Source organism: Alnus glutinosa, chromosome 5 (genome assembly GCF_958979055.1).
Source record: "Alnus glutinosa chromosome 5, dhAlnGlut1.1, whole genome shotgun sequence".
Taxonomy (NCBI): domain Eukaryota; kingdom Viridiplantae; phylum Streptophyta; class Magnoliopsida; order Fagales; family Betulaceae; genus Alnus; species Alnus glutinosa.
The window spans coordinates 27020707-27164885 of record NC_084890.1 but is presented as its reverse complement, the minus strand read 5'-3'; the positions used below and the strand labels follow the sequence as shown (position 1 = coordinate 27164885).

At 35.2% G+C, this 144179-nt stretch overlaps 9 protein-coding genes and 1 pseudogene across 9 annotated transcripts; 4 read left to right on the top strand and 6 right to left on the bottom strand.

Moving 5' to 3' along the window:
- Positions 1-649: 649 nt before the first annotated feature.
- LOC133868554 (glucan endo-1,3-beta-glucosidase 11) lies at positions 650-3084 on the bottom strand. Its single transcript, XM_062305478.1, has 3 exons — positions 2761-3084; positions 1574-2625; positions 650-1263 (listed from the first exon to the last, which is right to left on the bottom strand). Exons 1-3 carry the CDS (start codon positions 2825-2827, stop codon positions 1177-1179), a joined length of 1206 nt encoding a protein of 401 aa, XP_062161462.1. The 5' UTR covers positions 2828-3084; the 3' UTR covers positions 650-1176.
- A 7768-nt stretch (positions 3085-10852) lies between these two features.
- Positions 10853-20396, top strand: LOC133869188 (uncharacterized). Its single transcript, XM_062306146.1, has 9 exons — positions 10853-10894; positions 11083-11115; positions 17477-18278; positions 18443-18687; positions 18790-19023; positions 19134-19226; positions 19347-19448; positions 19540-19993; positions 20101-20396. Exons 3-9 carry the CDS (start codon positions 17483-17485, stop codon positions 20271-20273), a joined length of 2097 nt encoding a protein of 698 aa, XP_062162130.1. The 5' UTR covers positions 10853-10894; positions 11083-11115; positions 17477-17482; the 3' UTR covers positions 20274-20396.
- Positions 20397-33378: 12982 nt separating this feature from the next.
- On the bottom strand, positions 33379-34015 carry LOC133869836 (VQ motif-containing protein 10-like; annotated as a pseudogene).
- Positions 33914-36354, top strand: LOC133869187 (cullin-4-like). Its single transcript, XM_062306144.1, has 4 exons — positions 33914-34092; positions 35207-35390; positions 35816-35938; positions 36052-36354. The coding sequence occupies exons 1-4, from the start codon at positions 33914-33916 to the stop codon at positions 36337-36339; spliced, it is 774 nt and encodes a 257-aa protein (XP_062162128.1). The 3' UTR covers positions 36340-36354.
- Positions 36355-36993: 639 nt separating this feature from the next.
- LOC133869866 (VQ motif-containing protein 10-like) lies at positions 36994-37643 on the bottom strand. Its single transcript, XM_062306963.1, has one exon. It carries the CDS (start codon positions 37465-37467, stop codon positions 37144-37146), a length of 324 nt encoding a protein of 107 aa, XP_062162947.1. The 5' UTR covers positions 37468-37643; the 3' UTR covers positions 36994-37143.
- An 11548-nt stretch (positions 37644-49191) lies between these two features.
- LOC133867645 (cullin-4) lies at positions 49192-75550 on the top strand. Its single transcript, XM_062304395.1, has 17 exons — positions 49192-49623; positions 53924-54039; positions 54146-54492; positions 55987-56167; positions 56594-56716; positions 56830-57117; positions 71432-71557; positions 71703-71804; positions 71894-71947; positions 73040-73146; positions 73237-73297; positions 73395-73526; positions 73658-73795; positions 73912-73992; positions 74193-74273; positions 74395-74475; positions 74835-75550. The coding sequence occupies exons 1-17, from the start codon at positions 49293-49295 to the stop codon at positions 74946-74948; spliced, it is 2463 nt and encodes an 820-aa protein (XP_062160379.1). The 5' UTR covers positions 49192-49292; the 3' UTR covers positions 74949-75550.
- Positions 75551-78354: 2804 nt separating this feature from the next.
- Positions 78355-79090, bottom strand: LOC133867761 (uncharacterized). The gene has a single exon (XM_062304524.1). It carries the CDS (start codon positions 78907-78909, stop codon positions 78646-78648), a length of 264 nt encoding a protein of 87 aa, XP_062160508.1. The 5' UTR covers positions 78910-79090; the 3' UTR covers positions 78355-78645.
- A 4758-nt stretch (positions 79091-83848) lies between these two features.
- Positions 83849-86011, bottom strand: LOC133868669 (F-box/kelch-repeat protein At1g30090). The gene has a single exon (XM_062305611.1). The coding sequence runs from the start codon at positions 85230-85232 to the stop codon at positions 84015-84017; it is 1218 nt and encodes a 405-aa protein (XP_062161595.1). The 5' UTR covers positions 85233-86011; the 3' UTR covers positions 83849-84014.
- A 6248-nt stretch (positions 86012-92259) lies between these two features.
- LOC133869558 (uncharacterized) lies at positions 92260-104630 on the bottom strand. Its single transcript, XM_062306588.1, has 5 exons — positions 104534-104630; positions 100317-101353; positions 100088-100224; positions 92776-93931; positions 92260-92657 (listed from the first exon to the last, which is right to left on the bottom strand). The coding sequence occupies exons 4-5, from the start codon at positions 93401-93403 to the stop codon at positions 92365-92367; spliced, it is 921 nt and encodes a 306-aa protein (XP_062162572.1). The 5' UTR covers positions 93404-93931; positions 100088-100224; positions 100317-101353; positions 104534-104630; the 3' UTR covers positions 92260-92364.
- Positions 104631-126233: 21603 nt separating this feature from the next.
- LOC133869375 (9-cis-epoxycarotenoid dioxygenase NCED2, chloroplastic) lies at positions 126234-128703 on the top strand. Its single transcript, XM_062306353.1, has 2 exons — positions 126234-127773; positions 127959-128703. The coding sequence occupies exons 1-2, from the start codon at positions 126358-126360 to the stop codon at positions 128340-128342; spliced, it is 1800 nt and encodes a 599-aa protein (XP_062162337.1). The 5' UTR covers positions 126234-126357; the 3' UTR covers positions 128343-128703.
- Positions 128704-144179: the final 15476 nt, after the last annotated feature.

Here is a 144179-nt window from a genome sequence, read left to right as displayed (position 1 = left end):
AGCACTGGATTACTTGGAGCAGGCAGATTAGCGCAAATTTGGCAAGAAATCGTGATCTAGCCTAATTAGGGGCAATTTTCGAGTGCGCTGCAGTATTTTGGCCATAACTTTGACTACATGTATCCGATTTACGCGTATGACCCCAATTCAGAAAGCTCTATTCGGCACACACATCGTGGCCACCAGCTATGCTTAGTGTGCCTCGTTTTGAGCCCAAAATTCACTGTTTTCCTTTCTAAAACCCTAATTTTAGATTTTTTTTTTCCTTTTATGGTAACTTTTCGTTTATCGTTTAAGAGGTGATTCTGAGTTCGATTTGGGCCAGATTTTTTGCGGCTGACTTATTTTATTCTATATTTCGTTTTGATAAGGTTATTAGGGTTTTACTATTTTTGACAATTTTTAGCTATAATAACCCGGCTTGTGAGTGTTTTTTAACAAACAATTTTGATTATTGATATTTTTCTCAGAGTTTCTCTCTGTGTTTTGGGATCATTATTCTGTTTTTCTTCCTTACAAACTACCTGTTAAATAGCCTACAGAATAATCGTTATTCTATCCGGCATCACTTAACTTCATTACTAATATATTTAGCGGGAAGTTATTAGCTACTGACGACATTTTATCATTCGCTGGACGACAAAAGTAATTAAGAAGCAAACCCAAGAAATCTTCATATATATATATATATGTATTAATTAATGTACATGCATGATAACAGTTACATATGGATTCCACGTCCCAAAGTAGAGAGCTTTCCTTCCAACGAATTATACAGTCGATGAAGTTATTCTCTCTAAACTATTTTCTCTTACATCAAACGGTTCTCTTTTGGATAAACCCAGATACATAAAAAAAGAAAGAAAAGAAAAGAAAAAACAACTACGTACGTTGAACAATAAATCTAGATTAGGCTATACCGCTAACAACAAAGGAATGATTGCTTTACGGTGATCGTGACGGCGTGACGATGCATGCCTTGGCCCCATTGAAGTCCTAATTGTTTGTTTGATGAAAGGCTAGCTTGTTTGAAATACGTACATAACAAGGTTGGGAAGCTTCTTGGCAGTTAATTTGTACAAAACCTTAAAGGAGGGTCTTTAAGGTCGTTTGCTTGAAAGTCTTTAACGTTGTTTTCTTACCAAAAAGAGATATTTAAATGAACTCCCAATTTGCTTAATATGGTTTTCTCATTAAAACTTGGAAGATCAGCAAATACACAAACATCCAGTACACCAAGCTTTGACATTCCATGTTTGCTGCCTGTTTCACAGTAAATTCCATTTAAAGAGGAAAAAGAAAAAAAGGATAAAAAGAAAAGAATTAGATCAGTATTCATCGAAATATATATAGCATTAATAAATAACAAAGCACGCCCATATATATATAGGCTTAAATTTTATTCAATATGTAACGGAAAAACACTTTAACTTAATTATATACAGATGCTCATTGCATTGATATATATACACTTTTTTCCTGTTGTCTCCTATTACAGAATCTTGTTTCTTATATGTTCTTTTTTTACGCCAATGAAATAATGATTAAGAAGAAAATGAACCTATGGCTTTACCTTCATGGCAGAGGAAGTAAGATAAACGGAAGCCGTTGAAGTTGATGAAGTACTTGATCGGGTAGAGAGCCCTACATTGTAAGACATGGTTCCATCAGGATGATAGAGACCATAATTCCTTTCCGAAGTCGGTCCAGGCTTCAAATTCTCATTGAACAAAGCAAATAAATAAACTTCAAGCCTCATCTTAGGCCTCAAAGGTGTCCCTTCATTTTCCAATTGCCTTCTGAACAAATTCCTATTGTAAGCCGCGGCATTCTCTATGGTTGCACCAACTTCACCGGGGTCCCCTTTTGAAGGCCAACCGGTCTCTGAAACCCGAACCTCTATTCCACCATAGCCCATCCTAGCCATAGCAAAAAGAACTGCATCTACTTGAGCATACAGCATATTGTCATAGTGTAGGTTGGTCGTAGGGTCAACCATTCCTGAGTTAGGATTAAAAAGCACATAGTCCAAAGAAATGTTATTCGGATCACCATTATAAGCAAAATATGGATAGCAATTGATCCAAAAGGGTGCTTTGGTGTTTGACAAGAACTGTAATACTTGTGACATGGTACTATAGACCTCGCTTTTGAAACTCCCGGCTGAAGGCGGAAAGGACTGTTCAAGAACCGCTAGAGAATTAGGCGTGGAGACTTGAATGTGCGAGTCTAGGCCTAACTGGACTAGAGCACCATGAATGTTGACCATGGCTGGAACAAGATACGTCATTAGGGTATCATCACCGCCAGTGAAGATCTCATTTCCTACTGCTATCCCAGTGATTCTGGTGGCAGGAAAGTACGGCTTGATACGGGTGGTTACCCATTGAAGGGCTTGTTGTGGATCCATTAGCTGAACTAACATTGCGTTTTCAACCGTGACAACAAGTTCTACGCTGGAGTTGGCGAATGCAGTCAAAATTTGAGGATTAGTGTCGTAAATTCTTGTTTTTGTGAGTTTAAGAGCGCTTAGCAGATCGAGGACCTTGTCGGGTGGTGGCAAATTATTGGCGACTTGACCATAGTTGATCCCAAGTGATGTTACTCCTTCCAAAAACCCAAAGTCTGCAGAAACATGTACAAGTAATGAGAACAACAAAAGTAAAATGAAAACGGATTCATGATCTAGAGCAACTTGGCAACTAATAGTATAAAACGTAAAAGCAAAAACAGAACCAAAAAACAAGAACAAAAGGGTACCTGAAAAGTAGAGAGAAAACATAAGAAACATATGGATCATGGCAATTCTACTATTAAGATTTGCCATTGATGATCACAGAGAGAGAGAGAGAGAGGTCGAAGAATTTTAAGCAGAGCAGGAAAGACGGAAGATAGAGAGTTTTAGGTATATATGCTGCTATGAATTCCTTTCTTTTCTTGTTTGAAGTAGGTTTGGAGGGTTTGTGGGTTTTAGCTTGCCTTGGCAATGTTGGCTTTGGCTCTTACCTCTTAGCAGGTTTTAAATGACTTGGTTTCCCCTCTTCTTCATCTGAAATGGCTTCCTTTTCAACTGGATTAATGTCTCTTTCCAACCCACGCCAACTTCCAAATTTTTATGACCATAATGCCCCGGCCACTTTCTTCCAGCTAAAGCAACCGGGAAATCCCACTAGTTGGTTAAATTAATATTGGAGCCTGAGAAAGCAAGTTGGGGAGGATCCCAAAATTTGAGGTCAGGAAAATTAAACTCAGTTTAGCCTTAATGATAATAAATTTAGCATTAATATAAATAATCATTGTTATTATGTTTTACACGTTGAGATCCCGTGCAATAGGTAAACTTTTCTTTTTCTTTTTTTACTGTTCTTTTAAAATGAATGATACAAATCTTAACAACAAGGCTTAAAAAAAAAAAAAAAAATTGTATATTTGGGTGGTTTTTTGAGTGTGGGTACGTACGTGGTTCACCACTCAAAAATGGTTGAACCACTTCTAAAGACTTAGGGTGATTCTGAGGTCGCTAAACAGCCCAAACACCTGGAGATGGCTCAACCGTCCCCCATTTTCTTTGACCGACGACTTTGAGAATAGTCGAACCACCCCATGCCCTTGGGAGTGGTTTAATTTGGCTACCTCCAAACTAAGTAGAAAACTATGAAAGCGTTCACAAAAGTGATATTATCTTGAGAATAGTCGAACCACCCCATGCCCTTGGGAGTGGTTTAATTTGGCTACCTCCAAACTAAGTAGAAAACTATGAAAGCGTTCACAAAAGTGATATTATCTTGAAAAGGAAATAAAAGACATTAGGTTTGGAATCTTGTTAGTGGGAAAACAATATTGTAGGATATGCTGCGCTTTGTCCTTTCAATTTCAATATTTATTAATTTATTTTAATTCCTTTTAAAGTTAAATTAATGATAAAGCGAGTAAATGACAGAAATAAAAGGCCAAGTTGATGTTCAAACTTTGTGATGTAAGCATGTAATCTCTTATATATCTTTCCTTTTTCCTTTACGTGACATGTACGTATTATATCAGCTAAAAAAAATGTCGTAATTAGTTCTTTATCCCCAGCGTTGATATACTATTTGAAAAAAATATATCTGCAAAACAAAATATTAATAATACCATCCGTTCTAAATTATGTTTAGCGGTTTTCAATTCCTTATTTACGTACTTTCTCTTATAAGTTGTTTCATTTTTGTAGATTTGCATGAGTCAATCCTGTTAAATTATTAATATATTAAAATGATTAAATTAAGTACTAATTAAAATGATTAAATTTACTCATTTTTATCGGTTTGAGCTTTTGGAACAAGTGGTGATTTAACATGATATTAAAGCAGTCATGAGTTGGAACCTTAATTCTCCCATCGATCATTCAATATCCCATTTCTATTAAATATTATTCTAGAGTCGTAGGTAATTAAGATGATCATCTCTTTATGCTAGAAAATTATCAATCACGAACAGAACAATAATAGCAGCCAGCTCCGAATTGCAAGGATGATGCTCGTACTCTTTAGTGGCAACGGTGACTGGTGGCTGCATTTTATAGAAAATTAATTATTAACCCATAAAAAATTAAACAAGGAAATTAAAGCATAATTAAGCGCATATATTTTTTAAATGGTAAAAGAGATGTTCTTTTAGCAAGATGGAGAGCAAGGAAAAAGAAAAGAGAGGAAAAGGAAAGAAAAAAGATGGAGAAAAGAAAAAGGATGATTATTTTCATTAAAAAGTGTAAACTAATTAGCAAAACGTCAAAAAAGGTGAACTAATTAAGTGATAATTGCGCACTAATCATTCAGTTTTTAAAGAATAAAGCAAATGATTACATGCAGGGGCGTAGCAAAGGCTTCGGGGTCCATAGCCCTCAAGTCCCAAGCTTTTCTCCAAAAACATTCTAAAAAAAAAATTAAGTTTTTCACTTAATATTTTTTAATTTATATTTTTAGTTTTAGCCCACTCAATTTTTTTTTTTAATTTAACTTCCCAAAATTTAAAAATTGGCTCCGCCCCATGAGTACAATTTGGGATGGCCTTCGCCGGCAGTTGGCGTGCTTTCAATATATTTTCTATTTGAGCTGATCAACTATCACTTGGGCTAAGTCATCCTCTCGATCTTTAGCCCACAGAGAAGAGAGAAGACTAAACAATTTTAAGCCTCGGGGAAAACTGATGTTGATATTACCACGCACCATCCTCTCTCTCTCTCTTTAATCCTTAGTACTTAATGTTATATGTCTTTTTTGTGTTCTTCTAAAATTAATATGACTTTTAAAATTACCATTAAACTTTAATAAATGATTACTATTAAATTTTGATCTAATGACAATTTTAAAAATTACATTAATTTTGAAAAGACATACATGTGGATAACATTTAGAATATTTACTCTGAATCCTTATCATTGTATTAAGCTCTATTGAAAGACACACTAATGCTTGAGTAGTATTAAGGGAGTATTCACGTTCGGTTTCAGCAAATTTACTCTATATTTTGCTATAAAAAAATAAATAAATAATATTTTCTTATTTTAGCTATCCACTTTCACTATTCTATTTAAATATTAATTTTCAAAGATTTCTTTATTCAAAGAATGCTAGAAATATGTTGTTCATTTTTTTGTCCCATTTTAGCTTCTTAGCAAGCCAAAAAAAACATTTGGGTTATTTGGAGTACTAGACGGATCGGATGAGAATGCCCATCTAATTTCTATAGATCATGATATCTCTAATCTCTTCGGGACAAAGTTAAACTAGATAGATAAATTATATAATTAATAATTAAGACAATAATCAATCATATTAGGAAGAAATTAATAATAATTATTAGTATTGTTGTTATATATACAATTAATTAATGTAGGGGAGAACAACATCATGGTGAAAAAAAAAAAAAAAAAAAAACGTCATATTGGTGGTCGAAGTAGAATAAAGTAGTAAGAATACTTTTGACTTTTGAGAAGGAGACAAACAAGGTGAACTGCATTGGGTATTTCCATGAAAAAGTTAGTGTTTTATTTGCAAGTGGATAATTAGTCATGAGATCGAACTAATTCGTGGGAATGATAAGATGTAAATGTGTTGTTATCTGAATTCTACCAACTTTCTTCTTACAAACTTCCTGTAGGTTCGACACAACAATCTAAGGGACCCGGCCACCTAGCTCATTCATATGATCCATCTGTACAGTCAATGAAGTTCTTTATTATGTCACGTGCATAAATTAAATGGAACCATATATATATATATATGTCGGCCGTCCGTCAAGAAAAGACTGAAAAGAATATTTACGTGCATTAATTGACAATTGGTTTTGCTTAAGACTTAAGATCGTGATGACACGACAACATCGTTACATTGGGAGGTTCTCGATCTTTGGGGATTTTATATATATAACTAGTACGTTTCGTAACCATTATTATTTATGTACGTACGTTGCATGTTCTTTTTTTCGCTGTACGTACGTGGCTTGGTGATTCATCACCTTTCAGACACTACGTACAATCTAACTTTTCATTAGACTAAAATTATAAAAGAAATTAATTTGAGTCTTGGTGCTTGGAATGCAGTACTGTGTTCTAACTCGGAGCAATTCTAGATCGAGTAGTAAATAAAAATCATAAAAATACTAGGGGGCCATGGCTCCCATCCAGCCTAACTCTAGTTCCGTCACCGCCTACATGTTACCTTACTGCATGCGCGCACGCACATATATATGTGTGAAGTTTAATTGATAGATTTACTTTTTTGTGATAAGCATATTGTGTTATATAATATTTCATTTCTATATCAAATTGAGTTTATCATTTTTTTTATATATATAATTAATAGAAACATATATAGTATATTTATATATAAAGAAAAAAAAACAATATATATATATCTTAGTGCACTACAAAAATCGCTGCAGTTTGACACGTGTCTACAGTACCCGTTACTGTAGACACGCGTCAAATTTGACACGTGTCACAAGTGACACGTGTCAAATTGTGCAAGCGTCAAAAATGGACACGCGTATGAAATACACGTGTCCAATTGGACACGTGTATTTTATACGCGTGTGCAAGTGGACACGAGTATAAAATACTCGTGTCCAAATGGACACGTGTATTAAGACACGTGTCCAGTTTGACACGAGTATTTTATACTCGTGTCCACTTGCACACGTGTATTTTTACACGTGGCAAATTGGTATTTTTTGCCAAAATAAACATTAAAAAAAAAAATCAGTGTTGTATTAATTTTTTAAAATTAAAAAAAAAAATTAAACTCATTATCTTATTAATCATACAAATCTTTGAAAATACGGTGTACATAACTTATACACATAAAATTAAGTTTGAAAAGTATATGCTATATGTAAATTTTATATTTGAAATTTATACTTTTTAGGTTCTTTATTTATATGTATATAGTATACTATATTGTACTATATACATAATTAACCAAATTTGGTGCTATATATCTAATTAAACCAAATAGTTCAAATTAGGGTTCAGTTTTGTACACCATCTACGTTTAGAAACAAAAAAAAAAAAAATTTAAACATAACAAAGTTAAAAAAACCTATAATTAATACTATATATATAGATATGCATGCATGTAAACGGTTTAGAAATTATATACAGTAACCTTTTTATTTATGGCTATATATAGTAATTGCAATTATTTTTAGAATTCTGCGCTACATAATGAATTAAATACTTATAGTTTAGTCCCTCATATAGTACATATATACATTTAGGGTTTATGGCTATATATAGTACATACCCTTAGGGTTAGGGTTTATAGCTATATATAGTATATACACTTAGGGCTAGGGTTTATACCTATATATAGTATATATACTTAGGATTATGGTTTATCGATATATATAGTATATACACTTACGGTTTGGGTTTTAGGGTTTATAGGTATATATAATATATACACTTAGGGCTATGAATTATAATTTAATTGATTTTACGTTTAATGAATAATAATGTCAATATATTTTTCACGTTTCATTATTGTACACTTTTAAATATATATATATATTAAATCATGAGCAGTTCAAAATTAAATAAAACCGATATATATAGTATATACACTTAAACTTATGATTTATAGCTATATATAGTATACATACTTAGGGTTAGGGTTTATCGCTATATATAGTATATACACTTAGGGTTAGGGTTTATAGCTATATATAGTATATACTTAGGGTTAAGGTTTATCGCTATATATAGTATATACACTTAGGGTTAGGGTTTTATGTTGTATAGGTATATATAATATATACACTTAAAGCTATGGGTTATGATTTAATTGATTTTACATTTTATGAATAATAATGTCAATATATTTTTCATGTGTTATTATTGTATACTTTTAAATATATATATTAAATCACGAGGATTAGGGTTAGGGTTTATGACTATATACAATACGTACCATTAATTAGGATTGTAGTTTATAGCTATATATAGTCTATGCACTTAGGGTTAGAGTTTAATTTTATGGTTAGGTTTTAGTTTTTATTTTTTATTTAGCTATATGTACGGTATATACATTTCAGGCTGCATGGGTTTATATTTTTTTTTTATGTGGTTAAATTATATATATATATATATATATATATATATATATATTTATTTTTTTTTTTATGCATGCAAATACATTTCGGGACGTGTATTTAAATACACGTCCCGGATTGGACACGTGTACTCAGTACACGTGCCCAAACCCTATAACAAAACAAAAACCCTAACCCTAACCCTAAACCATTTTTTTAAAAAATATCCCCTAACACCCTAACCCTAAACACGGAACAATAAACCCTTTTTATAAAAAGAAGAAATACCCTAAACCCGTATTTGTTTTTGTTTTTTAAATAAAGAACATTCAACTCTTAAAACAAAACAAAAACTGTATCCCAAAACTTTATATCCTAAAATCATAACCATAAAACCAACACAATAATAAACCCTTAAATAAACTCTGAATCGTACACGTTCTTAAAAAAAAACCCTTACCCTAAACCCCAAACCTTAAATCCTAAACCCTAAAAAATAAAAAATTCCTACACTTTCAAACCCTAAAAACCCTAACCCTAAACCCTAAAAACGAAAGTCCTAACCTTAAACCCTAAACCCTAAACCCTAAACCCCAAAAATATCGTACACTTTCTAAAAAAAGAAACCCTAACACTAAAAACAAAATTCCTAACCTTAAACCTTAAACCCTATACCCTAAAAAAACAAAATATCATACACTTTCTAAAAAAAGAAACCCTAACACTAAAACAAAATTCCTAACCTTAAACCCTAAACCCTAAACCCTAAACCCTTAAACAAAAATATCCTACACTTTCTAAAAAAAGAAACTCTAACACTAAAAACAAAATTCCTAACCTTAAACCTTAAACCCTATACCCTAAAAAAATAATTACCCTACACTTTCTAAATTAAGAAACCCTAACACTGAAACAAAATTCCTAACCTTAAACCCTAAACCCTTAAACAAAAATATCCTACACTTTGTTAAATTTTTTTTCCTAACACTAAAAACAAAAATCATAAACTTAAACCCTAAACCCTAAGAAAGTAAAACCCTAAACCCTAAACCCTAATCCTATATCCTTAAAAAAAAATAAAAAAAATAAAAAAAATCCTACAATTTCTAAAACCAAACCCTAACCTTAAACCATAACGAACCCTAAACCCTAAACCCTAAGAAAAAAAAAACCTACACTTTCTAAAAAAAGAAACCCTAACACTAAAAACTAAAATCCTAACCTTAAACCCTAAACCATAAACCCTTAAACAAAAATATCCTAGACTTTCTAAAAAAAAAATTCGTAACACTAAAAACAAAAATCCTAACCTTAAACCCTAAACCCTAAGAAACTAAAACCCTAAACCCTAACAATTTTTTACGTTGTTAAATTATATATATATATATATATATAATTATTTTTTTTTAATTACATACAATTTCTACAATGGGGGACGTGTATTTTACTTACACGTCTCCCGCGCGCCGCCATTTTAAAATTCAAAATAATATATAGTACATATACTTAGGGTTATGGTAGTATAGTATATATACTTATACTTAGTGTCATGATTTAAATTTAGGGTTTATATTTAGTTTTAATTTATAGTTTATGTTTTAGTTTTAGGTCTTAGGGTTTAGCAATGTGTACATGCAGTACATGCAGTGCATACACGTTATGGGTTGCATGGGTTTATATAAAATATATATAATATATTAAAGATATATATATAATATATTAAAAAAAAATAAAAAAAAAATGACATTTGGAGACGTGTATTTACATACACGTCCCCAATTGGGCACGTGTACTACGTACACGTGTCCAATTGATTGGCCAGGTACTGCGCGGGAATTCTCCCGCGCGCCACCTGGCCAATCTTAGGATATAATTTAGCTTTATATATTATATTTAAATTATATATTATTCAAATTATATACTTTTTTAAATATATTTTAAATTTTAAATTTTATATTTAATTTATATAAAAGAAATGGGTAGCTTCCAGAGGAAGCTACCCATTTCTTACGTAAATCTCTCTCTCTCTGACTCTATCTCTCTCTCTCTCTCTCTCTCTCTCTCTCTCTCTCTCTCTCTCTCTCTCTCTCTCTCTCTCTCTCTCTCTCTCTCTCTCTCCGTCGAGCTCTGGCCGGCGACAGCCCATTCCGGTGCTCTCTGCCGGCGACCCTCCCTCTCTCTCGCTCTCCCTAGCTCTCTCACCTCCCGTTCCGGCCAGTACTGTCCGGTACCGGCTCTCTCTCTCTCTCTCTCTCTCTCTAGCTCTCTCTCTCTCTCAGCTCTCGCCACTGTCCCCCGCCCACCACAGCCCTCGCGTCCGTTCAAGGTATTCCCTCCACTTCCTCTCACTCTCACTCACCTTCTCAATCTCTCTCTCTCTCTCTCTCTCTCTCTCTCTCTCTCTCTCTCTCTCTCTCTCTCTCTCTCTCTCTCTCTCTCGGTTTACAGTGCATATCTGTTCTAACATTTTCAGCTTTAATTTTTTTTTTTTTTTTTTTCTGTCAAAAATTCCAGGTACACGTACAAGCTTGCACTACAAAAATCACTGTGAGTTATTTTTATTTTTGTTTTGAATTTTTTGCTATAAGTTTGTATATTTTATTAATTTTTTTGTGATATTTGTCTAATTTTTTTCATTGTCTAGTTTGTGGAAATATGGAATATATACTTGTAGATTTTTTATTACTGATTTTTTATTACTGAATCATTGTCTAGTTGGTGGAAATATGGAAAATATGGAATATGGAAATATGGAATTTATTGGTGATTATATTTAATTTTTTTTTAAAAAAAACTCTTGATGTGAGGATATTTGAGATATATTTTAGTGTGCTACTATGGATTTAATGTGCTATTGTGAATTTTGGTATTTTTATGAAGTGGCAAAAAGAAAAAATATCCGCTATCATCTTAATTTTATAAAAATATGATCGTGAGCAATAATGGCAAAGTAAAATTAAAATACAAAATTATAATCAACATATTGTGCTATGAATATATATAAATTGTGGGGAAAATAAATTGTGCTACTAATATATATAAATTGTGGTATTTTCGGGAAAAAAAAAAAACAAAAAAACAAATATTCCACTGTCCACCATTTACAATCATATTCGTAAAAAAAACCTTAAAACAAACGTCATAAATCATCAATTGCGACGAATTTGTTTTTTATCTTCCATTTTTAACGTTAACTATTCATGTGAAGAGACTACAGATTTATAAGAAGAATTTGGTATCTTCGGATAAAAAAACTCAAAAAAAAAAATACTAAAATTTCTCTCATATGCATATATAAACTTTATATCCTAAAATCATAACCATAAAACCAACACAATAATAAACCCTTAAATAAACTTTGAATCCTATACGTTCTAAAAAAAAACCCTTACCCTAAACCCTAAACCCTAAGCCCTAAAAAAAAATCCTACACTTTCTAAAAAAAACCTAAACTGCTAAACCCTAAACCCTAACAAACCCTAAACTCTTATAAAAAGAATAAAATAAAACCCTAAACCCTTTAAAAAAAATAAAAACTTACTACACTTTCGAAAAAAAAAACGAAAACCCTAAACCCTAATCCTAAATCCTTACAAAAAAAGATTCCTACACTTTCTTAAAAAAAACTCTTAACCCTAAACCCTAAACCGTAACAAACCCTAAACCCTAAAACCCTAAACCCTAAACCCTAATCGCTTTAAACCAAAATAAAACCCTAAATCGTAAACCCTAAACCCTTAAAAAAAAAAAATTTACCTAAAACCCTAAACCCTAAACCCTTAAAAAATAAAAACCTAAAACCCTAAACCCTAACCCTAGACCCTAGACCGTAACAAACCCTAAACCCTAAAACCCTAAACCCTAAACCCTAATCGCTTTAAACCAAAATAAAACCCTAAATCGTAAACCCTAAACCCTTAAAAAAAAAAAAAAATTACCTAAAACCCTAAACCCTAAACCCTTAAAAAATAAAAACCTAAAACCCTAAACCCTAACCCTAGACCCTAGACCCTAACAAACCCTAAAAAAAAAAAAAAAACCTAAAACCCTAAACCCTAGACCCTAACAAACCCTAAACCCTAAACCATAAACCTTAAAACCCTAAACCCTAAACCCTAATCGCTTAAAAAAAAAAACCCTAAATCCTAAACCCTAAACCCTTGAAAAAAAAAATTTTACCTACAACCCTAAACCCTAATCGCTTAAAAAAAAAAAACCTAAAACCCTAAACCCTAACCCTAGACCCTAGACCCTAACAAACCCTAACCGTAAACTCTAAACCCTAAACCCTAAACCCTAAACCCTAAACCCTAACAAACCCTAAATCCTAAACCCTAAACCCTAAAAAAAAAATAACCTACACTTTCTAAAAAAAATACCCTAACCCTAAACCCTAAAAAAAAATCCTACACTTTCTAGGAAAAAAATCCTAACCCTAAACCTTAAACCCTAACTCCTAAACCCTAAACCTTAAAAAAAAAAATAACCTACACTTTCTAAAAAAATACCCTAACCCTAAACCGAAAAAAAAAAAAAAAAATTCCTACACTTTCTAAGAAAAAAACCCTAACCCTAAACCTTAAACCCTAACACTAAACCCTTAAAAATAAAAAAACAAAATCCTACACTTTTAAAGAAACAAATAAAACCTAACCCTAAACCCTAACAAACCCTAACCCTAAACCCTTTAAAAGAATAAAAAAAATAAAAACACTTACACTTTCTAAAAAAAAACTAAAACCCTACATAAAATAATCCTACACTTTCAAAACAAAAAATACCCTAAACCCTAACAAACCATAACCCTAACCCTAAACCCTTAAAAATAAAAAATGAAATAATCCTACACTTTCTAAAAAATAAAACCCTAATTAGGGTTATAACCCTAAACCCTAACCCTAAACCCTTTTAAAAAAAAAATAAAACAATTTCTTACACTTTATAAAAAAAAAAACAAAACTCCTAAACTCTAACCATAAACCCTTTAAAAGGGAAATAAATTCGTACACCCCATGTTGCGTGACATGCACTATATTTGTACACGTTTATACTGTAAGCCGTATGATTTGTCTTGTCCTCTTAACCCTATACAGATAAACATGGACAAGTCTTGGATGTCAACACCTAGGGGTACGACATGGTATAACGATGGGTGTAGGGCGTTTGTGGCATTTGCCGTTAGTAATTGTACGGCCGGCGATGGAAAAATTTACTGCCCATGCAAGTATTGTCGAAATAACCAGCGTCACACTCCTGAGTACGTTCTTGCCCACCTGACTGGAGGTCGGGGGATGAATCCGGGATACAATTTGTGGTATATGCACGGTGAGACTACGACTGGTTCCGCTATTCCTGGTCAGTGTTCGAGTCATCACAGTGGCACAGAGGCCGCTGACCGTAGCACTGAACATGGTGATCATGTCACAGAACAGGAGGGTGTCGCCGTGGAACAGGATGATAACATGCACGCCATGTTGCGTGACGCCTTCGGCGTGCACGATGTTCCTGAAAGGGTCAGTACTCTTCCGCAACAAGTTGATGAAGATACCTCGTGCGGGGACGCATTGAAGTACCAAGAGCTGTTAAAGACTGCCGAGAAGCCCCTTCACCCTGGTACGAAGCACAGTAAATTGAGTGCTACTGTACACATGTACAACTTGAAGTGCGTTGGAGGTATTAGTAACAAGATATTTTCAGACATTCTCGAATTCATCAATCAGTTGTTGCCTCCTTGCGATGAGGCATTGCCAGATAACACGTATGAGGCGAAAAAGTTCCTAAGTGGCATGGGTCTGGGGTATGAGAAGATTCCGGCGTGCCGTAATGACTGTATGTTATTCTGGAAAGACAATAAAGAATTAGATTCATGTACCGTATGTGGAGAGTCTAAGTGGAGGGCTGATACACATGTAGATGATGATGGTGAGATCATATCAGCGAGAAAAAAACGCCCGGTGAAGATCTTGAGGTGGTTTCCACTCATCCCACGGTTGCAGAGGTTATTCATGTCTGAGCATACTGCACCCCATATGAGATGGCATGCAGAAGGCCGCACTAGGGATGGCGTATTGAGGCACCCGGCCGACGGTGAGGCATGGAGATCGTTTGACATTTTACACCCAGATTTTATGGCAGAGAGTAGGAACGTCCGGCTTGGTTTGACAGCAGATGGATTTAATCCATTTGGGAACATGAGCACATCCCACAGCACATGGCCCGTAATGCTTGTGCCGTACAATTTGCCACCTTGGATGTGCATGAAACAGTCGTCCTTCATCCTTTCCATGGTTATCCCTGGACCGAGCTCACCAGGTATGGATATTGATGTTTACCTTCAGCCATTGATTGATGAGTTGCTGGAACTGTGGAATGTAGGGGTACGAACATTCGATGCTTCAAAGAAGGAAAATTTTATTATGCGATCTCAGTTGATGTGGACGATAAACGACTTTCCAGCGTATGCAGATTTATCTGGTTGGCCTAACAGGGGTGCGAAGGCATGTCCTTGCTGTATGCAATCGACGCGTTCTATACGCTTAAAGAACGGATGCAAATTTTGCTATATGGGGCACAGGAGATATCTGCCGCCTGAACATCTGTGGCGGCTTAACAGGAGGACATTTGACGGTACTGAAGAATTTGACAGCGCCCCGATTGTGCCATGCGGATACGAGGTTCTCCAACAGTTGGACGGAGTTGCGTTTGGGGATGAGACCGCGGGTAAGAAGAAGAAACGGAAGAAGCGGAAGAAGGGTGCAGGGAGTTCCGATGTTATATGGAAGAAGAAAAGTATATTTTTCAGATTGCCGTATTGGGAAGACAATTTGCTTCGGCACAATCTTGATGTTATGCACATAGAGAAAAATGTCATGGACAATATACTTGGCACTATTTTGGATATAAAAGGGAAAACGAAGGACAACTTGGCAGCTCGGCTGGACTTGCAGGAAATGGGGTTGAGACCTAAGTTGCATCCGTTCACGGCCGCCAATGGTAAAACGTATATTCCCGCTGCCTGTCACACCATGACTAGAGAGGACAAAGAAAGTTTTCTGAAGGTTCTTCGAAATGTGAGGGTCCCGGACGGATACGCCTCGAACATTTCACGATGTGTTCGGCTGAAGGACCGTACAATTTCCGGGTTGAATAGCCACGATAGCCACATACTGATGCAACAGCTTCTTCCAATTGCACTGCGTAAGTCATTGCCTGATAAAGTTGTTAGACCTCTTGTGGAGATTTCGGCATTTTTTAGAGGCATATGCTCAACAAAGCTATCACAAGAAGATATGGACCGACTGCAGGGTGACGTCTGTATCACTTTGTGCAAACTAGAACAGATATTCCCTCCAGGGTTTTTTACGAGCATGGTCCACTTGGTCGTGCATCTTGTGCGCGAGTGTAGACTCGGCGGACCCGTGCAGTATAGATGGATGTACCCGGCAGAGAGGTAAAATTCAGCGTAATATGTAAATATATAATTTGATTTAAATGTAACCATAATTGACGACAATTAAATTGTCGTGTATGTGTGTACACCAGGAGTCTGGGGCATTTCAAGTCTACTGTGCGCAATAAAGCGGCTCCTGAGGGGTGCATTGCGGAGGGGTACATAGCGACCGAGCTGGTAACGTTCTGTTCAAGGTATTTGAATAACGCACCAACATTCCACAACAGACCTCAGAGGAATCCTGATGGATCCAAGGGGGCGGGCACGCGTGTTACCCTGAACCGGTTGATAATGCACCAGATTCATCGTTATATTGTGTTCAACTCTGAAGAGTTTCACAATTTGCGGACGTAAGTAGTGTTTATATATTTAACAGAATTCGAATAACGCATCTAATTGATTTTACTACATAATTGTATACGCTGAATGTATGATGCACAAAGACGCGCTTAGGCGATCATGCACTAGAGGTCGCATTACGGAGGCTCTTATTGAAGCAGAACATCATGAGCAGTTCTGCGAATGGTACCCTGCATATGTAAGGAAATAGTTGTAATTTTTAAGTTGGATAAAGTTATGCGGGTTCAATATAATTACCCAATACACGTGTTTAATATTTGTAATTATAACATAGGTCGATGGCCTTGACGATCAACGTAGGGAGGAATTGGGCCACAACTTGGTTATGCGTTGTAGAGGGCTGAAGGAGACAGCGGTCAAGTACAACAGGTACGTGGTAAATGGGAAATTGTTTCGCACGCTTGCCCATGATGTGGGAAGGAGGACTCAGAACAGCGGCGTATGTGTTCCTACCGTTGAAGGCGAAACGTACTACGGGCAGTTAACCGATATAGTTGAGGTCGAGTACTATGACAGGACTACGTACGTCCTATTTAAGTGCAATTGGGCAGACCCCACGATGGAAAGAGGATTCACAATAGACGAGTATGGCCTAGTGTTTGTCAACTTCAATCACCTCGTCCACAGGGGAGAACTGATTCAGGACGAGCCGTACGTGCTTACATCTCAGGTGGATCAAGTATTCTACGTCGAAGATGGAAGGAACCCAAATTGGGTTTGTGCGGTTAGGACCAAACCGCGCAACGTGTACGACGTTGGCCAGGGGGATGGGAGTAATGAGGATGGTACAACCTACCATGAGTGCGTACCGCTCGTACTAGCCACTGATGACCTACCTGATACGAATGATGAATTCGAGTACGACAGGCCCGACATTGATCCGATTGAAGCTCCCGTGATACAATGATTGATGTATTTCTTGTGAGTATAATTAGCTTGAACTCAACACACTTGACTGATATATAAATTGTTTGTACAATTCGCTTGAACTGAATAAGGGTTTCTATTATTTGCATAAATTTCGTTGTATAATTTGGATATTCATTAAAAATATATTACAAAAAATATTCTAATTAATTTGTCTACATTTATTCGCAGGTATTGATGGACCAGGGACGCCATCCTTATGCATATCGGGCACCTCGCCCACCCGTGCCCCCCATGACCACGCCCACTGATTCGACGCCAGTATATACTGAGGCGTGGCCACCCCACCCAGACGGGGCTTATAGACCATTGTTGCCGGGTATGGTGGCCGTGCCCACGTCAGATCACGGGCAGACCAGCACAGCTGGAGTTGGCAGCTCTCCATTGTCGGAGCCGCCGACATTATCTCAGTTAGGGTTCACCCAACCGGGTAACGCCTATCGATGGTGGGTGCAAGAGGGGGTGGGGTCACAGGGTTATGCGCCGTACTTTCCGTATACGTATAGTCGACCTATGACGTGTAACCCTGATAGTGAGACGCAGGATTGTAGATTTCCACTGTCACAGACCGGGGAGATGCAGATGCCGGCTGTGGGGTTGGGACAGATACCGGCACAGGCGGCGATGCAGGGCCAGATTTTAGGGCCGAGACAGATGCCAGCATCGGGGGCGAGTCAGGGCCCGGGGCATGTAGAGAGGCAGATGCCGTTACCTGGTGAGAGCCAGATGCCGCTTTCCGGTGAGAGTCAGATGCCGCTTTCCGGTGAGAGTCAGATGCCAGATGTGGGGGGGAGCCAGACTACCCATGAGGAGGACGTTGCGATGTTGGGTACCGATCAGTTGGCCCCCGGTAGCCCCCAGGGTATGGATTCAGATGATGATCAGCATCCTCCACCAGCCGGAGAGGTTGGCGAGGAGGTTGCAGGCGACCCAGCGACGCAGCACATAGGGACTGGGCAGATTCGGTTGATGGGTAAGTACATATGTAGACATCCTTAAAACTCATATTATGTTACCAAAATATTTTTTTTTGGTTTGGAAAAAAATAACTATTTGATTACATTTTGTTTATATATGTGTGTGTGTGTTATTTAGTGTTAACCAATTAAATTAATGTTGAATATATTTTTTCATTAGGGTACAACCCAGACGGGACCATTTATTATGAGGTGATTGACGACCCAGCGAGAAACTGGGTGCTCCCGAGGGGGAAGAAGGTTGTATTGCAGTACAATGCTGCTATACAACCTGTAGGACGAGCCTGCAATCGTTTTCGGCGGGAAGTGGGCAAGATGATCAGGAGTGGGTCCTACATACACATGCGGGACGAATGGGCGAGGGTAAATAGGCAGATTAAGCAGGCAATGTGGAACGCACTGATGGTATGTTTATGAATATAATTTAATTATTTATTTGAATTAAACTTGAGCTTAATGTTTAGGTTGAAGTTTTTAAACCTATAATGCTTTGATTGAAATGTGCAGGAGGAGTTCTATCTACCTGTATCAGTTGACATGCGCAGGGCACAACAGGAGGCGTGGAATGATATTGGACGTAAGCACCGCTCGTGGAAGTCGAGGTTCAAAACCCAACTACGAATTGGAGACGGTGACACGCCCGAGAGTATCCGTGCAAGAATGCCGGAGAAATTTTTTGAGCAGTATGATGCAGAAGATGTAGAATTCCTGCTGAGAGATTGGTGCAGAGAGCATAAAATCGTATGTAGGCCAAAAAATTGTCAACTATTTTTTAATAACAGTTCATTTAATTTTAGTTTTAATTTAAGTGTGTCAATTGTTACATGTTTATTTTCATGTTCAATGCGTAGGCAACCTCTGAACGGATGAAGAGGTTGCGGGAGCGGAATGACCTACCCCATTGTGCGGGATCTAAAAGTTATGCCAGATTTAATCACGAGGAGGTAATTAAATATATATGTTTATGTTTTTAATATTTGTTGGTAATTGTTTTTCTTTTTCTTTTTCTTTAAACTATTTTTATCGCTATCTGTTTGTTATATATGTCAACTGCATGACGACAGGCATGTACATCTGGCACGCCCCCCACTCGCGCCGCGTCGTTCGTGAAGACCCACGCAAAGAAGGACGGCACTTTCCTGAACGACCGTACACGGGTCTTATGCGTATGCTACTGATTTAGTTTACTAATATTTTTAAATTATGTGTGATATGTCATTATTCAATATATGACTTTTTCATGTTGACGACGTACAGGAGAGGATGACGCAGAGTTTAGCCAGTGATCCAGCCGCCACGCAAAGCGTCTCCGCAGACACGGTGCGTTGGGCACCGAACGACGCTTACGAACAGGCGATTGGGAGGCCTGAGTATGCAGGGAGGGTTCGGCAGGTTGGCCCGAACGTCACACCTGTTCGAGGGACATGTTTTTCATATAGGCCTCGGTCACAGGGGGGACCATCTCAGGGGACGTCTCGGGATTGGGCCGAACAGTCTCGGAAGATGGAAGAGATGCAAGCGGAGCTACATGCTGAGCGAGCGAGGAATGACCGTTTGGAGCAGCGCGTGCAACAGTTCGACGGCATAGAGCAGCGCTTGCGAGAGATGGAGGTCTTCATGTCCTCCATGGCAGTACCAGCACCATGTGTTGGTAATCAGTCTTCTCCTGCACACGTAGGTAGTACGTCGTCCGTTGGTAGTGCATCTGCAGGTATGGTTTATATTGTGTATAGGACAAAATTAATTTCAATTTGTTTTCATTACCCCTTTAATTTTGCAAGTAATATTATATACTTTAATTGTCTATATTATTTACAGGTAATTCGACAACGGTTGGTACGTTGTCGCCTGTTGGACGACAGCTGAGCCAGCACTCCACTGTCGCTACACCTTCGCCCGCTACACCATTCATTGCGCAGCAATCGCCGGTGGGCGAGAACACGCCTGGGACGGTACCTCGTGATTCGCAGAGACGCCTTTCAGATTTGTAGATATTTTGTGTAATTATTTTTTGTTCGTAAATATTTGCTTGTTAACGAATATGTTATTAATTATTTGTTTGTGTAGTATGATTTCGTGTTGGTTTTGGGTAAAATAAATGCTGCGTTATTTGTGGTCGAAAATTACAAAATTTGAAAAATTCAAAAAAAAATTTAATTAACCCAAATAAATTTTATAAAACAATAAAAAATTTATTTTTTTTTTAAAAAAAACTAAATTCAGTTTTTTATTTAATTAAAATTTTTATTTAATTATTTAATTGTATTTTTAATTAAATTAAAAATACAATTAAAAAATTAAATAAAAATTTTAATTAAATAAAAAACTGAATTTAGTTTTTTTTTTAATTAAAAACATTTTGACACGTGTATCGGAATACACGTGTCAAATTTGACACGCGTATTCCAATACGCGTGTCAAAATGTTTTGACACGTGTATTCCGATACACGTGTCAAAACAGTTTGACACGCGTATTGGAATACGCGTGTCAAATTTGACACGTGTATTCCGATACACGTGTCAAAAAAAATTTGACACGCGTATTGGAATACACGTGTCAAATTTGACACGTGTATTCCGATACACATGTCAAACTGTGCAGTTTGTAACATGCACATTTGACACGCGTAATACGCGTGTCAAAGTACACGTGTCTAAATGTTTGACACGTGTACGACACTGTACACGTGTCAAACTGCACGTGGCTATTTCATGCGATTTTTGTAGTGGTGCTTTACGTACCCTAGCTTTGGGGTGACAACATATGTGCTTTGATCTTTGCTTCCAATCCCCTTTTGCACAGAAGAACAAAGTTTCAGGTCGATTTTCATTTCATCCGCTAGAAAGTTATTAACAAGGATCGATGTTTGTCTTCGATTTGTTTCAGTTGTAATACAGTTTAAATTATAAACTCTTTTGTATTTTTTTTTTTTTTTTTTTTTAACAGGTAACATGTGCGCTACCATATATTACTAAAAAGTCGGAAGGCAATTACAGAGAATAGAGGTTCAAGACCACCTACACCCTAAGCCAAAAGAATCTGACTTAAAAACAACTACCTAAACAACACACAAACATTACAAAGACATCGTTTGAGCCTAACATTACAAAGACATCGTTTGAGCCTCTCTTTACATTAACGCACACTATAAAAAGAAAATATGGCTAATCTAGCTACAAGCCAACAAATAATCCAGTAAACACTTGAGCATTACAAAGACACATTGTGACCGGAGAAACAACAGGGAATACACAAAACAAAAACCACAAAAGCAATCGGTGTTGAGAAAAGCTGTCACCGGAGCCAACATGTGCAGGACACGGGTCGTCTTCGAGAACCCTCCTGCAGCAAACGACATCCAAAAACACCGATCTCCACCAGCCAACACCGGAAAAGATAGGTCGTGACCCCCACGCGCGGGTCCAGGGAGAGAAACGTCATGCGCGTGCTAGCCACACGCCGAGCAGAAAAGCCCATCACAACCGTGGCTTGATACTGCCGAACTAACGGAAGCTGGCGACCACCACAGAAGGGTGCGTATCGAGAGAAACCCAGCCAAAGAACACAAATCTAGCACCAAAGAAGTCAAACAAAAAAAGCATATTTAGATAAACCTCCGTCAGAGACACTCCAAGAATAGCCGCTCCCCACCAACTGACAACTTATGTAGCTTCTGCCAGAAAAAACCAAAAAAGAAAGCAAAGCAACAGAAAAGGAAATAAAATCAAGCTCCATAGCTCAAAAGGCTAGGAGAACAACAATCACTACCGGATCAAGTCTGAGAGAAAACAAAACTTCGCAGCCCTAGTGGCTGGGAAACGTCTCTATAATGTAGCTCATATGTACATATTTGAATTGTTCTTATTTTAGCTGATAGACTTAGCTTATCATCATCTGTAATTATCTATATTGTACGTTGCTATATGTTGAGATGAATAGAATAACTTTGGTATGCATTGAAACCAAAGTCTTTACAAATTCTTTCTAAGGAGGAGTGATATTAAGAAGAGGAATTAGAGCAATTGAAGTTTTATTATGATGGACAGGAATTGACAATACTGACAAAATAGCTTTATGTGAAGTATCAAGAACATAGTTTGTATTTTGTATTTATGAACAATTACAAAACAAATTTATTACAATTCAAAATTAACAAATGTATTTATAGTTTTGTAGTCTTTCATTTCCAATTAAGCTATGGGATTTCGTTTTGGGTTTAGAAAAAATTTTATATGGAGCCTGTTCACGACCTCGCGAACATAAAAAGGCTAACGTTGATGGACCTCGCAAAGAAAACAAGGCAGTTCAGACACAAGGTCAAGAAGGGTCTGAATTTGAAAGACACATATACCTTAGAATTTGTGGTCAATAGGGCGGAGACAGCGCCAATTTTCGATGCAGATCGAAGACTTCAAAATGCAAGTTGATAAGTGGTTGTCTTCGGCTGATAAGGTATTTTTATTTATTTATTTTGTTAAAGAAATCTCCATATTAACATTACGAAGTTTATAGGAGATAACATTAAAGGTCAAGACAAGCCATGGCTGCAACGCATTTCTTCACACTCGGATCGAAGAGCATTGCACAGGTTACACGAAAAATGGGAAGTATAATAGAAAAACGTTCACGGATCATAAGTACTGTAGTAAGATAGTAAGCTTATAATTCATAATGTTAATGATATTGCAGGAGGAAGACACAGGAGAAACCCCGAACTGAGATGATGTGTTCATTGTCTCGCATACCAAGAAAGATAGGAACCATGTGAATGCAACGGCTAGGGAAGATATGGAAAGTGCTAAATACGTAATATTATTTGTAGATTCAAGTTTTCATTTGTATGTTTTATGCAAGCGAAGATGAGAGAAATTATTGATAATCAGTCGCCTGTAGAATGAGTGTATTCACAGGGGTCGATCTATTAGTCGCATAACGATGCGTGCGCACAAGTTCTAGGGCGGGAACATTCTGGTCGTGTACACGAGGTGGGGCTAGAGCCGACTCCTAGTAAATCCTCCTCTTATTCCTCCGAACAATGATCGATCTCTAGTGCGCCTACTCCCAAGGAACTAGAGATAGCTGCTAAAATGAAACGTTTGAAAACTTTGTACGAAGAGCAAAACATCAAATATGCAGTGCAACAAGAAGAGCAGTCAATTGTCAAACGTATGGTAGCCATGATTATAGCGGGGAAACAACCAAGAAGGTGATGTCTAGCTGTTGTCCTTGCCAGATTATAGGTTTCAAATTTTTTGGGTTTTAATTATGTATTTGGATTTGAATTCTGTAATAGGTATGCATTTGAATTTTGTAATATGTAAGCAAGTAGACTGTTGTTGTGAAGAATTGGAATTTGGATTTGGATTTGAATTTGGATTTGGAAATGGATTTGGATTTGGATGATGTTGTAGGTTAAAATAAATGAATTTTGTATTAATGATTTTTGGATGCCAATGAGGTTAATATATTTTTAAAAAAAAAAAATACATTTTTCTGGACGGTTTGGGCTTAAACCGTCCACAACAAATTCCAGACAGTTTGGTCCAAACCGTCCAAAACCCAGATTAGCGACAAATTTTTCTAGATGGTTTAAAACCGTCTGGACTTTTTTTCATACGGTTTTTTGCAATTTCTGAACGGTTTCAAACCGTCCAAAATTCTAAATTTTTCTGTAGTGAACGCCTAACCTTCGCTGGTTCACACCAGGAAGTGACAAAAAAACCACCCTAACCCTAGAAGGGCTAGAAGGAAACTATCACCGGGAGGAGGGCGGCGTGAAGCCTCCCTCCCCCGGTACAACCACTCTCTCAAGCTCTCTCTCTCTCTGTGCAAATGGTATTTTAATTGTTTTATCGTTTTTATCGTTTTATATATAACTCTTTTGTATTATTAATACAAAATACATAACAGTACATTTGGTCGTACTATAATGTTTTTCTTCAGGAACATTCATTCGAGTTGTGTTTAAGTCCATAAAAGGGAGATATATAGCATATCAACAAAAATAGCACCTAGTCAACCTTTGCATCAAAATCCGTTCTTTAGTCTGCAGGTTAACTAAAGGAAAAGAATCTTCTCTTCTATTCAGTAATTTGATGACAGTTAAAGTTGTCCAAGCAAGCCGATTTTCCCACATGCAGAATGTATCCGGGGGCGACCTGCATAGGGCCAGGGGGGCCCTTGGCCCCCAGGCCCCCAAAATTTTCTCCCAAAAAAAAAAATTAAAATTTTACCTCTTAATATTTTAATTTTTTTAGTTTTGCTCCCTTAAAATTTTTTGTTTTCAATTTGGCCCCTCCATTTTTACAAGCCCGGTCCGCTGCTGAATGTATCAAGTTGGACCAACAATATAAATAATAAATGAGAGAACTAAATCGATTTTATTTGTTATTCCTTATACTTTTTACAAATGCTGACATGTCTGGATAAGAGGAGTAGTTGCAAACTTTGAAGTAGTGGAGAGGGGGGTTTTATTGTGGACCTACCAGCTATCTTTACTTCATGGCCTCTTAATGTATTTCTGATGTGCAAGAGACAAAGGTGCACTGAAAGTCCTCACTGCACCTTTAACTAGCTCTTGTATGGCACCACCCCGGCCATGCATGTGATCTCACTGGTAAAACAGATAAAAAAAAAAAAGTAAGCTAGCCCTACATTACGCACGAAAGTGCCTTTCATTCAATCAACAAAAAAAAAAAAAAAAATCTCGATCTCTTTATGATGTCGGGCAGAATCATTATGGAATTGATGAACAACATTGCCAAGCATATAATAGCAGTAAAGATTAAAAATTGAATTCAAGAATAGATAAAATAATAAATATGGAAAAGATTGAATTGAAAGACCCTAATTACTTCAAATAAGTAAATACTTCAAAACCTAATCCTAATAACACTACAAAAATAATTGCATTTTGCCACATACATTAATTCGCCATGTGTACGGCCACAATACATGTGGCGAACAGTTTGCCACGTGTAAGTGGACACGTGTTAGATCCGATTGTAACTAAATACACATTTTGCAGCGTGTATTCGACACATAAACATAAATAAAAAAAAGAAAACTAAAACACATATACATAAATAAAATAATATTAATTAATGTCGGTGTTCTCCTGTATCACTCACAAACTCACTCTCTTTCTTTCTCTCTCTTTGTGTGTGTCGGATGAAAATGATAGAATAAAGGAGAAGATATCTTCATTCAGGAACTGATGAATCATAAAAGTGAGAGATCAACGTAAGCCTTGTGTTAGCTGGTCAATATATGGGATTCTTTTTCCATCCAATATTAATAAAAGGGTCGACGTATATGTGTATGTCTAAGGATATCCAGAAAGAACGTGCATGCTTTCTTAAAGACATTTTGGTGGAAAAGAAACATTAATGGAGAAAAAAATATAAAAAACTGTGGATCGGAAAGTATATATATATATATGTCTGCGGTACTTTGCATGAAGCCATGAAGGTTAGGCTAGCAAACAGTACTGCACATGTGTGTGTTTGGTCAAAGACAAGCTTCTTTCCATGGATTTCAGGCAGTTGGGTCAGCTTGCGTTAAAGTATATAACAATTACGGTCCATTTTTGAGGGCAAAGCTTTAACGTACGTTGGAAACCATCTGCGTGCATGCGTGTAAAGAAGGCAAAAGAATGCCCATTGTTGATAAGATAAGCCGACTGATCGAGCGAAGTGAAAAGCAAGAATGGTTATTGGTTATATAGAGACGTGAATTTTCCTTTTTCTTTTTTTTGATAGAATAGCTGCCTCAAGCTATAATTTTCTAGGGTGGTACCCCCTCTACTAGATATGGTCGCTTGCATGTTATATAGTCATCTTTCTATTTTTTAATGAATAACAATAAAATATAGCCTAAAATTTAGACCAAATAAGCTAGCTAGGCTTAAAGCTAAAGAAGTCTGAACGTTGAACTAATTAAGTTATATATGTTAATAATGATTAAGTTTTATTTTTAATTGATCTTTTTCGATCATGATCTATAATGTCTTGTGCACAGATAAAACTTGTTTACAAAGTAACAAATATCATCGATTTTGGTGTAAATTTAATTAGACCAAATACGAATGGGATTACGGTTTTTTATTTTTATTTTTTTAAGCCGTATGAGATTATGTTTGTTTGTGTACTTAATCTTTTGGACCGTTTTTCAAGAGATGGGGCGAAACTAAATTTTTTGGCACAAATATTTACGTATATTGTTAAATTACCACTTATTTCAATAGTTTAAACTGATCATAATTACAAGAGATGAATTCAATTATTTAATTTATTCCGTGTTAAATTAAGATTTTGGGATAAATGGTTATTTAACATGATATTATAACAGAGGCCTTGAGCTCGAACCCTGTCTCTATCATTCGCCTCTCATTTTAGTTAAATATTTCACATGTTGAGCCTCGCCTATTAAAAAAGAGTTTAAGCACACTCGTGCAGGGGTGTTAAACTATTGATTAAAGAGATATGATTCACCGCCAACTAAAAATACAAATTTTTACCAACTAGCCTAAGTGGCAGGGAATTATATATGAGTTTCAGCCTTTAGGTTTTTTTTTTTTTTTTTTTTTTCTCAAAGAGATATGATTTCCAGCCACGTATGTTAGTTGGTGAAAAATTGTGTTTTTAGTTGGCAGGGAATCATATCTCATTGATTAAATGATTAAATTTATTATTCCATATAAGCTTAAACTTTTAAGACTAGTGGTTATTTAACTTGATATTAGATTTAGTCTTGAGTTCGATAACTCCGTCGTTTACTTCTCATTTTAATTAAATATTTCACGTGTTGAGTCTTACCTATTAAAATGTAGTTTGAGTCCATACGTGAAGAAAGTGTCAAAGTATTGATTAAATACTTAAATTTACCTATTTTTATCAGTTTAAACTTTTAAAATAAATAGTGATTTAATACTAAAGCATATTTATATATAGAGAGCTTTTAAAAGTCGAGGGAGTTGATTCCCCTCCGTCTGTATCTAGGTAGCCAGACAAGTATACTACTCCTTAGAAGAGGACCACTTGTTCCTTAGAAGAGGACCACACAAGTAGAAAACCATGTCCAAACATAAAAGGCTTAAAGCCAAAGAAGGAATTGACCATAATCTTAAGATGTAACAAGATGCCCAAATAGACATTCGAAACGTACGTTTTTGTTCTTCATAGCGAGCAATCTTGACTTCTTCTCTTTTCAAAGGAAGTATCTCTTTTCAAAGGAAGTAGGTGCCTGCCAACAACGAATATAAGTCTAACAATCAAATATTGTAGGATCGAGATCATGCAAAAACTCATCCTATTAGGAATAAAACCTTGCCAACCAAAGTTCACAAAGTCCTGTTTTTTTTTTTTTAAAAAAAAAAAAAAGAAAAAAAATATCCAAGTACTAAAATTTTCATTGTTGCACAGAGGATCCCAATTACAAAGCCAATCTATCAAGGGTACCGTATTCAATCAATAATGGCTAGGAACATATATATGAGAAATGATATACATATATTTTTTATATATTTTTTTGTACATCTATGTACTATATATACAACCAAATTTCAAATCTATCATTGAATTTTTGCGGCCCAATGTAAGTCCCATAAATCCAAATATATATTTAAAAAAATAAGATGAACAAAAAATGTATAGTAGATTCAAAAATATCATCTCTCAAACATATATAGCATGATATGTAATCTACTCAATTCCGATCCTTAAATCATTTTAATACGAGTAATGTCATATATCACACCGAGAAATGATATTTTTATATCTCATTTATATCTCTTTTACATTTTATTTTTAAATCTACACATTTGGAATTATGGGACCCACATTAATTGGGTCTCACAAATTCAATTGAGGAATATTTGAAACTTGGTTGTATGAAGATGTAAACGTATCACTATTTCTCATATCACAACAATATTCTACCATTATTTTACTGAGATATGTTATTTGTAGATGCATTGTACACACATTCACATTTGGTATGTGAACTATATATGCGTTTAAGATAGGTCCCACATGCATATATGGGCCCCACACCATTGTGAATATGTATATAATGTGTGTACAAATATCATTAGCCTATTTCACTATATTGACGTGACCGTGTCAATCTATCATTAATTTTTTTTTCCTTTTAACAATAGTTGATTAAAACCAACTATTGTGGTGTAATTACTGTAATATATAACATTTACTCTTTTAATATATCCAGAGTAATACTACACTTCACATCCAATTATCACATACATGTCAACCCAGTGAACGAATCGGATTTTTTTAAGAACATATCGAGAGAGAATTGGATCGATTTGGTTAGACAATGTGCGTTTGGTAAACAAGAATCGGTTTTTTAGCAAGGTACGTAATATGTCGTCAAATATTCATTATGATTCAACAAGATCTAGTTTCGTTCAAGTAACAGATTCTAGCAATTGAGAGGATCTTCTGATCAATCCAGAGATCATTTCGATTCCATTAGTATGAGGATTTAAAATATCACACATTGATCAATCAACGAGAGATTCAACAATTAAAAGAAATATCGATTATTTGGGATCCTTCCTTTCTTCAAACGGAACAAACAGAAATAGAATCAGACTGAATGTGAGAAGCAGGTGAACTGGAAAAAATCGAAGAATTTCTTAGGAATCCTATAAGATCCATTCGTTCTTTTTTCTCTGGCAGATGGTCAAAACTTTATCTGGGTTCGAATCCTACGTACTAAGAGGTCCACTAGAGATCAGAATTAAGCAAGTCCCCGAGGGGGCTTAGTTGATACATGATTTCTGTTTCGCTTTTGTTTGTTTCAATAAATATATCAAGGAAAAAATATAAAAAAACTTCATGTACTAACAACTGATTTTAAAATAACCCCCTGAATTTTCAAGTGCATTAATGTGACCCATCAAACTACCAAAGTGTGCCAAAACGGCCACTTTAGTTGAAATATTCCTATAGCTCCTGCCAACCCCCACCTCTAAAAAAATATATATTAAAAAAATTATTTTACATTTAAATTTGTTTTAAAAAATAATAATTTGGGTCTTTTTTTTTTTCTTATTTTGGCCCCTGAACAAAAAAATTTATACCGTCTAACCCTCTTAAAATTGAACTCCTAGTTCCATTCTTGTATTAGCCAATGTTATATAAATATAATAAATAAGTGTGAAGAGTAACATTAATTTATGTCATTACTTATAAATCGACCCATGGTTGGAAAGACTTCTTCTATATATATATATATATATTTCTCAAAGGCTAAGGGTTAAAATTCAAATTCAAAACTCTTTCAAGTGTCACAGTCAATGACATTGATAATTAAGGGATTTTGTCCCAAAAACAACATTACCTATATGGTATTTAGAGGGTAGATTAGGATAAGATTCCTAGCAGGACACCAAAGACTAGGATTAGACAAGCGAATCAACTAGACGAGGCAAACAAATGTTACATGAATAAATTTACAAACATGTAACAGGAGAATTTGATATGTTGTGGGATAATTTGTTAGGTTTTGAAGAAACTTAAAATTTTTAGATTTGTTAAAAAAAAAACATAAATCTTTTCAAACATATGACTTGGGATTAATTTTCTTATGCAATTAATATACCTTTTCATTATTACTTAAATATAAAATATTACAACCGGTGGAAGAGAAAATAAAAATAAATATAATAATCAAATAATTACCATCAATTACAATCAATTCTCTAAAAGATAATTATTCTATAAGGTAAATATCTTACCCTATCATATATAAAAACATTAATATATATATATATATATCCTAACATATTTAATATCTGCTCCTAGAAAAATTAATCTTATTTTCATAACAAAAAAAAAATAAAAAAAAAGACACCGACTGCTAAAAGCCAACACTAAATGATGTCTGCTGTTATATATCTCTAATTGCATGACGGCACGTGATGGCCACGCTCTGAGGTTTCTGGTGGTTTTCGGTGCTTCTCTAATGGAGGAAGTCTTCACGCGCCTTCCAGTGCTGATGCATGATCTTCACGCACTGTCACCGACGACTCTAGCCCTCCTCTACACCAGATCTTTGTTGTCCTGTGCTGTTTTGTTTTGTTGTCTTTTAGTTTTATTTTGTGGTTAATTGGGTTGCTCTCTTCCAGCTCCTTTGTTGACTGCTCTGTTAGAATTTAGATTTGAACTGGACACTTGCTTATTTTTAAGCTCCCTTTTAGATTTAAATCTTTTCATGTAATTCATGTTAGAAAAGAGTCATATTATGCTGTCTATGTTTTAGCAAAGGTAGCTGAGGTTCAAGTCAGGGAGGAAGCTCTGCCTTAGTCTCTAACTTTGTTGTTAATTAGGGTGTCTTCGTATCCTAAATTTACTGTTCTGACCTTTGGGTCTTCTATCTATAAGATGGTTCTTGTTATCTATATATATCTATATATATATATTACCAAAGGAGATCAATCAGTTCGTTCAAAAAAATAAACAGAAAAAAGGAGATCAGTCAGTTATCTTTAGATGCTTTACCATATTTTTCCTATATATATATTATTACGAAAAGGAGATCAATCAGTTCGTTAAAAAAAAAAAACAGAAAAAAGGAGATCAGTCAGTTATCTTTAGATGCTTTACCATATTTTACAACAACGTACGCCTAAGAGCTATGTGGAAATGAAAGAGCCTTAATTCAAAGGGTTTTGTGATTATAAATAATTAATATACGTGTCTTATTGGGCACGTTCTCAATGATGGGATATCTTAAGCTGTAAGCTTTAATGGTTTTGATTGAATTAAGGAACTAAAGTCATTGATGAATACTCATATTATATTGCCGGGTATATTTTGTATTCATATCAACCTTTCTATTCGCCAAATTTGATGTGGCGTGGTCCTCTTATAGTATTTGACGGATGAAAATTGATTTTTTGATAATGGGGAGAACCATGCCACATCAGCTATTAGCTTTTAGTGAATAGTCAGTGATCTTCATTCTTCGAAAAGAAAAAATACTCGGTCGCTTAATTTAGTTTATTTATCATTAATTGTTTAGATGCAGTTACAATAAAATTAGAAGGGTTTAGAGGATGTAAATGGAAGGATTACCTCCAATCTAGTACATAATTCCAATATTAGACCTACAATGAACTTCAAATAATAATATAATGATATATTAAAAAAAGTAAAAAAAAAAATCTTAGTCAACTTAAAACCAGTAATATTTCATCATTGTATAAGAAATCTATAATCAAACCCACCTACGGTCCTACACTAAGAACAAACAAAATGAAGATTTGAAGCAAATAAATATAAAGGACTAAGAATTATGATGTTTATCTAGGGGGATCAAATATAATTTTAATTTATTTATTTATTTTTTTTTGTAGTAGATCCGTCCCTAGAAGTATGTGAGTATTATAATCCATTCAAGATAACTGGCACCTTTCGGTAACCATCTCCCCTTTTCTCCATTTTTTTCACTTCTCCAAAAAAAAAAATTAATTAATTAATTAATTAACTTCAAAACATTTTTAACCCTTTTTTTATTTTTTATATCACGTACATCAATCATTTTTATTACTATTCAATTTTTTTTAACAAAAAAAAAAAACAATACTTTTTCACTTTTTTATAAAAAAATTTAAATTGTTTTCTACTTTATGTCATATCAATCACTTCTTATTACTATTTAAACAAGAATTTTCCTACAAAATCATTTATCCAACGGGCCGACATTTAGGTGTTCAAAGTACGGGAAACGTAAATGGGCCTCACAAGCCTTTTTCAATCTAAAAAAGAGCCTTTTCTATAAATTCCAACCACTGTGGTCCTGTCATTAGAGGAAGAGCCCGGGAAGCACAACTGAAACGAAAACAAACAATAAAGCTGGGCCCCATCTTCTAGTGAGCCTATTGACCAATTTGGGCCTTATTATTTCCAATTTGGGGTTCGAAAGCTGATTGACCCAAGGCTATATTTGTTGGATATTGGCTTTCGAGTCATTCCCGTACGGATTTAGCTTTAACAAAGCTACAGCAGACCGGCCCATCAGAAAATCAATGAAATTTAAGAATATTTACACTAATCAGACACGAGTGAGATGGTTCGGCGGTGGTTCAAAAGGTTGTTTGGGGTGGCTCAGTAGCGGTCTAGCGTTGTTAGAGCATTAGCAGCAGATTCTCAACTATTTTTCCTATATTTTGGGAACAAAATTACTTTTTGCTTCCCTATAAAAAAACACCCCACAATAGATGCTCTTACATTTCTCTATATCAATTAAATATTATTTTTTTACTTTTATTTTATTATTTTTCTATATTTCCTACTTTTTCTCTCTTCCCTATATCAATTAAATATACTTTTTTTACATTAAAATAATACATAGGGAATGAATAGTAGACATGTATATATAGGGAAATACAATTCATTCCCAACCCCCTCATCTAAATATAGGGCATCTGCTGTGAGAGGTTTTTTGATTTTTTTCATGAAATTTTTCCTAAATATAGGGAAGGGAACCAATATAAGGTAACTGTTGCTAGTGCTCTTAGGTGATAGTGCAGCGATAACTTAGTGGTAGTCCGATGATAGAAGGAGAAAAAACTCAAATTCAAAAAATAATTTTCAATTTTAAAAATTGAAAATCATTTTTTGAAACAAAATAAGTTTTTTTTTCTCAAATTGAAAATATTTTCGATCGCACCAAACATCATAAAATACAAAAAATATTTTACGTCGAAACAAACATATCCTTAATTAATTGTAAATACTTCACAAATTAGTACCGAAGGATTTTATTTTTAAAATATATTCGATTCCAAAATAAACATATAGGCTTTATCCCTCAAGTTCTGTGTGTTTTCTTTTCCATATTTCTATATTTTAACGTCCACATCAAACACATGCAAGAGAAAATCCAGGGAAGAATGAGTGGCGTGTGGACAGCCACTCATTCTACCGAGCAAGCAATAATAATAATAACCGGATGAGAGTTCCGTACGTGGAGGCACAAGACTGATCACAGCCGTTATCTTAATTTGTTGGATTTCATCTAATGCATACAAAATATATATTTATTGGCCACTAATTAAATAAACAACTTATTCCACTTTTCCACCAATTAATGATAAATTCAAACAAAATATAAACGCTGTAATTACTTACAAAAAAGAAAAAATCTCTTAATTCTACTCAGCCCAGAGCCAGAGCAATTCCTTATTCCTCCATTGGAGGCGCCTCCAAGATCAACTTATCCAAGTCCTTAAACGACAGGCCCTTCGTTAACATCGAAATATTTTTATTTCCGCCGGCGCCGCCTGACCTCTCAAAGCCGCTGGCGCCGCTTGCAGTCGCAACCGGTTGTCTCTTTCTCTTTCTGCTCTTCTCTATCAATGTAACACACGAGTCCTTGCCGGTAAGGTTCTGAACTACGGATTTGAAGCTCATGGAGTCCGTTTTCACGTACTGCGTTTCAATAAGCACTACTTTCACGGCTTCAGTACCTCGGGCGCACGCCATTGAAAAATATCTTGGAGCTTTTTCTTTCTTTCTTTTGTTTTGCTGATGGGGTTTTTTCCGGCGCACGCGCGTGTTTATGGATTTTTTGCTCAAGGAAAAAACGAAAAACAACTGATCATGGGTTTCTGTGTGCTTCTGGATTCGATTCTTGTTGTTGTGGATTCAGTTCTGAAGCGCCTGTGGTTTTTATACGTAGGAGGTCGAGTGATGAAGATTGACGAATACGGCGCTTTGACAGTTATAAGTGAGAAGACGACCCAATTGACCGCCAAATTGCAGTCTTGGAGGAATAAAAAGTCCGAGTCAAAGAACGCAATTTCGGAATCAGCAAATTGGAAGAGTCAACCCCCCCTTGTCCTTCAGATGCGGGTATCTTGCTACTCACGTGGAATACGACATGTCTAACTTCGAATAGTATCTTGTGGATTTTGACACAATTTGCACATAGGCCTGGAGACCGACTATAGGAAGGATGGTATCGGTGAAATTTTTCTGGACGGTAGGGTATTCTATTTCGCTTCGCATCGAATAAAGTTTTTCATTAGGTTTAAGAGATTTCTGCCCCTATAATATGTTTTTCCTTTTCACTTTTTTTTTTTTTTTTGTTGGTTTTTGGGGGTGGTGGGGTCCAAGAGAACTATTAGGAAAGAAGTACATAGTGCATTACTTATTAAGATCTCTAGCGGAATGGGTCACAAGTATGTTAATTGCAAGGATGTATATATACTCTTTTAATGCCTGTAATTAACTAGAAAACTATTCATGTGTGTGTATTCATGTATCTAATGTTAGCATTCTTTTTGTGTATGTTTGAAGTTTGCTGATGGTGCATTAATCCAAAAATTGCAGAGTTAGTGGAATAAGCTTGATGCTTGTAGGGATGCGTTATCAAGAAATTGTTTAAGCATCTAGTGAAACGAATTAGTTCAGTATGTTTTTTTTATAAGTAAACATGGTAGTTGCATCTGATTTTTATAATTCCCTACTAGGTTAAAATCTTGATTTTGGTACCAAGAGTATGCGTAATATTTGGCTAAGATCAATTAAAACGTGTTCCAGAGTCAGGAACTTACATTTGTATAGAACCATTCCAAACTGTGTTGCCACTCTGCTTGGTGAGGGTCTGGCACTTAATTCTTTTTTCGTTGGCATCATTTGATTTATTTAATCATCATGGGAAGAAGCCAACCCATTAAAAGTCTGATTGATGAATTCATTGTGAAGATTATGCTTTCATGCTAGCAGATTTCTAGCATGTTCTTTTCTGCTCCTGCCTGTAATTATCATCTACATGATCAAAGAATTTTCAGTTTCTTCTTTATATGTGGTTGATGGTTGGATCATCCATTACCATATTAAGAAACTTGGTATTTCGAGTTGTAATTTGCTTTGTTCTGTTTGATGTTTCAGATTAGGTGAAGCAGTGGATAGAACTCTTCTTAACCAATATCTTTTGAAGATGTTTACTGCTCTAGGAATTTACTCAGAAAGCTTTGAGAAGCCATTCCTTGAGTGCACATCTGAGTTTTATGCTGCTGAAGGGATGAAATACATGCAGCAATCAGATGTTACAGATTATCTGAAGCATGTAGAGGTGCATTTTTTTCCTTCCTCTCTTCAAACTATAAGGGATGTTTGGGCGCTTTGTTTTTCAAAAACAAATTCTATTGATATTCGCAATTTTTCAAAAACAAATAAGATTTTATCAAACTTTTTCTAATTTTGTCTTAGGAAGTCGAACTATCCAAACATCCTTTTCAACTTTATTTTGCCTTGGAATTCGTGCAGTAATTATAGTTGAATTTAGATTTCAAAAAATCGAACACCTGAACGTGCCATAAGTTATTATATTCTTCTGTTTTTTCCTTGCTACTGTACTTTACTTTTTAGTCACTTAATTGTATAAATCACTTGAAAATATTTTACTGAGTTTACAATTTTATCTAGCTTATCATCTGATTCTACATAATGTGATTTCTGTTCACCTTTTGGGGATTTGTGGTTAACACATTGTTGCAGACAAGGTTGCACGAAGAGCATGAAAGATGTTTGCTCTACCTTGACGCAAGTACAAGAAAGCCACTAATAGCAACTGCAGAAAAGAAACTCCTTGAACACCATATATATGCCATTCTTGATAAGGTGTGAAAGAGGACACGACTTTCCCATTGTTCTCTGAGTTAATCTTTGCTTTCTCTTTATTTCCTGCCTTCTCTATACAAATGGCAGAGTTTTTCATCATATGATTATTCCAGGGGTTCATGATGCTAATGGATGGGAACCGTATTGAGGACCTTCAGAGGATGCATTCACTGTTTTTGAGGGTGAATGCTCTTGAATCACTAAGGCAAGCTCTTAGCGCATACATTCGCAAAACTGGGCAAGGCATTGTCATGGATGAAGAAAAAGACAAAGATATGGTCTCGTCCCTTTTAGAATTTAAGGCTTCGCTTGACACAATATGGGAAGAAAGCTTTTCAAAGAATGATGCATTTTGCAACACCATTAAGGATGCATTTGAGCATCTCATCAAACACCGATAATATTTTCGAGAAAATCATTTTTTCTGAAAATGATTTCGTCGAAATCATTTTACGACGGAAATCATTTTACGTCGAAACAAACGGAGCATAAGAATATTTACACTAATCAGACAAAAGTGAGATGGTTTGGTGATGGTTCAAAGGTTGTTTAGGGTGGCTTAGTAGCGGTCCAGCGTTGTTTGGTGATGGTGCAGCGATAACTTAGTGGTAGTCCGATGATAGAAAGAGAAAAAACTCAAATTCAAAAAATAATTTTCAATTTTAAAAATTGAAAATCATTTTTTGAAACAAAATAAGGTTTTTTTTTCTCAAATCGAAAATATTTTTGGTCGCACCAAACATCATAAAATACAAAAAATATTTTACGTCGAAACAAACATATCCTTAATTAATTGTAAATACTTCACAAATTAGTACCGAAGGATTTTATTTTTAAAATATATTCGATTCCAAAATAAACATATAGGCTTTATCCCTCAAGTTCTGTGTTTTCTTTTCCATATTTCTATATTTTAACGTCCACATCAAACACGTGCAAGAGAAAATCCGGGGAAGAGCCACTCATTCTACCGAGCAAGCAATAACAATAATAACCGGATGAGAGTTCAATTCCGTACGTGGAGGCACAAGACTGATCACAGCCGTTATCTTAATTTGTTGGATTTCATCTAATGCATACAAAATATATATTTATTGGCCTCTAATTAAATAAACAACTTATTCCACTTTTCCACCAATTAATGATAAATTCAAACAAAATATAAACGCTGTAATTACTTACAAAAAAGAAAAAATCTCTTAATTCTACTCAGCCCAGAGCCAGAGCAATTCCTCCATTGGAGGCGCCTCCAAGATCAACTTATCCAAGTCCTTAAACGACAGGCCCTCCGTTAACATCGAAATATTTTTATTTCCGCCGGCGCCGCCTGACCTCTCAAAGCCGCTGGCGCCGCTTGCAGTCGCAACCGGTTGTCTCTTTCTCTTTCTGCTCTTCTCTATCAATGTAACACACGAGTCCTTGCCGGTAAGGTTCTGAACTACGGATTTGAAGCTCATGGAGTCCGTTTTCACGTACTGCGTTTCAATAAGCACTACTTTCACGGCTTCAGTACCTCGGGCGCACGCCATTGAAAAATATCTTGGAGCTTTTTCTTTCTTTCTTTTGTTTTGCTGATGGGGTTTTTTCCGGCGCACGTGTTTATGGATTTTTTGCTCAAGGAAAAAACGAAAAACAACTGATCATGGGTTTCTGTGTGCTTCTGGATTCGATTCTTGTTGTTGTGGATTCAGTTCTGAAGCGCCTGTGGTTTTTATACGTAGGAGGTCGAGTGATGAAGGTTGACGAATACGGCGCTTTGACAGTTACAAGTGAGAAGACGACCCAATTGACCGCTAAATTGCAGTCTTGGAGGAATAAAAAGTCCGAGTCAAAGAACGCAATTTCGGAATCAGCAAATTGGAAGAGTCAACCCCCCCTTGTCCTTCAGATGCGGGTATCTTGCTACTCACGTGGAATACGACATGTCTAACTTCGAATAGTATTCAAAATAATATTTTACTTTTTTAAAAAAATAAATTATATTTTATTTAACTTTTTTAAATTTTTTTAAATTTTATCTTACAAAATTAAACTTCGTAACTTGTGTAATAAATTTGAATAATATTCAGATTCAACACTCAAACGGACCATTAGCAATTTTAAATTATAGATGTGAACAAATTTATATGGTGTTGAATTGCCCGAACAAATCTCAGTTTGCTTATTTGTTTTGACAGTTAGATTTTATAAAGACTAGAGTTGGGTATTGGTTAAATCAGTGATAATATGAGTAGTTTTGCCCATCAAACCAAAAAGTCGATTAATTAACGGCTTCGTACAGATAAGAATAAATTTTGACTGTTTCGATTAATTCGATTAAGTCGGTTAAATGTTAATCAATTAGTCGTGGGCATTTTTAAAATGGACCAAGTCTATTTTTATAGGCCAAAATGGGGTTTTCTTTTCTTTCTTTTTTGGTTCAAATAATTGTATTTTGGTTTAAACAAGTGTTTATTGGACATGTTTTTGAGCCAAACAATTTATGCAAAAAACCATAAGATTAAGGTCGGTTAAGTCAATTTGCTTATTCGACAAAATAAAATTTTACTACCTACGAAACCGAACCAATGTTGAAACAATTTTTTTTATTCCAACTACCAAATGTTGAAAGTCGGTAGGCGATGATCAAATATTATGTCTACCCTTAAAAAAGACTATTTTCATTTCCTGTTTGAATTCCTATCCATTCAAACACTAGAATTACTTGAGATTTGATTCCATGGCGTCGTAGCATGAGAAACTCGTACCGTTTAGATAAGTTGAATTGCAATTTTTCTTCTTGAAGTATTCAAAAACGGTGAAAAAGTACAAAATGATTATGAAGAAATCAGAGTATGTTTATTGCAAATCTAATTAATTAGGGTCCAAAGTTGAACGAGTAAAGCAGTACATGCCATTTGGTACGTTTACGTTTAATGGATGGTAGATGGTAGATGGTCGATGTGGATGGTAGGAGGGTCCTTTTTTCTTCTTTTTTTCTTTTTTTTTGAAGGAAAGTTTAACTTTCATTAGAATATGAAAAGGGTACATAAATCACCATAAAGGCGAACATAACTACCTTAAGGGTATACAAATTACACCACCACAAAGGTATGTACCCAACCCAAACAGAAATCAGACAAATAATACAGACAGATTGTTAGACATAAAACCTAGACAACCAGAATAATGCCTCTGCGTTAACATATAACTTTGCTTGAATAGGGAGTTGGTCATACAAACTGGGCTAAAAGCACTGTCTAGGTTAATAACCACAAAGCAACCTGTCAACCGAAAGAGAAACAAAAAAACTTCACAGAAACTGCCATCCGGAAAAAACGGCCCACTGTCTGTGACGGCGCGTGTACTCACGCGCCGCCTCAGATGGTAGGAGGGTCCTGCCTCCCCGACTTTGTGAACTGGAAATTAATCTCTCTTTTTTTCTTTTTTTCTTTAAAGTGAACTGGAAATTAGTCATTCATACATTAATGGCTCCATTGATATTTAATTTTATTTTCCTTTCACATTCCTTTATCATTTATTTAAAACAATATTTAATTTTTTTTCTCTCTCTTTTTCCTATAATTTAATTTAAATAATATTTAAATGGTAAAAGAAAAGCTATTATGGAGTGAAGCTTTATAGAGAAGTCCCTAAATTGAGGAAAAACTTAAAAAAATAAAAAAAATAAAAAAATAAAAAAAAATTGTTGCTAGTACTCTTAGATAGTGAAAAGTGAAAACATATTTATTATATTCCAATGTATATATGGCTAAATCTGTGAAATATATTTTTTATTTTTTATTTTTCTAAATTCAGAAACAGCCTATTCAGATTGGGTAATCAAGATTAAGATGCAAAAAATTTAAATCATTTAAGTAAAAATAAGTGAGAAATGATTGTTGTACAACTCTTGGCATAACTTTTGTATAACTTTAATAAAAAAAATTTCAAACTAATCATTGGATCTGTTTTCCTATACGAAGGTCATACATATCTAATAATTGATTTTCAAAAAATTAATAATAATAATAATAATAAAGGAAAATTAAACATACTCACTTTAAATTACCACCCATTATCAATGTCATCTTATCTAAACTATCAATTGTGTTAATGTTTTCCCTAAACTACTAAAAATTATTAATGTTTAACTAAAGTTTAGTAAAAAGATAAAAATATCATAAATTGTTTTCAATAAAAACACAAATACCCTTAAAAAAAAAAAAAATACCAAAAAAGAATTAATTAATTAATTAATTAAAAAAATAGAAAAGAAAATATGCCTCGGGATCCGCATTCACAACCTTTCGTCAACGCTGGAGGGCTACTCACCTGCATAAAGAACTTCCCTCATCAAAGCCGTGGAATCGTATTGGTGGTTTGAAATATACAGGTGAAAGTGGGGCAGTTCTCACGTTTAGTTTTTTTTTTTTTTTTTTTTTTTTTTTTTTTTTTTTTTTTTAATATTTGCCACTACAAATAAAAATAAATAAAATAAAATCATGAAAGTTCGGAAGTTGCCAAACCTCCCTCTTTTTCAATTTTTTTTACAGAAATAAAAAATAAAATTTGAAACTCTTAAATTTATAATATAATAAAAAAAATAATATTTTAAAATAATGTTGCAAAAAGGCTGATGTGGCACTACGGAAGTTGAGAAAATAAACGAAAAAATTACGAAATGATTGATTTCAAATTTGTGACAAACTTAACGTGTAAAAATTGATTTTTAAATAATAAGAAATTAATTTCAAATCGCGCGTTAATTCATGAATTTATTAAAAATTTGCCCTTAAACATAATAATTTTTGGATTTACTTGCACTGTATTAATTATTTTGGGCGCCCCTTCTTCCTCTTCCTTTTTCCTTCGTCTTTCCTTTTATTTTATGTTTTGCCTCCAAAACACAACTTTTCGTGGACAGTGTGTACAAGGAAAACCAACCTCGACACAATCATTGCACACGCCAAAAAAAACAACTCATCCTTGACATTTGAAGGAAGAGGCGTGGGGTGTCGGTCGCCATCTTTTTTAAAGAACAAACACCTGAAATTTCTTCAGGTTTTCGGCTCTTGCCGGTCCACATATTATGCAGCTACACCTTAATTACCTCAGGGCTCGCCCTCGCCGTGCCGGGAAAAAGTTCCCGCATTCCACGTGCAAGGGCTGAACAATCCGATTAGGATTTTTCAAATTTTTTAAACATTTGAGAATCTCAAATTGTTAAATTTTAATCATACCTTACATTTAACGGTTTATAATGCACCAACTGTCCACATGAAATAAATGCTATCAACAAAAAGTGAAATCAATAAAAAAAAAAACTTCTAATTTTTTCTTTTTTTTAAAAAAAAAAAAAACAAAATCTCTTAAATTTATATTTTTTTATGAGTTTGAATTTTTAAAATTAATTTTTTATTTTAAAGATCTTTATTTTTTAATTTCATTCTCTCTCATTTCAAATCCGAACTATTTTGGGGACACAAGTCCTTTGAAATTCAAAATTTTAAAAAACTTCTAATTTTTCTTTTTGAAACAAAATAAAAAAATCTTTTAAATTTTATATTTTTTTTTATGAGTTCAAATTTTTAAAATTAATTTTTTATCTTTAAAGATCTTTATTTTTTAATTTCATTCTCCCTCATTTCAAATCCTCTAATTGTTTAATTTGAACCGGTACTTATTTTATTTTAGAAGAGGCGGTGACGAAACTATATGTTATTGACCATGAAGAGTTACAAATTCATTGGATGAAGGTTGCGTCAAAGAGTAAGATTACAAATTACATTTCCATTGTTATTCTACAAAGTTGATGTTGCTGTTTTAAATAATTTTTTATTTTTTTAATTAAGACAATTTAAGGATTAGTTAGAACTGATTAGGTTAATGTTATGGGATAAAATACCTGAAATTAGGTTGTCGAATTTCGGCTCAAGGGGAGAGAGCTGCGGAGTCTATTTGCCCAACGTATGCAGGTGAACTTTGCAACCTCCCCTTTTAAGCGGTTCGAGTTTTAATAAAATTTTGAACAATTTATTTTCAGTCATAAAACATAGAGTAATGTTATATACTTTATTTTTATCTCACAACTATTATACAATGCTGACGTGACAGTCTTAGCCAACCCTTAAATTAATCATTGTTATAAAAATAATAATAATAATAATAATAAATAGTTGGAATTGTCATGTCAGAATTGTGAAATTTCTTAAAGTAATGTTTACGTGGCAGTCTCAATCAACTATTAGATAGTCTTTGTTAAAAAATTCAAGGATTAATTGATATTGCGACATCAACTTTGTATAATAATTGTGAAAAAATTGTGGTATATGGCATTACTCGTCTCTATAACATGACTCTATTTTATTTTCTTTTTTCTTTTTTTTCTCTAGCTTCGATAGCATCTCCTTCGCCTGTCCTATAGGCAGGTCCCCTCCCACACCCAACTTGCCAATTGCCAAGATTTGAATATGAGACTTATGGGGTAGGCTTAAATTATAAATTATTCTCTATAATACAAAAATTTAATTGAGGATTTTTGTGGTAAGTTATAATTACAAATCAATCCCTGAACACATTTTTCATCTACCAAATTAACAGATTCTGTTAGTTAGCCACATCACATCTAATAAAAAGTCGACACATGTCCATTACAATAAAAAATAGAAAAAAAAAAAAAAAAAAAAAAAACAATAACAACAACAATATTTTCTCTCTTTTTTTTTTTACATTTTTTTAAAAAACAAATATTTTATTTTATTTATTTATAAAAATATTTCTGTACATAAAGGACCGGCTCCCCTCGAGTTGATGATGCCCTGTACTTTGGATCAGTGTGATTTGGTGGCTCCAAATCAGGCCTTTGTTCTTAGTGAGGCCTACAGACTCGAGCGCTTGTTGGGCTAAACAAATTTGGGAAGGTCATTCTAATTGCTCAATACTCGCTCAACTAGCAAAGAGAGCAGTCCATGGGGTCACCATCTTGCTTTGGATGCTGGACTAGAACCATATGGCATATGCTATTCTTCACCCAAATAAACCAAGCAAATTAAATACCTTGCGTATTTGGGAAGGTCAATTAAACCCCCCCCAATCACTACCCTATCTGGGAAGGTCATTCTAATTGCTCAATGCTCGCTCACTAGCAAAGAGAGCAGTCCATGGGGTCACCATCTTGCTTTGGATGCTGGACTAGAACCATATGGCATATGCTATTCTTCACCCAAATAAACCAAGCAAATTAAATACCTTGCGTATTTGGGAAGGTCAATTAAACCCCCCCAATCACTACCCTATTTGGGAAGGTCATTCTAATTGCTCAATGCTCGCTCACTAGCAAAGAGAGCAGTCCATGGGGTCACCATCTTGCTTTGGATGCTGGACTAGAACCATATGGCATATGCTATTCACCTTGCGTGCCACAAGTTCATCTATTCACGTAAAGAGTAGTTGAAAAATGCCTGAGAAACTTGAAGAAAAAAACAAACATATATATACACACACACGCGCGAAAATTTAAAAACAAGTTTATTTTTTCCCTGTGTGAATGAGATTTAAAAACAAGAACCATCATGAACTTGCTGTGAATAAAAAATTTGGAAAAAAAAAATAAAATCTCTCACTACTAAACTCTTGTTCATCACGTGGAAGCCGATTAATTTCTGGAAAGAGAACATGAAAAAAAAAACAAAAAAAAAGAAGAAGAAGAAAAACGAAGAAGAAGGAGATTAGAAGAATTAAATGAGATTTATTTGAGAGAGGTTAGGTAAGAAGAATAAAGGTTTTTATTTAAAAAAGAAAAATGAAAACTAGAAAGTTAACACCGTTAAAGCCTATTAAAACTCACATGTGTATCTCACATGTTTTAAGACACTTGTCAACTTATTAAACCGGTTTATAGCTAAATTTTGGCCTGTTTCAAATGTGGCTTCCACAAAAAAAAAAATAAAAAAATAAAAAAAATAAAAAAAATCAATCTTTACCTTTTCAAAAACTCTTTTCACAACACAAAACATTTTTTTAAATTTTTACTAAACACACCTAAGTTATCCATAATAACAATACAATTAGCCTCAACAAGTAAAAATTCAATCAAAACTATTCAATCTTCCATGATAATAACCATAAACAAAAGAACAAAAATTATATTCATATATTATTTATGAGATGTGATATATATATATATATATATATATATATATATATATATATATATATAGGGGAAGGTGCTTTATAGCATTTCTAGTAGCCTCACTACATTTTACTCACCAACGTAGCTAAAAATCACTTTTTTTCTATTCTAGTAAGCCACTTTTTTAAAATTCTCCCAGTAAACTCACCATTTTAATTATTCACTATTACTATTCCATTTAAATAATATTTTTTCAGATTTCTTTATTATTTCTCTATTTAATCTTTTTATACAACAAGCTACCATATAACTTCATTTTGAGATTAAATCATTGCTAAGAAATTCATAGAAGTTTTTATTTACTTCTCAACCAAATTCAATAAAAAAAGAAAGAAAAGATAAATGAAAAAACCACAAAGTTTATGTCAGGGACAAAGAAACCTTCATGCCCTTGAAATAAAGACATCATCGTGTGAAAAAAGATGGGAGATGGGAGAAGAAAATTGGAGAAAAAAAAGAAAAAAGTGTACTATGATCATGCGAGAGAAAATTAATAAACAAAATTGATGAGAAAGTTGGTGAATTGATATTATTCATCAAAATTGATAAGTGTTTTCACTCATCAAAACTTTTTGGTAAAAGTGGTAAAACTGTTGGGAGTAATTTTTTATTGTTTTCATCAAATTGACTCATAAAAATAGCTTTTACTCTGGAATGCTCTTTTTTAGAGGCTAGTATGTTGTTCACTCCTCTAACTCATTTTTTATACTAAATTTTTATTTTTTATTTTTTTTTTAGCATTTCCGATAAAGCATATCCAATTCAAGGGTGCCGAAAATTAGTTCCCTCTCACATGTGAAAATTAAATAGTGAATTGAGACTTTTCAAAATTAGTTCACTGTCCGTGCAATTATGCAGGGAGACTTTTCAAATTTTTATTTGGGAAGTTAATCATGGTGGTCTAGGGAGGATTTTCCCCTCATAAGTTTTTGGTTGAGCTTTTAAGCAAACGTTTGCAAGATTTTTTGAAAAAATTTAAGAATTCTAAGGTATTTAATTTTTGAATAATCTGTACAATTATGGAGGATTTTCATAGCGTTTTTAGGATCCGTTTGGGTTTATGATTTCAAAAAATGCGATTTAAAATTATGATTTTAAAATGTGCGATTTGAAAAAAACGATTTTTAAAAAAGCAGTTAAGCGTTTGACAAAATCATAGTTTAGCATTTAAAATCGCAAATTAGCCTTTAAAATTTCGCGTTTTCAAAAAAGCATCATCTTAGGATGCGTTTGAGATTGCGATTTCATAGACAATAAGTGTGATTTTAAACCAAATCACATAACATAAATCGTTTGGAAATTGCGTTTTTAAAAATTACGATTTGAAAACGCAGAAATTCTAACCAACACCTAAATCCTAGCAATTTTTTTTTCCCTAAAAAAAAAAAAAGGATAGGTATTTTGAAAATTTTGACAGGATTTAACGGTAAATTCTAACGGATGACATATTATTGAAACGTTTTGAAAAATAGATACCTTAATTTGAGATATTTTGAAGTTCAGATACTTTAAATCAAAAATTGCGATAATTGAGTACCCTTAAGTGAAGTTTTCCCAAATTAAAAGAGTTACAAATTTGTATTTTACGAAAATTTCTTAATTTCAACTTTTTACTATTTCAAAATTGCCCGTCAAAATAAATTTGAAAAATCTATTTTATGAATCTCGTTCAAACGAGCGACAATATTGTTTTGTAATTTGTCTTTTTAGGGTGGTGGCCCTACATCCATTTAAGCCTAAATAAGGACTGTTTGGCCACCAAACTGCAATACTATTCTTAGTTTCTAATAAGAAACACTATACGAGTGATTTTACTTCAATTTCTTGCAATTCCTTGATTTTTCTTGAATTTGTAGAAGAATTGTGTGATTGTGTGCTTGTAGATTTAGCGACCCATTACGCCACACTGCATTCGAAAATATTTATGTGTTTGATGCAATCGAAAATATTTTCGGTTTGACAAAAAAAAGGTTATTTAGTTTCGAAAAATTATTTACATTTTTAAATTCCGTAAATCATTTTCCGAGTTTAAGTTTCTCCTACTTAAACCGGTGAACCATCGGACCACCACCAAGACAGACCCGAGCATCTGCTGGGTCATCACCAAACCACCCCGGACAATCACTGACCTACCCACAGGCTACCGCTGGACCACCGCTAGCCCATCACAGAGCCACTGTCAAACCATCGCTAGACCACCATTGAGACACTTGTGGACCACCTTCAGACCACCACCAAGCATTATTTTATATTAATACTTTTATGTTGTGAATAAAAATTAATTTTTGAAAAAAAGTACACATACCCCACTTAAACTATCACTCCATTGTCAATGTGTCTCAAACTATCAGTTGTGTTAATGTACCATCCTAAACTACTAAAAAATAATGTCCTCCTAAAGCCAACAAAAGGACAAAAATAACCCTAAAAGAATTTCAATAAGACAAATATATCCTTATAAATTCAAAAAAAAAAAAAACTAAAACTTAAATTTTTTATTTAAAAATAATAAAAAAGATTGAAAATTAAAAACATTTTTCAAAGAGAAAAATTAAAATTCAAGGGGTGGCCCAAATTGAAAATTATATAAAACGAAATCTAAAAAAAAGAAGGAAAACTTCATTTATAACCTATAATCTTTCATCACTTTTGAAAAAATGTACTCAAACTTTAAAAAGTGTCAATTTAGGGTATCCATATTTCATTTTTTTTTTTTTATCAGTTTCAACTATCCATTAGAATTTTCCGTTAAATCCGGTTAAGATTTCCAAAATACCCCTGTATTTTTTTTTTTTTTTTAAAAAAAATTGTAAAATTTTTCAAAGATTTAGACAGGGGATATTTTTGCAAATTCCATTAAATTCTGACCAACGCCTAAATCCTATAATTTGTTTTTTTCCCAGAAAAATATGTATTTTGTGAATTTTAACAGGATTTAACGGAAAATTCAAACGAAGGGTTGAAAATTGAAAAAAATTGAAAGATGGATACCTTAAATTGACATTTATTAAAGTTTGGATACATTTTTTCAAAAATGATGAAAGTTCAAGGGTTATAAGTGAAATTCTTAAAAAAAAAAAAAAAAAAAAACCCTTGTTTTTATTATTATTTTTTTATTTTGTTTTTATATAATTTTAAGAATTTTATGAATGATATTTTTGTCATTGCAGGGGCACATTGGCATTGTTTGGTAGTCTAAGGGGGGATGACATTAACACAATTCGTAGTTTGAGGGGCATATTGACAATTGAATGGTAGTTTAAGGGGGGTATGTGTATTTTTTTCTTGATTTTTATAGGTTAATATGATTTTTAATGAGGGATGACATTTACACAATTGGTAGTTTGAGGAACACATTGACAACTGAATGGTAGTTTAAAGGGGGTATGTGTACTTTTTTCTTGATTTTTATAGGTTAATATGATTGAATAAAAATATTAAAAAATATTTATGATTTTTCGTATGCGCCAAACACAAAAAAATGTTTTTTGCAAAAAATATTTTTGAAAATAAATTTAGACTCCTAAGTAACCTCAACTAAACAGTTAACCAAATATGTAAACCAGTAAAAAGAATTAACACAAATATTTGGTTACAAAGTGGAAACTGTATGCACCAAAAAGAAAAACCACTATGGGGCTGCCAAACTCAGAAAATTAATTATCAGGAGAAATAACTAATTATAAGAAGTTCGTACCCACAATCATTTGCAGCAGTCACACTCTTAAATTCTAACAAATGCCTACTTGTTTGCTTCTCTCATAAATCATTCCGGAGAGGTCTATTGATCCCTTAACTGGAGCTCCTCTTTAGTTAGACTTCAACGGTTGAACAGTTACAACAATAACAAACAAAAACTCTTAGAGACATACGTATAAATGTTTATGCCTAATAAACATTTTCTTAACACAATTGAATTCTCTATTGGAATTCTTAAAAAAACTGCCTAGAAGCCCATTTAAATAGGCTCTGAAAATCTTAAAACAAGTCAGGAACAGATTTTTAGGCAGCGGTGTCCGAACATATTCTCCAGAATATTTTGTTGCTGAAAATCCAAAAATTTAAGAACAAATAATTATGTAGAATATTTTTCAAATCACAGCTTTTCCATTTTCTTGATAAATATATTGCAATATCTCCTTATTCAGCTCTTTCCTTTATTGATTAATATTCTGCTATATTCTTCTTATTTGGCTATTTCATTTCTTGATTAATATCCTGCAAGATTCTTTTCATTTGACTCTTTCATTTATTGAATAATGTTCTGCAATATTCTTCTCACTTGACCCTTTCACTTCTTGAATAAAACAAACAAGTTTTGACATTCAATTTGCCAATATTAAAAACCCAACAGTTTTCTTGAAAATGTTTTATGCGAAAAATATTTTGCGACAGAAAACATTTTACGCCGAAATAAACATAGTGTAATATTCTCTAGGACACGAGGTGTTATTGTGTTATAGTAAGCATCACATCACCCCAATTAGGCTCATTTCTGGTGGGCTCTTTTTTATTTATTTATTTATTTTTTTGGGTCTTTAAGCCAAGAATTCTTTAGACGGGGCCAATTTTTTGGTCCATTTCCAATTTATTTTATGGGTTTTTACACTATATTAAGGCATTATTTGGTATGCGGAATGAGTACTCAATTAGGAAAATGAATAATTATTTATTGGGAATGAATAAGGGTGGAATGAAATAGTTTGATGACAGCACATATACCACAATTAGAATTGAGTCAAACTAATTTAAAAAAATCCACATAATTTCTTATTATTCTAAAATTCAAACTTATTAAAAATAAAAATTGCTTTGGGGATGATTGATGTTATCAATTGTTTTGGGGTCTTATTTTTCTTATCAATTGTTTTGAGGCAATTGATGTTAGGGATTCCTCCCCCTCCTCTTTGTATATAGTTTATTTGTATTAATGAAATTTTTATATTAAAAAAAAAATGAAAGAATTGAGGGTTTTTTATTTTTCTTTTTCTTTTAGAGACTTCTTTGGACATTTTAATTTAACACAACAAATGAAAAAAAAAAAAAACATAAAAATAAAGAAAGAAAAGAAGCCTTCTCTTTGTCCCTCCCCCTTTCGGTTCTGCAGGCATATCTATTCCCTTCTCCCAACCTTCACTTCCGCTCCTTCTCTTACAATGCCCTCCTGATCATTTCCATTTCATGTCTCTCCCCACCAAACGCTCAGCCACCAGCGACGCCACCACTACCTCCACCTCTTCTCCTCCTCCCTCCTCTCCTCACTTCCCTGCTATGAAAAAGGCCAAGTCCCAAGCCCTCGCTCTCGACCCCAAAAACGGCCTCCACCACCACCAAGACAACACCGCCCACAGCAACAACGTCGTCGTTTTCGATCCCTCCTCCATGGCCCTGGAAGACGATCTCAAGCCTGATGACTCCTCTCCCCCTGCTCGCTCCGTCGCCGCCAATTTGGCCCGGAAGAAGGCCCAGCCGCCCCAGCCCGCCAAGAAGCTCGTTATCAAGCTCCTTAAAGGTTTTCAATGCTGTTATATATGTGTCTTATGTTTGCAATTGGATAGTTCTGGGGTTCGTGTCTGTAAAGATCCTTTCTTTTTTAGCTGGAATTGTAGGGTTTGGCTTTAGTTTTTATGTGAAATTGAGCTGGGATTCTTGAATTTTATTTCAGGGTTGTGCAAAATTTTAGAGGAGTGGGATTTAAGATTACTTGGGTTTTTGGATCTGGGTACTGATCCCAGAACCTTATTTGAATGGGATTGAGCTGATATTTGGTGCTTGTGAGAAATCCATTCAATGTCAGTTATGCTGCTTATCTGAATAGGGTTTCTATTCTTAGTTATTTGGGTGCATTTTTGCATTTTCATGAGGACTTAAGGGCTTCCGATTCATCTAGGGGTAGTATGCTTGTGTGACTGAATTTGACAGGTACTGCATTTTTGAATGCAATCTGCTGGGTTATTAACCAATTAGAAAAATAAGGTGTTGTTTTACGGTAATTCGAACTGGGTATTGGTTTTATGGACCCAATTTCCTCAATGGTTTGCATGTGAACAAATTTAAGGATTATGTAGATGACTGTAGATTGATCATATTCATTTGCTGTTTATAAGCTTTCCTTAGTTGGATTTACACTATGTTTGGTAGAGGGGAAGGATGGCAGGGATGGAGAGGAGTGCGTTCTTACCTCCTGTTGTGTGTTTGATAGGGGAGTGTGCCACTATAAGGGAAATAATTTAAAATCTTGTTGTGGCATCAACTTCTCCATTCTTACCAAAAAAAAAAAAATAGGCTTCCTATACTCTCCCTCCTCCAATTTTCCCACCTTTAGGTGGATACGAAATGGTGGAGCTGTAGGGATGTCTTTTTCCACACTTCTTCTCACTCCTATTGTACTCCTTACCGAAGAAGCATTTTGGGCTCTCTTTTCTCTTCTCCCTTCCCATCACTCTGCATTCTCGATAAAGTTCCTTGAGGCAAATGGTGTCAATGTTCTTACCTGTGCAGGTACTATATTTTTACACAACCTTTGAACTTTGACTGCTTCTTACTGTCCACGACTTTGTGGGTTGATTCTTGGCTCTTCTTGCTTTAATCCCAGTGAAGCTCCTCCAATTTGATGAGATCTATTGTATATTAATTTGTTGATGTCGGGATACACTGTGGAAACCTTAATAGAGATGCCGTGTTGTAGCTAAATATAATGATAGTAAGTTGAGCTAAGAATTGAGTCTTATAATAGGGAGGTAAAATGTAGGAATTCTTTTAGTGTAATGATTCTCAGAAAGGTAGAAACACGAAGCCGACTTAAGAGGAAGCGTAACATATAGATGCGTGATGTTTTACATGCTCTAAATTAAGCAATAAATCTCTCATGAGAATAAGATCAGGACACTAAATTGTTCAGTAATCCTTATCATTTAATTAGAGTTATTCTTATAAAAATAATCTAATTTTGTATTCTAAAGTGGTGAATTTGGAAAGGCTGGATTTGGCATGTGCCCCCAAATTTAAAGCCATTGCTCGGAAAGACTTCCATATAATGCAGAGTGAATTCTCCTTGCACTTTATAGACAAATTGAGAGAGCTAAACTTGAGGATTTGAAATAACAGCTTGGAGGTGTTATTTAAAAACCTATCTACTCTATAAATCCAGAACTGGTCCCAATTGGCAATTTGAGTAATGCAGAAGGGTTGGCTCGCATTTTGGGTTGCTGGGTTTCATCCTTCCCTATGAAGTATCTAGGTCTTTCATTGGGAGCTCTTTTTAAGGTGAGATCTATTTGGGATGGCATTATTGAGAAGATAGAGCACCATTTGACTAGTTGGAAAATGTTGCATTTGTCAAAGGGTGATAGGGCTACTTTGATTAAGAGCACCTTATCTAATATGGCTACCTAATTCTTGTCTCTGGTGTTGCTTACCGCATCGAGAAGTTGCAATAGGATTTTTTTGTGGGGTGGTATTAGTGGGGAGTTGAAATATCACTTGGTGAATTGGTCTAAGGTTTGTTCTTTGAGGGAGGGTTGGGGGTGAGAAATCTACTTACTTTAAACTGAGCTCTCTTGGGAAAATAGTTATGGTGTTATGCTTTTGAGATAGAGGCTTTGTGGAGACACTTATCAAAAAAAAAAAAAAAAAGAGATAGAGGCTTTGTGGAGACCGGTTGTGGATTGTAAATTCGGTAGCTCGTGGGGTGGATGGTGTTCTGGTGAGGTTAATGAGTTGCATGGGGTTGGTTTATGGAAATTTATCAGAAAAGGTTGGGGGGACTTCTCTAGGTACACTAGACTTGTAGTGAGAGATGACTCAAAGGTTAGATTTTGGCATGATGTGTGGTGTGGAGAGCAATTCCTCAAGGTAGTGCTTTTGGAGATATTTTGTTTAGCTCCTTCCAAAGATTCTACTGCGGCAAAACATTTATAGCTTACTACTGATATTCTTCAATGGAATATTGATTTTATCATAGCGCCGCATGAAGGGGAGGTGGTTTTCTTCGCCACGCTTAGATGGGACGACAAACACAAGTTATGTTGGGCCCCTTTTAAGAGAGGGTTGTTTGATGTCAAATCTTTTTATAATGTCCTTAGTTCACATGATAGTGACTCTTCCACTTGAAAGAATATTTGGCTGAGTAAGGTTCCCTTGAGAGTTGCGTTCATTGCTTGGTTGGCCGCTTTAGGGAGTATCCTCACTATAGATAATTTAAGGAAACAACATCTCAAAGTAGTAGATTGGTGTTGCATGTGCAAGAAGGGTGGAGAATCTGTAGATCACCTTCTTCTCTATTGCAAGACTGCTCATGCCTTATGGAGTTCTATTTTCAACCTTTATGGGTTAAAGTGGATCATGCCTTGGTGGGTAGTGGGTTTCTTCGCTTGTTGGAAAGGGCAGTGTCGTTCTTCTTCTTCTTCTTTTTTTTTTTTTTTTTTTTTTTAATTAATTAATTAATTTTTAATTTATTTATGATGAATAATAATAAGTTAAAAATTGAAGAAAAAAAGAAAAGAAAAAGAAAAGAAATGTAGTGTTGTTCTTCTCAAAGTGCTACAATGTGGAAAATGATCTCGTCTTGCTTAATGTGGTGTTTATGGAGAGAAAGAAACTTTTGGAGTTTTGAGGATTGCATGAGATTGGTGGAGGAGCTCAATGCCTTTTTCTTCAAAACCCTTTATTAGTAGACAACATCTTCGCTGTGCACGCTCCCCTTCGACAGTTTTTCCAGCAAATTCCGCGACGTCCGACAATTTTTCTGGCTGGTTCAGCGCTGCGCCGGCGCGGGTTGCGTCACGCGCCACCGTCTGTAGTTTTTTCTTTGTCTTGGCTGTAGCTGTTGCTTTTCTTTTGTATTTGGGGTTTGATTTGTATTTTAGGTTTATTTTTCAGATGTGATTCGGGCTTTTTTGTTTTTTTGGGTTTGTATTTCTGTTGGGTTTGGGTGCTTTTGGGCAGATTTGGGTGAATGTTGGGGGGCTGTTTTGGTTTTTTGGGCTTCTTGTGGTTCTGGGTGCTGCATGTGGGTTTTAGGGTTGGTTCTTATGGGTTTGTTTGGGTTTTTCTTTTTTATGGGTTAGCTTTGGCTGTTCCTGTGTATACTCCTAGTGTACTTAGGGGCGCCTTGCGCTTTTATATCAAGTTTTCTTACTTATCAAAAAAAAGTAGACAACATCTGTTGTTTGTCTTAATTTTTCTAGCTTTTAGGATTTTCTTCATCCTTTTTCTTTTTATGTCCAGGTGTCTTTCTTGTATGTTTTTTGTGCACTTGGGTTGCCCTCTTTCGCTTTTTATAAAATTTCAATTACTTTATCAAAAAAAATATTCATATTGTAAACCATATCAAGGGTTCCAAAAGTAAATCAATAGAGTGAAATGACTCATAATCATCTGACAATATGCTTTATTTTTCATATTACTTGTGTCAACCAAACTTACATTCCTCCTTTTGATGGCCCTTGAGCATTGTCTTGCCTAGGTTTAATAAATATTTATGCTACTGTTGTTATTTGTCAAATAAGAATTTTTTATCTATTCTTACTGCATGCTTTTTTGGACTTATTCTCTGTTAGATTACTATCATGTAACGGATAGATGGAGATATATTTGATATGCATTGCGCGGCTTCTAGCCAGATTCTCTAGTTCATAAGTTTAGGAATTGTGATAGTGAATTGTGAGAGACCAACAAAAGTTCCGTTGAAGTAAAAAAAAGATAGCAGTGATGAAGCTTGGAATCCAAAAATTTTCATAGCTCCTGCTATTTTTTTGGAGAAAGGGACTAATGTGTTTCATTTTTCCTTTTCCATTTTTGTTTCTCTGTAGCTAAACCAACACTGCCTGCAAATTTTGAAGAGGATACATGGGCAAAGCTGAAGTCAGCTATATCTGCTATATTTTTAAAGCAGCCAGATCCTATTGACTCAGAGATACTTTATCAGGTAGAATACATTTTTCCATCTCTTTGTTTGGAGATCGGTGATCTTTTCCAATGTAAAATTTCTCATCAATAATGATTTCTCAGCCAATGCATAATGTTGTCCTTAGGCTGTTAATGATCTTTGTCTGCACAAATTGGGGGGAAATCTTTATCAACGGATTGAAAAGGAGTGTGAAGCACACATCTCTGCAGCATTGCAATCCTTGGTTGGTCAAAGCCCAGATTTGGTGGTTTTTTTATCACTTGTTGAGAGATGCTGGCAGGATCTTTGTGATCAAATGTTGTTGATTCGTGGTATAGCCTTGTATCTAGATAGAACATATGTGAAGCAAACACCTAGCGTACGATCACTGTGGGACATGGGATTGCAGCTTTTCCGCAAACATCTTTCATTGTCTCCAGAAGTTGAGCACAAAACTGTCACTGGCCTTTTAAGAATGATTGAGAGGGAAAGGTAAATATGTATTCTTATACTTCAAGTTAATCATGGGATTGCAGGGATACTAATTTATGCAGAAATGCAATTCATCAGACATCTCCAAAAGTTTTAAATATTCTCTTTTCCTTGGTTCTTGACGCAGTTTTTAGTTGCATTGATAGCATAGTTCTGTCGTGTCTTTCTGGTGTTCTTTTGTGGAGATTCCAGGGAAGTTTAAATCTTTGGTAATAGGTGCTAGCCTCCTGTTTTCCGCCTTTCTGGCCCTTTAGTTTCCTCTTGTTCTGTTTACTGTGCTCTTTTTTTTTTTTTTTTTTGGTGCATCTCTTGTATATCCTTAATCTTAGTGTGGAGCTTGTGCATCAGAGACCATAATAGGTAATTGTAATTTGAATAAAGAAGGTATCTAGTTCCAAAAGGCTAACTTCTTAAGTACAGTGGGGCAGTGGAATAAGAAGTTTTGATTAAGTGAACTAGCTATGCTCATATTTTTTAAGTGGTGATGATGTTGATGCTGCTGCAATCTTGTGGATTTTGACACAATTTGCACATAGGCCTGGAGACCGACTATAGGAAGGATGGTATCGGTGAAATTTTTCTGGACGGTAGGGTATTCTATTTCGCTTCGCATCGAATAAAGTTTTTCATTAGGTTTAAGGGATTTCTGCCCCTATAATATGTTTTTCCTTTTCACTTTTTTTTTTTTTTTTTGGGTTTTTGGGGGTGGTGGGGGTCCAAGAGAACTATTAGGAAAGAAGTACATAGTGCATTACTTATTAAGATCTCTAGTGGAATGGGTTACAAGTATGTTAGTTGCAAGGATGTATACTCTTTTAATGCCTGTAATTAACTAGAAAACTATTCATGTGTGTGTATTCATGTATCTAATGTTAGCATTCTTTTTGTGTATGTTTGAAGTTTGCTGATGGTGCATTAATCCAAAAATTGCAGAGTTAGTGGAATAAGCTTGATGCTTGTAGGGATGCGTTATCAAGAAATTGTTTAAGCATCTAGTGAAACGAATTAGTTCAGTATGTTTTTTTTATAAGTAAACATGGTAGTTGCATCTGATTTTTATAATTCCCTACTAGGTTAAAATCTTGATTTTGGTACCAAGAGTATGCGTAATATTTGGCTAAGATCAATTAAAACGTGTTCCAGAGTCAGGAACTTACATTTGTATAGAACCATTCCAAACTGTGTTGCCACTCTGCTTGGTGAGGGTCTGGCACTTAATTTTTTTTTCGTTGGCATCATTTGATTTATTTAATCATCATGGGAAGAAGCCAACCCATTAAAAGTCTGATTGATGAATTCATTGTGAAGATTATGCTTTCATGCTAGCAGATTTCTAGCATGTTCTTTTCTGCTCCTGCCTGTAATTATCATCTACATGATCAAAGAATTTTCGGTTTCTTCTTTATATGTGGTTGATGGTTGGATCATCCATTACCATATTAAGAAACTTGGTATTTCGAGTTGTAATTTGCTTTGTTCTGTTTGATGTTTCAGATTAGGTGAAGCAGTGGATAGAACTCTTCTTAACCATCTTTTGAAGATGTTTACTGCTCTAGGAATTTACTCAGAAAGCTTTGAGAAGCCATTCCTTGAGTGCACATCTGAGTTTTATGCTGCTGAAGGGATGAAATACATGCAGCAATCAGATGTTACAGATTATCTGAAGCATGTAGAGGTGCATTTTTTTCCTTCCTCTCTTCAAACTATAAGGGATGTTTGGGCGCTTTGTTTTTCAAAAACAAATTCTATTGATATTCGCAATTTTTCAAAAACAAATAAGATTTTATCAAACTTTTTCTAATTTTGTCTTAGGAAGTCGAACTATCCAAACATCCTTTTCAACTTTATTTTGCCTTGGAATTCGTGCAGTAAATTATAGTTGAATTTAGATTTCAAAAAATCGAACACCTGAACATGCCATAAGTTATTATATTCTTCTGTTTTTTCCTTGCTACTGTACTTTACTTTTTAGTCACTTAATTGTATAAATCACTTGAAAATATTTTACTGAGTTTACAATTTTATCTAGCTTATCATCTGATTCTACATAATGTGATTTCTGTTCACCTTTTGGGGATTTGTGGTTAACACATTGTTGCAGACAAGGTTGCACGAAGAGCATGAAAGATGTTTGCTCTACCTTGACGCAAGTACAAGAAAGCCACTAATAGCAACTGCAGAAAAGAAACTCCTTGAACACCATATATATGCCATTCTTGATAAGGTGTGAAAGAGGACACGACTTTCCCATTGTTCTCTGAGTTAATCTTTGCTTTCTCTTTATTTCCTGCCTTCTCTATACAAATGGCAGAGTTTTTCATCATATGATTTTTCCAGGGGTTCATGATGCTAATGGATGGGAACCGTATTGAGGACCTTCAGAGGATGCATTCACTGTTTTTGAGGGTGAATGCTCTTGAATCACTAAGGCAAGCTCTTAGCGCATACATTCGCAAAACTGGGCAAGGCATTGTCATGGATGAAGAAAAAGACAAAGATATGGTCTCGTCCCTTTTAGAATTTAAGGCTTCGCTTGACACAATATGGGAAGAAAGCTTTTCAAAGAATGATGCATTTTGCAACACCATTAAGGATGCATTTGAGCATCTCATCAATCTCCGTCAGGTAATAATAATATATATTTTTTTATTATTATATCTGTTTTCTTGTTCCCCTTGTTTCCTGTCATTTTTTTTTTATAAGTAATTGAAATATCATTAAAAGCGTAAGGCATCCCTAAGTACAGATGAAGTATACAAGAGAAGCCACCTAACTAGGAGGGGCACTTTAGTTAAGTTTCATGTCATTTATAAATTGAACAAATGGATAATCCATCACGAAGTTTCATGTAAGGAGTTGCAATGAAGAGAACTACAATTATAGGAAGAACAAAATACAAATGTGAAAGTACGAATTTAGTAATTAGTGAGTGTTAACTTCTAGTTACGTTTGAGAGTTAAGAATAGTTTTATTATTGATTTTTTATTGCTCAACTTGTACTAGATTCAAATTAATAAATTTTTTTATATGTTATTCCCCTATCAACTTCACCTGAGAATTAGATTTGTCATATTTTAGAATATGCCTTGTAAGAAGGGGTTAGTTTGGTGCAATGATAGAATTCCTGAGCTGTTAAGTTCTAGTGGCAGCTTTGGTTTTTGAGAGGGTCAACTTCATGTCTCTTTTCCCTCTTCTTGCTGGTGTTGCAAAGCGCATAGAGAATCCTCATTTGAGATTTCTTATGGGGTGAGATAGATGAAGAGTTTAAATTTCACTTGGTTAGTTGGTCCAAAGTTTGCTCTCCAATCTCTAAGGGAGGGTTGGGAGTTCGGAACTTGAGGATTTTCAATCGTGCTTTTCTAGGAAATGGTTGTGGTGTTATGTGCATGAGAGAGAGGCACGGTGGAGAGGAGTTGTGGATTCTAAATTTGGTAGTTCTTGGGGAGGTTGGTATTCGTTTGATCCCCCCTGGGCAGTATGGGGTTGGGCTTTGGAAAAATATTAGGAGGGATTGGAGGATGTTTTAGAGTCATACCAGATTTGAGCTAGGAGATGGCTCTAAAATTAGGTTCTGGCATGATGTGTGGTGTGGGGAAAAGGCCCATAAGGAAGCTTTCTCGGTTTTACATAGTATTGCTTGTGTGAAGGATGCTTCCATTGTAGTTTATTTGGAGCTTTCTAGTGGCTCTCTTAAGTGGAACGTAAGCTTTAGTAGAGCGACTCACAATTGGAAGGTGGATGTCTTGGCTTCGTTCTTCAATTTGTTGTACTCCTTTAGAGGAAGAAGGGAGTGAAGACAAGCTTTGGTAGGTCCCTTCAAACAAAGGGGTGTTTGATGTTAGCTACTTTTTTTTTTTTTGATAAGTAAATGAAATTTTATAAAAGCGTAAGGCGCCCCTCTAAGTACACTGGAAGTATACACAAGGAAACGCCTAAGAAGGCAAAGAAAAACGAACAAGAAAATCAGAAAAGCTAATAGACACGGGAGACAAAAAAGCCTCCGTCCAAAGATACAATGTATGAAAAAACGAAGCAACAAAATTCTCCATGGAATTCTCCAAGTCCTCAAAACACCTAAAATTTCTCTCCTTCCAAACACACCAAAGAATGCAAATAGACACCATCTTCCAAACTGCAGCACTCCTTGACCTACCCGCCTTCCACCAACATGCGAATAAATCGACAACTCTCCTAGGCATAACCCAAGACATACTAAACCTAGAAAAGACATGATTTCACAAAGTAGTAGCCACATCACAATGAACAAAAAGATGGTCTACAGTTTCTCCGTCTCTTTTACACAAGTAGCATCTATCCACAATGATGATCTTTTGCTTCTTGAGATTATCCGCTGTAAGAATCTTTCCAAGGGCTGTCGACCACGAGAAGAACGCTGCCTTCGAAGGAGCCTGAGTCCTCTCCACACACTATTCCAAAGGAAATGACCACCCTCACAGCCGGCTAAGAAGCTGAAATAGGACTTAACCTTGAACACCCCTTTCTTAGAAGGGACCTACCTAAGCCTATCAGCACGATCTCTACTCACCATGGCTAAATGCAACACATGAAAGAAGGATGCAATGACACCCACTTCCAAGTCATGCGCCTCTCTAATAAAGCTCACATTCCACTGGATAGAGCTGCCCAAAACCTCCATATTATCCGCAACGAAAGCATCCTTCATCCGAGCTATACCAAAAAGAATAGGAAAAGCTTCCTTCAACACCCTATTCCCGCACCATAGATCATGCCAAAATTTTGTCCTAGCTCCATCCCCATCCCCCACCTCCAATTTAGAGAGACCAGAGAAAATACCCACCTTTTCCTGATATTCTTCCACAGCCCCACCCCATGAGCACTTACTGGCTCGCGTGAACACCACTTACCTCACAAACTACCAAACTTGGCATCCACCGCAACTCTCCACCAAGCTTCTCTCTCTATCCCATACTGCCACAACCATTTACCTAACAAAGCATGGTTGAACAACAACAAATTCCGAATACCCAACCCTCCATCTGAAATTGGGGAACATACTTTCAACCACCTCACCAAGTGAATTTTAGATTCTTCACCCAATCCACCCCAAAGAAAATCCCGTTGAAGCTTCTCTAAACGAGCAGCAACACTCCTCGTGAGATGGAACAGAGACAAAGTAAGTAGGCACATTGGCAAGGGTACTCTTAATAAGGGTTACTCTACCACCCTTAGAGAGATACATCCTTTTCCAACTAGCCAAACGATGTTCAATCTTCTCAACAACCCCGTCCCAAATATGAGTGGACTTATAGGAAGCCCCCAAAGGAAGACCAAGATACTTAACCGGCAAAGTGGCAAACCCACACCCTAAAATGTCGGCTAGCCTTTCCGCTTGATCAACATGCCCCACTGGAATTAAATTTGACTTTTTCAAATTAACCTTCAGACCCGAAGCTGCTTCAAACAGGAGGAAAAGACTCCGCAGATTACGCAACTGAGAAGAATGAGCACTACAAAAAATCAGAGTATCATCTGCAAACAGAAGATGCGAAAAATCTATGTCACCTATTTTAAATTCATCTAACAAACCCCCCCTAACTGCAGTTGAGATCATACGGCTCAAGGCTTCCATCACAAAAACAAACAAAAGGGGTGACAAAGGATCCCCTTGTCTCAGTCCTCGGGAGCTACTGAAAAAACCAAAAGGGGAGCCATTGATTAACACCGAAAACCGCACAGTTGAGATACAATGAGCTATCCACAAAAAAGAAAATCCCAGTTAACATGATCGTAAGCTTTCTCCAAGTCCATTTTGCAAATGATGCCTGGCACCCCCGATCTAAGCCTACTATCAATGCATTTATTAACAATAAGAATCGGATTAAGAATCTGCCTCCCTTTGATAAAAGCGCTCTGAAATTTGGAGATGACCTCCTCCAAGACTGACTTCAATCTGTTTGCTAGAACTTAGCAATAATCTTGTAGATACCTCCCACCAAACTAATAGGCCGGAAATCTTTGATAGAGTTAGCCCTTCGAACCTTCGGAATAAGAGAAATAAACGAAGCATTCAGGTTCTTCTCAAACAGACCTTTGGCATGAAACTCATCAAAAACCTTCATAATGTCCACTCTCACGACATCCCAGCACGCTTGGAAGAAGGCCAAAGAAAAGACATCGGGACCCGGTGCCTTATCACCATTCATAGTTGACACTACCTTCTTGACCTCCTCCTCTTCGAACGCTCTCTCCAACCAGCTAGCATCAGAATCTGAAATAGAATCAAAGGAAATACCATCTACCCTAGGCCTCCACCTACTCGGCTCATGAAAGAGCTTTTGGTAGAACTCAACCACGTGATCGCCAATATCTGTCTTATTAGAAGTAAGAGTATCTCCAATCAATAAAGAGTCAATAGAGTTGAACCTTCTGTTTGAATTTGCTATGGAGTGGAAGAATTTAGTACACTTGTCCCCTTCTTTAACCACAAGACTCTTGATTTCTGCCGCTAGCTCACCTCCTCCAAAAGAGAACACCTCTCTATCTCTCTGACTATCTCTGTCTTCTTCTGAAGCTCCTCCTCAACTAAAGCCCTACTTCCTTTAATAGCATCAAAAGCCTGAAGTTATTCAAATTACTTCCTCTTGTTCCTTTCTACCTTACCAAAAACCTCTTCATTCTAAATCTTCAAACCCTTCTTCAGAGCCTTTAGCTTACAAGCAAAAGCAAAGCTAGAGGTACCTTGGAACGAGTAAGAATCCCACCATTGTTTCACCTTCCCCACAAAACCTTCTGCTTTAAGCCACATGTTCTCAAATTTGAAGGACCTGTTCCCCTTAGAGAAATCACCACAATCAAGAAGAATCGGAAAGTGGTCTGAATAAAGGCGAGGAAGCCTATTTTGAGACGACACAAAAAACCGAGCTTCCCAATCAGGGGAGACTAAAAAACGATCAATCCTAGACCAAACAGGGGGATCAAAAGTGTGTGACCAAGTAAAAGCACCCCCAGCGAGAGGAAAATCCATGAGACCCAGCTCAAAGATAAAATTAGAGAACTCTCTCATGGCAGGCCTACTACCCTCACCAGACCTTTCACTAGGGAAATGAGCAGCATTGAAATCGCCTCCTATATACCATGGCAAGCTCCACCAACTAAGGATCTTAGCCAACTCATTCCAAAGCAAACTCCTATCCATATCAGAATTCGGACAGTAAACACCTGCAAAAGCCCAGACGAAATGATCCACTACATTCCTAAAGGAAATTGTAAGAGTGAAAACCCCTAAACACACATCAACTTTCTCCACCACCCTATTATCCCACATAATCAAAATGCCCCCTGAGGCCCCACTGGAGTCTAGACAACACCAATCAACATGATTGCAGCCCCAGAGACTACGCACAAAGCTACTCGAAATACCATGAGCCTTAGTTTCTTGGAAGCAAATAATATCTGCCTTCCAATCCCTGAGCAAGTTACTAATCCTCAGGCCTTTTTTTTTCTCTTATTCAGCCCCCTCACATTCCAAGACAGAATTCTTGGCTTCATAACACAACTGGATGCCCTCTCGCCTTCCTTTTCCCGCGGCTTGAGCATGAGCCTCTAGCATCGTAGTTAATGGAACACTCCAAATTCTTAACCTCCCTTTTTCCCTTCTTCCCCCCACAAGACAGAGCTCCCTCCTCACCTAAATGATGGTCCGCTTCAATAGAAGACAAGAAATCCAGCAATTGTAGCTTATGACCCTCAAACGATATCCCTAAAATGGGATAAATCTCATTTGCACGCTGAATGACCCAATCAGAGTAACCTGAGAGATCCCCCTCTGAATTAGTATAGGTATTTAGAGGAGACACCGATCCCACCCTACCTTCTCTTTCCCCCACATCCATGTCCCAGAGAACCTTCCCACTATCTGCCATTGCCTTAGGTTGATCACCTTCTTGAAACACAACCAAATCTGAGCACCCAGTTGGCTGGCTGTTTGAGTTCCCCACACCATCCTTTGCCTGCGTAAAAAGATAGTTTTGAAGGGGCTTCAACGGCAACCCCCACCCGTTCAACCCAAAGACAACCAGCTCCCCTGGAAAATTCCCTTGCCAAGCAAATGAACCTCCCCCGACACTTCCTGAGCATGGGCCAAAAAGCCTTGACATCCTTGTTTGTAATGAGGGCATTTCTTTTTCGTGGAAGAGTATTTGGTGGACCAAGGTTCCTTTGAGAATGGCTTTTTTTGCTTGGTCGGTGGTTGTAGGGAAGATCCTTTCCATGAACAACTTTAGGAAGTGTCACATAATTGTGGTTGATAGGTGCTGTATGTGCAAGAGAGATGAGGAGTCTGTGGACCATTTTCTTCTCTACTATGGGTTGTTGGCGTCTTGCGGAATGATTTTTTTCAGTCGTTTTGTGTTGTCTTGGGTTATGTCTAGCCGAGTGATTGATTTGTTTGCTTGCTGGTGGACTAGGGGGAGCTCCTGGAGTGCTGTTGTGTAGAAGATGGTGCCCTCTTGCATTTTGTGGTGTCTTTAGAGGGAAAGAAATGATCGAAATTTTGAAAATTGCGAGAGGACTTTGGAGGAACCTAAGTCTTTTTTTATTCTCTTTATACTTGGACAGCTGCTTTTGTAGCTCATTTGGTAATTAGTTTTAATGGTTTTTTGGCTCTTTTTTCTCCTCCTAGATAGACATTTCTCTTATATAATTTCTGTGAACCTGGGTTGCTATTTAATGATATTTCGAGTACTTATTAAAAAGAAAAAGAGGGTCCACTCCATGCAAAAATGCTGAAGCGAGGACTGTATCCAGATCTACCTTCCAAAGTCCTGCTTTACTGGGGCCAACACTGACTAATAGCCTTTCTTATCCAAAGTAAAATAAAGCAAGTATTATCTTGCCTTATTTTGTCAAATTACTTCCAACCGGAACAACCTGATTTCAGTGGGTAGGATAGCATGGTTTGACTGTTCTACGTGTGTATCTGTGTTACGTTACCTAATTTTAAAAAAAATAAAAAAGAGAAAAAGAAAAGAAAATACCAATTCTTGTGTGTCGGTAACGCCAGTCGACCATATTTGATGTGATACTATATTAGATGGCCTGACGCTTTTAATGATATTGTCGATTACTTATCAATATAATAATAATAGTCGGACCAAGAAATAATACCAAAATTCTGTACAACAGAATTGCCAATATTGCTGGAAATCTTCCATGTAATTTTAGAGAAGGTTTAGAGAGCGTTAGAACTTTGGTAGATTGGAGTGCCAATCCTTACTGTTTGGTGATATAAAACAAAAAGGATTACTTCAAGTTCATGATGGTGATTTCTTTGTGCTGGTGGTCGGTCGAGTCAAAGGAGTTTGCTTTGTCGGTGGTGGGTGGATGTACAGGTATTAGGATCTTTGAAAAACGCAAAGGAGTGACGAGGTCCATTCTCTTAGACAAAGATGAGGCTGCATGGTTGCTAAAGTTTTTTCATGATCTGGTAACGGTTAAAGACCGTAAAGTGTTCTGGAACCAATCTGTTTTGGGCTTCCCTCGGATTCTTGTGCAGCAATGTTCCAATAGGCATGGCTTCTTTCTGACCATAGAAGAATACGAGGGTAGAAGAAGGAGAGGTTTTGTCTTGGTGCCTAAAGGGATATTTGGCGAAGGGTGGAAGTGTTTCGGGGAGGAGCTTTGTTTAGCTTTCAATAGTCTTCATGCTGGCTGTACAAGCTACTCGAAGCATTTGCATGGTAAAGAAGTTTCACAACTCGAACCTAGTTCCGGGTTGAGGAGGAGTTTTGCTGAAGTTTTGAGATCCTCTCTACCGAAGATTGAAGAGCCATTTGGTCCTTCCAATTCCACTATTGCTAGGGTCCCGAGGTGGCTTGCTGTTTCTGCGCGTGCTGGGGCTATGTCGACATATACTGATAAGGAGATACCCATCCAGGCCTGTGCAAAGTCTTCGGAGAAGGGCGGTCGTGTTCAGGAGATTTTAACGGAAAAGTCGTCTCCGGCGAAGGATAATCCTCTGAAGACAGCTTCGGTATCTCGTTCTGATTTGTTGGGAAAAGAGTCTGCTTCAAGCCTATGGGGTAGGGTGGCTGGCTCAAGCTCCCCTATGTTACCCTCTGCTTCACGCAAGGTATATTTCGGTGATAGCCTCGATCTTTGCAGCATCAGGAAGACGTTGGAGAAGCTACCCGTGGGAATCGGGTATTGTCTGAAAGGTTTGCACCTGCTGGAAGATGATTTGTTGGGTAGTGGACCTAAGCTTCACGGTCCAAGCCCTTTACCCAAGACCCAGCCTAAATCATTGGGCTCAAAACTTCCCCGGCCCAAATCCTCTAAGCCTTCAAGCCCCTTGTCGGCCCGAGGTCCTTCAGAGTCAGTCCATCTCTCAAAAGGTAAAGCCCTTTTGTTTTTTCCCATTAAGAAGCCCAAGCTTTTGGTTAAGGCTAAGGCGGGATCGGTCCTTCGTCCCATTCTAACTCTCCATTTCTCGCTGGACGCCGGTGCTTCTACTTCAGTTGTGCAGTTGGCGCCGATAGGTTCGACGTCCACGTCTAGACTCGGTTTTTCTGGCCGGGTTTATCAGTGTCGGAAAGTTCGAACTGGTTCGACTCTGAGCAGGGAGAAGGCTGGGCCTATTTCGATGGTTGGGAATGAAACCTCTCCGGCTTCTGAGAATGTGTTGTGCGGTGGGGGAGGAGAATCGGAAGCCTTGCAGTTAGCCATAAGACAGCCGGAGGAGTTAGCGGTCGCATCTGTAGGGTCGGAATCAGATTGCTCTCATTAGTTTGGGTTCGGCTCACATGAAGCTAGAAAGTCTATCGAGTTAGAGGAGAAGGGTTCTGTCGTAGAAGAAAGATCTTCACTGGTTTTGTCAGAAGCTGTTGGTGGTTTGTTGATGGCTCCTCAGGTTTCCAGTTCGCAGGTGTATGTTGTTTTGGGGAATTCTGAGTTTGGTACAGAAATAGTGGATCAGAGGCAAGAAGAAGGCAATCTCGAGTTGGTGATTTGTTCCAGAGAAGAGGACAAAGTGGGCTACAAAACCGAAGCATCTTCGGTGGGATCTCTAGTGGGAAACCACCTATGGGAAGGTACAGGGGACAAAATGGAGGTGGGGGGTCTTCTTTAAATAACTTGGTGGCTGAGGAGGGAGCTCATCTTGATTGTTCTTTGAATTTGCAAGACCATTTTTCTGAAGGCCTCTTGCTACAAGATAAAGACAGGGATGGTTAGGGGGAGTTAGAGAGATGTGAGCCGATGGTAATCACACCATTGGCTGTGGAAGATGGAGAGGGGCAGAGGGTGTCACCTAAATGGGTGGTGGAAAGAATCAAGAGATTTTATCCAATTATAGGCCTATCTTGTGGTGGTTTGGAGGACAAATTATTGGCTATGCTTGAAGAGATTGAAGCTGCCAAAGACCGCGCATTGGCAGCACCTAAGACTAATTGTCTCCACAAGGGGCGAAAATGCAGAGGGAATTAAAGAGGCTGGCTTGGTCTATCAACTATGAGAAGAAAGGGGCTCATTCTGATAAAGGCCGACATAAAGGTAGGGTTTCATCTCGTCTCTATGAAGCCTAAAATACTTGCGTGGAATGTTAAGAGGGCTTAATGCGATTGAGAAAAGATTGGAGATTAGAGGGCCTCTAAAAGAGTGGAAGGCGGATATTGTATGCTTGGTGGAGACAAAGATGATAGTTATCTCTAGGGAGGTGGTGCGAAGTTTATGGGGTTGCTATCATGTTGATTGGTGCTATTTGGGGGCCAATGGAGCGTTGGGTGGGATTTTGTTAATGTGGGATAGAAGGGTAGTGGAAAAAGTGGAGGAATGCGTAGGTAGGTACATCGTTGCTTGTTCTTTGTGCTACACCGGAGATAATGTAGTTTGGGCTTTTGGGGGTGTTTATGGCCCGAATGATGATAGGGATAGGAATGATTTGTTGATTGAATTAGCTGGATTAATGAGTTTGTGGGAGTTGCCTTGGTGTATTGGGGGAGATTTTAATGTGGTCCGTTTTCCAAGTGAGAGATCTAGTGGTGCCGGCTATTCCGCAGCTATGGAAGAGTTTTCAGACTTCATTTTCATGCAAAATTTGGTGGATCTTCCTCTTGAAGGTGGCCAGTTCACTTGGTCAAATAATCAGGAAGATCAAATATGGTCTAGAATTGATAGATTCTTAGTTTCTCCGGAGTGGTAAGAAAGATTTCCCGAAGTGATTCCGAAGAGATTGCCAAGACTTCTATCTGACCATTTTCCCTTGTTGGATTGTGGGGCACCAAGAGGAGGTAACAAGTACTTTAAGTTTGAGAACATGTGGCTGAAACATGAGGGTTTTGTTGAGCAGGTTAAGAATTGGTGGTTGTCTTATGAGTTTTCTGGTTTACCTAGTTTTATTTTGGCTAATAAATTGAAGGCATTGAAGAAAGATTTGAAGAAATGGAACATAGAAGTGTTTGGTGATATAGGAAAGAAAAAGAAAGAATTATTGGAGGGTATTCGAGAGCTGGATGCTATTGAAGAATGTCGTGGCTTAGAGGAGGACGAAAGGGTTCGTAAGATTGATATGTCGAGAGAGATAGAGAAAACTCTTCTTTTTGAGGAATTGAACTGGAGACAGAAATTTAGAGCTTTGTGGCTGAAGGAAGGGGACAAGAATACAAATTTTTTTCATAGGGTGGCAAACTCACATCGTAAATTCAATCAAGTGAACTCTTTAAAGATCAATGGTGAAATTTCCAAGAACCCTGCGGAGATTCAGGAGCACATAGTCCAGTTTTACAACAATCTGTACTTTGAGAATTATTCTTGGCCACCAAGGGTGGATGGTCTTTCTTTCCTATTCATTGATGAGGATGAAAGTATTTGGTTAGAAAGAGATTTTGAGGAGGAGGTGTGGGATGTGATCAGGGAGTTGAACGGAGATAAGGCACCGGGTCCAAACGGCTTCACTATGGCATTCTTTTAGAAGTGTTTGGATATTTTAAAATATGATATTATGGCTATTTTTGCATAATTTCATTCTCGAGGTAAGTTCGAAAAGAGCTTTAATGCTACTTTCGTTTCTTTGATTCCAAAGAAGACTGGTGCTATGGAGGTGAAAGATTTTCGCCCTATTAGTTTGATTGGAGGGATTTACAAGATTATATCCAAGGTCATTGCGAACAGATTTAAATCTATTTTGGGCAAGATTATCTCCAACTCACAAAATGCGTTTATTGGCGGTAGACGAATCTTGGATTCTGTGCTTATTGCTAATGAATGTGTGGATAGTAAGATTCGATCGGAGGACCCAGGACTCCTGTGTAAGCTAGATTTGGAGAAGGCATATGATCATGTGAACTGGGACTTCTTGCTTTATTTGTTGCAGAGATGTGGTTTGGGGGAAAAGTGGAGGGATTTGATACGTTTTTGTATTTCTACAGTGAGATTTTCTATTATTGTAAATGGAACCCCGTTGGATTTTTTTAGTAGTTCTCGTGGTTTGTGACAAGGAGATCCTCTTTCTCTTTTGTTGTTTGTGGTGGTTATGGAGGCTTTGAGTCAGATGCTGACTGCCGCATTGGATCAAGGTAATTTGACAAGGTTTTCAGTGGGTTCCAGGGATTCCGAGGCCTTAGTTGTGAATCACCTTCTGTTTGCTGATGACACATTGATATTTTGTGGTGCTCAAGAAGAACAAATTCAACGTCTGAGATGTATCTTCTTATGTTTTGAGGCAGCTTCTGGTTTGAGAATTAACTTAGGAAAATAAAAAATTGTTCCTATTGGTGAAGTAGAGGATGTTGAAGGGTTGGCTAATCTTCTTGGATGTCAGGTTACATCTTTGCCTATGACTTACTTGGGTTTGCCTTTGGGTGCCTCTTACAAGTCCACTTCTATTTGGAATGGTGTTATTGAAAAAATGGAAAGGAGGTTGGCGGGATGGAAGCGAATGTATTTGTTGAAGGGTGCTCGGTTGACTCTTATTAATAGTACGCTCTCCAATATTCCTACGTATTACTTATCATTGTTTCCTATTCCAGTGAAGGTGGCTAATTGTCTTGATAAAATTCAAAAGGATTTTCTTTGGGGTGGCATTGGTGACGAGGCCAAATTGCATCTAGTGAATTGGAACAAGATATGTACTCCTTTGCATGCGGGTGGGTTGGGAGCTCACAATTTCATCCAGTTCAATCGAGCACTCCTGGGTAAGTGGTTGTGGAGATATGGTAGGGAGAGAGAGGTTTTATGGTGATTGGTGATTGATGCCAAATTTGAGAGTCTAAAGGGTGGGTGGTGCTCGAAAGAGGTGTCGGGTTCTTTTGGAGTGGGTGCATGGAAACATATTAGGAGGGGGTGGGAGAAGTTTCGCAATTTTGTTTGTTTTGAAGTGGGGAATGGATCACATATTAGTTTTTGGTATGATTGGTGGTGTGGGGATAGACCCTTGAAGCAATGCTTTTCAGCTCTTTTTAGTATAGTGAGGAACAAAGATGCGTTGGTGGCGGATAATTTGGCTGTTCATAATGGTGTAATTCAGTGGAATGTTCTTTTTACGCGACAATTCCAGGATTGGGAGATGGATATGGTCCTTTCTTTCTTCGATCGACTATACTCCGTTTCAGCTCGACATGGAGAGGGCGACAGGTTAGTGTGGAATCCCTCTAAAAAAGGTTTATTTGAGGTGAGATCCTTCTATGAAGAGCTTATTAGGAAAGATGGCTCATATATTCCCTGGAAGAATATATGGCGTGTTAAGGCTCCAACAATGGTGGCTTTCTTCATTTGGTCAACTACTTTGGGCAAAACATTGACGCATGATAACTTGTGTAAGAGAAATGTTATAGTGATTGAGTGGTGTTGTTTGTGTAAGAAGAGCGGGGAGTCTATTGATCATTTGTTGCTTCACTGCGAAATCGCTCGGGATCTTTGGAGCTACATTCTTATTTTATTTTGGGTAGAGTGGGTTATGCCACGATCGGTGTTGGAGTTGTTGAATAGTTGGGGGCCAGCCATAGGGTGTGGTCGTGCTAAAGAAGCTTGGCGGTTAGCTTCTCTGTGCTTATTGTGGTGTATTTGGAGGGAGCGGAATGCACGGCTTTTTGAAGATGTAGAGAGATCTATGGTGGAGCTACGGAAGCGGTTGCTCAATACGTTATATATTTGGATAGCGTCCCATCATAGTTTGAATGTTTTTACTTATGTAGACTTTTTAAAATTATTCTCTGTTCGTCCCTTTTAGGGGTTTTCTTGTATATTTCCTGTGTATAAGGGTTGCGCCTCTCTGCACTTATTTTTATAAATTGCAATTACTTATAAAAAAAAAATAAATAATAATAATAGTGTTTACTCTGGCCTGATTTTGGCTGATGATGGTGCGCAAATAGTTGTGTTGGCATGCTCCTTTTGAGTTCCAACTTCTTAGTTTACTCTTATAGAACACTTTGATTTGCTCATTGAAGTTCCCTAAAAATCTTCGTCATTATTAATGCTGACAAAGTTTAAGTTCTTCAAGAAGTTATTATACTGCTTGCTACACATGTTCTGGACAGGAGGAGGATGGCAGGAGGCACTCAATTTGATGAATATTTGGAATTTTTTGATAAGTAAATGAATTTGTAAAACAGCGCAGAGTGGCCAAGTATATAGGAAGTATACAAGAGCAAACTCCAACTTGGAAGAGAAGAAGCACAACATAGAAAGTATACAAGAGCAACCCCCAACTTGGAAGGGAAAAAGCACAAATTCAGAAATTCAAAAAAAATTAGAAAAGTGGGAACTATTGAATGCAGCCATCCAAACATAAAGGCTTTTGACTTAGGCACCATCTTCTCAAAGTCTTCAAAGCTTCGAGCATTGCATTCCCTCTAAATACACCAAATTAAACATAGAAGAACCATCCTCCAAACTTCTAAAATGCAGAGATTTGGAATCAAGGACTTAAAGCCCTATAATTTGTGTTTTTTGGTTTTTCATTGATAAGAAAATGGAAAAAAAAACTTACAACTTACAAATGTTTTTTGGCTTTTCAAAAAAATGTTTTTCCATTTCTATGTAACAACTTACAACTTGATTTTATGTGCTTGTAAAGAGGAAAGTGCTTAGATTCAGCCTCTAAAAGTCGCTTTCAATCTTCTCAATTTACCATTTAAAGGTGAGGCCCCCTTTAGTTGTTTGGAATTGCTTCAAGTCTAATATCCAACAAGAAAAAAAGGCATTCAAGTATCAAGCAATGAGCTTTCCCTTGATCTTGGGATGGGGAATAACAAGAGAGAACCATTTAGCTTATATTATGGGGCTGTTACTGCTAGAATTTGCAGTTGAAGCACCGATCCGAAAGAAAAAGAAAGAAAAGGTTTGAGTTGGACATGCATCTATCAGGGAATTTTGAACATAGAAACCAGATTAGCCAAAGTTTGGCAATTACCATTTCCAGACCAGATAACTAACTTTGCTCTGGATCCCGAATGACAGGCATTTGTGACCAGTGTCATGCATACCAATTTTTTTTTTTTTAAAAAAAACAGTTTACCAGTAAGTCGAATTGTATCCTGAAAAATACATAGATTTCGTATCAGAAATTGTTATCAACAACTTTTTGGTGTGTATCCAGTATGCAAACCGTCAGACCTCTAATTTGAATAATCCAATCACTAATTTTCCATTTCAGGAAAGATCACAAGGTTTGAAACACACTACTCCATGTGACTTCAATAATTATACAGCATTCTGCCCAACCAGAATCAATAATACTGCTTCAGTTGTTACATTATTTGGAGTACCCTAGACAAAGCTGATAAGTCTTGAAATCCCTTGGAAGTTTCTTTCTTGGTGGGAGTTGTTCTGGAAAAGAATTTTGATTCAGGAACTTGTTAAAATCTATTTCAATCTTACTAAAGTTTTGTTATCAGTTGGTCATCATTTTTATGTATTTCAATTATTTGACTGACGAGTACAATGTTTGTTCTTCTTTAAATAGAACCGACCTGCTGAGCTGATTGCAAAGTTTCTGGATGAGAAGCTTCGTGCTGGGAATAAGGGTACTTCTGAGGAGGAATTGGAGGGTACACTTGATAAAGTTCTGGTTTTATTCAGATTTATCCAGGTTAGTTCAACTCTTGGATGGATTAACTGAGAGTTCTATTTGCTGTTGGTGGTTCTTTGTTTTTTAGGTGCTATTTACTTCTCGTCATGTTTGTCTTCAAAATAGTACTGAGAAACACGTCTCATATTTTTTCTTATTAACGAAGGGCAAGGATGTGTTTGAAGCATTCTACAAGAAGGATCTTGCGAAAAGGCTGCTTTTGGGAAAGAGTGCTTCTATTGATGCGGAGAAGTCGATGATCTCTAAGGTTAAAGATAGATAATTTAAGACGTAAATGTACTTGCTGAATGTTTTTCCTGAATTCATAAGGTTAACAATTTTTTATTGCTAATGCAGCTGAAGACAGAGTGTGGCAGCCAATTTACAAACAAACTTGAGGGGATGTTCAAAGTATGCGTATTTTTAGATCCTTATAAATTTTTGGTTTGAAAATTTGATTTATCATTAATGCTATAGATTTATCATTTTCGCTTGGAAAGACGATTGTTAGTTTGACCTTTCAGACCATCCATGTGGTTTTGTGTTGAAACCTAGTCCAGCTGCAATTAGCCAATCTCTATAGCATGTAAAGTTATGACAAGGATCTCCAGTAGTTTTCTTTCCCTGGTTTGATGGTTCCAGTTCATTCCAGGTTTAAGCTATGTGGTTTACATATTAGATTAAGTGTTAGCACCTTGGTCTGGGCCTAACTCTTAGGGGCTTTGGAATGGAAGCAGTTGTGTTAGTTTGTAACTCTCTTGAGCTATGTAAGAATCATTTAAATTGCATGTTTCCACCAGAGGCAATGATATAAATAAGCATGGATTCACATTTTCCATTCCCATTTGACGAACCATTCTTTTCTTTTTTTTTTGATTAGTAAAGTATATTTCAAAAAGCGCAGAGGGGCGCAACCCATAGTACACATGATGTATACATGATACCCCTAATTCGAAGAGAAAAGAGAGCACCTATTTAGAAAATTAAAATAAGAACACTCAGACATAGACTGTATTTTTACTCTCCACATAAACAAAGTTCTGACCAACCATTCTTGAGTACTGGATCATCTTATTATGTATTTGAGGAATCAGGACTTACTAACAATTGGATGAAGATCAAATCTAGTTAACATTAAATGCTGTACTGCACTGATAATAATGTCTTTATATATGTCGTGTATACTTGGGCTTTACTTTACGCTCCTCTTCTGATTTTTGTATTAATGAAGTTAGCGAGAGGGAGATGAAGTGTTGGATTGACTTTCTACATTAAAAAGTTTATCATATGAGCTCCTGTAGGAAATTTGACAGCCTCTATATTATCCTTGTCCCTTCATTAATATGGTTTTGCAAGATACCCTATGAGCTTTTATTTCTAAAACTCTTTGTCGGTGACTTTTTTGTTTATCCATTAAGAAAAAGTCTACTTATGAGCTTTTATAATGAGTTTGTAAGGGTCACTTAATGATATATTCTGTGATATTTGGTGAAATGTGTTCAGGACATTGAATTATCAAAAGAGATAAATGAATCCTTCAAACAATCATCCCAGGCCAGGACAAAACTCCCATCAGGGATTGAGTTGAGTGTGCATGTTTTAACAACAGGGTAGGTCTTAGTTTCTTGTCAAACACAATCAGAATATTCATTCGTTGAATGTTTCAAATGAGCATAGTTGTTTTGTGTTGCTAACTGCAGGTACTGGCCAACATATCCACCCATGGATGTCAGACTTCCTCATGAATTGAATGTCTACCAGGTTGGGGAAAACCACCAAATATCTGCATTCAATTGTAGGCAACGTCATTGTACTTCTAGACCGTTGTCTCAGTCTTTTCTTTTGCTTGGTGCAATAGGACATTTTCAAGGAGTTCTACTTGAGCAAGTACAGTGGGAGGCGCTTAATGTGGCAAAATTCATTAGGCCACTGTGTGTTAAAAGCCGAATTTCCTAAAGGTAAAAAGGAGCTGGCCGTTTCACTATTTCAGGTTGGTCTCTTTTAGGCCATTGCACTTTGTTGTTTCAGTATTCTTTATTTTTCTTTTGTTTTGGTTGATTTTGCCTACCCAAGTGGGATAACTTATAGTATTTTGGTCATGTTGTATGTCTTCTGCTCCAGACTGTTGTGTTGATGCTCTTTAATGATGCTGAGAAGCTAAGTTTTCAAGATATTAAGGACTCAACCGGAATTGAGGATAAGGAACTGAGGAGGACTCTGCAGTCTCTTGCATGTGGGAAAGTTCGAGTCCTACAAAAGGTTGGTAGTCAAGTTTTAAATATTATACCTGTACTTGTAAAATAGAAAATTTCTGGATTTTTTTTTTTTTTTTTTTTTTGACTTTTTCTATCTTCCCATTTATATATGTGCCACAGATGCCAAAGGGTAGAGATGTGGAGGATGATGATTCATTTATGTTCAATGACATATTTGCGGCTCCGCTTTACCGTATAAAGGTATATCTATTTGTATGTTAAGTAACAAGAGCGGTGATTATGATCCCAACTTGCATAAGCCTTACAACTGTCAAAAGTGAATTTGTAAACTCAAAGACACTGTTGACTTTGGTTGGAAAAACTGCTGGACTTTCGAATTTTGGTTGCCCCACTTATATTATGATGGAGACTGGAAGCTAACGCTGCATTTATGCAAGCAGGTAAATGCAATCCAAATGAAGGAAACGGTGGAGGAGAATACAAGCACCACCGAAAGAGTATTTCAGGACCGTCAATATCAGGTTAAAACCATGTTACATTCCTATATCAATATGTACACATGCTAATATTATCCCCAAGTCCCGATCGAAACTCCAAACTATCCGAATGTAATTTTTGCATTACTTGTTTGATGCGTTGTAGGTTGATGCTGCTATCGTTCGAATAATGAAGACTAGAAAAGTGCTGAGCCACACGCTTCTGATAACCGAACTCTTCCAACAGGTAAATGTTTTCCCTCTCTCATTAGTAAAGATAATTTTACTAATTAGAGGCAAGTGTTTTTGTGTTTTAATCATCTTTCGCTTAAAATTTTGAGGTCTCCATAATGTAAGGCGAGTTAAATTCGGGTTACAATCACGTTATCAAATACCCAATGACAAGGCGGGTGCCATTGGCTTCTCTTGTAGGAAAATAAAATGGTTGATTTCATTGAAATATGGAAGTGCTCTCTAACTAAGTGATTTGGTGCCCTGAGAGGCATAAACTGGACAGGCTGACTAATTTAAATGTAAGATGAATTAGAATGTATTATTGGTATGGTGCATAAATTTAGTTTTTTTTTTTTTTTCCTCTCTGAGCAGCTAAAGTTTCCAATAAAGCCAGCTGATTTGAAGAAAAGGATTGAAAGCCTCATTGACAGGGAGTATCTGGAGCGTGACAAAAACAACCCACAGATATACAATTACTTGGCGTGATGTAATGGTACCCTTATTGGTACGAGTCGTACGAGGCTTATGGGCCTATGGCCCAGCCGACATGAAAAATTTCTCTTGCCCATTAAGAAATATGAAAGTAAATTCTTAGTAAGCCTTCGCAAGTCCGGCAGCTCCGTTAATTTAGTTTCTCTTTGTAAACGACATGGGAAACTTCTGTCGTGAGCAGAAAGCAGGATGCTAATCCTTTGTCATATTCATGTACAGTAAATCGGTAGTTTTCATTTTTTGTTGCTGTCAATACTGAAATTGTAAAGCATATTTAATCGCTGTTCTGGCGCTTCTCTTTCTTTAGAAGGCTTGGTATGCTTGATAATAATCAACATTTTCTGGCAAAAGGGTCGCTGAAAAAAGAAAAAAGAAAAGAAAAGAGTGTAAAATACCTGCGTGGTCTATTCTGGGGTCGGAGGCAGAGTGGGGAGTGTGTAAGGTGCTCTGTTTATTGCCATGGGAAGTACTCAGAAATATTGATGGTAGAAGAAGCAGTCTTTGTATTATATGCTCGTTGAGATGTATACAACATTTACCCTAAATGCTATCTTCATAAGACAAGTTAATGTTGTGGTGGAATGCCGTTTTGTTTTCCCCTTTGCTTTCATCGTGTGGTTAAATGGCTGCTTCATTAATCATATAATTTTTGAAATCATCCCCAAGGAGGTCAGTATACTTTTTGTTGGATAAATATAAAATTAAATAGAAGTTTCTATAATTCAAAACCATACCATATACTTATTTATAAAAAAGGTCAATTTCTGTTCCTTTTATTCATTTGTCTTATAAACAATCTTTCCCCTTAGCTTTCAATTGCTTGCTTTTGGCATAATCATAATGAGCCTGATTGGATCTGTTCTTGGAGAACAAGTTTCTTGCTTTTGAAAAACAAAACCCTGTAACAACCTTTTGGTCGAGTCATAGTTGTAACACTAGGAATGCAATTGAAAAGAAGTTGAGTGAGAAAAACTAATGAATGTTTGATATCTTGCCTGGAAGTAGACCATTGCTGAAAAAAGTCTTCCCCGAATGTAGAGAAGAAAGATAAGAATTTTTCCTCCTAATTTTCTCTTCAACGTCAGGGAGTTGCACTAATTTTTTTTTTTTTTTTGGAGTGAGGAAGTGTGTGTAGTAGCATTTCTATTGCTGAAATAAGTCTTTCCTAAACGTAGAGATCGAAGAGAAGAAATTTTCCTTGTACTGTGAATGAGGAGAAAGAACGCAATTTTACACAGCCAGTTTCATTGTATTTTTCCAAAGGTCACTTGCAAAAGTTTGAAGTATTGTATATGAAGGTATAGCTGCTGCATTGTTAGAAAATAAAGAATAATTGACAGTAATCTTGGGAAAGAAATTATAAAAGAAGAGAGAGAGAGAGAGAGAAAATACAGAATAATTGACAGTAATCTTGGGAAAGAAATTATAAGAGAGAGAGAGAGAGAGAGTTTATATTTATCTAATTATTTCCGTAAAGGTATAGCTGCTGCATTGTTAGAAAATAAAGAATAATTGACAGTACTCCTGGGAAAGAAATTATAAAAAAGGGCATAGTTAGAAAATAAAGAATAATTGACAGTAATCTTGGGAAAGAAATTATAAAAAAGGAAAGGGAGAGAGAGAGTCTAATGGCACATTTATCCCCATAAATTCAAGGTGATAGGTTAACTCACGAGTTCAAACTTCAAATCTATCCGATGCATTTGTCAATTACCAAGAAAGAAAGGAGAGAAATATAAAGATTAAAAGGTAGATTTGAGGGGAGAGTAAACATTCTAAAATGAAAATCGATCTTTGCATATAGCTTAACTTGATTTCCAATATATTCAGATAGTATCACAATCTTAAGTCATTTCTTTTCCTTCACATAAGGTCCCAGTGGCCACAACACAATCACTTATTTCGATTACAGCTTTCTGAAGCTGCTTCAAGTTAACTACTAATTCTTCCTCAATGCCCTTCCACAAAACCTACATATGGCAAGCGGCTGTGAAGATGATCCTACCCTCCCCAACACCTTCAAGTGGAAGTAAACATTTCAATTTCCCAAGCATGCATTCCAATCATCATCAACAAGGAAAAACTTTGATAGAAATGCATGCAAAATACACATAGCACGACTGTTCCTCATCAGGTGGGGAAATGTTTTTCCGAGGAAAATATGGTATTTAATTTTCCTGAGAACTTGCAACCTGAAGTCAATGCAGGCAGACGGTGTACAGCAATCAGGCTTTGTACTTAAACTTTGTCAAATGTAAATGAAGTGGTTTTAATCAATGACTGGAGCTCTTAAATTCCTGAAAACACCATTAACAGGTGGTCTTAGAACTTACTTTGTCATTTGCTAGAAAAACCTTGATCACTCCACTCAGTGTAACTATAGCTGACATCTTTTCCCATCATGGTGCAATAATGCTAGAAAATAAAGAACTTAATCTAATCCCACGGTAGAATGAGTTAAGCAAACTGCTAGTAGCACACATAAATGATAAAGCCTCTCCCCATTGTCCACCAAATTGGTACATGAACAGGCACATGATGAATTGAAACCTATTATACCACGGACAACAGCAATACATTCAAAAACATGATGATCCATGTGCCACAAATATATCCTGAAAAGTAAATGCCTTCTCAGAACAATAAGATTATGTTTGGTATGCGAAATGACTATTCCATTAGAAAGAATGAATAGATTTTATTAAGAATAGAAGAATGTGAATTGAAATAGCATTGGAACAGCCATTCTCGTTGCCCATGAGAAAATGACTATTCCTTAAATTGAGGAATAGCCAAGTGTTAGATGCTTATCATAAAGTCTAACATCAAGGCTATTACACTACACTTTCTTCCATTCCTAATAAAATCTATTCATTCTTTCTAATGGAATAACCATTCCGCATACCAATCATAACTTAAAAGAGTGTAAGAGAGATTAGTAGTTTCAAAATCAGCTTACCCTTTCCACAAAAATCAATGGAATTTTCAAGATAAAAAAGGAGGACCAAATTGTGTACTAAAGCAATAACCAATATTTCTCTGTGAACACCAAGCTCAAGAATGTTTCCCCAGTACAACCTATCTCAAACTTCAATCTTTCAAGAACACAAAGTCTACTTGTCTCTCCATGTTCAACATCTTGGCCTCACATTTCATTTCTTTCCTTCCAAGTGTTCCTTCAATTCATATTCACAATCAAAACTCCCAGTTTTCTTTCAAGACTTTTCCACTCTATCTCATCTGAAACACACCATTTTTTTTTCTCATAACGTTCATTATGGAGGTGAGGTAATTGCCATTATACCGAGCCTAAAAAACCAAAAAACAAAAAATGAAAAAAATATTGCTGATAAATAACATATAAATTATGTTACATGATGCTAACTTATAACAATCAAAGTCATAAAAGCCTCTCTTAGATTAGAATCAGTCTGACATTTTTCATACAATTGGTAAAACAACGAACATGTAAGCAACAATCTCTGTTCCATTCACAACAACAAAAGTCAAACAATTCATGTCAGTCAACCAACGTCCCAAACTCACAAAAAACATTAGATACACACACGCACACACACACGAATCCAAGAAAACCTTTTCATATCCTTTCCTTTAAACTGTATGATGGCGGTTTGGAAAATACCAGAGAAGAAGAGGGGCGATGAGTTATGTGATGCAATAGTGGTGGCGATCAGACGGCCTTGACGGGAGCGGAGGAAGCTGGAGAAGCAACGGTGGCCGTTGGATCGGCGAGGCTTTCTTGAAAATCGGAGGTGGGGTTGAGAGGGGCGCGAATGTTGGAGGAAATGTCGTCGTCGGGGTCGTAGTCGGGGTTGAGAGAGTGGTCGATGGCGTTGCGGCCCTGCTCGAGGCAGGGCTTGCAGGCGATCTCGATGGCGATCCAGCTCAGCACCACCCCCGCTATTGCAATCACTGCGCTCGTAATCGCCCCCATCGCTCTCTCTTTGGAGCTCTATTTAATGGGTTTTCTTTTCTCCTTGAAGAAGTGATCTCTGGTATGGATGGCGATGGGGATTGTATATTGCTTTTCCCTGCAAATTTGTTCCTTAAGAAATGGCGGGTCTCCGATGAATGGAATGAAGTGATGGGTACTGACCAGACAAAATCTCTATTATCTAATTTCATTTCATAATAACGATTCAGATTTTAGATGACAGAATATTCTAACAAATCTTTGATCAAGAGAATATTAGGAAAATATTCTTTATATATATATATATATATATATATATATATATATATATATATATATATATATTAGGAAAAATAGTTTTTATTTTTTTTAATTTTTTAATTTTTTATTATGTTCATACTGATAAATAAATTGTGCGACTATCGAACACACACGTGGGATTTGATTCTTGTACAACACCAATACAACAACTGTACAACAACCCTTCACATGAGGGTGGGCTCCAGTATGTGAGACCCACCCTCATGTGAGGGATTGTTGTACAGTTGTTGTATTGGTGTTATAAATCTAACATTTTCCATCTCGGAGTAATGTTTAACTTCCATAAAAATAAGATGTACTCACAATTAAGTTGTAACATCTAAGAAGCTACACTACCTGCCGACAGTTAGTACAAACACAATACGGATGTCTTACCAAATAGTATTCCTCTTGCCCTCATATTAGTTAGTTTTGATTTGTTTTTTTTTTCAACATTGTATCTTTAGACCACATCATTCGGATTAGGAGTGGAAAAAATCCTCCCATGTCTTTAGATTTATTATATGATGAAACAATTTCTAGTTTCATGTCTTTAGATTTATTATAGGAACTAATTAATCATAAAAGATTTTCATGCGCCATTCTATCATTAAATTAACTTTGCCAAATAAAGGAGAATGTTCGTGTCACCTTATAACACTCAAAATTAATTTTACTTTTATATCATAAAAGCAATTTTTCAAAATAAAAACAAAAAATACATTCAAAACATGTTACCAAACATATCTAAATACTTTTTAGGACAAAGTTGTTTACTTGTTTTGAAACATCAAAATTCAAAAGTGCATCAAGCCATCTTTTCTTAAAAAGAAAACCTACCTCCCTTTCCAAGGAGTGCTTCAAAAGTGATTCCCAAGAGTTGTGCTTGTACTAAAGTTTATCCAGGCAAAATGGCAAACAAGATTTTGTGTAGAAGGAAAATTATACATTAAGAAGTAGTGCAAATTCCCAAATTTAAAGAAAAAGAATGAAAGTCTAGTATTAATGTTAGTATGTTACCTTCAATGAAGAAGATTCCCCATTCAATAAAATATAATATAGGGCTTGTTTGGTAAGAGCAATAAAATTCTCATTCCCCCTCTTCACTTATCCAAAAAATAATCAGAACATTCTAACTTTATATCACATCAATAATTTTTTATTATTATTTAAATAAATAAAAAATTACTACAATACAAAACTTTTTCACTTTTCTATACAAATTCTTTTTATTTTATATTACATCTATCACTTCCAACTCTCATTCCAAACTCCCCGTCCCTTACCAAACAAGGCCATAATTAACGTAAGAATATAGTAACCTTCATTTTCCAAAGGCTTGTTTTAAGGTAAAGTTAAAGGCTTTAACTCACAAAAGCAAAGCATCTGATGCCATCCAAGTCAGGAGAGAGGAAATCATCACAGGTGAATTATAAGAATGTCAGAACCCATTTTCATCGGCTATTAAAAATATGTTTTAGACCCCAAATTGTAAAACAAAAAATTATTAAACCAATTGTTAAGCCAATTAACACAACTAAAGTAACCACAATCACAATATGTAGAAATAAATGAACACAGAGACTCGGTGATGAAGTAAAAATATTTTGAAGAACTCTTCAAATGTAAAATTACTATGGGAAACAGCTAACCCCAAAGTTAACCACGATAGAAGAATTGTAACGTTGCCGATTGATCTTATTTATAAAATCTTTGTAACTTCCAAGATTTAATTTGTAATCTCGGCAAGCGAACTGTTCACCTTCCATTGCAGTGGCTTTAGAACTTTTGGCCTTCTTGTACACAAATCACCTTCACCAACGAAGCTCGTTCGCTTCACCCTAGAACTCGGGTGGTTGTAGGCTTTTCTATGGTTTGAATGATGAGATTAAACAAACAGAAGATTTTAAATTGTTTAGGCACAAAACGATAGTAAACTTCTCAAGTATCAATAAAAATTGCCTTTCTAGGTCTTTGGAAGTTGGGACTAATAAGGCTTATATAGTTAGGTAGAAAACTTGTCTGCTAAGGTTTAAAACAGTTTGCCGCAATCTCATTTAAATGGTATTAATTCTTGTTTGAATGCGAGCTAAGGTTTCATAGTTTTTTCATAGCAATGTTCAAATGGGGTGCGATTGAGTGTCTCGAATCTGACTTGATGACCATTCTGTGAGTTTTCAAAGTAGATGTTGAGATTGAATTATGGAAAGTAACGAGGTAGTTCTTTTATTTTATTTTTTCATTATTAAAAAAAAATACCATTAAGTATGCTAACGACTGGCGTTGTATTGCGAATTCACCATTAAATATTTTTTTTATTAAAAAAAAAAAATCAATGATATAACATTATTAAAAAAAAGAAGAAGAAGAAGAAGAAAGAAGCAGAAACTATCAATCCAGCATAGAAATCCGATCTGTTGAACATGTGGCATGAATTTTGCTTAGCCACTCTTATTGACCTAGACCTTGTTGGACATGCTAGAAATGTCTTACACATTTCAAGCCGGTTGAAGTGATCCTTGCTCACAATTTTGCTCTCAATAAGTTGCCTTTGCATTACAAGTATAATCCAATGGCCCTTGATTTTATTTGGAGATAATGAAATAAAATATTTAATATAGTACATATATTAATGTAGTGGACAAAGATTTCTTCAAATTGGGTTGGGAAAACTTCCTCCAACTCATTCTATAAAAATACAATTTGTCCATTTTGCATGCGAGAATCACATGCTTTTTAAATAATAAGGGCAGAGATGAAAAATATACGTGCTTTTTTAATAAAATTTCTTCTAACTGTGTGCCGTTGTTATTTCTTCCAACTTTGTCCGTAATGTAGTACAGAATTGAAAATGTTTTGACAACATAAGATTGTAAGTAAAATTTTAAGATTTACAATGAGGAAAGAGTTATGTTATACGTCACCCCATTATTATCCCCCATTCCCAAAGCTTTTGTGATGGGATCCCCTAACCATTTAGTGCATAGAAATTGGTTTTTTGGTTTGAGACCACGCCACATAAGTTTTGGGAGATGGGAGGATAATGGGGTGTTGTATATCAATACTTGAGGAAATTCAGAAGGAAAGGAGAATATCATCGATAGGGAAAAGAGAATCCTTTAGTTACTTCGAAGAAAACAAATATTTCATAAAAATGACATAAAATAGCTTAAATTAGGAATTTAGATGGAAAATAGTGTATTTTGGGCCAAAAAACAATTCTCATCGAGCATAACTCATTAGCCACCACATATGCGCCGAAGAGAGCTTTTCAAATTATGGTCATATGGGCGATTCTAATACTGATAGCAAAACTTAAGGTTGATTTACTGCTACATGCACGAGCTATAGCATTTTGTTCGAACAAAAATAGTTTCGTTAGAGCGTGGCTGGATAGACATGTGTTAGAAGAGATCACGCTCCAAAATTTTCTTTAATGACTTAAGAAAAATTTTGTTCGAACCAGCATGTATATTGCCACTTCAAAAGCCACGTGTCATGCGCCGAAATTTTCTTAGTGACTAAGATTTTCGTTCAAACATGACACATCTCGTTTGAACGAGACATATGTCACACACTCAATTGGCTGACGTGGAACTCATTGCTTGCATGGATGCCACGTCTCGTTCGAACGAGATTAAAAAATATCTATAAATATGGGTTTAGAGAGAGAAATGTAAATTTTCGTTCTTCCTTATCTTCTAGCCCCTAGAGAGGGATTTTAGAAAGTAACTGTAGACAGAGAAATAGGGAGATGTTTAAAGAGAAAATCCGAGAAGGAAAGCTTGGAAAAACTTAGAAAGACAAATATGTGATACGGAGTTGAACGTCTTAGCTAGGATTCAAGCGGAATACGTAAATCCCTTACCTTGTGTAAGCAAATATTCTTCCGTCGGGAACATTTTAATGCAAGCAAGGGCTTCAAGGGTAATTGGATTATAGCTCAAGCTCAGGTTAATGTAGGAGTTAATAGATTATGATGTTGGATTAAGATTATAAGCTAAACAGAAGATGCAAGTATTTAAGTAGAATGTAAAGTTTTAATGGTATGCTAATAAATTTTGTGAATAATGTCTTCAGTTTATAAAAACAGAAAACTTTTATAACATATTTCGCTGCCAGTTTAATGTTAAAGTCATAGTAGTAACGCCTCGTAGTATTCATTGATGCATGAAGAATGTGGGGGCGTTACATACATCCTTTTGGGACTCCCTCACGTTTCTTATCAATCTGAGTTCCCACAATTGAAGTATTGATTCTCAGTCGCTTCATCTGGATGTGTGATGCACATACTAAATATTAAAAACCCGAAATTGTTGACAATTTTTAAGAACTCTCAACAAAATATCACACAAAAAAGCTTAAGAGTACTAACTGAAAGACTTAAGAACTCTGACTGCACTGATCATTGTTCAACTAGTGGAGTGGAACTCGCTAAGAAAAAGTCTAAAATCCTATCTTTTGCATGTTAAAGAAGCAGCAGATTCAGCTATGAGTTCAACTTCAGTTGCATCCATTCACAGATTTGAGTTGACATTGTTAAGCAGACCCGAAACCGGCACACTTCTGCCCTTGGTCATCAAAGTAACAATACCATTCAAATTCAAAAATCATAGTAACAAGAATAAAGACTTCATGGCATTTCAATCACAGTCAAAGATAAAGAAAAGAACACAGATAAAATCATATAGTTGATACATTCATTCTAATATATATTCGAGAGCCTTTTGAGCACAGGCATTTCCACCCTACAGCTTTTATATTTTCATATAAATAACAATTATTGAACATCATACAGAACACAATACAGACAGAGAATTGAAAACCTACGCAAACAGAACCTGAGAGCTTGATGGTGTCAAGTCAGATAAACTTTCTGGTGCGTTCACAATCTGCCATTGAACAAAAAATGTCCACTTTTTATTGCAAGATCCCTTTTGGGGGAGCCTTGAGATATTACCAACAGCAACATGAAGGTTCCGACCCACAACAAAGATTCTGCAATCACAGGAATTCACGGCAAAAGGTTTGCATATTTGTTCTGGTAAAGGAGGGCCTTCTATTGTTTCCCAGGAATCTGTATCTGTGTCATAAACCTTAAGCTTCATTCTTTCAAGCTCTGAAACGACAAACAAGTGCCCATAAACCACCACACTTGAACCCGTCCAACCTTCTCTCAGCCCGGCTGCCATACTCTCCCAATTATTTGTTCTAGGATCATAGACCTGACCCCTGGGAGAGAAATTGAATGGCCATAACCAGCCTTCTGTCACAAGAAGTTTCCCATTCAGCACTGCTGCATCATAAGAGGCCATATTTGTTCCCATGCTCGCAATGGGACACCAATTCCCCTTAACAGGATCCATAGCCTCAGCTGAGTCAAGCTCAAAAAGTTCTGAGCTGTTTCCTCCAGCCGCATAAATCATCCCATCGATGACGCCACTCGCAAAGAATGACCTAGCAGTGATCATTTGATTCATCACAGTCCAACGGTTCTTCTGCATCTCATATTTCAGAACCAAGTCGAGGGGACACTCTACATCAAAAACCATACCCCCACAAACAAACAGGGTTCCCTCGTGGGGGATTGAAACACACCTAAATGCACGGGGACAAACCTTGCAAGGACAAGGCATTGCTGGGATAGTATGCCAAGAGAAGTGAGTAAGGTCAAGAACCTGCCACTGAATCTTTTCAGTGTACTTGTGGAAGGCAAAGACAAAGAGCCAAGGGTCCTTGAAGCCCAATTCCTTTCTTCGGCTGAAAAATCGATCTTTACGACCGAGCAGTAGATGCCACCGCTTGCAGACAGCTTTGCAGGATGCATGGCTCTGGACTGGAAGCCGGAGAAGACAGTTGAGTGCAACATCATCAGGAAGGCCCGGAATGAGGGATTCTCCCCTGAGAGTTAACTCTAAATCTGTTGAAGGATTTAACAAAGAAGATTGCATAACTGCTAACCTAAATTTGGGGGATAATGTTATTTGGGAATCCCCCAGCTTGTGTACAGGCGCCTGTTGGGAAGACAATCGGACCCTTTGCATCTTTCTCTCTTAGACACAATATCTGAACCCTTGACAAACAATGAGGCGGCCCTGGTTCCAATATGCAGTTCCTTGTCTATGCTATGTCACCAGATGACTATTATTTATGAACAACAACAAATGACCCAAATCTCAATCCAGAGTACTTATCCTCTTCCAAAAGCTTCGAATTAAATCAAATCCAGAATTACACCAAAGTGAAGCACCAATGCCTTGTCCATAAAATCCTCATAACATATAATTACAGAACATAAAATTCACACAAAACCCCTTCTAAAAATCCAAATTCAATCCAACATGCACCAAAGAAGATTCCATCCACTGCTTTTAGTACAGTATCGCTTATCAATATACCAACTTGATATTCTATAAGCAGGGAACTACAAAAACACCAAAAACCCACAAAACAGCTCCCCTGAAACAGGCCAAATTCTTGCCTATTTCTTCTTTAGAGAGATAGAAACCAAAGACCCACAAAAACCCAGTTTGTAAATCACACCGAAATGAATACTTTATATGGTCTTTACAGATTGATAATTTAAAAAGACAAACCAAACCGAGAACATATATTTCTATACAACTTAGAAACTGCAAACCCACATAGCAGAAACAACAAAAAAGAGATGAGGAAGCTAGTATAAGAACTTACAAGCAAGAAACAGCTGAAATATTGTTACAAAGATGGCGACTCCGAAGAGATTTTGAGAGCTCTAGTTTTGGCAAACAGAGGTGACCCATGAGCATACGACTATTCTTCATTTCTTCCTCCGAAAGAGAGATTATACAATATATATTATTCTGTGGCAAGCATAGCTTCCTGATTTTAGCTTCGTGCACCACTACGCGCCTACAGAGCGTGCTGACAAGCAGTGAAAGGGAAGCTGAGACGAAGCCCGTTTTTATCTATAATTATAAATTATAATGGAGCTATATATATAAATAAATACAAATAAATTTCTGGGGGTGAGGAACGTGATTTTCACGTGCGAGAAATGGAGGTTGCGGCTACCTGTTTGCTCTTATCTACGTGGAAGATTAGAAAAAGGATCAATTAAACTCAATGCCAAAGTGCCAAACCCGTAATTTAAGCTAAGTATTTTTTTTTTTTTTTTTTTTGAGCAGCTAATAACATTTTTTAAAACTAAATAATATGATATGTGATTAACTAAATATAATTTTTTCTTGGAACAATGAACTTGGAAATCAATAGAATTTTATACTTAATAACATGAAAAAGAATTCGGAAGAAGTGGATGCTGTAATGACAGCAAGTCAGTTGATTCCCTCTTCTTTATATAATGAGATATAATATGTCGCCATTTTATGGACACAATTATTAATTTTTTTTATTAAATAAAAAATTACAAAATCATGTAAATGGATAGGGGTCTTGTTTTGTATTTTTTTTTTTTATATAAAAAAAATTCAAAATAAAAAAAGAAATAAAAAAAGTCGATAGTTGTTGTGTCAATATACAGTTGTATCTTTAGATGACAAAGAGATATGTTACATGCACATCACTTGTACATCTTTTGTACATCACTTTTTTTAAATCAACCATTGGATCTGTAGGACCCACATGTGAATCCTTGTGGGTCCTACAAATCTAATGGTTGATTTAGAAAAGTGATGTACAAAAAATATACAAGTGATGTGCAAGAATCATTTCTCGATGACAAAATATCATTTCTCTTATAAAATTTAGGAAAATGATGAATTTACAACATCATCACAACAATTACACAACAACCCCTCATATTGGGGTGGGGCCTAGGGTGTAGAGCCCGAAAAATGTTAGATTTACAACACCAATACAACAACTGTACAACAAATCAACAATCTCTCACATGAGGGTGGGTCCCATATACTGGGGCCCACCCTCATGTGAGGGGTTGTTGTGCAGTTGTTGTATAAGAATCAAGTCCCGCAGAGCCCACCCCCATGTGAGGGGCTGTTGTACAATTGTTGTACCGGTAAAGTGTAGGAATCAAACCCCTAAAATTTATTGAGAAATAGTAGGTTGTACACCTATGTACTCATGCTCACGTCTAAAAATTTATTTTATTTTTCTTTTTATCCAACAAGATATGTTACATGCACATCACTTATACATCTTTTGTATCTCACTTTTTTAAATCAACTATTAGATCTGTAGGACCCACGTGTGAATCTTTGTGGTCCTACAGATCCAATGATTGATTTAAAAGAGTGATGTACAAAAAGTGTACAAGTGATGTATAAAAATCATTTCTCTTATCCAACGGAGAGGATTTTGTTAGAAAAGTAGGATTCTTTACAAGATTATTGTGGGTCTAAAAATATGCCCATCATTAATGTTGGATCATAAAGATGAACAAAATATATGGCTCTGATAAAAAGGAGAAAAAGTAAGGTTTTCCATCGCATATCTTTTTCAAGTCATTGATTTTCTTTTTTAAATATCTTCCTATGCTATCATATAATAAATTAAGTGGATACTACGTAACTGTCTAATAAATTCCTAAGTAATGAGTCAACGTGCGATTTAAAATCAGTATCTCACTGTTTAAAAATTAATTTTTACACCGTAAATTTTTCACGAATTTCAAATCGCGCGTTGACTCAGAAATTTATTAAACATTTACCAAATAAAATATACAAGAAACTAACCCAGCCTTAGAATATGGGCTTTTAATCAAATTAAACCTTAAGGAGTTTGAGAAATGTTGGCTATTTTTTTTTTTTTTTTTCCTTTGAAGATATATTGGCTCATTTAGGCTAGGTTTATGATGACCAATATTAATACGCCTACTTTAATATGAAGTTTTAATTTCTTAGCCCGCCCCTATGGTGGAGTTAAAGGGTCGGGGATCCATCATGGTGGGCAGCTAAAAACAAAAGAAAATGAAATTTTTTGCCGAATAGAAATTAACTATTTCATGGTTTTAGATTACATTTTACAGATTTAGTGATGTATATGCTGTAACGTTATTTAAATTTTTTAAATAACGTGACATTATATGTACCATTAAATGTATCAAAATAAAATTTAACTTTGGTTTAACTCTGGATTAAAATAGTAATTTGGATTTTTTGTAATTATTTGATTTGGTGGACAAAAGAGTACTAAGTTGCTAAATATAAGCAGATCAGGATAAAATTGAGAAACAGAAAGAGGAAGATTCGATTTTGTTTGTTTATTAAAATAGTCTCGGAAAAGCTTTCTCATTAACCAAACAGAAAGGGGTTTGTCATGGCTTAGGCGCTTCAACGTCTGTTTACGTAATAAAGTTACCGTTGGTCCCATGAAGATGGCAAGCTTTATACGCATCTAGGCGTCGATCCAAATCCACGGAATCTGTGAGTACCTGCCCCCTCCAAACCGTCCTTTTTCGGCCATGTTTTGTCTAAGTATTATATATAACACGTTTTGGTTACTTCCTTAGGCATGGTCACTTGTGTACCAAATCTTGTAAAGTAAATCTTGTATCTGTGTAAGATGCCACCTTCACACGGATCAGGTAATATTTTGACTTCGCCGGTGAACTGGCCCCAATGAATTGTTTGCATTCAAGGGGATTCGAACATTAGATTTCATGGACTACCACAAAGACCAATGCCCTTACCACTTGAGCCGACCTCTTGGGGGTTACTTTTTCAGGATTAAAAAGAAAGTGAAAAAAGAATCAAAGAAAGATAGTTGCATGGTTGAATGTTGTGTTCGGCGGTCATGTCATTTCTCATACGTTATTCACGTGTAATGTTAGGATCATATTTTTATTTTTATTTTTTTACTTTTTATCGTTCCAAAATTAATGTAGCTTTTAAAACCTCAATTAAATCAAAATTCAATAGTAATACATTCCAAAATTAATGGTGATTTTAAAACCAACATCAATTTTTGAAGATACAAAGATGGTCTCCAGCATTACTCTGTTATTCACACAATAAACGCGTTCTTGAGGTATCAATGTTTTGATGTACGTGTAGGTGTGTTTGCATTTATATAACTTCAAAATGACAAAATAAAGGCCAAGAAGATTTGGTAAGAAGCATGGGATTTGTTTATCATGATCCCAATCCGAGTAGGTGGCAAACATATCTTAAAGAGAGGGGATCACCTTTTACTGTCCTTTTAAAAACATATTTGAACTTTGTACAAATAAATTTTACTATTTTAATTTCACTTCATAACTATACTACGTTGTTTTATTATTATTATTATTATTATTATTATTATTATTTTTCTTTTTTGTGGTCTGTAATTGTTCTTATCTGAGGTCAATCAATCCGAATTTAGATCCTCTCCATTTGAAATGGAGAGAATTCTTTCCATTTAGTTATAAAGTATGAGTATAGTTGTCTTTTCGCATTTCATTTAGTTATAAAGTAGGAATATAATTGTCTTTTTACATTTTTATAAAATGTGAAAAGATAATTATATCTCTACTTTATAACTAAAGGAAGAGAATGCTCTCTGCTTCAAATAGAGTGTTCCAATCGATCCAACCGAATTTTTAATGCTCTCATGGTTGGACACTTTAATTTAATCCTATATGAGGACCATCATTAATTTCAAGGTACATCATTTCACATGTCTACATAAAAAGTCTTATTTTGTTACCACTTTATGATCAAATGTGCAAAGGACAGAAAAAGAATGCGTCTAAGTCTTTGGCCCCTAAATTTCCTCTCTCCTATTGAAATTTGATTCCCACATCTCTTGTTCAGCGCCGCAACCAACTACCACGTAAAAGTAGGTCGGACCATCGAATTTGGTGTGACCACTCTCGGAGGTTTGGTCGGAATGGGCACCCATGAAAGAGGTTGAACAATTTTTTTTTCTTGACATGACAGTGTCACGTTGTACTGCCACGTTAATACATTTTTTGGAAGGCTAATGTGGCAGTGTCATGTTAGAAAGTATTGGAGGTGGGAGTTAAATGAGAGTGTTTTTAGCATTTTCCTTGAAATTTTTGACATTAGATGTGGAGATATTAGTTTGTTTTAGTTATTAAATAGTTAGATGTGGTAAGCAGCATATTTAGATTGATTTTTTTTATTTTTATTTTTATTTTATTTTTTAGGCTTGTTTGGGTGTACGATTTTTTAAAAAATTGCAAATACTGAGAGAATTTATTTTTTAAAATTATGTTTGAATGGTTTAGAAAAACTGAGACAAAATTAGAAAAAGTTTGATAAAATCTAAGTAAAATTTGATATTTAAAAAATAGTATTTGAAAAATATTTGAAATTTTTTTCTCAACCAAACATGCCCATAAACATTCAATTTCACTCCATTCCTGATGTTGCACGAGAAGAGCTGATTCTACAACATTTCTCCACTAAGAAGATCGTAGTTGATCCTCTTAACGAGGCTACTGCAAGAGGTGTTTTTCAAACTAAGGTGAAGAGTTTGGGACTTGGGATTTGATTATTTGATATGCGTTGTCTTGGGTATACTTATAAATTTGAAAAAAAAAAAAGAAAAAAAATTGTAAAACTAATTTTTTTTTTTTAGAAAAAAATTTATAGAAAACCAAGGGATTATGGTTCCACCATCCCATTCGGCCATATCTGGGAGTGTCTGAACACCCCCTTCTCCCATGGCTATTGGGAGTGGTTCGGATACCCCCTATATATATAAAAAAAGAAGTGGCCGAACCACCGCCATTTGGCAAAGGGGTTGGCTCGGCCACCCATTGATTTTTATTTTTAGGGAGGACAATGGAGAAATAGTTTGAAGATGGTATATGCCACAAGCTGGTAAAGAGTAATTTGCTAGTAAAATAAAAAATAGTCAAACCATACATGAATGTATAAGCAGCAGAAGCAAGTCCTACTAACACAACAAGCAGAAGCATGATAAAATTCTTGCCATAAATAAGGGTCCAATAATAATCATAGAGGCATCAGTCAATATATAACAAGACTTCCATGATCATGGCTTGTATAAATGCAGTAACAAAGTTCCTACCAAGAGAAAACTAAACTACAATTTGGAACATACAAGGGGTCAGGCTGTTAAATACAGCAGTGTAAAGCTCAGACTAAAACAATGAAGAAGAAAAAGAAAAGGTATGGTGAATATAAAGAAGAGTCATATGATAATTTAGCGCATGTAAAGGAAGTGTTATGTCCAAAAAGATATCTGGTTATCAATGAAACAACCAATCTAATCATGTGCATTATTTTAGGATTTTGGCCCTCTAATAATACAGCCAAAACTATGCCCAAGCGGCAAGCAGTTATATCATATCAAGCACCATAAATGAAAATACAAGAAGAGTATGCCAAAGCTACAACAGTATGGCAGCAAAGGAAACCAAAGGTGTGGGCTAGGGGAGCCCGTAGGGTTTATTCCTTACTTGTGACCAGCTAAGAGCAAATTTAATGAAATAATATCACCAACTACCACCCAATAGTGTGCAACAGCAAAAGGATTAAGGGCCTAGAGAATCATTTAATAGGCATACATTATTTGGAAATTCAAGAACTCCATGCTATAATGGAACTTTCTATTTTTATAAAATCCCCACTAAGGATATAAAAAGAAAAATAAATTGACATGCAATGATAATCTCTGTGCTTGATAGATCAAAGATTGTACAGCTGAAGTTGGAATATAGTACAGCAAGAATGCCCAAAGAGGCATATCTATCTACTTGGCATGTTAGTTGCAGTTCATTCACTTCACTATCACAGAACTACTTTTCTAAGAAAAAACACATTGGAGATTGTTTCCTGCAATATTTTACAACATGCAAATCAATTCTTAAAACGATTTTTAAACTAGTTACACCTTCTAGGAGAAAAAGAATTATCAAAGTAGATTATTGAACATTGTTAAGAACAGAAAGACAACTTAAGAAGTAGATAGAAACACAGAATGTATGTATCAGTACTAAAAATGGGAAAATTAGGATTTTCTTTTGTTACATTTTGGGAATAGGGGGTCGGGAGGAGAGGTTATTTCTTTCCACCACTCGATCCATACAAATCTACTTCACCTTTATGGAATGAATCCCAGCATTATTCAATCAGAAAGGAGCAGAGAGAAAGAGAGAGAGTTCCATACACCAAAACCATAATATATACATAACCAGCAAACCCATCCATACATCTATTTAGTTATAAAGAAAAAGGTACAAAGCTACAGGTGCAGAGATAGATCCAGATCTGCTTCATCTTCCGTTTTGTCATCAAAAGAAATCCCCAACACAGTAAAGGAATCCTCCACATCCTTAAAAAGAAGTAACTCTTTCTTCTGAGGCTTCTCTGTTTCTGCAGGCAGGTTGGAGCTGATCTGAGGCCTTTTTGATGAATTCATCATGTCAGAATTCCCCAGGACTTCATCTAAGCAGCGTTTCTTACCTCCTTCACAAGTTAACATACTACTCTCATTATACTTATCAACTCCATTTTGGCCTGAACACTGACCATCACCTGGAGGCAAAGGTACCAACAATGTTACTATGTTAGAATTCCTTCAAGCCAGGCAATTGATTTGAGCCAAGACTGAAATCAGGATCTCTAATAGAATAGACAGGATATGAAAGCTTACTAAGGTTGTGATGCTGAAAGTTTGGCAAGGCATCTCTAGAGGAGAATGGCGTACCATCCCTAAATGTTCTTAATTCGTCAGTATTAAACTGACAGATTCCATATGGACTGGAGTACAATGAGGAACCCATAGGAAAACCAGTGGTTGCAGTGCTAGCAGATGGAATAAAAAGCGACGAGGTTAAAGGATTTGAGTGATGAACTTCGGCACGGCCACTGCTGGATGAAAGATTTGGAGACATGATATACTTAGATGTGGCATTTCCAACATTGTTCTCTACGTAGTTGCTACCATTGACACAGGCGGATTCATTTGAGCAGAACTTAGAGAAATCCATAGAAGAGGTTGCCCTACTGAAAAGTGAACTTGGATTATTCCCAGCACCTCCAGAGGAATTTTCAGGCTGACCCATCAAGATGGGATTAGGGGCAGTGCTGGAAACGTCAAGGAAATTACTGGAATGAACAGGATAATTCCAGCTCCTCCTCACATTAATTCCCTCCTGATGAGCCCTTAGATGACCCCCAAGAGCCTGGTAATTGTTGAACACCTTTTTGCAATAGAAGCATGAATGGATCTCCACACGCTTCTCAGTATTTTCTTTGTCAGAGGCCAAAAGGAAATTCATTGTTTAACTAGAAAATGAGACCTCAACAAGGCTAGTTTCATGATGAAGAGATGGAAACTAGTGGGTGCAAGAACAAATTACTTTTAAGATGAAGAGATGGAAACTAGCAAGCGCAAGAACAATCTTGCTATGATGAAAATGCCCCATTTCTCACCCCCTTTTATAGCCGTTTCGGGGAAAGACAGGTCATAGCGGTTGAGACAAATTAATGTAAACGACAAGACTAATAAAAATCAATTACGAAGAGAAACACAGAAAGCACAAATGGAAAAAAGTTGGCAGAAGGAACCTTCATGCAGTAACAGCTTTAAAACAACCTTATCTGAAATAATCCACCCTTAACGACAGCCATAAATGCTCAGAAGCACCTTGCAAAACAAATTTCGGACCCGTGTAAATAGTACAAGGTCATGTAACAACCTGTCACTAATTTCTGACATCTGTTACGGGCTAATTAAGGAAGTTGATTTCTTCTTAGTTTGGATCCTCACATCTCCAAGATTTAATTCTCAATGGTCATTGCATTACCTATATCATACAAGCATAGTTAACTGCTTAATATTTCATGAGTTACATTGCTGATTCATTTTGATTTCTAAACAACATCCATGTAGTGGAGAGAATGGCAAGGAATGTTGGTCATTCAATCATTTGACTTAAGGCAAGGTGTAATGATGTGAACCTGACAGACCTACCAAGCTTCAAGTAACTATATGGTAGTAAAGTGTCCAATATGATTGAGATATAATTAAAACATCAAATTGTCCAAATTGCTGTATTTCAACAGCATCTCACAATCATATCACCAATTAACGTTTTTGACATAATAATTGCAACTGAAGAGTTCTCCTCATAAAACAATGACCAGATGTTTGGAATTTTAATCAGTAAACACACTCAGACAAAGAGAAGAATTGCAATGAAAATCAATTCTCAACTGGGTAATAACTTTGCACACTAGATGACTCAAAGCCTTCTGTATACTGAAGATCTCAAGTCCACCCTAAATATAGATCTAAAACATAAATGTTCCACAACTTAAAGACATAAAGAAGCACATTATTTTTACGCACCAGTGGGACATGAACCCATGACCTCACCCTCCACCTTACTACAAAGGGAGGAAGTACCATTTGAGCTAAAGCTCATTGGCTACATAAAGAAGCACAATTATTATTAACTTATCAAATAAATATTTATGCGCTTTGGAGCAAAGCAGAAAATGCATTTTCCTTTCAACTGAAGTTGACAGGAAACCTACTAGTATTCTGAAGTATCAATGCATTTTAGCCTATCTCTATAAATTTCGTTAAGTTTTGATTTGACCATTACTTTTACATATAGAAACTTCTGCTGTACTTGCTTATAAAGAAGCAAAACCAGCACAAAAAGAAACTTCCAAAAATAAAAACCTCTAGTTAAATTAGGAAGTTTCAATGATAAATAAGGCTAAAATTGACAAGAGTCAAATTGATAAAGAGCATAACCAAACAACTACGAACTTGAAACCTAACATCCTATATTGTCTAATTACTAAATACCCTCAGAGTGGTTGATGATTAGCACATAATTGGTCAAAATGAAATATCCTCTCTAGAAGCCTAGGAGCAAAGCTATAAGCTCCATGACAATGATGAAAACTTTTTAATCTACTAGTTTGTTTGTTTAACAATATGTTTTTTTTCTTTTCTATAGGGAGTGAACCAATAACCTCATCCTCCAACCCTTGTTTAAGGGGGTGGACATGCCATTTGATCCACTTCCTCATAAATGGTTATGGAGGTGGGAAGTGGGGAAGACTAATACTAGGAGGAAAGTGATGGAAAGAAGTAATGACAAAAGGTTGGGTCTAGTATTATTCAACTAGCATGGATATTAGGGTGTACCTATTGAAAGGCATTAGAATTGGATAGGAGGATCTTTTTTAAGTTTATTCAATTTCAGATTAGTGATGGCACGTGCATGCACTTTTGGAATGATGTGTGGTGCAAGGAGGTACTTCTGAGATCACTTTCTCAGTCTTGAATAGCTAAGCTGAGGATAAGAGTGCTAGGTTGGCTAATTAGCAAGGTGGATCAGTCAATGATCTTTGGCGAAACTCCAAATTTATCTGGGCCTTTCAGGATTAGAAGCTGACTTGGATAGATGGTTGTTTTCTTTTTCCTTCCATATAGGGTGGGGGTCAAAGAGGAGGGGGAACATAAGGTGTGTTAGAAAATGTTGCATGATAATAAATTTGAGGCTAAACCTTACGATATGGTTTTAAAGGCTCCTGCTTCTATTCCCTTGAATTAAGGTTCCTCAGTTCCTCCTGTTCTGTTCTTTGCTCGAATTGCTGCTTTTATTCTTTTAACATTGGTGCTTGACGCTAGTAAGAGGAAGTGCGTTATTGTTAATCAATGTCATACGTGTAAGAGAGATGGTGCATAAATAAATAATTTTCCTTTACATTGCCAAAGGAGTTCTGGAGGTTGTTTTTCTCTCTATCTGGGGTTTCTTGGGTTTTACCAGATCAATACTTCAGATTTGGCAAGAAAGCAAATATGGAGCTTGGAAGGCAGCTCTTTTGTTTTTGTTCACTGTGTATCTTGCTAGTACACTTACTTTTTTGAGGATGTAAAGGTGTAGCTTTCTGGAGCTCATGGGCACTTTTTACCCTTATACATGTGGATGGTGGCAATTACTACTTGCTCTTTTGCTCATTTTCCCTTTTTTGGATTTTATTAGCTCATTGTTTTAGCTTTCTCATATCTTTATTCTAAGACATTGTTTTAGAATCCCTAATTCATTTCACCATGGAACCAATATTGACAAATTGTTACTAGCACTTTCACCTTCTGTAATGATGTTTGGGCTTTTATGTTTAGCAATATATGCAATCAAAGTACTAGCGTGCTACTCATTGCAAAGAATTTTAAAATAAAACATTACTATTAGTAATTAATCCAAGAAATCAAATTACCCTTCCCACATTTAACAAAAAAAAATGGAAAATAGCTGTCTTGATCATTGTAGTCATTACTAGTTATGTTAGTTTTCAAATAGCCGTGTGTGTGCGCACATACAAACACACATATGAAGTAACCTAAATCATGAAGGTATATCAATCTTCGTAGATATTCAAAGATTGATATACGTTCATGTATTAGGTTGGAAGCAGAAATCTAGGGCCTTGTAGTTAAGAGAGGGTGACAAATGCACAAAGTTTTTCGACCAAATAGCCAACTCAAATAGAAGACATAATTCCATTGATTCTTTAAGAGTTGATGGTACAATTTATACCGATCAATCTGAGATCAGTGAACACATTGTGCAATTTTATAATATACTGTATACCGAGCAATTTAGTTGGCAGCCTAAGCTGAATGGCCTTTCGTTTGACTCCATTGGGGAGGTTGAGGCCAATTGGTTAGAGAGAGTGTTGGAGGAGGGGGAGCTTTTGGAGGGGGAGAAAGCTATGAACAGTGATAAGGCCTCGGGCCTTGATGGTTACTCTATGGCATTCTTCCAAGCTTATTGGGATGCTTTAAAAGAGGGTATTATGAAGCTCTTCCATGACTTCCATGTTAGAGAAAGTTTGAAAGAAGTCTAAATGCTTGGCTCATTGCTCTCATTCCGAAGATTTCATGGGCAGTTGATCTTCAGGATTTTCGCCCAATTAGTCTAGTAAGTGGCATTTACAAAATTATTTCCAAAGTTCTAGTTAACAAGTTGAAAACGATATTGGAGAAGATTATTTCCGAGTCTTAGAATGCATTCATCAAGGGAAGGCAGATTTTAGATCCCCTTCTCATTGCTAACGAATGCCTTGATAGCATAATCAGTTATGGGGAAGCGGGTGTGCTTTGCAAACTAGATTTAGAAAAAGCATATGATCACGTTAATTGAGACTTTTTGTAATACATGCCGAGGAGGTGCTATTTTCGGGAAAAAGGGTATTCCTAGATCGCTCATTGTATATCTTTGGTGCGCTTTTTTTTGTTTTCGTGAACAACACTTCCACCAATTTTTTTAGTAGTTCCCATGGTCTAAGACAGGGGAACCCTTTGTCTCCGTTACTGTTTGTTATTGTTACGGAGGCTTTAAAGAAGACGGTCTCAGCTACAGGGGGGGAGGGTAACTGACTTTTTTGTGGGGCCTAGGAATGCCAGTGGGATTGATATCTTTCATCTTTTATTTGGGAATGACACTTTGATTTTCTACGGGCCTAACCCATATCTCCTCCTTCATTTGCGGTGTTTGTTTTTATGTTTAGCAATCTCGGGTTTGAAGATTAATTTGGATAAGTCAAAATTGGTCCTGGTTGGTAATGTCAATAATGTTGAGGGGTTTGGCTTGTATTTTGGGTTGCAAGGTCTCCTCATTGCCTACGAAGTACCTAGGCCTTCCATTGGGTGCTTCTTTTAAGGCCAAATCTATTTGGGGTATGGCATTATTGAGAAGATTGAGTGTCAATTGGTTGGTTGGAAGTGGTTGTCCCCATCTAAAGGGGGCAAGATAACCTTGGTTAAGAGCACCTTGTCTAATTTGTCTACTTACTTCATGCATCTATTCCCCTTCCGTACTAGAGTTGCCAGGGGCATTTAGAAGTTACAACAAGATTTCTTGTGGGGTGGTATGGGTGAAGATTTCAAATTTCATTTGGTAAATTAGACCAAGGTGTGGTCTCTGATGCTTGAGGGGGTTTTGGGGGTCCAAAATTTTGCATGATGTGTGGTGTGGGGAGCATCACCTGAAGGTAGCATTTTCAGAGTTATTTAGCTTTGCCTGCTTTAAGGATACCTCTGTGTCAGATCATCTCCAGTTATCTAATGACTTCCTTTAGTGAAATGTTAATTTTGTAAGAGCGGCGCATAATTGGGAGATTGATTTATTTCTTTGTTCTTCAATCAATTGTACTCCATCACATTGAGACGGGGCGGTGAGGAAAAGCTTTGTTGGGCCCCTTCCAAGAGAGGGTTGTTTGATATAAGATTGTTTTATAATGTCTTAATCCCCCCATGATACCACTTTGGCGTAGTACGGCCCCCTTGAGAGTGATTTTATTTGCTTGGTTGGCCGTTTTAAGTAAGATCCTCACTTTGGAAAACTTAAGAAAGCGGCAGATCATTGTGGTAGATTGGTGTTGCATGTGCAAGAAGAGTGCCTTATGGAACTTTATCTTCGGTTTAGCATGGGTCATGCCCCGTCGAGTGATAGATCTATTTGCTTGTTGGAGAGGGCAACTTGGTAGCCCTCAAAGTGAAGCTATTTGGAAGATGCTTCTGCCTTGCTTGATGTGGTGTATCTGGAGAGAAAGAAATGATTGAAACTTTGAAGAAAGTGAGAGGACAGTGGTTGAATTAAACACCTTCTTCAATATCCTTTACCAATGGATGGTTGCCTACAATTGTTTTCATATTTCTAGTTTTCATGACTTTTTTTTAAAAAAAGAAAATATTTTTTTTTTCGTTTTCTAGTTAGGTGTTTCTCTTATATACTTTATGTGTACTTGGGTGCGCCTTTTTGCATTTTAATGAAGTTAATTTATTTTATATATTAAAAAAAAAATCAATCTTTGTAGATATTCAATTAGAAGAATAAAAAAATAAAATAAAGAACATTTCAGTAAAATATGCTCATTAAAAATAAATGACTTAAATTTGATTAAACAAATTTTCGAAAACATAACTTTAACCCTACTGGTTTCGATTGGAAGGGGAATTGAATAATGCCACTAGGATTTGAAAGTGAACCAATGAGAACCAAACTACTTAATTTCCATTTTTAGCACCCAATAAATGAAAGAATTGGCATGAAATTAATACAAATACAAATTAATCCACATCTATGGAAAAAATATAGAACCTTCCAATAAGGAGAAGATTATGCTGAACAGCCTGAACTGCACAAATATGAAATGGGAACATGAACACCCCAGGGCCAATGTTACACATTTTCAAAAGACATGATCTACATACTGTGCACACAACATACCTACAGATACATGTAAACATGTATTCAACCATATGTAGAATTATTGTTCCCTGACAAAATTCAATTATAAGATGTTGGAGCTTCCTAATTCATGATATGAACAAACTTTTCCAATTTCATACAACCATTATAATATTTTTTTTCTTTCAATTAGACCTCTGAATCAAGAAAAGCATTTGAAAGTGTTAATTAAGCATCCAACATGTGTCAGGAGAGATTGACAATCCTAAAGATTTTCTTTGTTTTTTCCCTGCTATATGAAAGTTAAGGATACATCTGGATGTGCTGGACATCTGTCGAAGAAGTGAAAGAACTCCACACCTTTAACGTGTGTCTCAGACAAGAAACACTTTCTACATAAAAATGCCCAACCCATACAGAGATTATAAACAATTAAATCATAAATAAACTGTCTTTTTCTCACTCCAAGCATATGCGTAAAAGAAGATACTCTATTGAGTACCTCTAAATATTGTTGAAACTGCATGCTTTTTGGTGATTTCACTACAATCTATGGGGCAGACAGTATGAGATCAATTAATATATTAGAGACAGAAGACCAAGCTACATCCATTATCATTATCACAAATACCAGAAAGTTATAATCTAAGTAAAATATGGACTACCGTAAATAGAAAAACTATACATTAAAACAAAATCAAGTTTGCAGAAACAAAAATTTAGTCTCAGGAAGTTGAAATTCCTAACCTGTTAAGACAAGGGCTTTTTGAATTGGCACAATGTGTGGATGGTGTTGCTTCAGCATGAACCATGTTAGCAAACCCCTAAAATAAAAATTCTTCAGCAAAGACATGGTATTTTAATCAAACCCCCATTTATTACTCCTGAAAGAAAATTAAAAGCATGTAAAAGAAAAATAAATAAATAATAAAGATTCAGCTGGCCTCATTTTTGCAACTCTTTACCTTTTCCTTACCTTGATTGCCATATAGCCCCTCTAGGCCCACTTGAATTGGAGTTTCCAGATGGTACAATCACAAGGCATTGGGCCCCAAATCCCAATTGATACCAAAAAAAAAAAATCATGAATTCAGAATTTTTTGAATTTTTGCAGTTTCCATTTTCATCTGTTTAATCTTCATACCATAGACAGAAGGTGATGCAGGGGAATTTAATGGGATAAGCATATACAGTTTTATGGCATCTTGACTGCATAGAATTTATAGCAATCCAGATGGGGTGGTCATGGTTTACATAGAGGTTTTAAGAGAAAAAAAATAAACATCAGTTGCTAAAGTTTCATTAGTACTGAAGTGATAATTCAAGCGGAAGCACCTCACAGGTAAAAGAAAGTAGCTGCCTCTCTTGGAAGCTAGGATTGCTTCTCTATGCAACAACCTTTTCTTTCAGAGTAAGTAGTATTTTCACTTTTTTGAGCTACTATATAAACAAATCAAAGGTGGCCTTATTAAAGAGTGTAAAACGATATCTATCTATATATATATATTCTTCTCTGACTCTCTTGGTCTTCAAGAACTATTTCTTTCATTCTTTGTTGCCATCAGTTTCATCATCTTATCACTTCTCTCATTGAATTCAACCACTGATTCACTTGAATCTGTCATTTCACTTCTGCAACCCTCTCCTAAGTTTTACATAGGTCGCACCAGATTTCCAAATTTTCCAGCATAATAAAGTGAAATGCCTAAACTTTTTTCCAAGTGGATACATTATCTACTTTTCAAATAAATAGACATGTTTAAGACACCAACCACCATAGATAGTGTACTGAATTAATAACTAGAAGCAAAATTGATTTCATTTCCAGATATAGAGCGCCCTTTCCAAGGAAACACAGAACAGCAAGAACATTTAAAGAAGTTTTTTTCTTTATAAGATTATGAAAACCCACTTTCCGAAGATCTATTCCTTCTCTTCGGGATTGAACATCAATTGCAACGTCTTGATAAGCCACCCATTGGGATAGGTGATTTGTATTTGCATCCTCAGCACCTACAAGAGGCATAAAATGACATAACGCATAAAAGGAAAAAAGAAAAAAGAAAAAAAGAAAAAAATAAGAAAAAGAAAAAGGCCACTACTGTAACTCGTGGAACAATAGAAGTTTTTTTGAGAACCGTGAGAGAACTTTAGAACAGATTCAGTCTTTATTCTTCCATACTTTGTATCTCTGAACAACTGCTTTTGTTACCCTTTGGTGATTAGTTATCATGATTTTATTTATTTTTTTTGCTCATAGCTAGGTGTTTTATCTTGTATACTTCTTGTGTACTTGGGGGAGCATTATGCTTTTAATGATATTTTGATTACTTATAAAAAAAACAACCAAAGCAATGCGCACGGCAAATGTAATGGAAATTTACTAATGAATCTTTGGGTAGATTGTTTAGCATTCAACTAGTTTTACAATCATTAAAATACCAATAATAATCAAAGTGTGAGAAGCAGCAAATATGCCAGTGATTCTATCGATCCCACTAGAAGAAGCCACAATAATCTTGACATAATGTAAGATACTGCCACCATGGGATAACAGAATCAAAATCATATAAATATGACGTCCATTACAGAAATGGGCATTTTCCAAGTTTTAATTTTCAATTTCTTTTGACCAGAAAGAAAAAGACTTTAACTTTAAAATTTCATGTCTTAGATCACAAATTAGACTCTTTTTTTTTGAATAACACAAATTAGACTTATAACTGGAACATGTATGTACTATTTACGGCCTTTTATAATTCTGCTCACTAAAAATAAGTACTTTAACCTTCTAAAAGTAGTTGTCAGCTGAAGCAGTAAAAATTGTTTTCCATGTACATTAAAATATCCAGAAATAGTGGAATCTTTTGAAGAGGCAAAAAAGAGCATTGAAAAAAATTTACTTAATTTTCAATAAAGAAAATGGTTTTAACTTTAAGATTTCGTATGTCTTAAATGACACATTATACTTAAGTATAAAAGAACCACTAATCAGTACTTTCAGCTTCTAGGAGTGGTGCTTGGCTGAAGCAGTTAAAACTGTCTTTTCCATGTACATTGACAAACTGAATCGCTAAAAGCTTTTTAAGTTACTAATTTCAGGAAAGAGAAAATCACATATTTTCGAATAAAGAAATATAATTCTCATGTCAAGAAAACATATACAAACTAAACAACAGGCTGAATTAACAGTGCACTTACTGTTGGATAGTTGGACAAGTGTGTGACTGAGCACAGAAAGAGGTATCATGGCGTCAATTGCCATCTAAATAACAGATCACAATTAGTCTCGAAATTTTATGCAATGATCTGCTATGACAACATTGCAGCTGCTATAACAACATTGCAAAATACTAATAATTCATGTTATTTGCAATGTAACTCTATTCTGCACCCATTTCATGTTCCAAAGCATGCTTCTTTTCTACATTACTTTGCACCCATTATACTCCATTTAGCACATCACAGGATAGAAACTCATACTATGGAGGGGCTACCAGCAGCCTGACCAAGATTGAAAAGTAAGGCATTGGCCTGCAGAAGCCTTATGCTTGTAGATGATGTTAAGCTCTCTTCCTGTTTTGTGATGCTGATATGCAGCGTGGAATCTATATGCCTATTTTGCCCCCTATCTTACTATATCTAGATATTAGTCCTAATCAAATGAAACATTTAATGATCTGCAATTTGCTTCACGCATGTAGTGCAAGATATTAAATATCAATCCTAGAGGGAAATAAACCTATTCATATTATCTTAGGTTGGACCAATGATTTTACAGCTATTTAGGGAAAACAAAAGTGGTTTGACGATGATAAATTAGTCTCCCATAGCCTTCCTTACCTGTATTTTTCTTGTAATAATATATGCTAATTTTTCATCACTAAAGGGGCAAATACTTTTCCAATGGTCTTTGGACCAAAACATTACATCTCGTCATGAACAAACCATATAGGGTCCAACTCACGCCCATGTTCAATCCCATATGGGTGTGTGTAATTGTGTTTATCTACAAAATAAATGCATAAAAAATGGAGAAGCAAATACTACAAAATATCACTGTGTCAAATTATTTTCAATAACAAAGAAGAATATATGATATGGTATGATACAAAAAAGGGCCGTAAGTAAGCACCCATTTGATTGCCAAAGCTCTATACAGTGCATACCTGTACTAGGCAGATCAAACATAATAAATACTTGAAGTAGAATGTCAATTGGATCCTAGCATAGAGCCAAAGGACAACAGGCAAGTGTAGGAGAGTGGTGATATTTGGAGTTAAATTCTTGCTTTCCACTAAGAACAACTCAACAGAGTATAGCAATGGAGTTCAGCATATTAGCCAAACATATATCTTTTTGTCTTCCAAAACTAGTTCGATGCTACAAAGAAATGATAATGAGTTGAGCTAACTTTTTTTCTTTTTCGATCATGAGATGATCTCACTTAAACACACACCTAAAAACATGAAAAAGATGATGGGGTGAGATACTTTCCAGTGATGCAGACTCCTAGAAATCTTTTTTGTTGGACTTATTACGCGAGGTGTTCAAGAGAATATCAAAAATTAAAAACTAAGATATACAATTACAAAGGCCTACAAATTCCAAGAAAGACAAAGAACAAAATTCCCCTATTCACCTCATCCAATCAAACAATAACTCAAAAAAAGAGTCTTGAATCTAAATATTGGTAGTTCCATACAATCAAAGGCCTTAGCATTCCTCTCCCCCCAAATACTTCACATAAGGCATAGAGGCAAAGAATTCTAAATGATGCAGAGAAGTAGAATTCTTAATAGAGAGGATTTCACTATGGCTCCAATTTGCTGTTAAAACAAATCCCAAAATCTCAACCATATCAGCATTAAAAAAAGAAGAAGAAGAAAAAATAAAGGCCTAATAAACTTATCAAAACACATTTGGTCCAACTGGGTCTGAATGGATATTTCAGACATTAACAAACCAACCAAAATAGCATCCTAGAATCCCATTAGAACACATTTGGTCCAGCTAGATTGTGCCAAATAATATTATTTTATCACTGCAAAATACCAAGAGCTCAGTAATCATATGCTAAAAAGCACATATCCCAAGACATAACAGAGAATGTGGAATTAAACTCGGCAAATATATGGCATGGGTCATAGAGATTATGGGCTCTGCGTGTTCCAGAGAGACAGAAAGCATTACCCATTGAAGGACCCAATTCTGCAAGCTATGGGGCGTCTCGGACACTGCCATTTCCCAATTCTGCAAACTTTCTGTTCTACGCTTGCATAACGCCGTGGTTATAACTAAAACATTACGAAAACTATGGAACTATCATATATATATATAAAATCCCCAATATTTTAATTTTTATAATGTCTTCCAATCTATAATTGGGTTTCAATGTCATAAAAAAAAAGAAAAAAAAAGAGTAATTGATCACTTAATTTCTTACAAATTGGTTAATAAATTCTTGCAAATTAACCTCTAAAAATGATATTTTTCTTTTAGCTATTAAAAAAGAGAAGCGCTACACTTACCAAATTTTTTTTTCTTCAAAAGTTCATTCTCAAATAATGTGTCAATCATGAATGACATCTACTATTTTGGAAATGAAAATGTGCCATCATCTCATAGAATGGTGACACATCATTTAGATCGAAACCACTTTTGAGAGAAATTTTTTGGAAAGTATAGCATTTTTCATTCAAAAATGCATATAAAAAGCACATACTATTAAAAAAGAATAATGATTCAATGCCACCTAAATATACAACTTTTCACCACCTTGTCTATGTGGCAAGGTGGTCCCCTACTACTTTTTGAGTTTTTTTATTTTTCTAAAAAAAATTAAAGTGGGGGACCACCTTGCCACATAGACAAGGTGGTGAAAAGTTGTATATTTAGGTGGTAGTGAATCACTACTCATTAAAAAAACATGTGTTTCTCACATGTTAATAATACATATCACTTTTAAATGTTGGTTTAAATCAATAGTAAGATAGTAGTGTAATATATAGCATTACTTTAAAAAAAAAAAAATTAATTTTTTTTTGTTATTTTAGGTTTGAAAAAAATATTGCAACCTAATGATAAATTGAGAGATATTGTAAAACTTAAAACATTGCACATTGACAAGAGAAATGTTATTTAACATTTTTTTTTCAATATTATAAATTCACCTTTGATTTTTTTTTTTCTTTTTTTCTTTTTTTTAATTAAGATTGATCTAAGAGTGAATTGAGCATACAATATCCGCTATAAATGTTACGAGAATGCTAAATAGCATATTTCTATTAAAATAATAATAGTACAAGGAGAGTAAATGTAGTTAACATAAAATTAGAGAATAACTTGAGCCTAAATTAAAAAAAAAAAAAGAAAAAAGAAAAAAGATATTACATCTTGAATGAAACACTGCCACATCAGCTTAGAATGTAGTACCAAAAATGCATGTCCCACTCACTAGATCGACTTTGTCCCCGTTAGAGAAACAGAAACCCCTCTACTACAATTCTTGAGCAATCGACAATACGAGAAGCCCATTCAAGAGAAACGTCATCCGTGTCAACCGCCACCTTCGACCACCACTACAGAAGTAGGCTCTGTGCAGGTTTGATTTGATTTTGATTCTTCTTGAGCAGAACCCCTCTTCTTGTTTTTTTATTTTGATTCCTATGAAAACTTTTTCATGTTAACTATGTTTGTTATGAATGTTACATACAATTTTTATTTTTATTTTTTTACAAAAATAAAATAAAAAAATAAAAAAAATTGAAGCTTAAAAGAATTCTTGTTCAGGAAAAGCAAAACCTAGTGTACGTACTTCTTATGTTAGTCATATATATGCCTCTTTGTAATTTTGTTTCAATTCTTCCAGTTACACTAAACAGAAAAATTGATTCATGGATACCAAGTCATCATTTGAATTTCAAGAACTACGATCAGGTTTTGTTGGTACAGTTTTCGGTATGATGTGAATCTGCACGTTCTTCTGGTGTTCTTCGCGCTTCTCAATAATTCTGCAAAACAACAAAAACTAGGGACCCTTCCGGGGATCCCGCTTCGATGCCTAAGTTAGCTTCTGTGAGAAAATAATGCTCTATGCATAAAATTGAGTCTTCATTTATACCTGGGGTATGAGCCTATTTATAGGCAAAGAGGTGGAGTCAAACCTGGATTAGGACTCCTGCTCCTTGTTGATCTAGAACTACTGTCAGAGTTCTAATTGGACTTTAATCCTTTATTAGACTTCTAATTGGGTATCTTCTTAGACTTCTGATTTGATAATTCTTCTTATTTGATTGGACCATAAGTCTTATCCCAATTCTCTGATTTATCTGAAGTAGTTGTTAAATGTCTATCTCCTCCTTAGATCGGGTTGAGTCGAATTTATCCCCAACAGGTTTATTTCATTTCTTATCATTGTTTTTGCTCATTAACCAACAAATATCATAGTAAATGCCGTAATCATTTCCATTCTCATTTTGGTTGGTTCTCTTGTTTTGGTATATTTGGTGGCTTTTAACTCTGTTGCTTCAGTTGTGATGAATTATCTATACAACCAGTTGATTTCAAATTTTGTAAATGGGAGGAATCAATGTGAAGTCTTGCTGAATTCAGATTTTGTTTAATGTTAAACAAGTTCAAGTGCACTGTTCATTAAAAAAAAAATGCTTGGGTGAAATTTGTTTTTTTTGAGTTTAATGATTTGGCAGGACTCATGAAAAAGAAAATCCCCTTGTAGTATCCCTATGATGAGTAATAATAGTGAAGAATTTGAAACCTATGATGAGTAATAATAGTGAAGAATTTGAAATAATCTCATGTTGTGATGATTCTATTCAAGATTTACATGCTGAGCCTGAAATGTTAGAAGATCAAAATGATATAAAGTTGTCCAAAAATGATTTGAAGCAACCAGATATCTGATTTTATTCATATAATGGTCCTTTGGAACCATGCCTTGGTATGAAATTTGAAGCGTTAGAAGATACCGGTGCATGTTATAATGCTTATGCAAGGCGAATGGGTTTTAGCATTCGAAAAAATCATGATCAACGATAGAAGGAAGATGGGTCATTAGTTCATATAGAATATATTTGTTCAAGGGAAGGATTTCGTCCTAAAATTTATAAGAAGAAAGTATGAACAAATCCGGAGCCTGCAAAAACAAGAATAAGATGCAAAGTAATGATGTGTTTAAAGAAAGCTAGGCAAACTTGGAATGTAAGTAAGTTCGTAATTGACCATAATTATGAGCTTCTTTCTTCTAAAAGTACTAGTTTGCTTCATGGATATAGAGTAGTAACACCTGCCCAAAAAAATCTTATGGATACAATCAATGAGTCTAGTGTACCTCTAAGGAAGATAATGTCAGTGTTAAGTAATGAGTTCGATAGAGATCATATTGTTGGTTGTATTGCTAAAGATATTCCAAATTATTTGGGCAGTAAAAGAAGAAATCTTCTTGGACACGATATGCACAAATAATGTACAATTATTTTCTCAATAGCTAAAGTAAAAATCCAGGTTTTGTTCATGCAATTCAAATTGATGAAAACGGATGCATTAAAAATTGCTTTTGGGCAGATGATAAAACAGCTGAATCTTACGCATGGTTGTTGAAAACAATGCTTGGACGTGCTCTTTCTACAATTATCACAGATGATGACAAGGCTATGGGTAATGCAATTGTAGAGATACTACCAAATACGACTCATAGATTGTGTTTATGACATATTTTACATAATGTTCCAAAACATTTGGCTCATATGTATGATAAATATTCACTTTTTTAAGGATATTTTCACCATTGTATTCATGATACAATCACAATTGAAGAGTTTGAGTTAGAATGGAGTGAACTTGTAGTCAAGTATGAATTGGGGAAGAATGATTTGTTGAAAAATCTTTATATGCGGCGGGAAAAGTGGGTGCCAGCTTACCTGCGAAACGTTATTTTTTTTTTTGCTGACATGTCTACAACTCAATAAAGTGAGAGAATGAATAAATTTTTTAAAGATTATGTTCGAATATAATAGTGTGTGCCTTTGTCCATCAATATGATAAAACCTTGAATGCATGTTATCTTAAGGAGAAAGAAGAAGATGTGAAGACAAAAACTTCTAGACCAATTTTGAAAACATGTTTTTTTTGTTGATAAGTAATAAATTTGTTTTTAAAAAAATGAAGACACGTGTTACAAGATGAAAGAAGAGGCAACAAAGGTTTACACAAAAAAGTCATTTTTTTTTTAATGTTTCAAAAAGAGCTATTTAATAGTAAAAAACACAAGGTGTCTAAAGATCGCAAAGAAGATATATAGAGTGGCACCTTATGGGAGAGAAAGTCCAATTTATGAAGTTACACTTGAAATTCTTGAAAAGAAAGCTACTTGTACATGTCATATGTTTGAATTTGTTGGAATTCCGTGTAGGCATATTCTTCTAGTGTTTATGAATAAATATTTGGTGGGCATTCTTCCCCAACATTATGTTTTAAAGAGATGAACAATCAATGCCAAGAGTCACATTATACATGTCATATCTAGCGATGAAATACAGGTAGAAACAAATTTCTTCCACCTTGATGAGAAATAGCTTAATGATGCAATTTTATGAAGTTGTAGAACTAGGGTTACAATCAATACAAAAATATAAACATCTTTGTCTCGCTTTATAAAGGCTTTATAACGAGCTTCTAGCAATGCATGATGAATGTGAGAAAGATACAAATGATAGTGCCAACGCTAATAGCATCAATGCCTATAGAACTCCCTGAAGTTGCTATGATTTTTGAAGAGCAGTGATTTTTGTGATGCACTAACTTGGCTGTATGTGCCATGTGGCTGTAATGCACTAATCTTATTTTTGTAAATTCACTAGTCTATACCTATGAAACTCCGTGAACTCCCTGAAGCTGCTGTGATTTCTTTTTATTAGCCTTGACAGCAGTGCTTATTGAATTGTGAGAATGCGTATTGAATTATGTCTAGGACAGGTTGTCCTCTCCTAAGTGTAGTCTATTTTCATTAACTTTTCCAATAAATTTCTTAGTTTAACTTATGCAACAGATAAGTTGTCTTTTGCTAACTTTTGTAGGTTTAGGTTTAGGATACATACACTTTATGCTCATATTCACTTAGGTAATAATTGTTTGAATTCAGGTCAATAAATGATCCCCTTTTAGTAAATTCTCTACTAGTTAGTAGTTAGCAATTTTTCTGGGTAGTCACTATTATATTGAATGTAAAAACATGAGAATCCATTGGTCCACCCTTAAGTAGTTAGAAATCATATATATCTGGAGGTCGTCATTGAACATCAGAATAGCTGCTGTATTTCTTATGTCAGGCCAATTTGTTGATTCTCTAATGACTCATATGGGTTCCATTTGTTGCATCAAGGTCAAGGGTAGCATATTGTTTGAACTATTCAAGGAAACATATTTTTGTGGTCATGATTTTCTTTGGAAATATTGTATTAATATGGTTAATTTAAATCATTGAATATGGATTACATACTTATCATTGGATTGGTGAAATTTTCTTCTAACAGTATGAAGTAGGATTCTCTAATCTGGTTCCTTTAAAAGTGGCATGCACATGCCATCAGTTTTACACACCATCTATCGTGTACAGACAACTTTTTAAAATATAGGAAATGGTCAAGAGAGCTGAAGAAATGGTCAAGTCAAGAGAGGGTGGTGTTCCCTCATATAAGGGGGTGGGCATGCTCGTTAAATCCCTAAATTACATGTTATGAACAACTTTCCTAATTGCTTTGCTGACAAGGTAAAGTTTCAATCATAACACATACGTCCATAAAACAACCAAAAGGTATGAGCTACATTGACCTTCAAACCAGCAAAAAGTTCATGACAAACTGAATAAACACAAAGAACGGCTAATATTGATGTTCTCAAATTATAATCCAAGTTTGAATAGTATCCACCTTATTACTAAAAAATTTTGCCCAAAAAGTCAAATTTAGTCTCTTAAGTTTCCATGCTATTTACATTTGATTTATGAGTTCTCAAGTTCAACAATTAAGTCTTTAAGTTTTCTTCTGATTTCAAATATCCCCCCGTGGAATTACCATCCAATTAATTAACAACATGCTTTAATTTGTTAGAACAATCAATTAATACTATGTGATTCTCATTTGAAACGTCATATATCAACTATACATGTCACGTGATATAGTTACTCTAAATTACAAATATAACAATTTAATAAATTTTAAAAGTAAAAAAATACATACATACAGACATATATATATAAAGAGAGACGAAGAGGGCTCGTCTTTGTGAATGGCAATGTTTACTCACAAAAAGGTGGCCACCATTCTTTGTGAGGGGCGACCACCCTTCAAAAAGGGATTTCCAGCCCTCTCAATGAGGGGAAGCCTCCCTTCATCGAAATGTGGTTGTCCCTCTTTGTGAAGGGTGGCCCTCTCCTGTGAGAAGCAATTATGAGAGATTATCCTTCACATATAAGTCATAAGAGTTGTTAGGGGTTTCTGCCCCTTTCAAAGAAGGGCGAACATTTGGCACAAGAGAGGGATCGCCGTCATTGGGAAGATGGGGCTACCCCTTGATGAGGAGAGGCGGCAACCCCTCTTTGAGTGGTGGCTGCTCAAATAGAGGGGCGGCCACCCCCTTTTGTGAGGGAACACCTCTTTATTTTTATTTTTGTAAAGGAAAAAATGTTTTAAATTTTTTATTTAAAGTAATTGTATCACGTGGCATGTACAATTTGTACATGATGTGTCAAACGAGAACTACGTGACATTAATTGATTCATCTAATATAGCATACCGTTAATTAATTGGATGGTAGGTTGATGGATGAACCTATTTAAAATTAGAGGAAAACTCAAGGGCCAATTGTTGAAATTCAAAACTTAGGGATTAAATTGAAATAGCATGAAAACCTATGGATTATTATTATTTTTTTTTTTCAAAATATAATATGCAAATTAGCCTTAAGGTACTAAAACTCAAGATTTTAAACTGAGTAATGTTAGAAACCATACTTTTATCTCATTCTGCTGATGTGGCTGCAGTGCCAATCAGTTTTTATTAAAGAAAATAAATAAATCACAATGGCTTATTGACACGGCTTCGTTAGCAGGAAAATAATATCTTTATTAAGTATACATTATTGCTTTGAGGGTAATGGGTATGTTTCAACTCAAAGGAAATATTTAATTCAAAACAAGGAGGAAATATATGATCTAATTTTGCAAAAATTTAAGAGAGGTCAATATAATTTTATTAAAAAAAAAATATCATAATAACAATAAGAAACTGCAAAAAATAAAATAAAAACTAAACAAAAAAGTTCATATATATATATTTTGCAAGTAATTACACTTTTTGGTAATTTCATATTTCAATTATTAATATTTACTTTATAACCAAGATTAGGATCTTTAAATTTCTTATAGTAACTCATAGTAAAGTTATTAAAATAGTAATTATTACTCTAGAATTAAAGAGTTCGTGTTTTCCTACCTCAGCATACATTTAAATGAGAAAGAATGGATTCAGAAAAAATTCAAAATATTTATACGGATAAATGTTAACATAATAAAATTTGAGCCATTAATTATAAATAATAGTTAGCATTTTTAAGAACTACATCGTAGAGTTATCCTAAAAAAAAAATTAAAAGATAAAAAATCTTTCGAACCAATTCATGAATGAATTCAATTTGAAGTTAATTAATTAATTAAAACTAAATATATTAGAATACAAATTGAATTTAATTAATTAAGATGAAACAACTCAAATAAACATTTTAATTCATATAAGTAATGAATTGAGTTGATTTCACAATCCAATTTATGTACTTGCTTAATACTTGGAACAAAAATCTTCTTTAAGCTCAGGCAACCTTATAGTTCTGGTTCTTCTTAAGGTTCAACCCAAGATGGCCCATTTTAGCTGAGCCCAGGTTTTGCCAGCCCATCCAAGCTTCAACTTTAAAGGTTTTTTTTTTTTTTTTTTTTTTTTTTTAAAAAAAAAAAAATGTTATGACTTGACATAAAGATAAAAATAATTTTGAGGGTTTTATAAATATTTTGTATTTTGGTTTATTTTTTAATATTTTTGTTTTTAAAACAAAAAACAAAATGCATATATAATGAAAAAACATTAAGGGCATGTTTGAGTAACACTTTTTTTTTTCCTCCGTATTCACAATTTTAAATATAATATAAAAAAATCGCACACCCAAACGAGCTCTAATAATTTTGCCCTAATGCTGCCGGTTTGGCAACCATCTCAATCTCCCCCCTTATTTTCATTTCTCAAAAAAAAAAAAGTCTAACATCTTTTCAAAATAATTACCAAACAACTTTCTTCACTTTTATCTTACAAAAAATTCAACCTCATTTTTTCTTTAATTATATCACATCAATTACTTTTTATTAGTTATTGCTATATATTCAAACAAAAAATTCAAAACAAAACTCTTCACCAAAGATCAAGATGCTAACATATTCCTAGCTTTATTGTTTCCGTGAATAGCACGCATATATAATCCAATTTGGTTTGCTGAAGTGATTTGTTACCAGATCTTCCTGATATTCATGTACGTTGCAATCAAATGACTTTAATGAACCATCAGTTTGAGTATATATGACTTAGACGGATGGACTTTGACAACCCTAGCTAGCCTCACCCAATTTTTTTCATTGTCTTTATAATTTACATGCAAACCCTACTCGATGCAATATATGTACCGTTTTTTCGTTTGTGAAATATCAATTTCAATTTATTGGAAAGAATGCAATATCATTTTATGAAAACGATGCTTTAATTTGGCACCTAATTTTACTTGGTTGATTTTTTATATCGTAGGCCACTATTGATGTAACGGAAGCCCGAAGTTAGTAATTAAACTCAATCATAAGCTTCTTCATCTTCTTATCAAAAGATAACACAAATCATAGGCTTGAAAGGAATGATATATATAATTAAACTATGTAGAATATTGTTATAAAATTATCAAAATTCAAAGTTATATATATATATATATATATATATATATATATATATATATATATATATATATATATATATATATATATATATATATATATACATATCCTTACACTTCTTTACCTTCAGTATTAACAATAACATGAAAACTTGCAGCGAAAGGAAAACTAATCCTATTAATTAAGGAAAACTTCTACAATAACAAAAATTGCAATTAAATGAAAGTTCTAATTTAAGAATAGAATAAAATAAAATAAAAATCTTTAGCTTGACGATCGATCTTTAATTTCCTTCTCATTAATGTGCCGGCCAGTTGCCCGCAATCAACTTTTGTGCTTTCCTTCTTGGTCTTAGGTGCTATCGATCGGATGGCATTGTCAAGATGAACTCTCGGGAGGGTCTCTCAGATGTCGTCTCGGGAAAGGTTTTTCCTCTCGGATGACATCTCAAAAAGGTCTTTTGAAACTTAGATGAATCCTTCAGTAGTCCGACCCCCGATGGCATGCATGTGGCATGCATCCTAAATATATCTACCATATTGTGAAATTGTACGGATTAGATTCATTTTATGGTCCAAATTAAATTTCATATATTTAATAGTGTATATATGTATATATTTTGTTATATGGTGAATGTATTGTCACATCATTCAAAATTTAAAATGATATGATATGATATACACTGTTAGATGTAAGAATACGTATGCAATCTTGACCGAGATTAATTTTGAGCGTTCATCGTTGAATGTGGTAAAACCCTAGTGTTTTAGATATTAGGATAAAGGACAAGCAAGTATGGTGCTCCTTTCGGTGATCCACTATATACTTTCGCAAGTTCCAACACGGCATAGCATTTGATGGGTTTTCACCTACATTTATTTGAATTGCTTGCTCTTTAAACGTATTTTTAGACCATCATACGTGAGAAAAGGGTTGCAATTAAGTTGGAAATCTCTACTCTTATTGATATACACTAATTGAAACACTGCAGGAAATCATGAAAGTCATTTGTTTTTGAAATGATTGAAAGCAAAGAAACCAGACAGATTGTTTTGGAGTAGTACGTAGTAGTACTACTTCTGTTTATAAGCTAAGCCGGCCCTTTTGCTCGGAGAGAAAGTGAAAAAAAGAAAAAAGAAAAAAGAAAAAAAGAAAAAAAGTCAGATGTTTAAATAGAAACAGTTTGACATAAGTTGCCCAATTTAAGTAACACACGTAAGAGAGTTGTTTGATCAGTCAAATTTGAATTGTCAATAACTATACTCATGAAATGATAAAAATATGTGATGGTCAAGAAAAAACCAAATGGAAAGATGACATGGAAGTAGAATATATATAAATGAATAAAGAATTCAATGCATATATGCATACCTCGATCATTACCTAGTACTATATATACCTACCATGAGGAAGACGAGAAAAAGAGGAAAGCTTTCGTGTCCCAAAGGAGTTGCTTTCTGTAGGATCATGAGTAGTGTCATATATCGATCTAAATGGTGCGGGTGGGCATCATGATATCATATAATGCAACCATTGTACAGAGAAGCTTAATGCAGACACAAATGGGATCATTCAGGATATACTTTTTCATCTGAATTCAATTCATATTCCTCGCTCTAAAGTTTGTTTCCTAGCTCAGACATGTATGCATAATTTGCACAAATAGTACCCTTTTCAGATGATTGAAGATTGAATAAAAGTGTAGGACCTACTGAACTTACCTTGAATTAGTGGATCACTTTGATAAAGAATTAAGCATATGTATCATTAGTCAAGGAAATGTTTCCCATTCCAAGAAACCACTTCTCTAGCAGGTTCATGCACCAAGGACACTTATAATATTAACTCATTCATATATATATTTTAACCAAGAAAGAAAAAAGAGGAGATGAAGTGGAAGTTCAGCCAAAGAAACAACACTTTTATAGAGAGAGAGAGAGACAGACAGAGAGAGAGAGAGGTCTAAATTAGGTGGAAAGTAGAATGTTAGTTATATATATATATATGAATAACGTGCAAAACCCTTATTAAGAATGCGTGATTCGGTTCAAGACACGCAAACATATATAGAGAACCATCACCACCACCTTAATTATATATATGTGTATGTACGTAGTTGCTGTTTTAGTATTATACTCCAACGGTTAGAAAAAGGAAACACTTGCAAATTAACACGTACATGCACAAGAATTTCTTTGCTAAAAGACGTCTGATAAATTTCCACAAAATCCTACGTGGGAGAGTATATAAGAAAGTCATCAAGGCTATTAGGCTATGGTCCATGAAAATGTAAAGAGAATAGTGGAGCAAGAGAAAACGCGCATAAGTAAAGAATTTTAGGGTTAGTTCGATATTGGACATTTACATCAACCATTAGGAAAAACTTCAAAGGATTAGCTACACCTTGCTCTTATTCCTTGATTATTTACAATATAAATGATTTTATTTATAGGAAAATGATAGGTTGAGATCGATAATATGATCAAATTAGATTTGATATCATCTAAATTCTAAGGTAGGGGATTATAATCAAATCTGATCATATATTATAGTACTTTTTGTGAGCGGAATTGATGCTCTACGAAAGAATAAATTTCCAACCAGCTCGCATATATTGTGCGACCGAACACAATGGCATCACACAAAATCTGTGTCTCTCCCATGGGAGCCTACCCTCGTAAGCCGGCCCCTTTTGTCTCATGCATTCATCTTTTGACTAATTAAAGTCTACCGGCCACTAGTTTCGTATCAATTTCTACCGTTGGAAACAATCCTTTATACCTAATTTTTGAATATTTTCAATTGCTGCTTAATTAATTAATTCATGTTGAATTTCTAGAAGCATATATTTGACCGTCGCTACGTTTGAGAGTGCAGGCGCATAGGAAAGAGTGAGAAAACAGCTAAAAACGGATTAGTATCCTCTGCATATTCTTAAATTACGCAAATTTAAGCAGTTTCTAATTATAAAGTATATTTAAAAACGTTTGAACCTATTAAGAAGGTGTCATATTACGATCGAGAATTAAGTATACTTTTACAAGGCTCTTGTTTTTTAGGTAGTAAAAATGTTTTTTGACCAAAAAAAAAGAAACATACGTATTTGCAAAAGTAAAGATGAAGCCTTTTAAGATGATTGTTTTTTTTGCTGCCTCGATAACATGCCACCTTTTTAGTAGATATCATTTTTCAAGCGTTTTCGATGTTTAGAAACGGCCTAAATTGAGTAATTTTATAATCTACAATTTTTTTTTTTTAAAATTGTGGGGAATTCTAATCTGCTAAGAAAGACCTGATTCGTGAAGAAAAAGAGTGATTGGACACTTTGGTGCATGTTCTGCAGCAAAGACGTATGGGATTGGCACAATTACTTCATTGGGTGCTCTAGGTTTAGGTGGTGTTGGTAGTTGCTACTTTATTATTAATTACTGGTTTATCAGTCAGATTATCAGTTAATTAGGGAATCTCTTCCAATTATTTATCCATCTTCTTTGAAAGCGCCAAGGGATATAGACTATATTGTCGATAGGAGAATGAGAAGATCATGACCGGCCACGTGATTTGCATCCCAATATCCATACACACTGTACTGGACGGTGCCTGCTTTCTCTAATTGTTTTTCAAAAGTAAGACGAAAAAGAGGTCCAAGATCGATCAGGGTCCATTTCCAAATACCTAAACTTGGATTTGCTTAATCTTACCTGCCAAATTAACCATATATAAAAATTTAGAGTTGTTTTGGAGTACTTCCTTTGCTATTCCAAAAGAATATGCCTTGTTTTATACGTATATACCCAAAAGCTTAATATAAGCTTTCTAACAAGTAAGTTCTTCAGCAAGTACAATATTTAACAAAAAATTAATGTGAATTGTAGAGTTAGGGTTTGAACTCATTTAGTTTCTGCTAGCTTTAATATTATGTTAAACCATCACTTATATATTTCAAAAGTTTAAGTTGATAAGAAATTGTGAATTTATTCATTTAATCAATAGGTAGGAGAAACTTCACAAAACCCTCATGAACTTTGACTGGATTTGAACTAACCTCCCGAAGTTAAAAAACACTCAATTTAAACTATCGAACTTCTAATTTTTTGCAATGTCTCCTATTTCGCTAGGATTTTTTGTTAAATCAGACGGCAAAAGGAAAAATGACCTTTATACTCCTGAAACTTTTATAAAATTCTAAATTTATCTTTAATTTCAAATTAAAAATTTTAAACAAAAAAAAGAGGTGACCCAGCCATGACCCATGCTTAGGTCACCACCAGACCCACTGGGCAGATACCCACCATTTTTTTTAATTAAATGAAAAAAAAAAACAAATAATGAGGATATTTTGTTCATTTTTAAGGTTAACGGATTTAACAAAAAAAATTAAAAGTTCGATGGTTTAAATTGAGAGTTTTTAAAAACTTTGGAGAGGTTAATTCAAATCGAGTGGAAGTTCAGGAGGATTTTGTGAAGTTTTCCCTAATTAATATTTTAATTGTAGTTGGAGTAGTTTTTCATTTTTCACTGGTAATATATATATATATATATACAAAATGTAAATTATATGAAGATGCTTAAGAAGATATATATACGTTGGGATCGTCGGTTCATCACATGTTAAGTGTTCACATGTGCACCCATGTGTATATGCGGGAAAACGGGACCCAACAGTTCGCCGGCGGAGCAGTTTTTGGCTGGTGATTCACTTCTATTGATATTTTATTTTTATTATTATTTTTTTTTTCTGAGCAATTATATGTTTATATGTGTTTGCACGTACAGTTTGATTAATTAATTGCCATGATAAAATTTAACAATTCATATATATATATATATGGAGGATCGCATGCAATTATTTGTAGATTACTAAAAGTTATTAAACAAGAAAACTAAAGTAAGTCAAATAATTCAGATGTTAGTGGAAAGTGTTAAAGGCAAACATGTTCTTAATTACACTTATTTATTAAAAATAATAATAATAATAATGAGATCATCGATCTTGTATATGAGCAGATTATTTAATCCAAGATTTTTTTTTTTTTTTTGAGAGATTATTTAATCCAAGTTCATGATATTAATCAATGCCCATTCCATGTGCCGATTGCCTACAGAAACAATAAACATCTTGTTTGATGTATATTTAAATAATTACTCTTATAACTAATTCACAAACTGCTTATTATGAGGGTTCAAACTTTATTAATTACCACTATAATTAAAGTTCTAAACATGTTCCTTTGCTCTCAAGAATGATGAACTTTAATTTAGTTGCCCGAATCTCTATTAATTATGGTCAATGTGGTAGGTTATGTATATGGATTAATTAATTAACATATTATTTGAAAGCTTGTACCAATTATTTTAAAGGCAAAAAAGTTAAACTTGCTGATTATAGTTCAAGCTAGGAATACTAATTTCAAGGGCACAATTAAACATTTGGATCAATGTTCTACCGTTGTTGGGATGCAACGGTGCCGTTTTGCTCACGTGAACGGCTTTTTTAATATGCCTTGTATTGTGCAATTTCGAATGTCATAAAAAGGTTTTGGCTTGCCTTATTGGACACTAAATAATTTTAAAACGAGATGTTCAAAAGCCCAATCTAACACAATTATTTTGTGATCAAATAGTTATGAAGTATTTGTGTTCCATGCATCCATCTCTTCCTCTCTCTCTTTGGGTTTTGTCAGTGTCCTCTTTCTTTCTTTTTTTCTAAAGAACAGAAAAGAAAAGAAGAGAAAAAAGAGAGATGGAGACAAAGAAATTAAAGGGGTTTTAAGATCTCTTTGGGAGGATCTTGGGGCCCATCTACCGACTGTCGTTTGTAATGTTGCCACCCACATAATCAAAAACTTGATATATATATTAACTGACATCAATTTTTTTTTAATGACTGCAATGATTATTCTTAATTAGCATAAATTAATCTTAGTGCTGGATATTTTAGGTCAAACAAATCCCCATAACCCATGTGCCAACTGCTAACAACGGCAATAACCAACTTCAATTCTCAATCTCAAAATAATCAAAAGCTCAGCTTCTCTATTATTTCATTCATTGATCATAATTGGCTTACCTAATAATATTACTTAATTAAGATCATATTAAAGTGCAAACCATGTGACTCGTGGATGACAAACATTATTCACCCTAAAGCTTTCGTTCACCATTGGTAACCATATTAGCTTATACTTAAATATAGATCAAGCCTGTATAATTCAGCTCTCATGCTAATTAAAATCTAGAAATAATAAAAATTGAGTGTTATTATATAGCTTTGTACATATTGGTTAAGTGAGTTGGCGATCATAAGCGGATTCAAATCGCTGACATTTGCTACAGGGTAAACCACCGCCTCTTATGCCCCCGACTAATTCTGCACTATGGTAAATCGCTGCCTCTTCGTTCACCATTGGTAGTCATAGTAACTTATACTTAATTAAACATAGATCAATCCTGTATAATTCAGCTCTCATGCTAAAATATACAAATAACAAAAATTGGGTATTACTGTAAAGCTTTGTACATAGTATCAGTTAAGTGAGTTGGAGATCATAAGCAGACTCAAACCATTAACATCTATCATAGGGTAAACCGTCGCCTCTTAAGCACTATATATAAAGTAAATTGCGGCCTCTTCGTTTACCATTTGTAGCCATAGTAGCTTATACTTAAATGTAGATCAACAAATAACAAAAATTGGGTGATATCGTATAGCTTTGTACGTATAGGTTAAGTTCACGAGTTGGAGATCATAAGCGGACTCAAACCGTAGACATCCACTACAGGGTAATTCGCCACCTCTCAGGCCCCGACTGATTCTACCATAGAGACCAAGGATAGACAAGACTCCCTCTCCCCCAAAAGCCATTATTGGATTTAGAGATGTGACTAGTTAATTTAATTAGTACATTTGTCTCCTTAAGTTGAAGCCACTTAGGTGGTTTGTCATTATCAAGTCTATCAGATAAAGCTGTGAAAATCCCTTCATGGCCAATGGAAGTGTCACTTTGTTTTGCAAGTGGATTGCAGTGGATATGGAGGGTGTCTAGAGCATATCATGTTGCTGTTCAACAAGTCAAGAAACATAGTACAGAATCATATATATAGCAACGCATTAATAGACAAAGCACAAGATCTATTTTAGGGGCAAATTTCACTTTCTTAATTGTAACATATTCGACAAGTTGTTGCTTTGTGCCAAGGATGGTGATCAGGCCGCGGCCCCCATCTGCTAGTACTGAGGAAGTGTTTTTATATAGCTGTTAAATAAAAGTACTTTGTCTAGGCATATATATAAGGACATGATCGATGGCGCGAGGAAGTGTTTTATATGGCTGTTAAATGCACTTTTTCTTGGAAGGATATGCAATGCACAAGCCACAACTTGCAGGAAAGAACATGAAATATATATATATATATATACTTCGTTTAATTAAAGTTAATCAATGAGTGGAAATTGGCTTATTTATGATGCAGATTTTTTATTATCGGACCGAATGATGGGTACTTGCAAAAATGAAAAAACTACTAGAGTGACGATCGATGTTGGCGGCCGGGGAGCATTCGATGAAATAATCTCAATAGAATTTCGGGGGATTTATTTATTTATTTATTTATTTATTTATTTATTTATGCCATATATATATATATATATATACCTTAATTGGAGTTTGTGACCCTTCTTATATAGGATTTTGGGAGCGTACGTGTTCGATCGATCTTGTTTATGAGCAGATTAATATTTAATCTAAGTTCATGAGATTAATCATTACCCTTTCCATGTGCTGATTGCCAACAGAGACAATAAACATCTTGTTTGCTGCATATTTAAATAATTACTCTTATATTTAACTCACAAACTGATTATTAATTAGGGTTCAAACTTAATTAATTACCACTTTAAAGTGCTAAACATGTTCCTCTGCTCTCAAGCATCAGTGGATGGTATTTCTTGATTTTTTGAAATTTTGGAGGTGGATCATTTTTTCTGATCTTTCGCCTCGTAACGACGTAGTGGGCACATAACTGTGTGTCTAAATTAAAAGGCATGAATCTCGAAATTTTATGGCCCTTTAACCGAGTGGACCTTAATCGTTTATTACTTTATTTCCATATCAATAATTAAGAACACAATTTCCTTGGAGAGAGAAGAAAGTGAAACTGCATTTCCATTAATTTTTGCTTATGTTTTCACTAACTTGTAAGGTTAGGCCTTGCATTTTGATAGCCCCAAATTCCAAACCAAAATTTGGGGGGATTCTAACCTCTCTTCTTCCTTGGATCAAGTTGCAGTGAACAGCTGAAGTATATATATTAAAAAAAGATTTTGAAGGCTATTAGGGCATGTTTGGGTCAAAAGTATTTTTGAAATAATGTTTTTTAGAATTCAAATTCTACTAAGATTTTATCTAATTTTTTCTAAAGTCTAAATCATCCAAATATAATTTTGAAAAATTAATTCTCTCAGTATTTGTAATTTTGAATATTTTTCAAAAAAACTCGCACACTCAAACGAGCTATATATAAGCCATTTGGCTATAAATATTAGAGTAATTCTATTACAGGAGCAAGAATATTGCTATGGGGTAAAAACTAAAAAGAAAGAGTAATTAATTACTCTAAACTAGCTAGGATTTCAACTTATATTATATTATTCTTTAAATGAATATGTAATTTTTTTATTTTTTATTTTTAAAAAAAGAACAAGAATGCATAAACGAACACAAATAAATATATATACAAATTAAATAAAAGTAGTCATATAGGCCCCCAAATATAAACTGATCAGTTGTATAAGCAATAAAACTAATAACAAATCCAGAACAACTATGTCATCTACCTTTAACCTCACAAACCTTCTATTACGAAACGAAGACTGAATTGTGAACCTTTCTTTAGAAATGGATATTATCCATGCATTAAGGTAGCTAGGTTGCATATGGTGCAAAGGAGATGGCATATATATACCTTAAAAAGAGAGACATGAGAAGAAAAAGTGATTGTGAATCTTGCACGCCCCGGTTATCACAAAGAACACACCTAGTACCATTAGTGGTGGTAGTTCAGTGACTTAAAAAAAAATTCTCAAAGCGGTTGGAACATTTATTAAGGTAGGAGTTTAACGCTGGAAATGAGAATTTTCAATTTTCTATTATAAGTTTTAGCTGTCTTGAGTTTTACTGATGTCTTGATGGAGGGCTGGATTAGGTTATGACTTAGTCAGGCTTGAAGAAGAGTCTGTAATTCCCACCGTTTAGGTCCTTCTTGTGCAGCTCCCAACGAACATGTGCTATTATGGTTAGGGCCAGATAAAATAGTATGTCCAAATGGAATACCGGAGAACCAATAAACTGAATTAATAGGAGAAAGTAAATACATTGGAATCATATATAGTTTGTCTCGATTAATAATGAAGAAGTTGAGAAACTGAATTAATATTAAAAACAAAAAGTGCACCGAGGAACCAATCATGGATGCATTTAATTAAGAGTGTAAGATTATTTCTAGATGGATCGAATGGCAGGCAAAAAGGACAGCATCTGTCTCCGATCCCCATCTCTTCTTTAATTTGGATATTATTCGCACTCAATGTTGTTTAGAGTCATCCATGACATTAGAGGGGCTAAGGTCCATGCATGTATATTAATAAATTATAAGCATAAAGAATGAAAAAGGGATATATATATATATATATAACATGTCTGTGTTTGATTGGCTTATTAATACGTACAACTCTCTTATCATAATTTATAAACTAACTAAATCTCCACATAAAGATTTGCTAAAGGAACATGACAATGTGAACAGATGTCAAAGCCGTTTATAAGGGCACCTAACTTTCACTTGCACCATCTATATTAAAGAGAAAAAAAGAAAAGATAAAAAAAAAAAAAAAAAAAAAAAAAAAGGCTTTCTCCAGCCCCGTCATACAAGTAATTAAGAATTTTCTTAAAATATCATAAGAAAAACTTCACTAATAAGCTCTGATCTTTCATTACTTTTGAAAAAATGTACCTAAACTTTAACACGTACATGTCAATTCAGGCATCCATCTTCCAATTTTTGTCAATTTTAACCATTCGTTAGAATTTTCCGCTAAATCCTATCAAAATTCTTAAAATAGCCATGTGCTAATTTTTTTTTAAAAAAAAAAAAAATTCGAAGATTCAGGCTTTGATAGTTTTGCAAATTCCGTTAAATTCTGACAAACACCTAAATCTTGACAATTATTTTTTTTCTTTTTTTTTCCCTAAAAAAATAATAGGAGTATTTTGAAAATTTTGACAAAATTTAACGGAAAATTCTAACGAATAGTTGAAATTGAAAAAAATTTAGAGATGGATATCTTATATTGATACTTTTTAAAGTTTGGATACCATTTTCAAAAATAATAAAAGATCAAGGGTTATAAGTGAAGTTCTCTCAATATCATATAAAATAACTTGTTAATAAAAATCAATACCAAATTAAGTTGTCACAAAACTTTTACCCCAAAAATTCTCAAATTAGGACTGCCATCTATCTTGAGGGGCTTTGCATGCCTTAACTAAGGAAAATCACAGATTTTAGCATGCATTTCTTTATAAAAAATACATACTTTTCCAATGTTTCGGCATAAAATGTTTTTAGCTGAAAACGTTTTATAGCGTTTGACTCATATGTAAAATTCAGCAAATACTTCTTACATTTTCATATAATTTGAAGAGATGTGAGGAAGAGAGACAACGGAGATGAGCTACAAAAGAAGAGAGTGTGTGAAAATAATAGAATTCCTTTAAATGTGGGATTGAAATCCAAAGCAATTGTCTACCCATAATACTTGCAATTTGGATAGGCAATTTTGAGAAGGTCTTTATGGAGCTCACCTACCCGGGCAGGTAAGCTCTATAAGGGACCATTTTACAATAGCCCAACCGGAGGTGTGGAAGAGCAGCAAAAAATGATTTATGTAGATAAAAAGCGTTAACCTTAAAAGGTACCCATGACTCAAAAATAGGAAGAAAAAAGAAAAAAGAAAAAAGCGAGCATACGGTACATGTTGATCATATTCTTGACTAATTATATGCATGATTTCCTAGTAATTGTCTTCTTTGTAATGAAGAAGCCAATCGCAGTGTTGTATTTGACATCTCCGACTGTGGCTTACATTCCAGTGAAAAGTTGAAGGAATTCGCGAAACAGAGATAACCCATCACCCATCATTGTCACCCTTCTCTCTCCGGTGGCCCTCGACATTTGCACCGATGGTTTTGGTGTTGGACCGCAGCCAAAAGGCCGAGACAGGATTGCCGCTAAAATCCAAAATCCCACACCCGCGCGTTGGCTGGCCAGCTGAGCCCGACGGCCATTAATGGTGTCATTTCTTCTTCATGAATGCAACAACTGTCGAATTCGATTCGATTTCATTTCTTTTGCATATATAGTCTATATAGATGATCCATTGGGGGACCTTGGAAGAATAAGACGCTGCATGTGGCATTTTAGGATTTTCCATTAAAACTACCATAGGGGTGTCGAAATTTCCACAATACCACTCTATTTTTAAAGGAAAAAAAGAAATTACAAATATTTATGGGTTGGTCAGAATTTAATAGAATTTACAAAAATATACATGCCAGAATCTTTGAATTTTTTTTTATATAAAAAAAAATATGGATATTTTAAAAATTTCGATAGAATTTAAGAGAAAATTCCAACAGGGTGGTGAAACTGAAAAAATTAAAAAGATTGATACATTAAATTCGGAGTTTTTTTATTTTATTTTAAGTTTAGGTGGGTAACCGTAAAAGTAACGAGAATTCAAAGAGGTTAAATATTGAAGTCTTTCATTGTTTTTATAAGCCATTGGTGATACAAAATTAATTTTTATTGCTACATCATACCACTTAAATAACGTTCTATAAAATAGCATTACATAATCTTAATGGAAAGAATTAGTTAAATTATGTTTGGGATATCGGAGAGGGGGGCGACAGTTAATTATTTAATGGGTTATGTTAACCACAAAAATATGTATTAAACTAATGAGGGTTAGGGATGTGGTATTCATGGACAAAGGGGACCATGGATGTTGATAGAGAGAGAGAGAGAGAGAGAGAGAGAGAGAACGTGTGGGGCAAGTGAACATGATGTGACCAAGATTTTGTGGTTGAAAGGGTGTGGAAGACTGCCACGTGGGTAGATGACCCTTCCTTGAAGACCCTAAGAGGGAGGAACGCGGAGATAGATTTTATTTTATTTTATTATTATTTTTTTTTTAAAAAAAGAAAAGCACCACCAAATAGAGTGGTTTGTCACTCATTTTCACCATCCTTTTTGTGTGCATGACTCTCACTATAATTTCAACTCTCATTGGTGCTTAAATTTTAGAATCCCTCCAATTATAGAATCCTAAACTTTTTTTCTCTCTCTCTCTCTCTGACCAAATATATGGTTGTTCCAAGCTCTCCTTCACCTGCCCTACACCCCATGCCCCATTTGTTGCAAAAGAGAAATGTTATTTAAAAGACAGATAGATATGCGTCATCATAATACGACAGTTGTACAGTAGTTTATTAAGGGTAATAATAGACGAAAGATTCATGTCTTTTTTGTGTCATTCAGAAATTGACGTGGCTTTTAAAATCACTATTAAATTTATAATAAACCACTATTAAATTTTGATAAAAAAAAAAATTAAAAATCACATCAATTTTGAAAGGACAAGAAAGAGTCATAGATCTTTATTCTAACGGTACTCATTAACTAAATAACATTACTTAGTGTCAATCCCCAAGTGCCCTTTCCATAAAACCACCACGTGGTCTTCTCTTACATGTCTGAGGTGGACCTTTGCACCAAAACAATCCCCTCTCTTTCCCCATCCCCACTCTATATTTATACCCCATTTTCTCTCCAAAACTCACTCAATCCTCTCTCTCTCTCTCACTCTCTCTCTCTTGCTAAAACAAGACCAATTAAGAAGGAGCTCTCTTGGCTAGTTGGCTTCACTCTTCTGAGAGAGAACAAACACAAAGAAGCCATGGCAGCTACTTCAACAGCACCCAGCTCTAGTGGTTGGGCTAAGGCCCATTTATCATCATCCTCTTCTTCATCGGTAGTGGATGTGGGCTTCATCAACCTGAAGAAGAAGCCCAACAAAAAAAGAGGAAGCTTTAGAATACACTCTGCTTTACACTCTCCTTCAGTGCTTCATTTCCCAAAGCAGCCATACCAACAACCAGTAATTACCAAACCTGACACCGTCGTTAAGCCCAAGACACAACGACCCACACAGTGGAATTTACTACAAAGAGCAGCGGCCATGGCGCTGGACATGGCTGAAGGCGCGTTGGTCTCACTCGAGCGCCGACACCCACTTCCCAAAACCGCCGACCCACGAGTCCAAATCGCAGGAAACTTCGCTCCGGTACCGGAACAACCTGTCCGGCGAGAACTCCCGGTCACCGGCACAATCCCCGAATGCATTAACGGCGTTTACCTCCGCAACGGAGCCAACCCTCTGTTCGAACCCGTCGCTGGGCACCACTTCTTCGACGGCGACGGGATGGTTCACGCCGTCAAGATCAATGGCGGCTCCGCCAGCTACGCTTGCCGGTTCACCGAGACGCAGAGGCTGGTCCAAGAGCGAGAACTCGGCCGCCCGGTGTTTCCCAAGCCCATAGGTGAGCTCCATGGACACTCCGGCGTCGCACGCCTTCTTTTGTTCTACGCTCGAGGGCTTTTCGGGATTGTGGATCACAACAACGGCACCGGAGTCGCCAACGCCGGGTTAGTGTACTTCAACGACCGGGTTCTCGCGATGTCGGAGGAGGACTTGCCTTATCAGGTCCGAATCACTCCCTCCGGAGACCTCGAAACCGTTGGCCGTTACGATTTCTATAGCCAGCTCAATTCCACCATGATTGCTCACCCAAAGGTCGACCCAGTTTCCAAGGAGCTTTTTGCTCTCAGCTACGACGTTATTCAGAAGCCGTACCTCAAGTACTTCAAATTCTCTCCGGACGGGCAGAAATACCCTGACGTTGAGATTCCACTCCCGGTCCCTACCATGACGCATGACTTCGCAATCACGGAGAACTTCGTAGTGATTCCAGACCAGCAAGTAGTTTTCAAGCTCCAGGAAATGATTACAGGTGGCTCTCCGGTGATTTACGACAAGAAGAAGAAGTCTCGGTTCGGGATTCTAGCGAAGAATGCTCGTGATGCCTCAGATATTATCTGGGTTGAGTCGCCGGAGACTTTTTGCTTCCACTTGTGGAATGCTTGGGAGGAACCGGAGTCCGACGAGGTAGTAGTGATTGGGTCATGCATGACACCGCCGGACTCAATTTTCAACGAATGCGACGAAAGCCTGGAGAGTGTGCTCTCTGAAATCAGGCTCAATTTAAAGACCGGCCAGTCTACACGCCGACCAATCGTCTCAGCCTCTGAACAGGTTGTTAAATTATCTCTTATCTTAAAAGTCTTATTTAAATAAATAAATTTAATTATTTAATTTTTTGTAGTTAAATATTTAATTAAAATTAAGTATAAAGTTAAAATTCGAATTGGTGACATTTCGGTCAAATCATTATTTATCTAAATTATTAATTTAATAAATTAATTTACATTCCCACACAGGTAAACTTAGAGGCAGGAATGGTGAACCGAAACAAGCTTGGTAGGAAGACAAGGTACGCTTACCTCGCCATTGCAGAACCGTGGCCAAAGGTGTCCGGATTCGCCAAGGTCGATCTTTCAACTGGGGAACTGAGGAAGTATGTTTACGGCGATCGGAGATATGGCGGAGAGCCATGTTTCTTGCCAAGAGACCCCGCCTCAGAAAATGAAGATGATGGGTATATTCTTACTTTCGTCCACGACGAGAGGACATGGAAATCCGAGCTCCACATCGTGAACGCCATGAATTTACAGCTCGAAGCTTCAGTGAAGCTACCTTCCAGGGTTCCGTACGGTTTTCATGGCACGTTCGTAGACTCAAAGGACTTAGGAAGTCAGGCATAGGTGTAAAAGTTTGAGTACAAAAACTAGTACGGAGAATTTTACCAGAGGGATGCTCGGAGATAGGTCCCCGGATATATTCTCCTGGAACATTTAATTAAAACCCTAGAACTCTGTTTTTTCTTTTGTTTTCTTTTGTTTTTAACTTTTTTCATATATATATATATATATATATATACTAGTTTTTCAGGACCAGCTCGTAGCTTTTGGCCTGTAGGTAGATTTCGAGCTCAGCTGGTTTCTGTTTGCTTTTGGATTCATTTTCTGTACTATGAATGAAGATCTATAGATCTCTAGCTCTTAGATCTTCCTCTGTTTACTTCTGCTTTGAATATATATAATAAATATTTGCATTTTCACACTACATGTTTTGTTTACATTAATTTGTCGATGTTCTGTTATGGAATTTGGAGTTTTGCTTCCTCCCAACACATGGGATTTCTTCTTAAGGCTATAATTTCGATATATGGAAAGAGTTCAAACCGTTTAATTAAATGAATCGAATTAGGTTAAAAGTTTAACCAAATCTTCGGATCGTAGAGTTCAAAATTATATCGCGAGTTCGATATAAATTCAATACAAAATTAACGAGTTAGAATCGAATGATTTGACCCGTTTAATTGAATCATTACAATTAGGGTTTATCGCTTTATCTATATACTCTTATATTTATGTTTCGATACGACTCAAATTTAATATACAAAATTTAAAACAGTTAATTTTAAAAAAAAAATTACACAAACCGAATATAAAATTATGGAGCTAAAAGTAAGATTTTGAAAGTCAAATGAAATCGACTGATTTAAACTCGATCCACGCCGACACGAACGACACGGGAACACGAATCCTAATCCTCTTAAAAAGCCCATTATTGAAGTCCTGGTGTGCGGTTAAATCACTGATGTATGCATATTTCGTAGACAAGAGTGTCATATTCATCACTTTTCGTTTGTCGTTTTAAACTGCCTCGTGTTTCTGACTGAATGCTGTTAGAAAAAGAAGAACACTGTAAAAACATGTAACTGCCGAGCAACATGGTAATTAAATACAACTTGGATAGTATAATTTGAGGCAAGTTAAGTATTAGATGGATAGTAAAAAGCACAAAGTAAAAGGTTTGTGTGCAAAATAAAACCTTATTGTAAAAGTTGGTTGAATATATATACTATATGCTTTAATTAATTATAGAACAGTACGGTCTCATATTGTTGGGGAATCGTCATTCCCCCATAGCAAACAGTTGGTAACCGAGTGCTGGTTGGGACAGATAGCCCACCTTGATGCGATCCGGTCGGAACGTGAAGTCAAGATAAGAATGATGCAAGTCAATGAATGTTCCGACCGCCATAGCGAAAATCATAGGATTGGAGTACACCTACCCTGTCATGGATCCCTGAAAATTCAAATTTCCACTCATTTTCATATTAGAACTGACATGACACCCTAGAAAATTCAGAATGTATTGTTCTTAGTACAATTCCTCCACTAACTTCGAAATGCCTATAAATACATGACTTCTCAGGTATTTGAATATTCTGATTTCTCCACTTTTAGCTCTCACCTACTAGCCTGACTTAAGTATTAGAGGGAGAAACGACGGCCAAAACTCGGCGTACATGTTCTCGTTGTTTTGCAAGTTACACTAAAGTCCTACCCATCGAGAGAGCAAACCAAGCTATCGGAAGATCCAATCAAGAGCTGACACGTCACCATATCGAAAACTGTCTCAACACGTACATAAGAATAAAGAAAATGATATATATAATGTCTTAGATAAATTCTCATCGTTCATTTTCCCTGAGTGAAACTGAAACTTACTCATGGTTAAAAATAAATAAATAAATAAATTGAAATCCAATGTAATTTTTAAGTATAATTGTGCACCTATATATACTTTATAGAAGCAATGGATCCACAGTCTGATTCCTTTTTTATTGTTAAAGAAATTATGCGTTGGGAAAGATGTTGCACTATATATAGAGAACGACCCCGAAAATCTATTAAAGAAAATAACAGTAAGCACAAAAACAATGTAGAAACCTTATGGGTAATAAAATTATATGAAATTGGTCTATATTTCAGTGTATTAAATTGAATATTCTCTAATTCTTTTTTGAATCCATGGTTGATTGAGATAACTAATAATAGGGCTGGCCACATGGGACTTGACTCGTCAATCCATTAAGGGGCAATTTGAACAATATCTATTTAGTTGAAGAGGTCACACCCTTCAACCCAACTTGACTTGTGAGTGACCCGATCCGCTTGATCTCATCAATAAACAGTTAACAAATAGGTCGATCCATTTGGCTTGTTTAGACTCAAAATTGATATGTTTAACTCGTTTGACCTAACCCAACATGAATGATTTGACCCGTTTCGAAATCAAACATAAACCGTTTGACATTTTTCAATTGTTATATAAAAAATTGGACATAAATTTCCTTCAAGTGGGTTTGTAGGTAGTTTACTATAGATAAATTTCTAATAGTGATATGTGTCCTTTATATATGAGAAGTATATATTTTTTTTTATTGCATGCTTTTTTAATAGCTTAAATAACACATGTCGCTTTTAAACGTTGATTTGCTAGTTTGTAAAAAATTTGTGTCCTAAAAAATATGTATAATTTTATAAACTAGTCAAGTGGGTCGACCTATATATATATACATATATAATCCGAACTCGTTTAGGTTATACCAAACCCTAACCCTATAATATCATGTCGGATTCATGTGGAATTTCACGTTTGGTGTAAAAAAATGACAAACCTAGCTAACTAATAAGCCTCCAATCAAATCTTGCTAGTATATGAGTTATATTTAAAGATTAATAATTTTTATAAAAGAGTTATGCACAAAAGATGAGCATAATCCCACCACAAACAATTTTATATTAAAAATATGAGATCAAGAATACCCACATATAGGGATATAAATAAACTAGTCCATTCGATAACTCGCTCGATACCTGCTCGATTTAACCCGATTCGAACTCGAACTCGATACTGTAGAAACTCAATCGTTACTGTAGAAACTCGATTAGTAAGTGATACATACTCGACTCGCTCGACAAAACTCGATAGGGGCTCGCGAGCTTAGCTCGTTTAAAGCTCGACCGGATTGCTTACCCGGCTCGTTAGTCCGACTCGTTAGCTCGTTCATATCTTAAATATATATTAGTAAATATAGTATAATATATATAGTATTACATATTAATTATAATACATTGATAACAATATTTAGTATGTTAAATTAACATTTTAGTTATTAATAGTTAGTATATAACAATATTAAATAGTTAGCATATATACCACATCACACATGGTTAGCAATAGTTATATATTATACTTATGTTATAGTTACTTAGTTTTATAGAATATATTAGACTTACTATTTGTTCACATTATACATATACCATAGTTTATACTCTCTAGTTATATATAATAACATATTGTTAATTTGTTACTTATAAACTATAGTTATGTACTATATTTTATAATATGTCTTATATAGTTACATATTATATATCTATGTTATATATTAATAAATGCATAGAGGTTGTTCATAAACTTGGGCTTGAATTCTGCTTTAATTACTCATTGAAAAATTGAATAGTCTACCTCGAACTTTAGTTGAACCGAGCTTGTCGAGTAACCCAATTCGGCTCGAATGTTATTTTCAACAAACTCGAGCTCACCCAAATTTTAAACGAGCCAAGCTTGAACATGCAATTTATAACTCGGCTCGAATTCGAGCTCGACTATTTAGGCTTGACTCATAAACGAGACAGTCTTAAAATTTTCAAACTCGGCTCGGCTCGACTCGATTATATTCCTACCCACATAAATTTTTAAACACAGCTTTTATGAAATAAAATTATCCATTTTTTTTTAACATCTTACTTAATGACATGGCATGTGCATAATCTCTCCATTATTAGGAAAAAAAAAAAAAAAAGACTAGTAGCGAGGCGCGTGATGGCCTACTCACTCATGGGCACAGAACCCGAAATACCCACCAACGGTCGGTTATGAAAAGAAAAACTTTATTTGAAGCAGAATCCCACCCATTAACGAATAATCAAACCCGATAATAGCGCTGGGTGGGGACATAACAATTTTTATTCTTTTATTTTTGTAAAGGTGAAAGAAATCGGATCCGAAACGAAGAATGATTGAATTTGAATTGCTCATCTGTTGGGGGTTTGACAATTTAACTTTGATTTCAAGTTCTCCATGCAATTTCTTAAAATTGTAGGGGCTTGTCATTTCAATCAATCGAGTCCTAACCGATTATTTTGAATGAACGGTTTGATTGAACTATGTCATCAATAATATAATGAAGAAAAAGAAGAAGTAGAAGAAGGTCGTTCACGATGAGTTGTTGAACCACCTTCTTATCAAATTCAAGAAGGTGATTGACCATCCAAAGATGTGGTTAGGCTGAGCCAACCAACCACTAATCATTTAAGGAATTGTTTGCCCACCTTAATGGTTGTGATTGGAATGTACCCAATAATTCATTTACCCTTTGAGAGGGTGGTGAGGGAATCGGCCATTCTAAAAGTATTTGCAAACTCTCAAGGATGGTAACACCATCTATTGAGGGCTCGAGGCTACCCTTAAGCAATTGGACGATGGTGCAACTACCCTCCAAGCCTCTTGGGTGGTGTGACCACAATATTTAGAATTGTAAGAGACCTCATTCCAAGGTAACCTGGTCAACTAACATATTGATCGGTATTACCACCACATTTAGAATTAATTACATTGAAGGACAATCCTATAATAATTGGTGTCACCGAAATTTTGATATGATGAGAAACATTGTAGGATCGACGTGTTGGACCACTAAAATCATAATTAATTATAATTAATCAAAACTTCGAGAAGGTAATTGACCATCCAAAGATGTGGTTGGGCTGAGCCAACCAACCACTAATCATTTAAGGAATTGGTTGCCCACCTTAAAGGTTGTGATTGGAATGTACCCAATAATTCATTTACCCTTTTAGAGGGTGGTGAGGGAATCGGCAATTCTAAAAGTATTTGCAAACTCTCGGGGATGGTAACACCATCCATTGAGGGCTCGAGGCTACCCTTAAGCAATTGGATAATGGTGCAACTACCCTCCAAGCCTCTTGGGTGGTGTGACCACAATATTTAGAATTGTAAAAGACCTCATTCCAAGGTAACCCGGTCAACTAACATATTGATCGGTTTTACCACCACATTTAGAATTAATTACATTGAAGCACAATCCTATAATAATTGGTGTCACCGAAATTTTGATATGATGAGAAAAATTGTAGGATCGACGTGTTGGACCACTAAAATCATAATTAATTATAATTAATCAAAAAAATTTAAATAAGAAATTTAAGTAGTTTTCGAGTAATAAGAGTAACTTTAAAAGTAAGGAGAATGGACAAATATTTTTTTGGAAAAGTATATATAATCTCTTCAAACTACCACTTCATGTTATTATCTTCCGAATTGCTAACATTGTGTCAAACAAAATAAATTGAAAAAGAAGTAATTTATTACTCGACTCTAGTGAGAGTCATGAAAACGGTGACGGATCATATGATTAGGTGTTTATTAAAAGAATTTTCTATTAAATCAAGAGATAATTATGAAGACATTTATTAATCAAAACATATATTCGCCTTTCTTTAAAAAAAGTCAAGTACAATAGACACAATATCTAAGTTACTGTGTCACACCAATAATAGGATGGTTTAATAGGATAAAGAAGCTAACTATATATACTTTTATTGATGAAAAGAAAATAAACTATATTCAACCCCCAATGGGGTGGGCAATTTATTAAAATAAATCCGTGACTGCCTTTATCTATAAGAAAATTTATCAATACTCGCCACCGGCTACCATCAAATCAAAACTTTATGGGCTTATTAATCCACATCTTAATTAAGTAGAAAGGAATGGGTGGAGATTTGATCTCAACCTAACTCGTAACACTAGATTCCAGGACCCATGCAGGCTAGGTCAAGTGGATTTCTAATTTTTTATATTAAAAAAAAATAAAAAATAAATAAATTAGTCTCCTTTTGTTATTTATTTATTTATTTGGGATAATTACCTTTTTCCTATGAATTATCGGCCATTGTCAACATGTCGTCACGAACTGACACATCGACCAAAAGAGAGCATGTAACTACAATTTTTGTACCTTTACCCATTTTCCGTTAGGGAATCTCGTTAAATTTGACGGAATATTCGATTTTTAAACTTTAAATTTTTGTTTAAAAACATAAATACTCTCGAACAGTAATTTAATATAAAAAAAAATATTCTATTTATTAAAAAAAAAAAGAAAAAAAAAAGGAAAAATAGAGGGGGTGGCTGCTACCCCCTCTCTTTTTCTTTTTCTTTTTTTATTCTTTTAATTTTTTTAATTGTTTAATTTTAAAGTATTATATGTAAATTTGAAACATAAGTTAAGGTATTTGAGTCTTTTCACGAATTTGACTGATAAAGGAGGTAAAGGTACACAAATAATAGTTACGTGCTTTCTTTTGGTTTACGTATTAGTTCGTGGTGACATGTTGACAATGACTAGTAGTTCATAGAGAAAAAGGTAATTACTCCTTTTCATTTTCTCTAAATGAAAACATTAATAAACAACCTAAACACAAACAGTAATGCTACCTATAAATGTAAAATTTGGAATTGGTCCGGAGCGGGCCCACTTACTATCGATCTTAAGTAGACCATCAAATGATTATGTAAATTGAGGCCAATCCTTGTATCGAACGACTAGAGAAAAAAAAAAAAAAAAAAAAAAAAAAAAAAAAAAAAAAAAAAAAGGGTGACATGCTACGTACCAATAAAAGTTAAATATATTTTTATCAGGTTCTTGCGCTTTTTTGTGTTGCTTCGAAGGAAAATTTGTTTTATTATTTACTAAAGAACAAATGTCTCTTCAAAAAGTAAATCTCGTACATGCATCAATAATTGGTGTACAATTTTTCAAAAACTAGGAAAAATATATTGCACATTTTTGTCACCAAATTAACATGACTCACATTGACAATAACTTGTGCAAAATAAAGAAATGATGAAAACGAAATGTCTTAAATATTTTAAGAAATAAATATTCGTAAAATTCCTTATTTTGCCGGAGAATCAATATTGGCCATTACTTTTTGTGAAAAAGGTGTTGTATGTACATGTGGAAATTATGACAGTTACAAGTTAGGTTCATTGAGGAACAGGAAAGTGGGGCTGGGGGAACAAAAAGGAAACTCCCACTTTACTTTTTTTTTTTAATCGCAGGTTGTCCAAAAATTCCAATCTCTCTCTCTCTCTCTCTTCTTTCTTCTTTGAAAACGATTCATTACGCTTGTGGAATTCCCGCCGACCACTTGCGTTTTCCTTCATAGAGAGAGAGAGAGAGAGAGCTAAATAATATAGATAAACAGAGCATATATTTATGGATATTCCAATATATAGTAGGGCACAGGCAGAATTTTACGACATGTGATGTGAATCATGTGATACATGCACACACTTTGTGAGAGCGTTTAGTCATGTGATTTTACAGAATTATTCTAAAAGTCATTTTTTTGTTATTGTTGTGTCCCTTCAAGAATAATATGACTTTTAAAATCATCACTTAATCAAAATTCAATAGTAATCAATCACAGGCTCAATAGTTATTTTTAGCATCACTAAGATTTTACAAGCTAGACGTGTATTTTTAAATAAAATTATGGAAAGTATTTTGTTGTGGAGTGCGTTTGAAAAAAATGACGATTTGAAAATCTATGTTTTCAAATTATAGACAAATGGTGTATTTATTAAAATGCACGATTTTACTAAATGCGCTTAAATGCATTTAAAAATTAAGTTGTGTTTTAAAATTGTCAAACCAAACAGGCACATAATGCTAAATATGTATGTTGAATGAGTAACGTCATACTTAGGACGGGGTGGGGTGGATTTCCGCCATTTTGGCTCCCGCCTCCGCACCTTGTGGGTGCAAAAAATCCTACCAGTGGCCGCAAATTTGTTCACTGAAGTCGTAGGGTAGCAGGAAGGAGGAGGGGGGCGAGACGGTTTTTGCGGGTGTGGGTTTTGCGGATCAGACTTATAACTCACAAAATCCTAGTGGGAATCTTGCTTTGGCCAGAAATGATATCTCTACCCAGGCAGGCACCACATGTGTAACACCCCGGTCCCATATTAGAAAGAGATGAATAACTCACATAGAGTGAGTGATTTATAAGAGATAGATGAATGCAAAGTCCCATATTGCCTAGTTACTAGGTAAAACTGGGCTTTATAAGTGATTCTAAGGAAAGCTTCAAATCGACTAGTCCTTTTGGGGTGATAGTGCAGATATGACTAGCGCTTTTTCCTACGTTATTACAAATGGTATCAGAACCACCTGGTAACATCAAGTCATGTGGTACAGGAGCACTGCATGACGTGGCACTAACGGGGATGTCAAGGGTTTAAGGGGGGGGAGTTTGTAACACCTCGATCCCATATTGGGAAGAGATGAATAGCTCACATAGAGTGAGTGATTTATAAAAGATAGATGAGTGCTAAGTCTCACATTGTCTAGTTATCAAATAAAATAGTCCTTTTAGGGTAATAGGACAGATGTGACTAGCGCTTTTCCCTACATCGTTACAACATGAAACCAACTTGTAGGCTATACCAAAATATTTACAAATTCAGAGAAATACCTTGGCCTTGGGGCAGCATTTGCCGCAGTTGGAGACTTGGAGTAGCGGATGAATTTGACGTGGCCATGACCGTGCTTATTGTGTCCACCATTCCTGCGCTTGAAGCCTGCAAAAATAAAACCACAGAGAGAGAGAGAGATCAGGCGAATCAGGAAGAAGGATAAAACAATTAATATTGGGATTTGGAGGGAGATCGATCTAACCATGGTTGCGAGGGCAGAGAGATGGAGGAGATTTGAGTCGTACGACTCATCGGCTCTAGAGATTAATGGGTAGGCTAGACCGGCGCAGAACCAGGGAAGGGAAAATGAAGAGCGGTGAAGAAAATGAAGAAAGAAGTGAGCGAGAAAAAAGAGGGGAAGAAACTAGAAAATGAAGAGCGGCGCAAGGGGGTTTAGGGTTATTGCGGTGTGAGGTGGGGCGGAACAAGTACCCGGGGTTAAAAAAATTCTACACCCGCAACCCGCCCCGGCCCGCACAGTTTTGCAAAAACCCAAACGAAGCCCTTGTTACAAAAAAGGGGCTCCTGCGGCTCAAATCAGGGCTTGTGATTTTTGCCCACACCTAGTTATAGTACAACTTTGTCTCACAGCTATCTCATAATGCTGATGTGATAATCACAATCAATTCTTGATTTTTTTTAACAAGTACTGATCTGAAAGTTGGTTAGAACTACCACGTCCATATTATGGGATAATTGTAGGATAAGAATGTAATTTTTAGCATTATTCATGTTAAATGAGTAATACTATATACTAACCAAACATCTTATAAATATTCTTTAAAGTTAACGTGACAAAGTTTAGTAGCGAGTGAAATTTGGTCATGTTTGAGGGAATACGGATTTTGTTGGTTTCTCTTAAATTTTTCGATTTCTTGTTTCAAACTCTGCCCACCTGCTCAACTAATTTTTATCTATTGTTGTCATTTGTCAACAACGTTATACATGCTTGCAGACGAGAAAACTGAAATGCCTCATACATTTACTTTTTTTTGTCTTAATTCCCTCAAATCTTTCCTTCAAATTAGTATACATGTCAAATGCCCTGTTGATTTTATTAAAAAATATATATGATAATTACATGTTTTAGAGCATGTCAGTTTAATAAACTGATTTGGAAGAATTTCATCCAACCCACAAACCTTAACTAATTTGAATAAATTGAATTTAATCATTTAATTTATATTCTAGAGTAATGTTTCTTGCACAACTCTTACACAAATTCACAAATTTTGCACAACTCTAACTTCTTCTTCTTTTTTCTTTTTTTTTTTTTTTAATTTTTTTTTTATAATTAACTATTGTATTTGTTTTCCTACATGTGTACCATAAATATTCAATGATTTATCTAAAAAAAATGTTGTTAGAGCTATGCAAAAGTTGTGTAAGAGTTATGCAAGAAACATTACTCTATATTCTAACACTTTCATTCACGTGTGGGTTCAAACTCTACCTTAATAAGTGAGGCCGGCCTACACGTTTAATGTTTAATTGAAATGAAATGTGAATGACTGAGATATGGTTCGAACTCAGGAACTCTCCACTTATTCCAAAAGCTAAATTAAGCTGATAGGAATAGATGAATTTAATCATTTAATTTATTCTAATAGTTGAGACTGTAGAGTTTATTTCTAAATAAAAAGTACTCAGCAATCTCCAAAAAAAAAAAGGGGTGAAAAAAAATCAAAAAGCACCAAAGCCCTCGTTTGAAAATGAAAATATATATATATATATATATATATATATATATATATATATATATATATATATATATAGATCACGTTATAAGAGAATAAGAAATACTTTCAAAGTTATCAAAGCCTGAGTTGTGTTAATGATCATTTTTAGATAAAATACGTTTTAAACTAATGGTATAACCATTTACAAAAATTGTAAGGGGCCTCACTATAACTTTTTCATGTAGTAATCATATAATTAAGTAATTAATTAACTTCATAATGCTTATTTTATATTCACATTTTTATGAGTTTTTAATACGAAAAGAACCACACAATCACATCTATAGAAAACATTATTAGTGCTTAAATGAGTTTGCACAAAGCAAAAAGACATGCACAAGTTTGGTCGTTTAGATCACATAAGTGTTAAAACACATAAATTTACACTACTCTTTTTGTTCTTTTACATTGATTGGTCGATTATCATGGTATCAAAGAAAGAGATTGATCATCTACGTGGATGATTGGTTTAAATCATGCACTCCTCAAAAGTACAAAATACATAACAAATTCATGTGGATGATGAGCAGCCCAGTACTTGTAAAGGAATATATATATACACACACACAAATATGCTTATATTAATTAATGCTGTTGGATCTGTGGCCCAAGTTGAACTTACAACTAGCTTGTCTTGACTTAATATCAAGATTTCGAATGGTTGGAACAATGTTCATAATTAATTACAAGCATTATATACAAGCTGAAACATGGGGAACACTTAGTGACTAAGTAGGATTAGATATTAGAAAGATAAATACATTGAGAGAGTACAAAATTTTAATATAACGTGTTGATATGATCATTCTTGAAGAATTAATTGATCGGATACAGTACTTTAGGTTAATAGAACTTGCAATGGAGAAGAAAACACGTCGACTGTGCCAATGGGAGAATAGTACTCCATTGCTTAAGTTAGTATTGGCTTAGTAAAGGAGAGAATGTGAGACGCAGAAAGAATTGTTTGGTGGTAGTAGAGAATTGAACGGTTGTTTCATACTCTTGATAGCTTGTTTTATTCATGTCATGGGTTCTCTCTCCTCTGCGTGAGCCCTATCACGTGTCCCTTTTCTATTGGGCAGTGCTTTGACAGAGTGGTGTCATGTCATGTGTTCCTTTACTATTGAGATGTGTCACATCTCATGTCATGTCTTGCATTCTAAAGGGATCGATATGGTTCTAGAAAAGTAATGTTATCGAATTAAATGCCATATGCTACTATTGCAGGGAGGTAAGGCATGACACGCGTACCAAGGTGTGATGTCGTTGTCTAATATTCTGTTTTAATATGAGAAGTGACTAGGTGATACAACGTAGCAGTATAACGCTCATTTTTAGACTCATTAAATTAAGTTGTTAGGCTCCGAATGGGCTTTATTGGGCCTAACTTGTTTGTAGTGTTGCTTGTGAGATGAGCCTTATTAGATCTCTCTCAGACATGTGGGCCCACTACCTGAAAAATTCTTATTCTTGGGTGCCCTAAATCTAAGATCTAAAATTTATAGATTTTTATTTATATTAGGGGTAATTACCTTCCCCCCTCCCCACATTCTTCCCATAAACAACCGGTCTTTATTAACATGCTACCACGAACTGACACGCTCACCAAAGGTGAGTATGAAACTACCATTTTCATACCGTTATTCCATTCCGTCAGTCAAAGTTGTTAAATCGGATGGTCAACCCATCACGTGCGCCTGATATGGTCGTTTTGTGTTCCAAAATATATCAATAATAATTACCACTTGCATTAGTACAAATCCTTATAGGATAGGGCTATGTTGAGGATGTTGAACATCAATGACTGCGTAAGAATTGCTATCAAGTTTTTCAAGATTAAATATAACTTAATTTAAAATATGTTTGATTTGATTTTGTTTATAACTAAGTTAAATGCATAAAACTAAAGATATAAAAATAAATATTAGAGTGATGAGAGAAAGAATAGGGGATTGATTTCACTACTCACCGCATAACAATGGTCAATCATAAATTAACAAGGGAAATTCATACTATGCATGATATAAGGCTCGTCTCACTCGAGTTGTCAAGAAATTACCTCTAAAGAATAAGTATAATCCATATTCGGTTGACACGGACCGTCCACCTAACCACTAAGATGCGGTACGACCCGTCTTTCCTAGGTATGGATTAGCTACGTCTTTAATAGGATACACACAATCAATGGAATAGTATAACCCATCTTCGGTTGGTACAAACTGTTTACCTAAATTACACTAAACTAGGGTGTAGTACCATACGTATTTCCTAGGCATGGCCTATCTAACCCTCTTGATCATATATCAATTAAAACCGTTGTATAACAATCATTCACATAATCACAGAAAATATGAAAGATTGAGTTCAATCAATATAAAAAGACTTTCTAAGATAAGATAAGAAATTCATAATGATTGAATATAAACATTAAGATCAATTCTCATAGTTATACAACCATCATGCATATAGAAAATACCAAATTAAAATACAATTAAACTATTGTTACTTGGAAAGGGCTATATCAGCACCCTTGAAAGAATTTAGCCACTCATCGTGGTGCTGGGATGGTCTTCTGCCATGATCTTATCATTTTCAACTTGTCAGGCCTCCAAGAAGAATTTTCTGTCTAAAGCTAAGCACATGCACAAGCACAAGCACAAGCACAAGCACACATTCTCTTGAAGCTTAGGAGTCTATTTATAAGGAGCACACAAGTCCTAGAAGCCCTTGGAATTCCAGAAAATTTGTCTCTTGAGTCTTCTTAGTTCAAGTAAGAGATTGAAACTTCAATTCAAGTAGAAAAATGATTCCAAATTCGTCCAGAATTGCGGTCTTTTATTTTGGGGCGATTTTAGCATAGTAAAATTCAGAATTAGGGAATGCTATTTCTGACATATTTGTTGCATTTGTTATTATCTTCCGAACGCCACCAATTTTATTGCAATCTGATATATGAGCCAAAAGTTATGATTAAAATACTAAGACATATGCAGAATCCAAATTTGAAACCAATCTGATTTTGACTCTTAGTGGAGAAATTTCGATGTAATCCTTCACTTGATTTGATTAAACTTAACCACATCATATAGGTCTTCTATTATGATTGATGTGGTTAAGCTGAAACATATCTTCTATGTAACACCCTGGTTCCATATTAGGAAGATGAATAGCCCACATAGAGTAGATAGTTTATAAAGATTGTCATGAGTGCTAAGTCCCACATTGCCTAGTTATTAGGTGAAACTGGGCTTTATAAGTGATTCTAGGAAAAGCTCCAAATTGACTAGTCCTTTTGGGGTGATAGCGAAGATGTGGCTAGCACTTTTCCTTAGGTCGTTCCAAATGGTATCAGAGCCACTTAGTAACGCCAGGCCATGTGGTAATGGAGCACTGCAAGACGTGGCCCTGACGAGAGCGTCAGGAATTTAAGAGGGAGAGTTTATAACACCCTAATGCCATATTGGGAAGATGAGTAGCCCACATAGAGTAGATAGTTTATAAAGATTGTCATGAGTGCTAAGTCTCACATTGCCTAGTTATTAGGTGAAACTGGGCTTTATAAGTGATTCTAGGGAAAGCTTCAAATTGACTAGTCCTTTTGGGGTGATAACGCAGATGTGGCCAGCACTTTTCCTTGGGTCGTTACATTCTCGGTCTTCTAAAAGTGTGCTTTAAGCCCAAAATTAATGGAATTAATTGCATATTTATTTAAAACCTGAAAACATTAAAATAACACAAAATCAAACAAATAACAATGCTAAGGAATTAACATATATAAGAAAAGGAGTTTGAATGTGCAACATTCGACTCTTATCAGCGCCTGACATGCCGTTTAAACATTTTTTTCTCCCACTTTTGTCCTCAATCTCAGTTATTAAATGATGCATATACCCTTTGGCCAGGATCTCCAAAATTTAAAATATCTTCAACAGTTCAATGATACTTATACCCTTAGTTTACCAACGAAATACCTCTAATACCCTTTGACTCTCTTATCGAAAGTCTAAACTACCTCGACTCTCCTTCTCAGCGCTGCACATTTTATCTTCTACACTCAAAACCCTAGAATGAATCTTCGAACTTGATGCTACTTCGCACTCAAAATCGGAACAAATCCTAGATTTGATACCAACTATTGTTTTGCACTCGAGATTTTGAAGGCCTCATGCACTTGTTTCAGCATTGTAAGCATCGTTTGATTTTGTTGTTTTCATTAAAATAAAGCATAAACTTTTCTTGTCGAAGTGAAAGCAATAGTTTATTATTTAATACTTGAAATTTAGTTCTTTTTTGCGATAAAGTATTTGTCATTTCTTTGTTTATTGGTTTTTCTTTTTTCTTGAAGTGGCCCCGCATAGTCGTCGTCTTTCCCTTTGTTGGTGGTCCATAAATTTTTTTTGGGTTTCTTTATATGAAGTGGTCTCGAATGTTGGGTCTTGCGGTCTGCGTTTGAATTTTCTCACATGTCTTGTGTTAGATTTATTTACTATAATGTCCATTACATTGTGTGTACAAAATAACAAAATAATCTACTATAATTAGCCTTTATTTAGTGGTCCCAAATATCAGCAATTTGTTGAAAAAATTGAGGTTCTGGTTTGAAATTTTTTTATTGTCTTGTGTTGGATTTAGTAGTCCCGAATGTTGGCAATTGTATTTAATTATAGAATAGTTATACTTTAAAATAATGGCAGTTGTATTTAGTTCTGCCTCTAATGGAGAATTGAAAGAAATAAAAGCACTTCTTCTGATTTTCTTTTGCATGGGCTGCCCTAGTTGGCATTAGAGTAGAGGAAGATTCACTAGCATTAATGTTATCATTTTGTTCTCATTTTCTTGTTGTTAGAAATAAAATTAAACGTTTGATACTTCCACAAATACTTTATGTATCCTTAATAGCATATACATAGAAAATAAAAAATAGTATGCAATGAAGACAAGTTTAATTCTGAGCTATGTTGTGTCTCATGTAAATACATGGGGTTGAACATAGATAGTGCAAAAATAGACTATCATTGTCATAAGACATTAGTACAAAAATTGAAGATATGTTTACTTATCAAAAAAGACTTTAGTACAAAAATGGACTATTCTTGTCATAAGACTTTGTATGCTTGAAATAAGGGATTTTGTATCTCTCTCTCTCTCTCTCTCTCTCTCTCTCTCTCTCTCTCTCTCTCTCTCTCTCTCTCTCTCTCTCGTTTTTCTTTTTTCACATCATATTATTTTCCTTTTCTATTTTGTTACTTAGTTACTGTACATTTACACTAGGTTTTTTTTGCCTCTACTCTATTCTTTCGGCAAGTCTCATTGATCATAGGAGTAATAAAGCTTTAAAAACTTTTATGAATTCATATAACTAACACACACATATATACA

What these genes read in the sequence shown, in the direction of transcription:
- LOC133868554 (XM_062305478.1), bottom strand. Translation starts at nt 2,827, where the DNA reads ATGGCAAATCTTAATAGTAGAATTGCCATGATCCATATGTTTCTTATG. An exon ending in GTTTTCTCTCTACTTTTCAG is followed by an intron (nt 2,626 to 2,760) that starts GTACCCTTTTGT and finishes ATGTTTCTGCAG; the next exon opens with ACTTTGGGTTTTTGGAAGGA. An exon ending in TTACTTCCTCTGCCATGAAG is followed by an intron (nt 1,264 to 1,573) that starts GTAAAGCCATAG and finishes ACTGTGAAACAG; the next exon opens with GCAGCAAACATGGAATGTCA.
- LOC133869558 (XM_062306588.1), bottom strand. Translation starts at nt 93,403, where the DNA reads ATGAATTTCCTTTTGGCCTCTGACAAAGAAAATACTGAGAAGCGTGTG. An exon ending in CTTTCAGCATCACAACCTTA is followed by an intron (nt 92,658 to 92,775) that starts GTAAGCTTTCAT and finishes CTTTGCCTCCAG; the next exon opens with GTGATGGTCAGTGTTCAGGC.
- LOC133867761 (XM_062304524.1), bottom strand. Translation starts at nt 78,909, where the DNA reads ATGGGGGCGATTACGAGCGCAGTGATTGCAATAGCGGGGGTGGTGCTG.
- LOC133869375 (XM_062306353.1), top strand. Translation starts at nt 126,358, where the DNA reads ATGGCAGCTACTTCAACAGCACCCAGCTCTAGTGGTTGGGCTAAGGCC. An exon ending in TCGTCTCAGCCTCTGAACAG is followed by an intron (nt 127,774 to 127,958) that starts GTTGTTAAATTA and finishes ATTCCCACACAG; the next exon opens with GTAAACTTAGAGGCAGGAAT.
- LOC133868669 (XM_062305611.1), bottom strand. Translation starts at nt 85,232, where the DNA reads ATGCAAAGGGTCCGATTGTCTTCCCAACAGGCGCCTGTACACAAGCTG.
- LOC133869188 (XM_062306146.1), top strand. Translation starts at nt 17,483, where the DNA reads ATGGACCAGGGACGCCATCCTTATGCATATCGGGCACCTCGCCCACCC. An exon ending in CCAGATTTAATCACGAGGAG is followed by an intron (nt 19,227 to 19,346) that starts GTAATTAAATAT and finishes GCATGACGACAG; the next exon opens with GCATGTACATCTGGCACGCC. An exon ending in ACCGTACACGGGTCTTATGC is followed by an intron (nt 19,449 to 19,539) that starts GTATGCTACTGA and finishes GACGACGTACAG; the next exon opens with GAGAGGATGACGCAGAGTTT.
- LOC133869187 (XM_062306144.1), top strand. Translation starts at nt 33,914, where the DNA reads ATGGGTTTCTGTGTGCTTCTGGATTCGATTCTTGTTGTTGTGGATTCA. An exon ending in CAGTCTTGGAGGAATAAAAA is followed by an intron (nt 34,093 to 35,206) that starts GTCCGAGTCAAA and finishes TTGATGTTTCAG; the next exon opens with ATTAGGTGAAGCAGTGGATA. An exon ending in TATATGCCATTCTTGATAAG is followed by an intron (nt 35,939 to 36,051) that starts GTGTGAAAGAGG and finishes TGATTATTCCAG; the next exon opens with GGGTTCATGATGCTAATGGA.
- LOC133869866 (XM_062306963.1), bottom strand. Translation starts at nt 37,467, where the DNA reads ATGGCGTGCGCCCGAGGTACTGAAGCCGTGAAAGTAGTGCTTATTGAA.
- LOC133867645 (XM_062304395.1), top strand. Translation starts at nt 49,293, where the DNA reads ATGTCTCTCCCCACCAAACGCTCAGCCACCAGCGACGCCACCACTACC. An exon ending in TATATGCCATTCTTGATAAG is followed by an intron (nt 56,717 to 56,829) that starts GTGTGAAAGAGG and finishes TGATTTTTCCAG; the next exon opens with GGGTTCATGATGCTAATGGA. An exon ending in TTTTATTCAGATTTATCCAG is followed by an intron (nt 71,558 to 71,702) that starts GTTAGTTCAACT and finishes TTATTAACGAAG; the next exon opens with GGCAAGGATGTGTTTGAAGC.